The following is a 115,877-nucleotide window of genomic DNA, read 5'->3' on the forward strand; positions in this document are numbered from 1 at the left end:
ACATTCAAAATACTGATGTAGAGTGTACCGAATCATTGAAAACCATACAGTGTGAATGTTACTTATCTCTGTCCAACAAGGCAATTTTTCTCCACTTCCTTCAGATCAGAAGTTGAAGTCACTCAGTAAAGTCCTGTTTTTTAATCAACAGACAGAATGATTCTACTTCAAATGTGCATTTTAGTAAAACAAAAAGTTTTTAGAACTACTTCAGCAGTCAATGGCCATGAGATGTCACAATGTTATTTAAACTCTATTAAAACTAGTTGAAATTTCTGAAATGATAGATGACGGAATTGGTTAAATAGAAATGACGACCACATTCTCTAGTTCTTAACTGGGCTGCCCCCTCATTGAAATATTACCTATTTACATTGGGACACTTCAGGATCAGGCTGGTGGTTGGCCCACACTGTCTTGGTGATGTGGTCTCTGGAATAATAATAAAAGTCTTGTTAATAACAAAGCTAATAGGATCTGAATTCATATTTAAGAACCAGAGGAAATGTGGCTTCTAGTTTATTAGGTATAAGACCCATCTTAGAGGAGAAGGTGAGTTAAAAGTTTTAGCATTTTTTAAATGGTGAGGAGGAATAAGAAGTTCCAGGAAAAGGCGACAAAACTATTATAACAATTCAAAATATATTACCTGAGGAAAAGGTAAAGTGATCATGAAACCTAAAAGACAAGCCTAAGCAGTTACAAAACTCCTCAGTTACAGAAATATATCTATTAACCAAAAAGGGTAATCTCAGCAATGTCCTGTTATTAGAAATATTTATAACAAGAGTCAGGAAAGAAGATAAACTCAGAGGATTTAGGAAACAAAAATGTATCAGGAAGTGAAATAAAGAATGTTGACAATGGTAACAGGTGTGTGGGCAAGGGGCCGGGCCACCTGTTGAGCTGAGCAGACAGGTGGTGTGATGGAAGGTTTGTGTTGATTGCGTCAGGTTATGCTAGAGGTCATTGCTCTGTGGTGAGTACGACTTTCATAGTCTAGAGTGATTTTCAGAGTGGGAGAATTTCCTTGATATGGCTACTTCCTGTTCTTCAACATCTAAAGAAACCAAGAATTATACATACCCCTCCCCCACTTTTCATTGCCATATTTTATACTTCTTGGTTACTTGTGTCATTTCTTGAGTTATTTTTATCTTAAATTGCACTGTTCCCTTACTTTTGGAAAGTGTCTTTTGCATGTCCTTGATTCTGGGACTGCGAAGGGGAAGCCTCAGGCCGTGAGAAACACGGCTTCGTCGGAATCCCGGTCCTTGCCGCTGTCTTCGCTGGGCGCACACTCGCCGCCGCTCGGAGACCGACAGCTCAGATCCTCCACCCCGGACTCCTGGTCACTGTTGGCTGACAGGTCCGGGTCTGAGCTTTTCAGGTGGTCCTGGGTGAGGATCAGAGCGGAGTCCTCGTCGCCCTGTGAAGGGCTCCTGGACGGAAAGGTCTTCACGTCCCCGCTGTAGTCCTGGGGGGTGTTGGCCGTGCTCTTGTCCGAGGTAGACAGCCCTGAGTGTTTGCCGGCTTCGCTCGGCTCGCTCTTCGCTTTGGTGCGGTTTAACTGGACCTTCTGGATTTTTTCTAGCCTCTGAAATGGAAATAATTTCCGGGGAAAATCATAAATACCACATCTTGTTTACATATATATGTCTTTAGTATTGATTACCTTCCAGTTGGCTGTAATGTTAAGAAAATGGGATTTAGATGGACTTGGGATCAAAGGTTATGACCTTGAACAAAATAGTTAGATTTGTGAAGCTTGGTTTGTTTCTTCATTTTTAATATAAGGATGGTAAAACTTGCGTTAGCATAGGTTTTCTGTAAAATGCAAAACAGTAACGTAGGTAAGGCACCTGCTAATCAGCAGTCATCTTTCCTTCTCTACCTACATGGTTTTACATAGTGAATTGCGCCCTATGAGCTCAAGATACATATTTTTAAAATCAGGAAGAAGGTAGTATCTCATATTTTAAACTGAGACATGTCACTTACCATAAAACTCACCCTTTCAAAGTATACAAGGTTTTTAATATATTCACAAGGTTATACAATTTACTACTATCTTAATTCCAAAATATTTTCATCCTCAAAGAAAGCCTCATACCCATTAGCAGTCACTCCCCAGTAGTCCCCCTCCCCACAGTCTCTGGCAATCTCCTACCTACTTTCTATCTGTGAATGTGCCGAGACTGGACAGTTTGTGTAAGTGGGATCATACAATATGCGGCCTTTTGTGTCTGGTTTCTTTCCCTCGTTTATGTTATGTGCAGAAGTATTGTGCTGGGCAGTACGGGGAACAGAGAGAAACAGAGAGGCAGAGTTCCCCTAATGCAGGGAGAGGCAAACATAGCTGAGGGTGCGGTGCTATGGTTGGAGAGAAGAGAGCAGAGATGGCCTCGGGGAGGAAGGAACACTCGGACAGGACTGAAGGAATTAAATTTGGACATGCTGGTGCTGGGTGAGCCTTCTAGCAGGAGGGACTGTGAGAAGAGAAACGCAAAGGTCAGAGGATGTCAGTGTGCACAGGAAGTGGGGAATGGCTACATTCGAGCAAGGGGGATGGTGGCCGGTCAAGTTGAAAGCTAGGCTAGACTGGAGTGTGGGGAAACCCCCCATGCCAGGCTGAAAGGGAGGCTTGTCTTTAGGAGGACAAGAGAGTGAGAGGTTTTAATTACAGTACATACTTCTGGATAGTTAAGTCATTTTTTATTAGTAGTATTTTAACAGAAAAGAACACTGGAATAGATTAATAGAATCCTCAGCTTTGCATAAAGCTTGGATTTTAGGAAGAGGAAATGAAACTGGCCCATGGAGGACGTGAGTGGAGTTTAAATGTCAGAGCTTTTATCACAGCCCGGAATGCTAACATCCTAATTGGTGCCTCATATTGGTTCTCTCTGTGTTCTTTAATTCAGGGTCTCTCAGCCCTGTGACAAGTCACAGCTGTGGCACTCGAAACATTCTCCACCAGAGTCTCTAGGCTTAAAGCCCAGGCGTCTGGACTTTTTATGTCATCATATAATTATTCCTAAAAGTGAAAAATAATTTTTTACAAGTACATACACCTGATTTTGTTCTTTCACATTGAATGCAATAATTTTCATGAATTCTCTAGAAAGAATTCATTTTCGTACTCCCAAATAACAGTAACCAAAACATCCTGACCTATCGTTGGAACAGCGGAGCTCTGAAATATATTCAGGGCCCCTTAGGTTTGGGCTTTGGATTTCCAGGTGCTCACCTGGTGGGTGGGGTTGTTTCTGGTTATCCACTGGCTCAAAATACAAAATGTTTAATGTTTCTACAGCTTGACAGGATTCCAGGGAGCAGCGATCATTAGAAAATACGCACAGAAAATAGAAACAGATAAATAAGAGCAAGTGGGTCTTACGTCTTCCAGGGCCTCCAGTTCCTCCTCCAGCTGCTGGGTTTCCTCCTTCACCGCCATGAGGTAATCTGTGACTGACTGACGCGGCTGCAGTCCCTTCTCGAAGCGGTTGTACATCCCGCTCCAAAACCTGGAAGGGACGGCAGAGCACCATGACACCCTAAATTCACATCCTCAAGCCTTCTTGGGTGTCTCTACTACCTGAGCCCCACAGTCCCCGTAGTAACCAAATGCAGGTTCTAGGCGCAGAAAAGCTACTAACTTAAGGGAGCAATTTCACGTGGATGTCTTCTTCTTGGGTTAGAAAACTTCTTCTGGGGAGAGTAAATTCATGAGTTCGTATATATGGTACTGAATCAGAAGGCCTGTAATTTTCTAAAATAGATTGAGGTGCTACATGTCACTTTCTTTTTCTTTTTTTTCTTTTTGGTTAATAAAATGATCTTTGTTTTTAAGTAAACTTGTTAAATCAGTAATTGGATTAACACTGACAGTCTTTCAGCTATAAAGGGAATCTTTTAAATTTCGGGGTTTTAGCTTGTTTTTTTATCACAAACACCAAAACTTTGCATTTGCAATGAGTCCTCCCTTTTTTATCCTTATGCTACACAATAATGCAAACCGGAATGCAAATGAGAATAAATAGTACTGTCCTGGGGAAATCCCGAGACCCACTCTTTACTTAGAAAAGTACTTTGAGGGCAGAGACAATCATGCAATAGTTTATCCACAGTTCCCAGAACAGTGCTGGATCCTCAATAACATATTTGTTGATGGGCTGTCAGTAGCTCATTACAGAATCACAGGACAGTTGTTTGCAGTGTGTCAACAGCTCTCGAAACTGCTGTTTTACACAAAACATGGAGTGTGTTTTGTTTTTTTAGTATGCTAGAATTAATATTTTGCTGTAAAATTCTGGGGAAATGATTATCTTGAAATAATTAAGAACAATAACAAATCAAGAAATAAAATCTATAGAGGAAAAAAGCCATAAAGTGTGTGTTGGGAGTAAAGGAGAGGGAATGTGGTTCCTCGGTTTATCCTGTAAATTGGTCTGTGTGCTGACTCCTGGCTCATGCTTCTGCATCAGACAAGCCCAGAGCAGAGGCAAAGGACAAATTATAACCCACAGGCCTTGTTCATCCCTGGGAGATTCTGTAGGGCGCCACCCTTCTCTCCTCGTCCCAGTATATACAGCCTTCAATAACTTACTTCCACGGGGAAATAATTCCGCTCGGACATGATTCAGCCGAGAAAGAAAGTTCATTACGCTGTGACCACGAAACCTGTGAGTTCACGTTCAACTTACAAGACACTTGCTGTACTCAGTCCATCTTTCCTTCCCTCCTCCTGCCCACCCTCTCTTCCACATCTAAGTTGGAACGTCTGTCTTAAGAGAATGTTATTCCAGCCTTGAAGCCCAGCGTTTCATTCCCTTTGGCCTCCAGCAGTAATCAGTGCCAGGGTCTGAGTTCATAACCGTACCTAGTAAGGTCCTGGGGGTTTACGTACTTGTACATGAAGTTGCACGGCATTGCGGGGAGACCAAGGGTTCCCCGGGTCTGGCTGCGATCGGCTCTGAAGAGAGGATTCATGTAGTCGGCCCGGTTCTTCCACAGGTGAGCCCACAGAGAGTGTGTCCTTTCCTGAATCCTGTGGTAAAGAAGAGAAGCCTGAAAATGACCCATCTCGGTTCTTAGAATCTGTACTATGAAGCTGGAAAGGGGTCGGTAGTTGTTGTTGGAACATCCTGTGGGTCCCTGTTCTGTAGCCGGGAAATTCACAGTCTGCGTTCTCATGGGGCCGCAGAAGCACACTCCTCTCAGCTCCTCTGCTCTCCGCACTGGCTTCCACAGGATGTTAATCCAGGAGTGTAAAATTAGAGCTGCTGTGTAATTGTGGTTTTTTAACCCAGTACTCAATAAACTTTTATTATTTGCCAGGTACCACTTAAATACTTCAAACGTTTTCTCTCATTTAATCCTCACTGAATGCCTGTGAGGGATGTCTGTCTTACAGGTAAGGAGACTGAGGTTGAGAGAGAGTAGATAGTTTCCCAGAGTCCCACAGCCAGGGAGTGGGGTAGCAGGGATTCAGACCCACACAAACACCACTCGGTGGGCTGGTCGGTCACGACAGAGCACAGAACCAGCTGGGGAAACTGGTGAGCTTGAAGGACGCCCTCTGCTACTTTTAAGTCATTACTGCTCATCAGCAATCATATCTGAAGTTCCCTATAGAGAAAACAAACTGCTCCCCATCAGAAAGTCGTTTTCTCTCTTTTCAGACAGTATAAAACAGGCAGTCCATTTTATTTCAACTGACCACTTTCCAAATTAAATCTGATATGATAAACCACAGTTAAAAAATCATTTTAATTTGATGAAAATTTCAAAAACTTCTTCACTTGCAGTTCGTAAATCACTTTGCTGTCTTTTAAGTTTTTGACTTTGTTTTAAGGTCCACATTTCACCTACATTTCCCCTCTAGATAAAGGCAACACAGTTTTGATTTCAACAAGAGCCTGACTTGAGTTTCAAATTTGCTTTCCCAGTTACATTTGCAATTCTTACGAGAAGACACATGTCCACCAAAGGCGTCTTTTTTTCCTTTTGAATGGAAACATCACTTCCTTTGATTTGAGGCAGCTTCCTTTCGATACTGCCGTGTCAGGCCTATTCCCTGTCTACGGGTACCAGGAAGAAACCGAGGGACACGAACTCGTACCTGTCTTTGTCAGTGGGCTCTTTATGAAGTGCTGTCTGTCAGGAAAAAGGAAAGAACTCCAATCTGTCAGCATAGGTGCGTGGCTAAAAAGAGTCTTGAAAATGATGGAGGGCCGTCTGAAATTCTCAGCCACAGAATTATTTTAGATAAGAATTAAATACCGAAACACCTACTTGAGCTCTTGTCTCTCCTTTTGGCTGTTGCATAGGAAGTTGCCAAACTGGCAGGAATAAACATGATGTTGGATGTGAATCAGGAACCGCTCATTGAACTCGAACGCACAGGGAAATTGCTCCGTTAACTGCCAGACACAGTCAATGAACTGGTCAATAACCGGGGAGATCTCCTTTGGATCCCCGTCGAGATTGCCGTACCTATAAGATAAAGTTTTAGAAGAGTGTTGTGGCCTGTTTGTTTTTAAATTAGAAAAGCTACAAATGCAAAAACCGTCATAAAAGTAACCCTCGTCCCTAAGTAAGTCTTATAAATCCAAAATGCAAAGAAATGGAAAAAATAACCTATAAAATTACAATTTTAAGAGAAACTTTGCAGTAAAGGTTTGGGTAAAGAAGGGGCATCTTTGTGTTGTAGCTACAAAAGAAAGTGTTAGTGCTAGAGATGAAATTCAAGGGAACTTTAATGGAGAAAACATTAATTCAAATTTTAAAAGCACGTTAGAACTTGAAATACAAGTAAATCTTCCACTTTATTTGATTAGCGTCTAGTGGGAGAGTGAAGAAATAGGCATGCAACTTCAGAGCTTTTCACTTTTGCATCTTCTGGGGGGTGGAAGGAATAAGTAAGAAACACAACTTGAAAAAACTGATTTCTCAAGTTTCTAAGGATATTCTATTTCTAGAGGAGTATTAAATTTGTCATACTTTATTTCCAGGTAACCACAGATAACCTTTAAATCTCTCATACCTTTGTTTTTCAAAAGCACATAGAAGAATCTTGAAACTCTACTTTCAAGAGTAGATCAGAATTAAAGACTACCTAATCCCTTACACTATTGTATGAATTTTAGAAAGAATATAAAATGGGTAATTTAGGTGCCATCAAGTACAAAATAATAACAGAACCTCTTCTCAATGGATAATCAACTTGAATGGAAATAAGCAAGGATCAGTTTAGGAGTTTTTCCAAGAGTTGAAACATTAGAAATGTCTGGAAGTGTCTCAAAAATTTCAGTTCTACTCACCTAACAAATGGTAGCTTTAAAGAGTGTTGCCTGTATTATACTCCTGCCTCATAAAACAGTCATCCAGCTAGTCTTCAGCCATTTCCATATTCTTTCCGTATGTCCTCTATCTTGAAGATTCTAACTGCCTAGCAGATAGTCAGTAGAACCCCAAAACTGAAAATAACTGGTCTTAAGAAGGTTACTCAATTTTTGGGTGGTTTAATTCTTTGTAAAATGGAAACATTGTGCTTTCCTGCAAAAGTAAGTGATTACAAAAATAGAATTCCACAAAATCACAGAATCAATTCTAAATACAAAAACTTCAAAAATAAATACGGGCAATTCCACGAACTTAACAGTTTATTTCAGGAGAACATAATGAAACAGAAATGTCAATCAAACTTTCTACATTACTAGCGTGCTGCCTAAATTTAAAGTCGGCACCAAAGAGCTAGAGTACACCAGATACAACATTTAACATTTAGAGACTGGAGAAGGCCAGCACACAAGTCAGGCATTATCATCAACACCAAAGAAATATTGCTGGTGTCTCCAAAAACAATAGCTTTGGTTTTTTAAAAGCCTGATATCTGGGCCAGGCAAGGAGTTGGGCTAGTTATGTTTGTATACTTGTATTCTTAAAAACCCTTGCTCTAACCCAGGGGGATAGGAGGGTAGTCCCACTTCACAGATGGGAGACAAAATTCAGAGGGGGTAGGTGCCCAAGGTCTAAATAGCTAGTAAATGCCACCGTCTGGAATTGGAGCTGGGTCTGCCTGGCTCCAAAGCCGGGGCCCCTGTCATATGTCACCTGTGACACAAATGCCTCAGGACAACCCAGACTGATTCCCTTTGTGAAAGATCAAAGAAAACTGTTCACAGGCATCTCACAACTTGCAGTTTAAAGTGAATGTTTACAAAAATGGAATAATTTAGTGAATTATTTAACATTAACATTATTAATTCCTACCAAGAGTACTCAGAACTTGATCTACCTGCGAGGCAATGTGTACAAGAGAACTTTAACTTTCTGAATAAGATACACAGACACTTTAGAAATGAAGCTATTTCCCCCCAAATACTTGAGAACAGATTTTTTTTTAAACTCTAAACTTTCAAAACAATTGATTTTAAAATATTTACCTGTGATTAAACTTATGACCAAAGGAAATCCAGTCCTTTTCAAGTAATACCTACACAAGAAAGAATATAAATATCATGGAGGGAAGCAAACCAGGCAAAATGAGACCACAGCAATAATGCTGAAGACTTCAGAGGCTCTTGGAGAAGTCAGTGTCCTCAGGTAACCTGCACTCATCCACCAGGACAGAAATGCCTATCGAAACGGCAAAGCTGAAGCTCATGCATGGGAAAAATGGGAATCACTCCATGAAAACGTCACTGTCACCACCCACTGAGTGCTTCCTACGAGGCACTGGTATGGACCTCATTTCACTGTAGGATGGCTATTATCAGTGTAACTGAATGGGAGGCCAAATCCTTGCCTACGATCACACTCCTAGGAAGTGGTTTCCACCTCAACCTGGTTCTACACCAAAGCCCACCTCCTCACCAATATGTGATGCTGCCTCTCAGTAGAATATCAAATACCAACCCCAACCTTTTTACAAGAAACTACACTTGAGAAGGATTCTAAAATCCTGTGATGTGTTCTACACATTAGAAGAATTCTAAAACAGTGAGGGTGTATTAGGAGTTTCAGCCCTGCTTTGGAGTTAGGCGTGATAGGAGTCTATAATTTCAAATTGTTTTGATTAAAAATATATATATATCCCATCAATACCACCAAAGCTCTAAACTGGCCAGAGGTTTCCCCTTAAGTCGGGAGTGGTTGAAGTTTGCCCTTGACAACTCACAAGTTTAATGGGGCAGAATCGGAAAGGGTCAGTTGTGGTAAAGGGTAGTGTGAGGAGGAGAGTCCCCATGGTGTCCTGTGACTCTGAATCCCTCCGCTGTCCAAATATAAATGCAGGATCCCAGCCCTGCTAACCTCCCCCCAGAGGAGGGTCTGACCCTGAAGCAGCTTCTGAAGTCTCAGTGCTGTCATGGGTCATTGACAGTTGTCGGACGCTTTCAAAAAGGAAAAGCCCGAGAGAGAAGCCGCCTTTCCTCTTGTCCCCCAGGGTCAGCTGAGAACGACTTGATAAAGGAGATCTTCCCACAGAGATACCCAACCCGGGCTCATCTGCCAGGGTCTACGCCCACATGGATTCAGGGTCCACTGAAGCACTTCCCACCGAATCACGGTGCAAGAGGCAGAAACCAGGGGTCTCCGTCGCTGGGAAGTCCCCTCAGTCATTTAAAGAAGCGGTTCAGCTTGGCCATCCCAGACAACTATGCAAATATTCTGCAGATGAAAGCAACAATGTCACAGCTGGAGAGCTGAAAGGTGCAAGAGCGGAGAGGAGGGACTCAATTTCAGCGAAGTACAAAGACACGGACATTTTTAATGCCATCCAGAATTGTCGAGGACTGCGAAAACACAAGCGCAGGAAGTGAAAACGGGTTTTCCTCTCGAGGATTTTTTTGCATACTCAACCTAGAAAGTTTTGTGTGCAAATGATTTTTTTTTTGGTTTTTGAAAAGTGTTTTCCGTTATATGTTCACATGACTTCAGACTTGAAATGCATATGATCAAATGCCGTGTAAAATTCGCTCTTTTATAAGCTACTGGATAGATTTTATATTTGCCCCCAAATTCACATTTACAAGCATTGGTTTTATTGGTTCCAACATCTCAGAAATTCACCCCTTGCTCCAAGCCAATGTCACCTTTCCCCTTTCATTCATCTTGCTGACCTACTAAGAGAAAACAATGGTGATGAGGGAAAATTGCCGGCAGCTGCTAGAAGGCAGGTCGTTTGCTTCCAGGGCCCTGCGTGGGACAGTGGCCCTGCAGCCGCACTCACCATAAAGCCCTTCAGGGTCCGGTAGTGTGGGTCCAGCAGGAGGCTGGCCACCGAGCACACCTGCGCGGTCCTGTCCCAGCCATCAGAGCAGTGAACAAGCACACTCGCCCCTTCCTCTGCAACGGCCTGAAAAACAGGACCAGCCAAGGGTATTGACACCGAACGTTTCCCCAGAACTCCCAGAACTAGGTTTGGTTACCTACCTGCAGAGACGGACAAGAACACACGCCCCCACCTAATTAGGGCAGAGCCAGGGGCTGGTGTGGGCGGCTAAAGCGTTCCCTTCCTTGCCCACACCCGGAAGCCACCACCCTGGCCACCTCCACTAGGCAGAGTTGCTACGTAACATGGGCTAGCTGTGCAAACATATCTCCACGTCGGGCCTCCCAGCCCCACCTCCAGCCCCCTCTCCTCCTCTCTGGGTTTCCGCCTTAAGTCTTTCCAGTATTCAAATTCTGGATCTACTCCTGCCCTCAGCCATTTTCAAAAGGAAAAGACACAAAAATCAAATAGTAAAACGACGCCATTGGAGATAAAAGGATAAGAGCCAAGTGATGGTCCAAGGGCTGGGGATGGGGGAGAAAAACCAACGGCAAAAAATGCTAACAGCAAGTGTCCGCAAAGAAAAGGATCCATCTGCTGTCACAAATGCGCACACAAAATTTTAGCTGAGTATCCCGACAGGGAACAAATTGGGAAAGGGAGATTTCGTCAGAGCGCTGGGCACTACCCGAAATTCTGCTGTTAGCATTGTCGGTCTCCCACACCAGAATCTAAGCTCTGTCAGAGAAGAGGCTGGCTTACTCCACACTGCATCCTTAGCACCTAGAAAAGCGTGGCGTACTAAATAAATATTTGTTGGACACGTGAATTCTCTAATAAAGGGATGCACACCATGTCATAAGAAAGTTGTCTTTAGGTAGAAACCTAAGAGGAATCTATGTTAAAAATAAAAGCCACCAAACAACAAAATAGTGCATCCAAAAACAACTCATATGAAAAGAGTTGCAGCAAGATTCTCCTATGGCCGAAGGGAAGCCACCTTCCAGGTTCGGGAACATGACTTTGGCTGTGCCCTCGTTTAAAAGGACAATTGTTCACTGAGATGAAAGCCTCAGGCCTCCATCACTGAAGTGACTCATATTTGGATACACTCTCCTACAGAAAATTCTTTCCTCTAACTAGGAAAGAATTTTAAGTACAGACAGTATTCTGTATATATTTTACCACTTGACCGCTGTGTTGGCATATTATCAACTGAGCACCGACCTCTTTATTTTGCAAAATCCCATCTTCGAGGACAAAGCCCTCGCCACTCGGTGCGGCACAGCCTAGTAGTGCAGGTCAGCTGACAAGGAGGGGACAGGATCTCCACTCCAAAGTCAGTGTGCTGGCGGGTCTGCTCCTTCGCTTACTTTCTCTGCAATCACATACCTTGGCAATGAAGATCCCTGCATCCATGATGGCTTTAATGTGCTTTAACCAGCCAGAGTTCTCCAGTCCCCACAGAAAGTCACTCATGGAGGGAGATTTCAGTTCACACACTGCAAGAGAAATCACAAGAGCCAAATAAAGACAGTCTCCTTTGACATGTGATCCTATCTGCAGGTAGTTCGTTAATGAATCCATCATTATAGTATTTTCTGGAAGACTTGCATCCAGATAAATGCCCAAGCTTACCGCACTTGATTCCGTTAAACCACTTCCAGTAAGGCTCCTATCTTCGTTGGTCATGGGCATGGCTGCATCTGTTTAGGTATGTTACATTTGTAAAGTTTAAACCCCGATGTGAATGAGAATCACTGAACGTTACCATGGCAAAGGCCCAGCAGAGAAGACCTGTTGACCCTTCCAGCACTGAAAACGGGCAACTAAGGAGCACGAGCCGAGAGTGCTGGGGGAGGGGGAGAGGGGGCGAGCGATCACACAGCTGACTCCAGCACTTTATTGATGAGAACATGTCATGTGACCACTTCAGTCTGGGACTCCCGAAAAAACACCAAACTGTCCTAAAAGGCTGAGATGGAAATGCTTGAACTCTTGCCAACAACTCCTGGGGGAATAATGTGTGTGAGCATGAGACCGCACCTCAGAACTGCTTCTAGAGGCTCCGTTGGGGTCTTCTCTTCCCGTGAATGTGAAGGGGTCATAGAATCCCAGTGATTTCTCTCTACAGCTAAGGCAGCTGTGTGAACACCTCCACAGTAGCAGCAGAAGCAATTTAATCTCAGGAGCTTATCTTTTAGTGACGGAAAGCATGAAAAAGCTTTAGAACTGGTGTTCTGGCTACATACCACAAACAGTGCATTCCAAATACACATTTATGGACTTTATGCCTGTATAGCTCTTTGAGGAATCCTATCAATCAGCCAAAGAAAATTAAATAATGTTCCATAGAATTTTGTTCTAAATGTATTTTATTGCCCTTTGAGATGCAGGGAGGAAGGACTCTTATTTCCTACTCCCAGCTCTGTCAGTCATTACCTGTTGAATCTTGCACGAGTCATCTCAAGTCTTCCAGCCTCAGTTTCTTCATGTTTAAAACAGGAAAGGTGTACAAACATCATGTGTCTTAAGTACTCTTCCCACCCCACGCTCCCAGATTAACTTGGTTAACCCTTCAAAGCTTTGTGCATTTGGGATGCATAGAAAGCATTAATGACCATATTTAACTTATCAGATACCCTTCCCTAAAATATGCAGGTAACAGGGTTCCACCAATAAAAGGACAAATAGTAAACTCTGAGTCACAGATGACAGCAGCGATGAAGAAAATGATACCGGGATTCCCAGCACAAGGCCCCACGTAAGGAAACGGCGTTAAGAATAGGTCTAGGCAAGACTGCAAACTCTTTCCTCCAAAAGCCTGCCCTGAATGGGAAGCACAGCTCCAGCGCCCCACGGAGTGGGCTGGATAACTGAGTCATCTCTGGCATCACTCTGCCTCGGAGCACTGTCCCTTTGTGTGAAGAGACAGTGCTGCCCCTCCCACGATCACCGGCAGGAAAGCCCTGTCAATATCTGGTAAAGAACAAGCCAACCAGTGCAGCGAGGGTGCTTTGCTGCAGCCCAGTGCCAGGCACACGGACCGATGCATAGACTACGGCTCTACTGCTCAGCCCTGCGCCCACGGCTCTCAGCCAGTTGAGTATTTCCAATCAAACAGTTAAACACATTTAAAAAAAAAAAAAAGTAATGTGACAGCCACTCAGACTGGCCACAACTGCTTCAAAGAAGAAAGAAAAGTAAAAAGAAGCAGATGTTACTAATAAATTGCGTGCTTCCATGCCATCTTGCTTCTTTAAGTGTGTTAACACTCCCAAGCAGGTTACTGTCCCTTCACTATTTCCAGACTAGCTGTGTGAGATCGGACAAGTTAGTCTCTCTAGGCCTCAGTTTCTTCAGCTGTAAAGTGGGGATAACAGCTCCTACATTAAGGGGTTGTTTTATATGGCAGTCCTCATTACTATTATTATCCTCAAATAATTTTGTTGTTTTTATATGTGTTCAATTTACTTAAATATATCATACCATATAGCGTTTGGCAACTTGAGTTTTTTCACTCAACATTTTGTTTCTGAGACATCCATGTGATGTAATTTCGTTCATTTAACAGGGAACAGATCTCAGATTATTGACCACACACCTCTCCTGCTGGTAGTTGCTCCCTCTTTTTCAATATTTACAAACAGAGCAACAAAAACCACCTGTCTGCAATGTCCTGGGGAAAGTCTCCCTGTGCCGGCGTTTCTGTGACTAAAATGGGCTGGATCACAGGGCCCCCACGTCTTCATCTCTACCCCCCGGCAAGTGCTTTCAAAGGCGCTGGTTCACATCCTCCCCAGCAGCGCGGGCGAGGTCCTTTTCCCGTATCCTACCTAACCCTGGGTATGGCTGTTGCTTTCAGCTTTTCCAATCTTACTTCTCTAAGGATATGCATGCCAGCTTGGGGTCTGTTTTCATTTCTCCTACTCTGAATGAATCTGTTCTTTTCACAAGTCCTTATGTTTGCTTGTTTGTGCTCATGCCTGCATGTGGTCATTGCCTTCCATGGTAGGCTTTCCTCAGATTTCTGGTGACCTTTGTCCTTTCCTAGGTGAGTACGAGGCACTAACAGGTGACTGAAGGTGCTGTGTGCACAGACAGGCTTTCTTAGGCTGGGGCGCATTTGGCCAGTCTGACCCCAGGTCTGCAGGTCCTTCCCCCTGAATGGCTGGAGGCCCAGGGAGGCGTCTCCCAAACCTCTGACCCAATAGGCCTAGATACCAGTGTCCTCAGAGCAGAGTTGGGAGGGGAATCACAAGTCTCATTCTTCCTACATAAACATTTACTCAATCCCTCCTTTTGGGCTGGTACCAGGGGTCCCCCTCTTCCAGCTTTGCTGGTGTCCCTGAGCCCAGAGCCTCTCTAGTCAACCTTTCCAGAAACTTTGTCACTCTCTTCTCAGGTGAACACATGGGAGGAGCCTTCAGGAGGCAGCACAGATGGGGAGCGAGCTGGAATCTAAGGGACATTTGGCCAGGCCTCCTGCTCAGAGGCACCTGCTGCCTCTCAGGCCAGCGCTTGCTGCGGCCCTGCGGGTCCTCTGGGCTTGCTCTGGGCTTTATCACGTGTCCACCATAACTTGCAGCTTTTGTAATCTGCTGGCTAGTTCTTAGTTAATACTCAGCAGTCTCTTTTCTGGCTTTAAAGTTGTAGTTGCAGGCACCTCTTCTCCATTCTCTCGCTCTTGTATTTTGGCTTTTCTTTTTCTTTAAGTTAAAAAGGAGGATGCATCAGTATTTAACTGAAACAGAGACAAAAGGTCAGGTTTGGGGACTGTGCAGGCAGGAGTCGGAATGGAGATTTCCTACATCAAACAGCCCTTTAAACAAACGCACTCATGGCTTCTTGCCAGGGTCACGAGCGTCAGAGCCGAACCCTGCAGCACTCACATCCCAGCTCTGCCCCTGCCCAACACATAACCGGGGCCCGCTTCCTGCGCCTTGATCTCCTCCGGAGTAAAATGGGGATAACACCCCTTCCTCCAGTAGCTGTTGAAGGGCGACATGAGATGTGGGGGACAGACAGGCATGGGGAGATGTGGGAAGCACACAGGCTTGGTTTAAAAGACTGACCGCTGTGCGGAGCCGCCCCCACCCGGGCCCTTAGCCGGCAGGTTGTCTCCCAGGCCTGCTCTGAATCCCACCCTCGGGGGATTTTAAAGATAGAATAGAAATACAGAGTGGCTTTTAAGGAAAAGGGAACCTGCTCTGTTTTTCTCTGAAAAGCCTCAAATCCTTGTCAGTAAAATGTGAAGAACAGAACGATTAAGTAAGAGGAAGTGCTTTTGGCCTTGTGTAAAATACCTGGATGTTTCAACCTTGTATTGATCTGCACTTCCCTTTCACTCCCTACCATTTGGGGAAGGGCTGCATATTTTCCTTAAGTACTTCCGCATGTGGAAAGCCAATAGAAACCCTGGCTGATAAAGAAACTGGGGCGATTTTCCACTAAAGAAAACCCACTCCCTTCCTTCCTCAGATGGAGAGTGTCTGAGTAGTTTCTCCATCTACTCTGAGGGACCGAGTCTCTCTCAATGGGATACCTCATCCAAATTGTGCTGGCGCACACAAGATTCAAATATGGCAGCTGTGCTGTGCATTTTATGACTTGATCTTCCACGGTTGCATCTGTCCTGAGAGGTAGGAGGGATTAGACTCACTCAGACCTGTGAGAGCCGGGTTGCTGAGAGGTTAAAACGCTCGGTCCTCGGGGGGCGGGGAGCACAAGCTTTCTGCTAAACAAGTCTAGAGGTTTTGCCCCCAGGGCTCCCTTGATGGGTGTCACTAGGAATGACAACAAAACGTAGTGCTGACCAGGCACCAGGCACTCTTCTAAGTGCTTTATAGAAAATAACTGTTTAATCCTTGTAACAATCACATGAAGAAGGCACTATTATTACCCTCATTTTATAAAAGCGGAAACCAATGCGAAGGGAAGTAACTAGTCCCAGGTAGCCCGCTGACAGGCGGCGAGACTGGGGTTCGGTGCGCTCCGGAGTCCGTGCTCTTCAGCGGCGCCTCCCAGTCTCCGTCACGTTATTTTCCATAATTCACACGTGGGCCACTCTAACTGCTGCACGCCACCCCCACACACGCACTCTTGGCCTAAAGGTCATGCGCGTTACCACTTTATCACTTAGAATTGCACAGCCCACATAGAAGCCACCAGTCACATGTGGCCACTGAGCACCTGAAATGTGCTAAGTCTGAACTGAGATAAAGCAGACTCAGATTTCAGACTTGCTGTGAAAAAAAACAATGTGAAATATCTCACTGATAGTTTTTTTTTTTAATTAAATACTGATTACAAGCTGAAGCAATATCACCCATTTCTTCTGACTTTTTGTAACGTGGCCACTAGGAAACTTAAAATCACCAACGGCGCCCGCACTTGTGACTTCCATAATTCTTCCACGGGGCAGCCATCTTAGATGGCTCAGGCGAGATCCACCCGATGAGAGGTCTCCGGACGTGTGTGCAAGCGTCCCCTTCGGGTCCCCTCGGCCTTCTCATGCACCCTGGAATAACGTCACAGGACGGAAGGTGTGGGACAGGGGGCAGAGGGGCGATGGGGAAGGGGAGGGGACCGAGGACGGCAGGCTCCTAGGCTGACAGGCGTGCTCAGGCAGGTCCCAGTTACGGGCAGTAATTCATAGGAAGTCCTCGCTCCCAGAGCAGATTCCCAAAACGCCATGGAGCCAGATCTGCCTCTGCTCCTCCCCTGAGCTCAGGGTCAGTGTGCCCAGCCTGGAGTCAGACCCCAGACCGCAGAATCTACCAGCCCCCAGTTCAAACGCAGCAGCCCCGGCCTTCCCAGCCCCACCCCCAGCAGTACGGCAGGCGGCCTCTGGGGGGCAGGCTCCCTCCGCCGGTGTGCGCAGCCCAGGGCAGGCACGCGAAATTCCAGCACCTTCTGTGAGCTCTCGCCACTCCCTGGGCGCCTGCTGTCGGTCTTTCAGCCTAACCCCAGGCCATGACCCCAAGTATTGGATGTAATCCTAAAGTATACACATTCCACCCCGCACGTCCCGGGCTGCACTGACCCCTCCCAACCTTCCACAGAGCGCGCGCTCTGGCAACAGTCGTGTTCTCTAAATAGGCCCAACTTGCCAGTTGTTATGCTAGGGCTTAGGGCGAGTTGGCATCCTCGCTTATTTCAAAAAAGACCAGGGAGCCTGAGGAATAGCTTGGAGCCTAAACTCTTAGCTCAGCCCACCAACAAATGATTCTGTTCACCTTTTCTTCCCCCACAAGGCAGGGAAATGGCAGCAAGTTAAAAATAAAGACAGCGGGCTTTCCACCTAACCTGGGGACAGGCTGTAGCAAAAGCAGGACAGGAACGATGGCTCACAGAACAGGCCACAAAAACGTGCTGCCAGGGACAACGTTCCGTGCTCCCGCAGCAAGGGGCGAGCCGTGTGGCCATCGGGTCCACTCCTTTCACTCCCCCCCCCCCACCCCCCGTTTCTGCTTTCAGGGACATTAAAACTGTGGACCTGAAGGACAATAACCTCAGCAGGCTTTCAAGCAAGGTGACCAGGGAGGGTGTTTCCCCCAGAGGCGCTGAGCAGAGTGTTAAAAGCAAACAGCTCTCCGGGTTATTAATACACAGGGACAGATGGGGGTACCCTTGAGGCTGGGACACTGAGTGCTTACGTTTTTAAATATAAAACTGGTGGGTTTGTTTGGATAAACTCAGGACAAGGCAGAAATCCTGATTTGTTCACTCTTCTTGCCAAACCCAAACCAATATTTACAAACCATTTTGCTGAACGAAGGTCATTTTAGCTGACATCAGAGGCATACGCCGCAGGCTGCAGAGAGCTGCACTAACCAACCAGGGGCTTAACGCTCAGGTCTAATAATATTTGTTTTACAAAAACAGGGCAACTTAGCCCATAAATATATATAAACAACACTAAATATATAAATATATAATTATGGAAACTGAGGAAATATAAAATCTACTTGGAAAAATATAAGCCTCAGAGGGTCGTCCGTCTGTATTTCCTGTACGCATCTCCTTTCTTCCTATGTGGTTGTGGGGTGGGTGGCAGGGAAGGGGCAGGGCCGGTGTCTGTCTGAACCCTGGGGGACTGGTCTTGCTTGTCTCCTAAGATCTGAAGGTGAAATGTTCGTGGCCCTCCGTTCAGTACAAGGCCTGACACCCAGCTGGGTTCTTCTGAGAGATTTGTCCCTTTCTCATTTTGGAATCAAGCCCCATGAAATGATCTTCAAAGAAGCAGCAACAAGATCAATAATCTCCCTTTAACGAACATCCTAGCAGGTAAACCATTCAAAGAGGACTAAATTATGGCCTGAAAAGTGGAAATGTTTGGTCAAGCCTGTTTTACAGCCTCCCCCCTTTTCACTTTGCCGGCCAAGGTGAACAGAAGAAAATTCTAGCCCTGCAGTGAACTGTATTCAATTCATTAATAGTAGTGCTTCTCCTGTCCCCACCCTTCCCAACCATACAGAGAATGTCACATTCACAGGAGAGACCTGTATATTAGCTTCTCCAAAGGACACTAACAAAGTCGGTGATTATTCTTTAAAATAATACTAACTTTGTTCCTGATGCTATTTTCAGGAATCTCTTTACAATAATACCATGAAGGCCATTTTTGTATAACCTTGTTTTCTTTTAAAGAATTTGATGATAATATAAAATGGTAAGGTGCAATCAGGCCTAAATTCTGTATACGTGTGTTGGCATTGCTTGAGTTAGTAGCATAGACAATAGTATACGCACACATGCCCGAGTGTGTATGTCTAGCTACTAATAGGCATGTATGTGTGTAAGTGCATGTATTTACACACATATGTTCTAGTACTACTAATCACCATCGAGCTAAACAAAATCAAGCAGCAGGTTCACAAAAGAATGTCCTATTAGCATTTATTAGCCTTGCATATGAATTCTGAGCCTAAAGACAGAGTTTGTAGCAAATAAATTTTAAAAACATATGTACCCATTTATTTTACATTTGCCATACATAAGGCTCAGGACTTGGTGGTTTCCTCGCAATGCCGCAACACACCTCCCATCTGGAGTTACTATAATTATCTCAAGTTATAGAGGAGGAAAGGGAGCAGACATGGGTGGCCAGCAAGCACACTGTGATAGCAATCTGGTTCCCCTGACTCCAATTTCCGTGTTACTGTCAGTGCAAATAGAGAGTAATGAAGTCAGTATACAAAACGAGCCGGGATGAACAGGAACTGACTTGAAGGTAGGGCTTAAGGAATGATAAAGCCTGAACAGGAACTAAAAGCAGGTGGAAACAGGACATCCAGACGGGGAGAAAATGTTGAGAGGCCAGGGAGTCGGGTGGATATAAAATATCTGCACTAGCCACTGGGGAGAAGCTCAGGAATCACGGGAGATTAAGATGTTGGCAGCAACTACCTGAATTGGAGCAGGCGTAGCAGGCGGGGACTCGGTCCACGCTCATCCCATCAGCTGGGTCGCTGCCAGGACCAACACCCTCATCAGGTCTGAGGCTCTATTGTCACTGGCAAACAAGTCCTCAATTGCTAAACCCCAACCATCACCTTCTGGAAAAACAGCCTACCTTGTCGCTAAGGTTAGTCACTTCTATGTTGTTTCACGGGACCTACTTTCTCCTACAAGCTCTCCTTTTGTAAACATCCCAGTTATCCAAGACTAGCTGTCATGATTAAGAAAACGTAAAACAATCATTCTGAGGATGTACATTTTTTAACGACTCTTTGAATGGTCTCAGTGGACATCAAGATAAAGCAGAATGGTTTTCTCATAAAAGTCCATTTTCTCTTGTCCTCTCCTCTGATAATGAAGTCCACAGCTCTGAAATCCAGTTAAAACACTCAACCTTCCCACTTGCCCAGGGAAGAACCCTCAGTGATAACACGAATTAGCAAGGAGCACCTCTTTTCCCAGCCATGATTGCTCTATGTCAAAGCTAGTTACTTCACTTTGTATGAATGAAGGAGGCATTTTTCTATCCAATGCCTGGCACACAGACTCTCACTAACTGATGAACAGATGAATGTCTGGAATAACTAGAGTAGCTCCTAGTTAGTACGTACACACTATCAGCAGACATTGCGCTTGGTACTCTACCTGCGTTATCTACCACACAGGGTATTATTTACTCCCAGTTTTCAGACTGGAAAGCATGGTTTAAAGAAGTTTGCTAAATCATCCAAGGTGACACAGCCAGTGAATAATTGAGCTGGAACCCAATCTCCAGCACATACACCAAAAGGGTCATGCTCTTTCCTCTGTCCCTGAGTGCTTTAGATGGTATTGTCTTAATTAGCTGATACCATCCAGCTCCCTATCAGCCATGTTCTACATCTTCTTCATCCATTTCTTTCCTACAAAACCCATGAGTTGGTAACTAGTGAAGGCTGGTAGGACAGACGGTTGGTCTAGCAGAACACACATTAAATACGCCTTATGACTGTTACTGCTATGTGAAGCTATCTAGTTCCACTCGAATGGAAAAGTGGGTTTTCAGTGTGGAAACCCAGGCCACTTCGCTAAGTTCTAGGGTAATGACCAGATTTCCAGCCAGGTCTTATTGGCCAACTCGTCCAACAGGTCAGTAACCTGAGGAACTTAACAATGGCAAAAAGTAAAAATATAGAGAACTTAAAAAAAATTAGCTTTGAAAAACAATACAATTTTTTTAAAAAGGATTAACCTCTAGATAGCCTTTTAGAATTTCATAGTATAAACGTGTAGACAATGTAACAGGAAAGACTTAAAAATGAAAAACTTAGATATGCATTATCGATAATGGGTTATTCTCTTCCATTTCTTCCCGGTAGAATTAGCTGTCACTTCATGGAGGCAAGAGATGAGGAAGAAAGTAGCACACAGAGAGGACGTGTGAACGAACAGCCACAACCTTAACACCCTGAGCAGAGAGAAGGAAGTCATGAAAGCTTGCAGTTGGGTGTGTCAGGAATTGTTCCCCTCTAGACCTTGCAGTGCCCGAGACAAGTGGGCATGGGGACCAGAGCAAGGAGTCAAATGACCCTAACACCCACCGCAGAGGTGCCTCCATTGAAAACCTTGAAGCTCTCCACCTTCAACAACCCGTTCCACATCCCGTGAATGTTCTGAATAACCGGACCCCAGAGCCTTCACCCAGAAGCACAGATCAGGCACAGTGGCTGGGGTCACAAAACCTTCTCCAAGGCCAGTGCCCACAGTTCCAGGGAGAGGCCACAGTGGTTCTGGTTAGGGGCCTGCTAAAAGATTTCAGTCTTTCAGTCGCTTCTGCATCAGCACGGTCCCTTCACTGTAGGACCGGCCACACTGCTAAATGGACACAGGGCCTTTGTCCCTGTGCTCGGGACCCACTCCTGTCCGCTCTGCCTCCAGCTGAGGTTTGTATCTGTGCAAAACAACGTGCTGAGAAAACACCCACCAGGCCCGACATGCGGTTTATTAAATTAACTTTTATGAACTTGTGCCAAGTGGACACAGACCGTATCACAAGACAAACACTCCCATACCCTGGACATTGTGCCATTTCATTCCACGTATCTTGAATAAAGGAATTAAGGAGAGTCACCTGTAAAAAGGCACGGACATATCAAAGCCTTGCCTGGCTGAATGAATCTACAGCCCATTAACTTGTTCTTGTACAACACATCACTGCTTCCCAAGAGAAAGCACAACACACCTCACATGGGAAAGCACTGTATGGTTGATATATTGCTTACCTTGTTTTACAAATCCAGGAAATGATAATTGTTCACGCTCACTCAGAGGCAAAGGTAAAAACCCAGATCTTCAGACATTTAGATCAACGTACTTTCTACCCAACAACTACCCAGAGAGGCCATAAAGCCAAATGGTAAAGAATGTGGCATCTGGATTCATACTAATTAGGTGAAAATCTTGGTTCTACCCCTTACCGTTGTGAGTTTGCACAAGTTTCCTGGCCCCTTGGCCTCGATTTCCTCATCTGTAAAGTGGGACTATTAAGACTAGCTGCACCGTGATTGCAATGAAGGTTGAATAAATATATCTTAAAATACTAAACAATGTTGATATATTATGAGACTATAAAAACATCTTAAAATATTAGGATAGATTAAACATTAAGTCACTCCATAAATGTAACATTACCCTGTAGGGTGGTTGTTTCTGAGCATGTACAATATCCAAATAACAAATCAACGCGGGTCACTGTAACATAATAGAAGTACTAGGCTCAGACCCTGCTTTGTTATGTCATACTCAGAAGGAAGTGTTTTTAAAAACGTAATATAAAAGTGCTTTTTTAAACGTCATATACCAGACTCTGTAACCAGAGAGTGGCAGCCTCAAAGAAATAACCTGCCATGTTGGGGACAGCTTATGGGAGTCCACAGCCTCTAGGACCTAAGGGTGGCTCAGTTTTAGTTAAATGGGTAAGTCAAATAAGCGCTCGGTTACGTAGAGTGGCACAATGGCCAACAATATTAATGTTCATGTAGAACCCAGGCACGACACTTGGAGTGGGGAGAAGTGCAGTTTTCTAGGCAACACCGCGGAGTGGGCGCATGTCGATGGAAAAAGGAAGACGATGTCACAGTCCTCACATCTTCCCTGTAAATAAATACCTGCCTACCTTGAAAACGGACTTACAAGGAGGCGTTAAATGCAGCACAACTTCCCCGAGGCTGGATGGGAAAGTAATTCTCCGTCCAGCTCTCCCTTCCTCTCAGTGATTTCCTCCCAACACCAAGGATGCCCAAGGAGATTTGTATCCACATCCAATGATAACGATTTCTTCAGCCCCGGAAAGGGCCTGGTCCAGACTCTTCTATGGACCATTTGAAAACAAAAAGAAAAAGAGTATAGGGCACTCACCCTTACGTAAATGATCCAAAGGGAAGGTACTGCAGAAAATACTTAGTAAATTACAAACTTTCCGCATAACCAGAAGGCCTCGTTGTTATTTTACTGGGAGGTATCAATTCCACAAAATAATTTGGTTTAGGACTTATAAGTCAAGCTTAAAATTAAATCAGCTCGAGAACACAAACCTGGCCCTCGATTTCAGTTTCTTGTTAAATAGCCTGCAGCCCTTGCTCACAGACAGAGCTATCTGCAGCCAGAATTAGTCTCCGTTCTTCAGAACCTATTCTTATAATATCAGTAACAGTGGTGAAAAGAAGTTGAAGAAAATAACCATGAGTGAAATGCACTATTGCTCCTCCTACCGAGGGGCTGGCTGTGGAAGCTTTGATGGCCAAGGGCGGCTGTTTGAGGAGGGAAGACCTCAGAAGCTGGGACTGGTTGCATCACCCCATCAGCTGAGGCTGTGCTGTGGTTTATCATTTACTTGGTAAAAACAGATGGTCAAACATTTGTCAAGTCCCCTGAAAGGCATCCAGAGAGTTGTCCTTGCTCACTACAGTGACACAGGGCTGGAAAAAGGATGCAGTAACAAGGTCCCTTATGAAAGAGAGAAGAGACTGGCCTCTGGGACTCAGTCAGCATGTGCGTCCTGTAGAAGTAGCAAGTCAGACCCTACATATAGGGGCAGGAGAAACGGTTCCTAACAAGAAACCAAATAAATGCTCATTAAAAAATGAAACCCAAAGTGATATATTACAAGTGCTCTTAGGAGCTACTTTCTGCAGAGAAGAAAATGGGAGTTCTCCAAAGTCAGCTTATGAAATTACTAAATGAAAAATGGAAAGGATAGCAACCTCAATGATTCCGATAATGATGAACACTCTTCACACTAAAGTTAGGCTACCCTTTCAATGACGGGACCAAACAAGGCCAAGTTCTTCACACCTTAAAAGCACAGGGACAGCCAAAGGACCTATGATAACCCCCAAAGATTTGAGAAGTGCAAGCAATCACGCCCAGGCATTGTCACCATGACCAGACATGTGACATATTTGCTGTGAGAGTCACAAGCAGGTGGCTCTGGGGCCGTGATGTCTTCGGATGCAGGAAGAGATTTCCTCTAGGTGTTCAAATACTCAGTGTTCAAGTGTTTGCAACCAGGGGCAGCCAACTGTAGATTCACAGCTGTAGCAGCAGGAAGCGCCCGTAAAAATCATGAGGCCAGCCTTCTCTGGTGACAGCAGGTAACAGGGCCCCAGATGACGGAACTGAGGGTTTGGAGTTTCCCAGTGACTGAAATGACGTGAGGAGAGAGGATGGAACTTAGGCCTGTCTGCGCCATTCAAGTCTCTCCAGCCTCACACTGGGCTCTCACTACACCCTATTGTTCTGATGAAGCAGAGAACTGCCTTAAGGTACTGAGAGCAAATCTGTATCCAGGAAAGAACTCCTTCAGCACCTTCCTCGTCCTTCTTCATTCCAGACGGACCCCACATGTCCTTTTCAGACAGCCGCTGCCCTAGCACTCAGGGTCATCTCTCCCCAAGGTGCAAGTGCAGCCTTTACAGCCTCCCAGGCCCCCAAGATGCATGCCGTCCTCTTTCTCCTCAGTTCCGGTTCCCACGAGCACCAGGAGCAGTGCGACAGATTCCTTCCTGGGCCTTTATAATCACAGGGAGCACCAGCAGTCAATCAAGCCAGCTTTGCGTGAAATGCAGGATTTCTGCTCATCAGCTTATGGCTTGCCTGGCCCTGTGAATGATTCTTCCGTGTTCCATAATCCATCGTTGTCATTTCCTTTACTGTACGCCGGTGTGTGCGTGTCCCAGGTGCACACAGCTGTGGGGTGGGTGGGGGCGTGGTTCAGCTGTGGGCGCACTGCCGGGGGCGCTGCTGTTTGGAATGAGGATCGGGCCCTCCAGCAGCCTCCCTTCCAGCGGCCATTCGGCCACTGGGATCCGGTTTATGACCCTCATCTCCATGCAAAAGCAGCGGGCTGTGGCTTTCACTGTAGGACTACTCCATGAGAGTCACGCTAATATTAGGAGGTAGGAAAAATATCCCTGTGCACTTTTATCTTAGATGTTCAGTACCGCTGGCAAACGCCTAGCTGCTAACCAGTCCCAGTGACACAGAAAATAAGAGCAAGGCTGTTAAATGTTTAAAGAGTCACCGCAATACGATATTGCTCCCACCTTATCCCACCGATGTAAACCGCATCATGTAAAACCATCATTTTAACAACAAAAGACTGTCTTATTCCGTTTGGGCATTAAAACGTTTCACAGCATTTTTTTGAATGTTGTGTGCATAGAAAATGGGTTACCTTCCAGCATTTTCTGCAGACTGTTCCTCATGACGTGGATGTTCTCTATCCCGATAAACTGGAACTTGATGTTGGAGTAATTGTCTTCATTCTCGTAGCCTTTCCCAGCAGCGCGGTTGGCCATGGCATTCAGCTGCAGCGGCCGGCAAAACAGGATAGTCACCACTTATATTCAGGACCAAAACATTTCATGCTCATCCCCAGAGACACTCAAGGCTATGTGCAGAAACATAACGTTATACATCACTGAAACACGGTACTGAGCTATGTAGATTCAGACCCGCAGGCTGAGCTTGTATTCAGCAACAGAAAGTTGTTGACATGGGAACATCTTCTGAGCTGGGAAGAAGCATTCTACAGGTTAAGCCTTTGGAGATGCCTCTCACAATCCCCTGTCACAGATGGCAAAATATGACAGAAACAACATGCCCCACTGTAATACCAAACATTGTAACCTGCAAGGTGACAGAAGAGCCTCAGCAGGCACGACCACCAATATCAAGTCTGTAGGTTAAATTACTACATCTCCCAGTATCATACTGCTGGTAAGTACGCCATCCAATAGGAATGGTTCCATCACTCTAATTTGCCTACAAGAATCCCCAGACATCCAATTAAATATTGAGCAGGAACCCCTGAATACAATGAGAGGCCGTGCAGACATTAAGTCTCCAAAGGCATGTCCTCCAGCTCCCTTATTGAAATCTGGAGACCTCTTAAGGGGGCTGTGATCACTTTCATTACCATAATTTGGTACATGAGAAGTGGGGATTTCCTAGTGCAAACTGGGCTGAACGATCATGGATTTTGAGGAAATTTATTAAATACAGACTTCTGCCCTAGTCTTGTGTAACTAAAATCAAGAAGGGGACAAGTCTTGCCTTAGCTCCGAAGCACATAGATTTCTAGAATCCTTGCTGTTTGGCTAAGTGGGTAATCCCATCCTAGAAAATAGTATTTGCTGGCCATTCTCTTCCTCTACCCACCAAGGTCAGGGGGCTGTCCAAGGCAAAGAACTGACACCCGGGACTAACCACCAGAAAAAATACCAGCTTTTAGGACCACAATGCAGTACTGAGAGGATACTAATAAATACTTTTCAAAAAGCTAACTTTAAAAAGCTAAGTTAAAAACATACATATTCTTCAACCCAGATCTCTCACTTGTGAAAATCTAACATAATTAAAAGTACCAACGCATAAAGAGAGATGTCTAAGAATGTTTATTGCAACTTTTTTTTTATAACAGTAAAAAGCTGAAAACCTATAAATATCTCAATAGGGCAATGACTGGATAAATTATGGTAAATTCATGTCCTGACTACTAATAAGACTGAGAAAAATATAGATTATCTATCTCATCTATCGATGCAGAGAGACAGACAAACTTTGAATTGGCCCATGACATGTTAAGTGAAAAAACTAATCCACAAAATAATATTCTACAATTATCCCATTTTTTTTGAAAACAAATTTACCTACAAATGAGCATTTATGTTTATGCATATTTGATTAAGCAAAATAAAAATATATGGGAGGCTACCAATTGGCAAAAGTTATAGCAGAAAAATAGAGGTGGCAAGTGACGGGGGACACTAGCAATACTATTTTAGAGACTCCCATACTCTTTGTTATAAAGGAGATATATTAGTTTGTAATATAAGTAATAGAAGTGAAACATAAACCAAACAGCTACCAGGGGCCCTGCTCTGTGATTTAGTTCATGTGACTTCTGGTGGGCCACATCAGCGTTCAGGACCCCTTTTTCCAAGATTGTCACCTTTCTCCCAGGCATGCTGTGAGAATAAAAGGTTTGGCCTTAATAAAGAAAAAAATATTAAAATAACGTTATTTTTAAGACAATTTATATTCATGCTTTAAAACTTTAAAATATTTTAAGGGGAAAAATTTTCTATTTCTTTTAGACATTATTGTTAAGAAACTATTATAAAAGGTTACTGTGTTGTATAATTATTTTCCAAAGCTGTTGGCTTATCTTTTACAAATTTTATGAAATAAAATCTTTACTAGGATAATTGTGTCTTCTGGTTACATGAACCTTAAGCTTCATTATCTAGAATAATTCAAGTTAAGCCTACTCACCTCATACCATAGAGATATTCTTTTTAAACAGTGCAGTAAATAAAACCAAAATATTATTATTATTTTATTATCATTTTATGAAATTAGGAGTCGGTTCACATTTTTACATAGTTGGTTACCTGTAACATGGGAGAGTTTATTGGTAGTCATTTTTAAAAACAAAGAAGCAACACAAGATGGCCTCTGGAAAGTCAGTGGTACTTCTCATAGTGAACAGAAGGTGGCACTATTTAACCTCCCATCCAAAGTGTTACTGGCTCAAGGTTTCCGCATATTTCACAGGACCTAATATGATAACATGGCAAAAACTGAACCCTCAAAGCAGGAAATACAGTTTTAAAATTAATAAAAATTCAAGAAGCTATCCTGGACTTAATATATATAAATATGCTATATAATTATATACTTTGTATTAATATTATACGCCCTGGCTGGTTTAGCTCAGTGGATTGAGCGTCGGCCTGCGAGCTAAGTGTCGCTGGTTCGATCTTCCAGTCAGGGTACATCAGAGAAGGAAAACTCTGATTCCAAAAAACCTCCGCTGCCTTGCGGCATACCTCTTCAGGGGAAAGGCTAAGGGAGTAAACCCCGACAGAAAATCCGGAGCCGGAGTCCCTAAGGCGGTTTGATGTTGTAGTCAACACCGGCAACTCCTGCGGCGCACCTGAAGCCAAGCTGTATCGACTCCGTCTTTCCCTTGGACCCTTCAGCTGCGAAGAGAGGGGGGGTCTGCTGCATGGGCAACAGCAGACCCTCCATATCACCCTGCCCAGGCTCTGTAGCTTCAGCGTCATCACAAGATGTCGATTCAACACGGGAGGAGACAGATACCCTGTCACTCCCGAGTCGGACTGCACAGCCATTCTCGGCGGTGCAGATAGACTCTTAAGAAGCTACACCATCGTCTCTTGAGACGGACGGCTGCCGATTAATATTATATATTATTTATATGTTTTATAATTATATATTATATTATATATGTTGTACATTGTTTTATATATATATATATATATTCAGGCAAAGTCTCTCTTACATAACAAAACACTATTTATTAGTCAATCTAATTTGGTCCCCTGTCCCTTTGGCTAAGAACTCCTTTTCACAACCAAAGGAAAAGCTATTGATTTCAACTCCTAAAAATTTCTCAATAGATAAAACAATGAATGTAACTACATACAGTTTCACTTCATGCTTAAGAAACACAACAGACAAATGAACAGTGGGACTAAAAGGAAGTGCTCTATTTCCAACGTAAGACCACTCTGCTGTTTGATAATCTCAGCACCCTTGGGTTCAGGAAAGCTCATAAGTGAAACAAAAGGAACCTGCTCATTCCTCAAGAAACACTTAATGAACACCTGCTGTGTGCCGGGCCCTGAGCACAATAAAAGGATGAGTAAGAAAGAAGCTGTTCCTCCTGCCCTCCGCTTCCCCCTGAGTGTGGAAGGCAAAGCTCTTCGCACCAAACAGTAATGGACGGTACGCACAGGACGGGGCAGGGGCTGAGTGACTGGAGGCAGCAATGGTGGCAGGGATTCGAATCGGGAGGGGTCCCAAGTGGCCTAGGGGAGCAGAGGAGAATGTTTCATGAAATAAGGAAGACTTGAGATGGACTGTAATGATTTGGAAGGACGGAGAGAAGGGGGTGGGAATTCCAGATCAAACAGTGAGGGTGAGAGAAGGTGGGAGTCAAATCAAAGGAGTCGGTGGGTAGCGGCGAGCTCACCAGTGACAGTGGGTGGGAGGTACATGTGAGGTGGCTATACCAAGAGAAGCAGCCGGAAAATATTTAGAGAACTCTGCAAATAGGCCTGACCAAGACGTTTAGACTTTCTCTGTGGCCCTGCAGAGTAACTGAAGGGACTCCAAGAGAGTTAATGTCCACGAGACTGAAGACCCACTGGAATGGGATCAAGGATGCAGGCGCCACTGGGAGCTTGTCAGCCTTGTTTATGTCCTCGGCCTGGCCCAGGACAGGCACTCAGCGAAGATTTATTGACTGGCTAAGCCCCAACTAAATATCTGAATAATGGAAAGACATTTAGAGGTGAACAGTATAAAACTGTAAGAAACAGAATCACATTCTTTCCTTAACCCTAAACCAATCAAATATATCAAAACCATAAAACCTTAGTCAACAATCATCTTGATATCAAGCTAAAGGTCAGCCTGGTCACTCTCTTAGGCTTGGAGTCTCAAATTTCAGCAGAGTACATTCTCTACCTGAATAACAACAGGACCTGATTCAATGCAGTTGGGAAAGGAGAATGAGGTTGACCTTGGCAGGAGGAGGACTGGGCCACATCCTAGCCCAGCGTGTCAGATGATCGTCCTTTCCTCTCTCTCCCTCCATAACTGCTGAGATGAAGAACCTTAAACTGTAATATAAACATGAAAATCGAAGATGATTTTATTTCTTGTAACTCCTGTCCACAACCGTGGTGGCCAAAATCCTCCTTTCTTTCCCCCTAGGGACGGCTTAAGCGGAATGAATAGCTTTGGAATTGTACTCAGAGAGGAAATCACGATCCAGCGCAATCTAAAATCCCACCTATGATGCAATATTATCTTTCCCCTTTTACAGGCTGTTTGGACTGGTGAGGGGTCTGCTCTGGTACGCCCTCCTTCTCTTCTTTCTCCTAGGCTCTGTGTCCTGGGAAAGAGGGGGTCGCAGAAGAGTGATGACAGAGAGGTAAATATATCTTCATAAAGCTGGGCATGACTGCAATGCTCTCTCCGTTGGTAGTGGCTGCTTTTCTGGTCACCACTTACCGACCATCCCTGCCCTCCCTGGCCTCAGCGTCCAAATGCCAAACCTCCTAGGGCCTGTGCACGTTTGAAGGCTCTTGCAGGGTAGGAGGTACACGGGTCCCTGACATGGGAGATCCACGCTGACTTGGGCCTCTTCTAATCCCCTCAGCTTCCCTCCCCAGCATACAGCCCACAGTCACGTGCAGACAGGATCTTCCACGGGGTGAGCCCTCTTGGAAGGGGCTCCAGCAAGATGGCTCGTGCACAACTTCCTTCCCCAGGGTCCACCTGACCCCCAGAGATTCCTCCATGCTTGTCCTGCCAACGAGGACAGACTGTTGCACCGATATCTCTCTGCAATTCCTTCTCCCCTGCCCACTGCCCTGGTGGCCGTCAGCGAGTACGCTGCACACCCCACTGGGAGCCTAGCTTTTCCTCTTTGGGTGCCACAAGCTTTACAATGGATTCTCCTAGACACCCCCTCACACGGTCAGTGGATAGAAACTACCTAACTGATGATTCCAGAGAAACAAGAAAAGCTTCCCACGAGACATCCCATTACACAACTGAAGAATCGCGTATAAGACAATGGAATGAGAAGTGATAACCACAGAGCTGCCTTTGAGGAGCAAGGACCGAAGGCTGAGCGCTAGTGGAGGCTGGACGGAGCCCGCCCTACCCACCCCTCCTCACGGCTACACACTCCCCGCAAGGTGCTGGCGGCAGCGCTCAGCCCAGAGCCCTCCTTGTTCCTTGGCCTTGGCCTGAGCTTGGATGAGCTTGTGGTTGGTTCTTTAGCTTTGAGTCTCCAGCTTTACTGAATATGTGCTTAGAGCCCAACAGTGGACACAAAGCTTCCCCGGGGAATTTTGTCAACAGACGGCACCACGCTCGAACACAAGGAGCCTGGGCTTTGGCGTCAGATAAGCCTGCATCTGAATCTGGGCTCAGCCTCGAACTGTGTGGCCTTGGGTGAAGTACTGAACCTTCCTAAATCCAACACCCTATCCATAAGAGCACCTCCTAATGGGCAGGATTATTATAAGAATTACATGAGAACGCGCCTGGCATGCTTACAAGTTCAGCAAAGTCCCAGAACAAATTAATGATAAAGTCACGATCAAAGTTGAGATGAAATGATTCTCTCTCATTTTACAACTCACAACTATGGCATCAACAGCTTTACAGCTTCCTAGTGCACCAAATCCTGAAGTGATACACAACCGCACGGGTTTAGTTTGGTTGATTGACTATTCAATACCTGCGCAGGGCCTTGCTGCCTTTGCCCTCCCCTCCCCCCAAAATTTTAAAGTCAACAAGCAATTCAGAAGGCTTTCATCTGAACAGGGCAGCATCGGGGGTGAGCCTTGCTCCAAGGACAAGAATGGCTGGGATTGCCTCCTAACCTTTCTCTTTTTAATGAAAACTGGGGGCAAACCTGAGCAGTATCCTACTGGCCTCTGCCTATCCCTATAACAAACATGGACTCAGTCTCCGGGCTACCAAGGAAGCCAAACGCACTCCGGAACAAAGATCAACAGGCAGGATCTTTCAAAGTATCAAAGCGCTCAGCAAACAGTTTAAAACTCACGTGAAGTGCGCATGGGCACAGGTAAACAGGAGGAGCGGGCGCCACTTGTACGCGACACCCGTTTTCTTTAATGGATCAGCATGAAACTTCTTATCGCTGAAAGTAAACACACTTAGTGCTAAATATACCCTTCCCATCTTGTCCTTCAGATTAATTTATTTTAAATCTGGCATATGCCTGGCTCAGCAGCTGCCACATTTCCCAGAACGTTTACATAACATAGTACACACTTGGCTCATTGGCCCTTAAATGAGTAGTTGAATCTGTTTGCTTTCCTTTAAATCTGGGAAAACAGAGCAGAAGGGCATCCCAGTTCAGGGAAGCCCCAGTCTCTCCTTCCTTGTCTTTCCTTTTCTTGTCTTCAGTATATATGTGTCTAAGAAGCAGGCATCCACCCACGAAGTCTAGCAGAACAATTGTTCTTGACTTCCCCACAAGGTACAACGAAGAGAAGGGAAAGCAGTCAAGGCATAATAAGCCAGAAAGAAAAGCACAAACCGAAAGAGAACAGTAAAATTCAGAGAGTTTCTGGCCTCTTTGGGTAAAAATCTCCACTCAGAGAACCTGTTTGGTTCCTGGTCTGAAGCTTGTCCCTATACGTGTTGCTTTGAGCATTTATCTGAAAAGCAGGAATGCTTCCCATATAATCTGCTGGACCGTGGTCCAGCTATAATACCTGCGTTATCCCTGGTCATCCTCACCACTCTGCCCACACCTGTCCCACCACTGCGCTCCCATCGGAAGCCGAGGGGATGGTTCCGAGGTCAAGGGTATGAGTGCGGCACTGATTTCCGCAAGGAAAACATCAAATTAAGTGATCCAGACCATGAATCACAACACTTGATGACGTGAGACTCAAGGAAGCAGTGAAAATCGCCAGGGTCAGGGTCAGGGTCTGAGTGTCTGCACAATGGACAGTCTCCAGTTCTCATAATTTCTCATGTCATCTATAAGTACAGACTATGTTTGTAACATCAGTGGATACTTTTAAATTATGGTCTGTGGGTTGCATTTCCTCCATCCTGTTCTAATATGTCTTACACCCTTATGTTCTTTTTAAAATTAGCTTCATTGACATATAACTCACATGACATACAATTCATCCATTTAGCGTACAATTCAATGGTGTTTGGTATAGTCACAGAGTCATGTGACCATCACTGCAATCTACTTTTAGAGCATTTTCATCACCCCAGAAAGAAACACTCTACCATGAGCTGTCACCCTCAATTTCCTCCTGTGCTCCTAACCCTAGGCAACCACCAATCTGCCCTTTGTCACTATAGATTTGTCTATTCTGAACACTTCATATAAATGAAATCATATAATATGTGTCCCCTGTGACTGACTTCTTTTACTTAGGATAACATTTTCAAGGTTTGTCCATGCTGTATAGCCTGTTTCAGTACATCTTCCTTTTTTATGGCCACATAGTATTCCATTGAATGGATATACCACATTTATGAATCCATTCTCAGTTGATGGACATTTGATTGTTTCTGCTTTGGGGCTATCATTAATAAGGATTACATATTCATGTACAAGTTTTTGTGTGGACATATGTTTTCATTTCTCTTGAGTTAGGAGTGGAATTGCTGAGTCATATGGTAACTATATTTAACATTTAAGGTCCTTGTGCTCTTTTAACCTTTTTATGACAAAATTGTTCAATCTATAGTTCATAAACTAAAGGTTTCTTAAAATCCTCCCTTCACCCTATGGGAAAAACCACTATTAATAGTTTAGTATACATACCCTCACTTTTTTTTTCAATGCATAGTTTTTATAATATAATTATTATTACATAAATGTGATTGCATTACACATATTCTCCTGTTTCTCACTCTTGTTGCTCAATTGTACATCTAGGACACCTTCCATACCCATCAGGAGAGATGAGGTTGCATGTGTCTCTCTCTTATCAGTCACAGGTCCAGGTGTGTTTTCATTGTTGGCAAGAAATTACAAGGTCAAATAGGCTGATTAAAGGCCATTTCAATCTGTATATTCATTCCATGCACTTGAATGTGATTTTTGTTTCCCTATAATCATAGCCCATCCCTCTGAGGACTCCATTTGCTGATTGATTTAAAAAACACAGTGTGAAATTGGAAATTATACTGGACCTAACACTAACTAGGGTTAAAATATAAAGCTGTGTGGGAGCTAAGTGTGAGATGGACTTGGCTTACCCCTTGATGACTAGACCTATTATTTCCTGTTTGTTGTTTTATTAAATGATAATATTAATATATGAATGCGTGCATAATTATAAAGTAATATTTTCAGAAAAGAGATGAACAGATGGTTCTCTACCTCCCCAAACCCTCCCTTCTCCATGACATTTTAATAAGTTGGTGTGTTTTCTTTCTGGACCCTTTTCTATTTCAATAGAAATGTTTACATATCTGTAGTTTTGTCTTTCATTTCCTTTTTACATGAACACCATAGTACACATATTATTTTGTGGCTTTTCCTAACTTAACATTATATTTTGTAAATCTTTCACAAATAAAAGATCATTATGAGTTGGATTTGAAATCGTGTCTCTGAACACCTCACCAAAATCGAACTGCAGGAGCTCCTCAGTAAATTTCCTATTGTTGGAGAAAAGATCATTTTAGAAACACACCAAGAAGTAATCTGGCATATTTAGGAGAGCCCCTTCGCAGAGGCAGCAACCCGGCGGGGATGCCAGGCGGTCCGGGTTGCTTCACCGTGGTCCAGGCGCACGCCTCAGAGCTGCGGAGGCATATGCGTCAGAACGGTGACACTTACTTTGGGCCGAGTGTCCACGACGTAGATGAAGTCGCTTCCTGGGTTGGCTTTCCTGATGGCCTGGAGCATCTGCTCGTCTTCCAGGCACCGGGCACTGAAGCCGGACAGGGGCTGGCTGCTCCGGCAGATGGAGGCCTGCGGGGAGAGGCCGTGGCAACACGTCAGACCCCTACCTGTGCGGGCAGACACGCGGGGACCCCCTGGGCCAGCGGCGCAACAGGGAGCCCCTTGGTTCGTGGGCGCTCTCTATGTGGGTGGGAAGTGCAAAGGGTTTCTGTGTAAGAGACGGGAATGTGGAAGGATGTCTGCATATGACCCAAATGAGGACATTTAAAGCCATTTCAATAACCTGCTTTCCTTTTCACTGGTGTCGATTCATTTTCCTGCTGAAGGGAGAAATATAAACTAAATACTTCTGCTCCTAAAATGTACAGCATACTACTCATGGCAAGACCAGTAAAATAAATAAATAAATAAATAAATAAATAAATAAATAAATATATATATATGTGTGTGTGTGTGTGTGTGTGTGTGTGTGTTTAAAGGCTTCCCATCCTTTTTTACGAGGCCATTTAGAAACATCACAAATACCCCAAGCCAGTTCTAACCCTACATGGGGGACTTCCCGCTGGGACAGAAGCCCAGGCTGCTGCTGGGTTGGGCCCTGGAGGGCGGCAGGCACCAGCCTAGGCTGGCCCACGTGTGGGAGAGGCAGGGGTCTCTGGGACTCGGCCTTCACTCTCTTCTGCAACTTCTCTATTTGCAATTCTAACAGGTATAGGGTTATATTGTTGGACAGTATACACAAGAGTGTAAACGTCTGCCCTAGTTATTAACAGGTGCGTAGAGATACAACTGCGGAGCTCAAACACATATACTCTGGGACAAAGTACCTTTTCTGGGTTTAGATTTTGTTTAAATATTTAAATTCAATTCAGATCATCAAGTACGATCAATATAGGAATGAGTCGAAGAGTCTCCACTGAGACCGTGAGGCCCCTGGACATGAGGATGAAGGCACTGCCGGCCCGCAGGGAGGAAGAGAGCCCCCTCTTGCTCTGCGCAGGCTCAGCAGGGGACACTTTCACTGAAATCAGTCCTGGTGGAGCCTGTTCAGGGTGCCTGAACGGCAGGGCTCTCTCCAGGAAAAGGCATCCCAGCTCTGAGTCCAAGCACAGCTTAACTGTCCCTAAAGCGCAAGTTAGCTAGGGTTTCAGGTTCTCCGTAATAAGGCGAGCTTTGGCACTCCCCATCGGAGCAGGAGGGGGGTGTTTCTCACGAACTAGACCACCCTTCGCTGAGTCCCTGGGGGCCGAGCAGCTCAACACAGCTGGGCAGCTGTCAGCGGTTCTGGTACCACTCTGTAACGGGGACGGGAGACGGCCGAGGTGGCTCCAGGAACCCCAGGGCCTGCAGCGGGGGGTGGGACTCAGGAGAGCAGCGCTGGGGGGCGTGGGAAGGAAAGCCAACGTCCAGCCAGCAGGCTTGTTTAATTCTTGAGTCCTTGGCAGCACAAGTGCACCTGCTGGTCAAGGAGAAAGGGACACAAGGGACTGACCAGGGATGGGAGGAGCCAGCTCAGGGGAGAGCCAGGAGAAAGGTGGACTGACGGTAGGGACCAAAGGGGTTGGGTACAAAAGGCAAGCTACAGCACATGGATGGAAACTGAGTTCCCACACATGGGTCCCCTGGTGCTTTGTCTGGGGGCCTATTTCTTCTCATCTCTAGAGGGGTCAGAATTGGAAGAGTGGGCAGGTGGGCACATTACGTGTTCCCCTGGGGTACCCAGGCAGGTAGCAATGCTTAGAAACACATCTCTGCCTTATATCTCATAAGAAGAGCTGAAACTTGAAGTACTGTCTGCTTTAAATGTTTGAAAGACAGGAATGCAATTATTTTAAATGAGAACTGACGGCTGGATGAATCGTTGTCAGGCCTGGATATCGAATGGAGACGCACACAGGGCTTCCACGGTGCGAGGAGGGGCGGGGGCGGGAGGCAAAGAAGCCGGGCTCTGTGGTCCCACGGCTGAAAATGCCATCCTACTCTGACACATGACACACTTGCCCTGTATAATACTCACAAAGGGAAATAGAAAATCCTTTATCAAGAATATTAAAACAGAAAAAAATAAATAAAAGAAGCAGGACTGGCACTACGCTCACTTTTTAAATATGCAGGGCGCCCCCACCTCTTCACAACAGAAGAACAGAAGACCCCCCCTCCCTTACCTCTATGGATGCTACAAAAAAGGTACATGTTGCTGGCACCCTAATTTCAAGTAAAACATCATGAAATTCCCTAGTCATTCCATCTTTTTTTTTTTTTTTTTTTTTTAAGGAAATCTACATCTTCCTTTGCCTTTCAACATTGCTCCGGTTCTGGGTAGGTTGGAATATATTTGGAGTCAAATAATATGATCAGTAATAAAATACTTGCCTTCTTTAGATCCCATTTCAGAGCAGTGAGCGTAACTAAAAATAAGACCATGGAAAGTGTCTTTCAACTAACGGCACTTACAGAGCTAAATGAACACTTGCCTTTTAAGCAGGCTCCATAGGAGGCTCTTCGTCCCTCTGGTATAGCTTGAGGCACCTTTGCAAGCCTCCCTTTAGAAAAGGACACAGACCCTGCCCTACTCTCTGCCTACAGGTGCATGTATGCCAGACACTCTCCCTCGCCTGCTTATAAACACAACTGTTTACAGCCTCACGTGGCTTTGAATCCACAGCTATATTATCTAGCTGGAGAATCAAACTTTTTTTTCCTCCCCAGAAATGGAACCACAATTTTTAGTTGTTCACATGGCTACCCGTAAAGCTGTATTTTGTCACCTGGTCCTGGGCAGTTCTGACCAGCAGATGTGAGCAGAAGTGTTACGTGACAGTGTCAGAAACCGTCCCCAAGTTGCCGGGAGCGCACCACGTGGAGGTGATGGCACAGTGAGGGCCAAACCCCAGGATGGCAGGCAAGACTGGTGCCTGGAGTGTGGGTGCCTGACAGGTGAGTGATGGAGAGCCAGGACATCGGGCCCAGACCGCTCACTTTTAGAGTTTTATGTGAAAAAAATAATAATAAAGTTCTATTGTGTGTAAGCCACTGTTATTTGTTCTACTGGTGGCAGACAATCCTAATTCTAGCATTTACAAATAATATTTAAAAATAAACCCGCTCTCCATAAACAAACATTTCTTATGCAAAGGATACTCCAATAATGTGCCCTTAAAAAAAAGAATAATAATAATAAGAAGGTGCCGTAGATTTGGGGAGAGGCAGTGTTTTAAAAGTAGGCACTGCAAAGAATCTGTCTGAACAGGCAGAATGCCTCTGCTGTGCTCACTTGGATGACTGTGTTTAGGTATTTTCTCTCTCCGTCCCTTTACTTTATTGTCACATCCACATGGAAGGTCAACATCTCCACGGGCAGAAGTTCAAGCTAGCTGTGTTGTTTCTCGTACCACACACAGCAACATCCGCATGCCTCCAAGGAGAATTCGAACACACACACACAGCAGAAGGCCGCGAGGAATGTCTGCTGCTGATAAAACAAGGAAAGCAACGCCCAGAACGGCTGCCGGCCTCGGCACTTACGTGGTTATCTTTATAGTAGTAAGATAGGGCCGGAAACCTCCGTCTGCTCCGGAACTTGGAACTCCCCACTATGATGTGGGCCGTGGCCGGTCTGGGGACATACAGGTCGGTAGGGTAAGAATCACAAACCTGTCGCGGAAAATACAAGGGGATTTTTAGGCAATCCGGTAAGGCTTGGCGAACAACCACAAGGAGTTTGGTTCACCAGATGTACAGGTTACATGGTGAGGTGGTCCTGACCAAGTTACAAGGAGGCGATTTTGAGGACACCCACAGCCACTTCAAAGGAACGAAGGGCTACTGGTTCTATGACATCAGAGTGAAGGAAGCAAGATATGCTCTAGCATCTTGCCTTGTGCACTGTCCCTGCCGAGGGCTCTTCGTGTGAGAGGAGACGGTGACAAATGAGAAGTTCTTTCATCACAAAGGGACAGACTGCAACTCAGCATCCCGGCAGCTGAGAAAACTTAGGCTGCCTGTTTTGATTGAAAGAGGGCTTGACTCTGGGAGACGGCTTCCTAAAACGCACACACCAGCAGTAAAGGCCCAGGTCACCTTTCTGTCCCCCGCACACAGTGTGTGCAGCCCTGCCTCTGAGCCCTTCCTGGACAGTCCTTCCCCTGACCTGCCCAAACCTCGTCCATTGTGCAAGGGCCAACATCTCCTCCTCCTCCTTCAGGAAGCCTCCCCTCTGTGCTTCCTGCTCTTGTGAAATCCTGGCTCCGACTTTCTGACGCACAGGGTATAACAGCTTTATTTTTGTGTCCTTAGGTGTCCATTTTAGAAGCGGTAAGAAGTGATCGGTCTTCTCTGTGCAGCCCTGACTGTGATTCCCACAGGGGAAGTGGGCTCCTTCCAGTGATCGTGCAGTTGAGTTGGAAATCAGCCGTTTAGAATCTGCCTCTGACTTGCAGACCTCATGACCTTCGGGAAGCCAAACTGCACCGAGCGTTTTGGTTTTCTGATCTCTAACACTGACATGGAACTGAAATATTATCCTGGAGTTGGTATAAGGATCAGATCAGGTCACACCCATGACAGAGCGCTTTATAAACTATTAGGTGTGACGAAAGCATTAGTGGTACCAGCAGTATCAGCAGCTGATCTGCGGCTGGACACACATTTTGCTCTGAGGGCAGCCAGTGAAGATGGTTTAGGTGGCAGGTGCCTAGGCTTCACCAAAGCAACTGATTTTTCCTGGAAGTCAAGCATCTTCTGGGGTGTTTCAAGAGGAGTCCTCGAGCAAGGGTAGCAAAAGGGGGAAAGGCTTTATCTGCACGTCATTGGCCCCTCGTCACACGCCCCGCCCCCACCTTCCACTCTGAAAAGATGGGACTGAAGGGAGTGATCTCCCCGCGGCCCCCAGTGAGACCCACGGCTGCAGAGCTCGTACACTGGCCTGTGGTGCTGTTGTTCGTCCCTTGTCTGCCTGCACTCTCTTTGTCACCAGATTGGTGGACAACATTGAGCAGGACAAAACAAAAAGGACACAAAGTATAATTTTAGCATTTTGTCAGACATTTTAGGGAAGATGATCAGACTTTGATGTGGGCTCCGGTACTGACACTATGGAGGAAAATCCCGTTCTGAGAGCAGACGGCCCCGCCCGCGGGGACCCAGAGAGCTTTTACTGGAATCTCCACCACAAGACACCAGGCTTTCTTCCCCATGTGACTCTGGTGTCTGATCCTCCCTGAGTCAGTCAGCAAGGACCTCCCTACACAGGCCACACCTGCCTGTCTGAGCTTCAAGAGACATTAAGTCTCTTGCATCAGACTAATGACATTTTCTTAAAATAACAGTTTTAAAAAGGAAATTGGTAGGTTTTCAGTAAGTTGGGGATTACCTACTTTCTTCCATATAACAACACTAAGGAATCGCAAAGTTATTGATGATTAAATGAAATAAAAATAAGGAAGTCATGGGAGAGATGCCTCAACATGCTTATATCATACAGCCTTTCTGAGTAGCCAAGGGTGAGCTAGGGACTCTGGCGCTTCTGCCAGGTCCTCTCATGGCTCCCCAAGGCCAAAAGGTGCCCAGCTTGGCCCAGGTCATGGCCCATACATGTACCATCTCTGAGATGGCACCAAGAGAGAAGGTAGACACCCAGAGACCACTCTCCTTGCTACCCTCAGCCCCACCCTGTGCAGCGACCTGGCTGTTGTCTACCTTCTCAGGGCCCTCTTTCTTCACAAGGAGAGGAAGACTCTCCTGCCCTCTAATAGCACCTGGGCTCTCTCTCCCTCCACAGAGCAGGAAAAGACAGACCTTTGTGGCTGGCAGGTGTACGGACCAAGAGCCCAACAACCCGAGGCCAGACACCAGTGCTCAGCCCCGTACCAGCTTCACGGCCTCCCCACACCCGCTCCCGGCCCCGGACCACAGCAATGCCAGTTCCAGGGACTCCTGCTTTCCCAGAGCACTGGGTCGAGGGGAAAAGGCTCCGAGGGACAGAGCTTGAATACGTGGCAGTCAGTTAAGCACCTGCCTGGGAAGCTCTAATTGAAGCTAAAACCCCTTTGGAAAAATGTCAGGCTCATGGCGCCAGTTAACTTGGTTTTAAGATATGACTTCTTAACCAAGCTGGATAAAAGTAAATTCATCCTGCTGTCATGAAAGTAGGCAGCACTTCCAAGTGGAAATCAAAATAACAAGCCTGGATAGCAGTGCCTACTGTCGTTTTTGCAACAAGCCCACGCAGTTATAGCCAAAATTCTGCCCATGAAGAATGCACAGCACAGTATAATTTATGCCACCAAGTTGTGAAATGACAACACAGCTCCCCAAAGTTTGTCTGGTTTAGAAAGTCACACAAAAATTAGGAGAGAATGAGAGGTACACGCACGTGTAAAACGCTTTATTGGAATCTTCTCTACACTGACTGCCTTAGCAAAGTGCATTAAGTGAAAATGCATTCTGCAGATTTTTTTTTATTTATAAGAAAGCAATTTTCTTTGTCCTCCACTAAACTAACCTGCCGGGAGTGCCTGCATGTCTCGGTTGGCCTTGCCATGATGAATCTTTTTTGGTAATGCTTTCACTCACTAAACAAGTTTTACTGAATACTTATGATGTGCCAGGCATTATGCTAGGTGCCAGGGCAATAATAATAAATACAAAAGAGTTGTTGGCCTCAAGGCCTGATCTCTATGGGCGTGGTCATAACCTTATAGTAAGTGCATTTTCCACTGCAAGGTATCAGATCTCCGCATTTACTGAGGACCAATCACTCAGTTGAGCTAAGAGTTGGTTGTCAGGAACTGAGATATATCTGTTAACATTGACAACTTTCTTCTTCAATATTTAGAACCTAAAATTTATTTCAAGGGAACTGTGATATAATGGGGAGATGAAAGAGAGTATGAGCAGCATAAAATGATTTGTATATAAATAAAGTAACACATACCACATAAAACATAGCTGTAGAAAACTAAAATAAGCAAGATTTTAAAAAAAAATTACTGGTTTGATTTACACTTTAAATTTTATTCTGAGAGAACTAGATTAAGATTTTAACCTAGTAATGAATGTCAATTATGCTATTTAAATAAACAATTGCAGGAGTTAGGTACAAAAGAAAATTCTACCTGAGCAAGTCAGACTACCCTGCACATTGTCTTATAAATAAGGATGATAGCAATGATGATGGAGATGATACGGCTGATCAGACAGTGGCAGACCTGACTCTGGAACCTGCTTTTGAACTCTGTGTGTGGACAGTAGCTTCCTCTCCAACAGATGACACTACCAGCTCCACTCACCTCAAATAGTTGGTGAGAAGACAGAAATGACTCTTGTAAAAGAAGGAAGAAGAAAGTAAATGCTTTCTCAGCCATGAGGTTGAAAGCCAAAGTAACGGATGAGGGCACAACCTTCTGAATGGACTACCAGTGAGAAATCCGACTTTTAAAAATATTTCCAAATTGGTAATAAATAAGGGTACATTACCTTTTTCTGTATTTCCATGATATTTGTGTAATCAGAGAATTCCCTGGGTTTTCACCTTTTCTATTTCAACATAATTTATGTATTATTAGTTTGGGTTTCCTGTGTGTAACTTTTGAAAAGAAATGCTAAGTAACTCATGTTTTGCAGTCTCTACAGTGTAAAATGTAAGTGACTAAACATGAGTCATGTTTGTGGTCTGAGTCTAGAAGAAAAAAATCCCATTTACAAATAGGAAGAATCTGTGTTCCCCCCAAAAATATTATTCCACAAAATTTTCTTCTTTCCCAAGGGTGTGTCATATTCATAAAATAAGGGCATTCAATTCCAACTTTCTTTGGTAACCTTGAGTTTTCCTTCCTTTCATTTCAAGGCTAAAAATTCACTGCAGAGGTTGGCTGTAGAGTGAGAACTGACTATCTGATTACATTAGCCAGATACTTTATAATGACTGGGACAAAAGGCCCCAAAAGTCTCCTTACAGTGTAAGGTTATGGCTGTTAGATTTTAGTATAATTATGAAGAAAATTCAGTATCATGAAAGCATCCATTCTATCCCAACTAATCTATAAATTTGAGATACTCAGAATAAAATAGAAGGACCTGACCTGTAGGACAGCGTGATACATTGCAAAGCTATAACAACCATAATTAATAAAAATGTAATTACTGAAATTATACAGTGTCAAACTGCATTGTTAGCAAAAAGATCAGACCTTTTTTTTAAAAAATATACCAAAACATGAACCAAATAGAAAAGACAGACAACTCAAAACTTGTGATGATCAGCTCTGACCAGCATGGCTCAGTGCATTGGGCCTCATCTTGCAAACCTGAAGGTCACCAGTTCGATTCCCTGTCAGGGCAGAGGTCTGGGTTGTGTGCCAGGCCCCTGGTTGGGGGCTTTGTGAGAGGCAACCGATCCATGTTTCTCTGGTACATTGATGTTTCTCCCCCTCTCCTTTTCCCTCCCTTCCCCTCTCTCTAAAAATAAATAAATAAAATCTTTAAAAAAAGATACTGACATTCAAAAGACACCCTGGGAACAGGACAGAAATATCTTGGCAGAGGAGATACTTGCAACAGTTATACATGATACCAGACTATGATCTAGAATTTATAAAGAATTTCTATAAATCAATAAGAAAAAGACAACCTTATATAAAAAAGGATCAAAAATATGAACAGGTAAGTCACAGAAGAGTCAACGTGAATCACCAATAAACACGAGCTCAGACTAGCTAGTGATGAAGGGGATCCACGTAGAACCTCCCCGAGATCCATTCACCCCAGTCAGATTGACCTTCTTTCAAATTTAACTGCACGATCAGTTCATAAATTCAAATGGTTATAAAAATGAGTCATCTAGATGTCCAATGATTGGGAATACATACGTATATTATGGTACATTCATTTGCTAAAATGTTACATACATGGTCATTTATCTGACTGATAGGCAGACTGTGTAGCAATGTAGAAAATCCTTATGGTTAGATGAAGAAAATAATCAAGATTCAAAATATGTGACTGGAAATGACCAAATAAGAGGCAATAAGCCATAAATGGTCAATCAGCACATACAAAGCTACAAATCAAAAAAAAAAAAAAATCTCATTATCAAGTTGCCAAGCATTCTCATATGCAACTGTTGAGAATTTATATAAACCGGTACAATGTTTCTGCAATTCTTTTGCTAATATGTCCAAAAATTTGTTTAAACTTTTTGACCTAGAAATTCCACCTGTAGGAAGCTCTTGTTTTAAAAAAGATTTTTTTTAAACATGGCAAAGGCATAGTTACCAGAATCTTCTCGTTATATTATTTAAAATAATAATAAATAATAATAATCTAAATGTTTTAAAATTGCCAATAGGTAGACTTACTGATATAATCATGTAATATTGTATAATGTTTTAAACAATATAAAATATATTTATTGACAGAAAAATACAGTACGTAGTATGACTCTCTTTGTTATATCTATTTAAATGGTTCCTTTCCTCTACCTTTTCCTATTTTAAACGACGAAATACACTACTTATATAAAAATGTTATTAAATTATGCAGACGAGAAAAACATCTGAAGGAACATTTTAAAAGTTAATAGAAGAATGTTACGGCAACAGGATAGATGGCATGTTTTCTTTTTTCTCTTTATTGTAAGTTCGCTGCAATGTTCTCACTTTACTTTTATCACTTCAAATATTTTTTTAAATGAGTAGGGATATCAACACTGATCTGCAAGCCTATCGTTAGAGAGAATGTGGGATTAATTCTGCCACTCCTGCTTCCCTCCCTCTCCATATTCCTTTCTGCAATGTGGACACAGTCTTCCACATTTCTCTAGGGAAGCCTCTTGGGGACCTTGTGTACCAATCGAGAGTTCAGGGAGTACAGAGCAGAGCTGGTGCCAAACTGCCATCAGTGTCTCTGTGACTTCCCCACTAATCACTCGCTGAACTATAAAAAGCCTTTGATGGGAGAACAGGGCCTGGCTGGCTCTCCCACCAAATGATAGGGCCGTGAGGTCTGCCTGCTGCTGGGCCTGTCTGGGTTTCCATTTCCTCATCCATTAGAGGGAGAGTGTGGAGGGGCTGTTCTCCCAGGTGCCCTTGTTCAAACTTTCTGACTCAAGGAGCAGGTAGGAAATACAGCCAGCAATAACCAAGAAAGGCTTCGAAATCCACCTCTCTGCGTCTATACAGAGCTACCCAAACGGAAGAAGGTCAAGCAGGAGTCTGCTAAGCTGTGTGAAATCACGATCGCATTTGGAATAAGGACGTGGCTCTCACTAAGGGCAATGCCTCCACTTACCCTGTAGTCTCTGTTCACATCGCTGAGCTGCCAGTAATCATTAGGGAGGCCCATGCGCTTGTATTCTTCACCAAGATCAATCAGCATCCATCCTTGTTCTCTTTCTTCTTTATCCAGCTTGGGGTTGAATGAAAAGCAGTATAGCTCCTCATATTTAACTGCAAGAAAGGGGAGAATAAAGCCTAATTAAGCTCAGTCAAAGCCAGAGCCAAATCATTTCAAAGCATCTCTGTCTGGTCTGGAGTACACAGAGAGACCAGCCCGGCTCCTCGCCCCTGGGAACCCAAGAGCACCCTGTCTCTGATGCCAGGGTCACCTCTCTCTCCCCAGCCACGACAGGAAGACCTGGGACAACCAGACTCAACTTTGCAAGACCATCTGTAATTTTAGAAACAAGGGCTTCTCCATTTGGTGCTTTTTTTTTTTTTTTTTTTTTTAGTTGCTTTTGAAAGCAAATATATTTTCCAGACCACACAAAACCTAAAGCATAGATATGAATTCAGAAGGCCTGCATTCATTAGACATCCAGTTTATGTCTATAGGGCTTGGATTTGGTTGGGCACCTGGGAATGGACGGATGCCCAGGGCACTGCCATGTTTTGATGCTCACAGTATTAAAAAAAAAAAAAAGTTGAAAAACTGTAGAATATATTTATATATTCGCACTGAAAACTTCTGAACTTTTTACAACCACATAAATGTCATGATTATACTGCCCATACAATATTTATAGGATTCATAAAAAATATCAATTCATAGTGCATGGCACCCTGGTCAAACAGGGGCAGTTGAAGAATATAGACCAAAATTCTTCTTTCAATTCTGCCAGGACATCTGCCTTTTATTCCTGTGAGGCCAGATGCATAACCCCACCCACTCCCAATGAGATCCGGGATTTGGTTTCCTTGCTCTGGTTTTCTTTGTTGCAGGCAGCGTCTAGTCCCTCGCTGTCTGTCTGACAGAAATGTAAGCAAGCCACACCTGTCATTTACAATGTCCTTGTAGCCACATTGAAAAACTAAAAATAAGCAAAAATCAATGAAATTAATTTTACTGATTTAACCCAATATATCCAAAAATTATTATTTCCACATGTGCATAATGTAAAACTTACTGATACTTTGTATATTTTGTTTTGTACTGTCGTTGGAATCCCACATGTCTTCCACACTTAGCAGCGCATCTTAGTTCATTCTGGCCACACTTTATGCTCTACCAGCCGCATACAGCATCTGCTGATTATAAATCATGCCTGATAACTCACCAAACCCTGTTTCATCCAGGATTTGTTCTGATGAAACGTACTAACCCATCTAGCAGGCACCATGATGGGCCTCGTTTTATATGGAGAAATCTGAGGCCTGGAGTGGCTGAGGAATGTTCCCAGGGTCACACAGCTAGTCACTGGGCCGTCTAGACTGAAATTAGGCAATCTGGCCATTCAGTACATGTTCCTAATCCTCCCCACACCCACCTTCCCACACACCGCTCCTCCAAGGCAGATGCTTCTCTCTTCTGCCCAGATGGCCCATTTCTGTATCTTTTCTCTCCTTGTTCCATATCCTTACTCATCCTGGTTTTCTCCAATAAGATTTCCTTCTCCTCACAGTTTTCTCAGATCCCACATTTAGTGCTTACTCTGGTGAAGCATCACTGTGGGCAGTTTAATGCTCCTGCAGGCCCTGTAACCTGGAGACCCTATAAAGGTTCTCAGAGGAGCGCACAGGCAGCCTGAGATCAACACTCCCTTTCAGGTGCCATGCAATTACTACTGAGATAATGTGTTTACAAGGAAGAAGAAAGAGAAGGATCATATTTGAAGTACCAGACTTTCCATCAGACATACACTTTCTTTGTAGAAATGAAGTTCGAAGACTGAGGTGTATCAGTGAGGTGAGCTATGCTCTATTTCAGTCTCTCTTGATGCCATATTTCTAAACTTCAAAATTTGGAATAGCAGTGATTTCAGCAAATCAGGAAACACACACACACACACACACACACACACACACACACAGGGCAGCCACCTCCAGTAAAAGTGTTCCTTGTGGTCTCAGCTAACTGAGGAGACGGCATGTGAAACTGAGATTCTGTTCTGGGAACAGGAGTCTTGACAGTGACCCATCTTTTCCGTCTCTAAGTACCATTTTCATGAGTCAGGCTTCTGACATCATCAAGTTAACCGCAAATGCAATGTGTCGAAGAGGCCAAAAGAATGTCTTGAGAAAGCCTCAGCTCCCCGAATGAAAAAAGAGCTAATGAATACGGAGTAATAATGGACATGAAGGTCCCTTTGTTAATTATTTACAAATAGGTTCAAAGGTAGAAGAGGAACTACCGTCTGACTACCGACAGTTTTTCCGTGCATGGGTTCCTGTTTGTGGCCATTGGGAAGAGGCAAGGAAACTATACATAAACTAAAGCAAGAGTGATGGTACCAGGCATTCAGATCACTCTTGAATTGGGAGGCATTCAAATGGACTTCCACTGACTTATGAAATTTCTGCCTTCAGTTATTGTTAAGGACAAGGACGGCCAGCCATACCTCCAGCCCACTTTAAGTAAAATTCGACGTGAGGGCGGAGAAACCTACGTTTCTGTCAGCCAAAGCACACAGAATGTGGGCAAGCTTCCTGCCCAGAGGCCGGCTCAGAAGAGGCCTTCAGCTGAGGAATGACCGCTCAGAGGAATTGGAAAGTACCATCAACGCAGTCATAAATTTTACTAAATAGTTTCCTTGCACAATATTGCATTCCCCTCTTTCTCCTGAAACACCCCTAGCAGAACGTTTAGGAAGGGGTACAGAAGTAAATTAAAAACAAGGGTAGGGCTAGAGAAATCTCCAGTCTTTACAGAATCTGAACTCAGAAAATGTATGGGCTTGAGGAAGGTCAAGTCCCTGATTTGTCACCCACTCTTAAAACAGACGTGTTACATACTCCACTGGCTTTTCACATCACCAAGTCTGGGCCATCGCACCCAACATCAACCCTGGGAGCTGTCAGTGACCACAGGGCTCAAGCCTGGCCACACCCCCAGGAGGACGCAGGAACTCCCCCAATGAGAAGCAAAAATACTCAACGTGCCTTAGACGGGGGAAATAAATTGGATGCGCATCTCTAATTTAAATTTTTTTTTTCAGAAAAAGTTAAGTGTAAATTATTCTAGTATTTCCTTTATCGACCTACTTAAATCATATGATTGTTAAACAAAGGCAGACTGGAAGATTTTGCTATTCAGAAAAAAAAAAAAAAAGGCAATTTCTGAAATGCCGCATTCAATTCAGAAAGAACAACAATTTGGTGATGTTTCTAGAAAAGCCAACTCAGTGCTTCAGGACTCAGGGAGACAGCAGGAGCTGCACCCAGGCCTGGAGTGTTGGCTGGCGCTGTTCTGTCAATATTTGCGCCCTGTTGTTCATCGTAAACAAAGGGGAGCACGTGTCACTGCCATCGCTTCGGCACCTGTGGTTCCGTCACCTCTTCCCTCTCAGGGGGTCCCGCTGCCTCTTCCTGGGGAAGATGTAGCCATCAAGAGCCAACCCTTTCATCTTGGAAGCACCAAGCCCACAAATGGCCATCCGTATACTCAACCTCTGCGTCTCCTCCCGCCCCCATAGAAAGGGGAAGGGTGTTCATTGCACAAAGAAGAGAGCTGTGGGTACACAAAGCATTCAGGGAGGACAGAAATATAACCTAGTTTGCTTCCCGGGTATCTGGCTAAAGGTTATGAAAACAATCTTTAGGGAACCGTGTTCTCATATTATAGACTATTTGGGAGGAAAGAAGTGATATAATATTAAAATCAAAAGGACTTCAAAAATCAAAAAGAAACTTGTAACAACCAATATGAAAATTGAAGAATACAATTATATCATTGGTTGTTTCCCTTCCACAATTTAAAAAAAAACTTGAAAGGAAAAGCCAACATGAATGAGCATCAGCAGAATGGGAAGCGTGGGTGAGGGAAGGGAACAGTCACGAGAAGGACACAGAAATGTGGGTATTTCAGAACCAAAAGTAACAACTGAAAGCAAAATGGCTCCAAATAGTCTGCTTAATCCGGGCAACTTAAAATAAATGAACTTGAAAACCTTTTAACAAGGGGTGAGAAGATAACACAGCTATTATTGGATTTTGCTTATTTTCAACACACAAACATTCAAATGAAACGTTAGGATAGTGGAAGCTAATACTTAGGGGAAAAGAGCGAGTGGATTTAGAGGTTAGTGTCATCAATAAAAAGGAAATTACCCCTGAAAAACTATTCAGCTGCAATGATTTAAACAAAGACTATAAAAAAAATTATATTAAGCAAATGACGTTATGTCAATTATGATACTTTAAAAATCATAATGAATAACAGAAGAACTGAGGACTAAGATGATCTGAAAAATAAGTTAGAAAAAATGGGGAAATAAAGAGATGGTTTAAATAGTCAAAGTTCCACAAACTCTACAAAAGGAAAGGTAATTGATATGCAAATAAACTGCAGGACGCAAATTGGAGGAGAAAAGAAAGAACATAGGCAAAATGGAAGCTCTCCGAAAAATAGGGCTTTTTAAAAAAAATTTGTTTGTTTGTTTGTTTATTTTTAGAGAGAGGGGAAAGGAGAAAGAGAGGGAAAGAAACATCACTATGTGGTTGCCTCTCATTTGCGCCCCCAACTGGGGACCTGACGTGCAACCTAGTCATGTGCCCTGACTGGGAATCGAACCAGCGACACTTGGTTCGCAGGCCGACACAAAATAGGGCTTTTTTTTAATCATAAAAATGTATATCCTAACAAGTACTTTGGGTCTATGGGATTAACTTATTTTCTCATATGGGCCATATCATTATTTCACCTTGAGTTATTTCTTTACTAAGAGTTAAGGAACTTACTGGATTTGGCTACATTATTTTTTCTTACTGGGATCTTTATAGTGCATGATCAAACTCTTAAAAATCTTAGTTCATACAAAATGCAAACCGATAAAATCTTGCCAAATTTTTCAGTCATTTGATTTACCCTTGTCCCAGAAATCCTAACTCAGGGAAAAGAATTGTAAGAGCTTTGAAAATATCTCCTTTGTAAGCCTTGACTTAAATGGATTCTCAAACATTTTTTCCTTCTGTAATTAAAACAAACAAAAAAAATGTCCTCTACAGGATCTTGTGGCTAGCTGGGTCCATAAGGGAAACTGAAAATACGTGATTTGTGTTGGTGACTAAGCACAGAGCTATACGGTAGCACTAGAATTCAAAGTATACTACACACACACATACACACACACATACACACATACACAGCTCTCTCTTCTCATATACCCAGAGGAGGGTAAAGGTGTGTTTTGTGAAAGATCCTTGGATGATTCTGATAAGCCACCCCTACTCCCCACTGAAGCCCCCTCCACCTTTCCCCACTGCCACCCAGATGCAAAACTCTGCTTCCTGATTTTAGCCTCACCTTCAACATTAAACTGTGAAACTGCTTGGGTTCCACTTCATCTTCCCACACTTATGAAAGTCTTGTGCTTTAAGTAAACTGTCCTTTCCAATTCCAATGTTTCCAAATGCTGGTGGCTTTTAAAAATCTTCTAAGAGAATGCCTTTAACTCAATTAAGGACTATGGTTTCCTTTTTGATCTCTGGCTATGCCAAATATCTAACTCTCAAAACATCACCCCTAAGAGAAAGTGTGTACTTTTAAAATTGGGGGGACACTGACTGTCCTCCCTGGGGACCCTCACAATGTGAGTCCTGGCGCTCACTGACATCGGGGTCAGAGTCCTCAATGGCGCTGTGATCTTTGAGCCACTTAGCCCTTTCCCAGGTCTCCGGGCTATTCGTAAACCCCATTAATCTGGTCAGAGCCCACTTGTCATTCCGGACGTCCATTAATCAGCGACATAGAACTGCTGGCCCACAATTGTCCTTGCTTTCTCGACTGCGTGCAACCTAATGTACATCTTCCCAGACCTCTGTTCCAATTATAGTGCCGCCTCCAAAAAGTTCAACCACTTTCCTGGCTAACTCGGCAGTTCTTTTCAACGCAGGAAGATGAAAAAGCTTCAACCAGCTGCCTTCAAAGAGGAGCAAATAAAGTCCACATCATCAGACTCAGACAGCTCCCTGGCATCACTTTCATTACCTAACTTTAGCCCTTAGCTGTCTGCAGACGCTATGGTCAGAGCATAAGAAACTGAGGACCTTGAAGAGTTTATAATCAAACTTCTTGTCCCAAATCACAAAGCATTTAGCAAAGTAACTGCACACTCCTATCCTATTTCCTTGCTAATGACTTCTGGGTAACACGACCATGGATGTGACTTTCATATAAGTGACCTCTTTTCACTATATTCTCCTAAGAAACTTAGATGTGTGTTTTCTTTAAGCAAAAGAACCCCACAGCTCACACAAGTTACATGGGGAGACTAGAAACAGTTCTGTAGATGGGCGTAATAGGCTAGAAATCTGAGGATCCAGGAGAATAATTGAGAACAGGTACTCCTCAGATCTACCAAACCTTTCCTTCCTGGGGTGCTCCAGGAGGTTCTGTTTAGGAGATTCAATGGCTCCATACTTTGAATATTCACTGACGCTAACAAAGGTCTAGTTATACCAACCTTGGGAAACATATATTACTATCCAAAAACAACAGGAACCAAATCTTGAAAGCCCCAAGACAGGGACCACTGCATTAGAATAGTTTGATATCAATGTTTTCCATATGGAACAATTTATCAGTTTGGTCTCAGACCTCCATCAAGGTTACTTGATTATCACAGGATCAGAAAGGCATCATTTTAAAATGATTCCACCCTGAAAGGAAAACAAACACACTTCTAACCCCCAGAGAAAAAGTAAATACTAAGAATAATGGAAGAAGTTCATATGGCAGACCACTCAGGGAGAGGAACACGATTAGTCAGGTTTCTTGGCCTCATACGAGGCGTGGGCTAGCATATGACTCCTAAAACACTGTATCATTCTCAAGCACTATATAAACTTCTTGAATGTGATTAGTGAATTCCTTAAGAGTGGGTCCATATAAACGCTGAGCTCCTCTGCCCTACCTGGCCTTGCAAGGCGTATCAGAGAGATGTACACATCATGGCAGTCCCTCTCCTGCGGTATGATGAGTTGTAAGAGCTGAAAGTTCTTGCAACGAATAAGCAGATGGCATCCGGTAGCCGTTGTTGCCTGTTTTTCAATGGTAGCAATCTGGCTGTGAAGAATCTACAACCGAAAGTCAATGTGGATATAAGCTCAGCACAAATCACTGATGAACAGGACAGGGAGGGATGCAGATCTCGGAGCCACACAGACAGACAGCCAACACTCCCCACCCTTCAGCTAGCTCAACACCTGAGCTCAGATAACAAGAACTGAGGTGTTTGGGGAAAAAACCAACTGTCTAAATTTATCAGGTTACTTTTCAACGCCAAGCTTTCTGATGTTCAGGCTCATGATCGGAAGCCAACTATTCGGTATACCATCTTGTACAAGTCCAGGTAAGAGAACATTTTGGTAGCCAATTGTTGATTGCGGTTAATAGCTAAAATCCAATAAGGGCATGAGATGTTAGTAAAATAAGCCTTGCAATCAACAAAAGCTAGAGATGACTCCGCTGGGAGGGGCCGCCATGCTCCCGAATTCCACATGGAATGTTCAAGTTCAACAGCAGCTTGCGCTTGCTTTCTAAGTCCTTGGGGGCCAGGCAGGCTGCAGAGATTTATTCTAAAGGAAATCATGCAGAAGGGCATCTTTGTTGTTTCAGGAGGGTCTCCGCTTAGTCCTCAATGGCAGCATTTCATTCCTTAAATTCCTTTACAGTAAGTAGGACCTGCCACCATCTGCTGAAAATGTAACAATGTCTATGGAATACAGGAAAGGCCAAATCTACAAGTCAGGGATTCTGGCTCTGTTAATTTTGTGTCATGGTGAGTTGACTATAAAAAATAAGAAATATCCAGTGGTCTTATTCACTAGCAGAAATACCTGATGCTGGGACTCTTCCCTAGCTTTCCTTTACTTTTTTTTGTGTTTTCACATTATCAGAAAAGTGAAGATAACAGGATAAAATGACTGCACGTGGCCCTACTGACATTATTGAATCTCTACTCGAAAGCTGAGACATGAACCACTTGTATCTCTGGCTATTCCTAGGTCTACCTTTGACGATGGCCAAATAATTAGTGTTTAAGATGAGTAAGTAAATGTTGATTTGACTCTGGACAGAAAAGGGCAAAGGTCACATTCCCAAAGCTGTTCTCCAAATACCCGAACACCGAAGGCCTGCCCACCTCACCCTGGGGACAAACAAAACAGTGGAGAAGTGAACTTCTTGCTTCAAATAATGGAAAGCCCAAAATAAGGAATGCATACCCATGTTTCTTTCCTTGTGTCAGGGGCATTTTCCACGAATATGACATGAGTTGCCGTCAAATACAAAGTACCCAGGGCTGCTTTCTTAGAAGAGATTCGATCTACCAAGCGGACATTTTCGACCTAGGAAAATGGGATTGACAGAGTTATAGTTAAAGCACAAGAGGTAGTCACGCAAATAACTAACAGGTCGGTAATCTTGTACTTAATCCAAAATACAATTTTGAAAATTCTCCCAATAGGAAAAAACAAAATTTGCCCCTTATTGATTAGATCACAGAATATGAATCTGCATATCAAAAGATACACATTCAACAATAACTTAAGTATAATTTTAAATGTACTGCAGAAGATTTACAGATGCTGTTCTCTCAGGTTCCCTTTTCTGTGTTTTACATAGGTCAGTGGTTTCATTTCACTGTAATTATATAACTCATTTAAGGCAGATACCTATGCACCACGTTCTGAGTTTACACAATAACTATGTATAAATTACTTTCTATTAAAAAGAAAATAATGTATTTTCCTATGTGTTTCTCAGTTTTAGAAATTGTCTCAAGGCAGGAAATATAAATATATATCTGGGAGCAAAAAGTATCAAAGAAACGTTCTGCATGTTTACAAGGAAAACTTCCCAAGTTAAGATACCTGCATTCATTTGTAATAAAGTCTGTCTACTACATGGAAACCTCACCACTGAGCTATTTTAAACTGCTAGGAGCGATGTCTTAGAAACTTTTTTTATCAAGCATACATTTCTTACACACAGGGTAATCTCAAGGATGTGTGTATTAGGATCTCTCCAATATGAAATGTAATGGGAGCGATAAGACAAGCTCTATGGAACAAGTGAAAACTGAAGACACACACTGGCTCAACCCTTGTCCCTCAAGTCAGGATGGTTCCATGCTTCTGTGAGGCAGCTTAGGGACTAGGAAATTGTATTTGCTCCATTCCTTCGCCCCATGGAGAAGCTGTGGTCCTGATGGAATTGGCGAGCCCAGGGCTTCTCAGCTGCTCCAGGGGAGACCCAGGCAGTCATCCAACCTAATGAACATGGCTCAGGACAACTCCAAGGGCAAACAGCACTCAAGACACCCATTACCCAGTCTCCTCTGAGTCCTTAGAACCAAACCAGCCTTCCAGGTCCCATCCCACTTCTTCCCAATTTCCAGGGACCTAGTAAGGAGAATAAAGAACTAGGTATTTATGGACATAGAACATAGGGTGGGGATTAACTGTGGGAGAGGGGGGAGGTGGGCAGGACAGGGGAGAGCAATGGGGGAAAAAATGGGACAACTGTAATTGAACAACAATTTTAAAAAATGAAAAAAAAATTTAAAAACAGAGAGAGAGAAGAATTAGGTTTGAAACATTGTCTTTATTCTGGGGTGGTTGCATAGTTCCTGAGGCCTTATGAATGGCTACGATTCTTAAAGATGTTCATTGAAAAACCTATCAGCTTACGGTTTTAAAAAGCATTTCTTTTGTTACTGATGTGCTCCACATTCTTTTACATGGGTGCTCATCCCTGTGTCTCCTTAGTAAATGGTCTTCATATCATTGGTTCACTTTCCTACTGGGTGATTACCATTTCTTACCCATTTATCAGAACAGTTTACATAGTAAGGATAGTAGCCTATGGCCTAATTTTTATGTTTTATAACTGCCTCTTTAACAAGCCCTTTTACTGGTTCCAATAATTTTTTCAATAAAGTTGCTTGAATCTTCTGAGTAGAGAGGAATATTTTCTATAATAATTTGTCTCTTTCCAGTATTTATACCTCTTTTTCCCCATGTTTACTGACATGAACTAGAACCTTCAAAATAACACCTTCAAAATAACAGTGACAGTGGTGACAGTGGTGACAGCAGTCATTCTTGTGGTTTTTTTTGTTTTTTCAATGACAGCTTTATTGCAATAGAATTCACATTCCATACAGCTCATCCATTTCAAGTATACAATTCAGTGGTTTTAAGTATATTCATAGCAATGTACATATCATCACTGTGTAATCGTTGCCACAACCAATTTTAAAACATTTTCATCAGCCCACGCAATACAAGACCGGTACCCATGAGCAGTCTCCCCCAACCACTTCAGCACTAGGCGACCATAAACGGTAGTTCCTATCTCTGTGGATTTGTCTGTTCTGGACATTTCATGTAAATGGACTATGTCATACTTTCTGATGGGTTTCTTTACCTTAGCATCATGTTCTCAATCTATGTTTTAATCCAAATTCATCCATTTGTAGAATGTATTAGTACTTCATTTCTTTTTAATGCCAAGTAATATTCCATTATATTGATATACCACATTTTATTTATCCATTTGTCAGTTGACAGACCTTTGGGTTGCTTCCACTTTTCAGCTCCTGTGAATATTGCTGCTATGCACACTCTTGTACAAGTGTTTGGGAGGACACGTTTTCATTTCTCTTGGGTATATATATTGAGGTCTATCTGGAACAAGTCTAACCACTGTGAATATAATGAGAATGGTTTGTGCAACATTAATATAACCTGGCAGCCCTGGAGAGTGGACAGGAATGCACATGCGTAAATAATGATGACTTCACTGTACTAGTCAGTAGGGGCGGTAGACACCATTGAGTGAGCAGGTGCACTGGGTGGTCATCACATTCAAGGTGACTGAGCGAGTAGAGCTATGAATCTGCATCAGATTTTGTGTTAAGCTTGAACATTCCTCTGTGGACATTATTCGAATGATTCAGAAGGCTGTAGCTATGGGCAACTGATGATTGGCAGCTTCAACACTACAATGCACCTGCTCATGCATCATGTCTCATACAGACTTTTTGGCAAAACATCAAATCACCTAGGTGACTCAGTCCCACTACAGCTCAGATTTAATGCCCTATGACTTCTGGCTTTTCCCAAAGCTAAAGTCACCTTTGAAAGGGTAGAGATTTCAGACCGTCGCTGAGATTCAAGAAAATATGACAGGGCAGCTGATGGAGACTGGGAGAATTGTGTAAGGTCCCAAGGTGCCTACTTTGAAGGGGACTGAGGTTTCTTCTATCTTGTATCTTCTTCAAAAAATGTCTACTTTTCATATTACATGGCCGCATACTTTCCAGAAAGACCTTCATATACCTAGGGATGGGATTGCTGGGTCAATTGGTAACTTTGTTTAACCTTTTCAGGAATTCCCAGACTGCTTTCCAAATGACTGTATCATTTTATATTCCCACCACTAAGTATGAGGGTTCCAATTTTTCCATGTTATTTGTCAACACTTGTTATAATCTCTTCTTGATTACCACCATCCTACTATGCATAAAATGTCATCTCACTGAGATTTTGATTTGCATTTCCCTGATGATTAATAATGTGGTGCAACTTTTCATGTATACCCATTTTTGATGGGAACACTCCCAATATTTCACCATTGGGTTTGATGCTGGTATTTTCTTTCACATTGTGGAAGTGATCTATTGTTAGTTTACTAAGAGTTTTGATTTTTGAAAATCAGCAATAAACATTATGCTATTTTAATAGTATTTGGATGAATATTTGCTTTTTATTTTAGTACCATGTTATCAATAATAGCAATAGATTTCTTAATCTTTAAAGAAGTCTTAGATTCTTGGTATATGATCAACTTGGGAATAGTATATTGATGTTTTAATATTGCTTACATTTTATCTCTGATAACTATTTTGTTTTGTTTTCATTCTTGTTTTCTTCATCTTTGCTTTTAAGAGACTGGCATGTACTAACCTATTTGTGCTCCTTTTATTACATGAATTCATCTGGTTATGATTACATCAATTAATTAGAAAAAGTCCAACATGTAAGTTATTTATTATTTGAAACAAATTCAGACACCCAAGGACATGCTTATTGATTTGAGAAAAAATGGGAGGGAGAGAGGAAGGGAGAAAAACACCAACGTGAGAGAGAAACATTGACCTGCTGTATCTCATATGTGCCACGACCAGGAACTGAACCCGTAGCCTTTCAGTTTATGAGACAATGCTCCAACCAACGAGGCCACCCTGGTCAGGGCTACCAACACTTCTCTATACAAAAAGAATTATTTAATAATTATTTCAATTTCTTGTATGGTTATGAAGCTGTTCAATATTTCCATTTCTTACTAAATCTCATTTTGACATCATTTTATTTACAAATTATTTCCTAATTGCTGATTTTCAAATTCTTATAATATTTTAATTCTTATCTGCGGGCAAATCTCTCTCTGCATGTCTTCCTTCACTGTTCTTAGTTTTGGTGGTTAGATGGCCAAAGGTTTTTCTTCAAAGTAACAGGTCTCGGGTTTATTAATTTAGTAATTTTTCTCCTTCCTAATTGTTAATTTCTGCTTGTGCTGGTTAGTACATGTTTTAACTTTCTTTCCTCAGGATATGAGGTGTTCTTCGTTTCTTTGTTCATTTCCAAACTTTCAGGTTTAATAGTTAGCTGATTAAGTTCTATTCTTTTAGTTTAGTGACAAAAATTTAAGACAAATCCTTTTCCTCCAAGTAAATCTTTGGCTGCATGTTTTATCATTCTCAGTTTCTAGAAAGACCATAACTGGAATTTTTATTTCTTCTTTGACCCAGGAGTTTTTAAGGAGAATATTTTTCAATTCCCATGTGATTGGATTATTTTATTTAAACATTTGTCATTAAACATTCTATTTTAAACTAACTACAACAAAGATATTATGAAAAAGAGTTGTGGGAAGAGAGAAGCTAGGGGATATATTATTTTTGGAACATTTCTATGGGAAAAAACTAATTTACATGCTACAATGTGCCTAACTAAATTAAGCAGAGGTCCAGGGGTGATATACCAGTTAATAGCTAAAAATGAAAATTAAATAATTTTCCCGGCCTTTAGAACTAATGGAAAAAAGAGCTTTATTGAGATAATTATATTGAACATAAGATACTATTTCGAGATACAAATATTTAGTAAGAATTATTCTCCCTACAGAAGTGAAGAAAGCTATACCACTTAGGTTATTTTTAGAAAACCTTAGTAGAACTGAGCAAGAATTGCAGATGGTCATAGATTAGAATACTTAATGAGGTTTTTTTCCATGTCTTCATGTTAACTTTGAAGGCAGCTGCAGGAAAATTACATTTCAAAAGTTGGCACTAGTTCTTACAGGACCCGCAGCTGTCAGAAGCAATTCTGAAGGAGAGAGAGGAATAAAGAAACAAAAAAGCAAGAGGGAAACACCAGCAGCACGATTTCCCAGTGCTGTGCAACAACCAAAGAAATGAGTAACAGGAATTAAAATTCAGTTGTCTGAGAAATTCGGTGAAGATCAGGAGCTCTGCTCAGCTCCTCCACATGGTTTACACTAAGGTAGCCAGAGCGCTCTTGACCATGACTTGAGAGCCAGCCAACTCTAGATAAAATGAAATAAATCTCAAGAATTTTGCCAACCCCTTGAAGACCCACTGGCTCAATATCTCTGCATCATTGTTCAGTTTACATAATCCTATCACATGGACATATATAACAACCCTATGGTAAGAAGGCCTCTTTCAAACTTGGAGAGAGATGGCCCTTAAGAAACTACCAGCTTCCCTAGGCAAAGTTATTGTAATTCATTTGCATGTTCCAAGGAACACCATGCTTAAGACATACTAAGTACTCATGCTCTGCGAATGGCAGCTCCTCTATGCAACACACATTACAATCCATCTTTAATTCTTGAGTGTACACTTTTCACATTCTGACACTTCTGAAAATACAGTGCATCTCATGATTAATGTGGTAAGAAGCCATTGTGTCATTTAACAGGCAGTGCTTTGGTCTTTCCTGTGGTACATAAAATCTCAGTGCATCTTACAATCACTCACACCCTAGATTTGCTGAAATGCAGTTAAGCTTGTAGTCATTGGCATATGAATGGTATCTGAAACCATGGGACCAAAAGAGGTTACCTAGGGAGAGCGTGGAGAGGGAGAAGAGAAGAGATCGGAGGAAGTCCAACATTTGAAGGCTGGATGAAAGAGAAGGAGTCAGAAAAGCCAACTTGGAAGAAATGGCCAGTTAAGAGGAAATCAGGAGAACATGATGTCACGGGAGAGTGTGCAGAAGCATTGATCTGAGAGAGGGGAGGACTTGTGTCAAAAGCTGCTGAGAGACCACAGAAGGCAAGATCCGTACAATGCCCATGGAGTTCAGGAACATGGAAGGTGTGGAGACCTTAGCAGGAGTGGTCCAGAGAGTGCTGGCATCAGAAACCATCCCACAGCGGCTGGAGCAGTGAGCTCATGGGAGCTGAGGAAGTAGAGGGCCCAGTCCTTGCGGAAGTGAGGTCAGACCGGGCAGAAGCCAGAAGGGACAGCCTGGCCTCTCTGACTCCATCCCACAGCAGCCAACGGCTGAAGCACACGAAGAGCTTTCCAGAAGCAACTGGCATGTCGTTGTCAAGAAAGAAGCCTGTTAATTATGCCAATGAGGGGGCATCTCAAGTTGAGATACATACAGGACCAAAAATAACTCCCATTAGGAGTAATCTGTGAGGGATATGTTTTAAAGGATTAGATTAGAGGACCACTGGGCAAGGATGTATCCTGTTTATGCTGAAGTCTCCCTAATCCTAAGAAGCTTTCTCCTACAGCTTAAAAAACTGGTCTTTGAAAAAATGTGGAAGCATATACTAATTTATGTGATGTTTTAAGATTCAGAAATACAGAAGGAAAGAAAGTCACCTCTAGTCTCATAATTCAAACACAAACACTGTGAATCTTTTGGCGTGTTTTAGAAAATATGTATACCTCATTTTGAAGCATGACTGAATGACATAGTGAAGTGCTGGGGCAATAATGCAGGGGTGGGAAGGAAGAGGCTAATATCTTTTTTGCTTTATGAACCCTCCCATGGCCGCAGACCTTCAGAGGACTGGGCTTTTCCCCAAAATGCCTTGATGAGCTGGACAATGCTGTGCAGTTAAGGAAGGGGCCGGTTCTAACCCTGCTTAGCTCTGTCACGGCCCAGAGCTGCATAAATGTTCGCTGAAACAATCTACTCCCTGAACAAATCCAGTGGAAGCGGAAGGCTACGCCAGAGGTGAAAATGCAGGCCTCCAGCGGGGTTGGCAGAAATTCTGGGGAGAGATTTGGACTTCCAAAGGGAAGACAATGGGGGTGTTCAAAATAACTTTACCAGTGTCTCATGGATCAGGCTGATCCCAGCTGTCATCTGGCTGATGTAAATATTACCAAAACAATAATGAAAGCAGTCACCAATCTTTTTAGAGCACTGGCTCTATGTTAGGCACTGCACTACCACTTGGCATCTCTGACTTCAGTGAGCCTCCTCAATGACCCCAGGAGTTAAATTCTTACTCATTTCTATTTTAACTATGTTTAGAGACCTGACGGGTTTCCCCAGCTGGGAGCTAAGGTCTATCTAACCCAGCGGTTCTCAACCTGTGGGTCGTGACCCCTTTGGGGGTCAAATGACCCTTTCACAGGGGTCGTCTAAGACCATCGGAAAATACATATATAATTACATATTGTTTTTGTGATTAATCACTATGCTTTAGTTATGGTTGGGGGTCACCACAACATGAGGAACTGTATTAAAGGGTCACGGCACTAGGAAGGTTGAGAACCACTGGTCTAACCCAAAGGTCAAGCCTGCCAGGGCAGTGAGCACCAGCGAATACCTTTGAGGTCATTTTAGCCCTCTTCTTCAACATCAATATGCTCAGAACAATCAATGAACAATTATTTTAAGCAACTTTGTATGTGAAATAAGAATTTGCAAAGAGAACGCTTTAAGACAAACACATACTGTAAAACTATATTCACAAAGCATTATCAGAACAGGCTTTGAGAGAGACCCAAAGACAGAAAGCCGAGAATGAGGTCCAAGAGGCCAAACTCTGGCCAAGGAGGCATTCAGGAGTCTTGGGGCTGAGAAAGCCCAGTTCCATTCAGTGAAACGCCCGTGTGCTGCACCATGGGAGGTTCCGAGCAGAAAGAAGGGAAGGGTGAAACGATCGAGTCGTCTCTCCTTGAGAATCGTACAGATGCAGAGGAAAATACTGGGCCCCAGTTTAATGGCCTTTTTATTCCCATCTCTGCTTGGTTGGGTTAGATCAAGAAAAGGAAGGAGGGAAGGAAGGAAGGAAGAGAGGGAGGGAAGGAGTGAGGGAGGGAGGCAGGAAGGAAGGAAGGAAGGAAGGGAGGGAGGAAGGGAGGGAGGAAGGAAGAAAGATTCCATCAGCTTTCCTAGGCCAACCTGAAAAGCTCCAGTGAAAACACCAGACCCCACACGGCAATGCCAGGCCTGAAACGGGACACCGGCTGGGGATCACAAGTCCAGCTCAGTCCTTCCCTCGCCGCCTGGAATCAAGAGGACCCTGTAAATCACTGCAAGACAGAACCTCGGCAATTCCCCATCGCGCCACTGACTAATTGCAAGCTTCATAGAATAGGAGCCTTTGTACCCAGCAGGTCGAACACTGGCCTGATGAACATATTGGGCTCCAGAAGCATCTCAGACTATCTGGGAAAGTAAAGCTGTTGTGCAGGACAAGAAGCCCAAAGTGCAGGGCAGGGTTACTTGTCTTGAAAAAGACAGAGGAAAAACTTATGGCCCTGGCTTTCTGTGGGCCAAAGACGCTCAATACCATATAAATTAGGCCGCAGGTCACTGCCATTTGAGGGAAGAGATCCAGAGGTTGTTAAACAGGGAAAGATCAAAATGTCTGCAGCAGCCAAAACCTAAAACAAGTTTATGTTCTAATCTAAGAAAAGCAGTTAGATAAATAGTTTGTCGGGCTAAATTTGGTATCATGACATTTTCTAACTCTACCAGCATGAAGAGTAAAGTGTTTGTCTCTGAGTCAGGCCTGGGCTCTGGTTCCGGTTCTGAGTTTGAAATTGAGCTGCTGGGTGCAGGCAGTGGAGTTTCTAGCTCTGGGTTTTGACTTCGATCAAGGACCTGATGGGCATTTAATGTCTTTCCACGCTAATAGGCCGCAGTTCTAACTCAGTGGTACCACAGAGAGACGCTAGAAAGCACACAAAACAGTAACAGTGAAAATACACACAAGGACGATTCAATATTAAACCCTCCAGAAATTCGGCCTCTCGGTAATGTGGTTGACCAACAAAATGTGTGTGATTTCCTAAGAGGAAGCACCTGTCTCAGCAAAAACAGGTGCCTCAGTGGTCTCTGAACCTGGCTCAGAGGCTGCACTGAACCCAGTGTTCAAGGCCCAAAGGTGAAAGAGGAACACACCTGCCCAAACACACCGCTTAATGTTTGAAAGAACGTATTTTGGTTGCCTTTCTTTAACCAAGGACATCAGATTGCATCTTTTTAGAAGTATTACAGTTAATCTTAATGCTCACAGAATTCTTTAAGATAAACTTAAAAAAGAATTATGTAAAATGTATGTTTATATCAGAATGCCAACCTGATTTCTCATACCACAGTATTTTAAAATCTAAATATCTAGCCATCCATCTTTTTAAAAAAATTTTTTACAGTCTAATGATGATATTCAGGCTACATGGCATACAGACCAATCTTGCTTCTTAGTTCCCACCTATGAGATTTCCATACCACTGGTCAGAAGGTGGCTCAGTGACAAGGACTGGGGCAGACACCAAACTTGAGACTATTACAATAATGAGAAGCTAAAAGTAAAAGCAGAGTTCATTTTTCCTAAAATGGGCCGTCGTGAGCAGAACACCTGAGCCATGTGTACAACACAAAAAACACGTGTGTATACGCAGTTTAAGTGCACGGTAATGCATGCCCGTCCATTGCACCATGCGATGGTAGCACAGTGAGTAGGAGACCGGGGTGAAGGCCACACAGCTGCTCCTAGAAGCTCCCAGGAGGGAAGCCGCCCTTCGGGGGCCAGGGCCTTGGGTGTGGAGGCTGTTCTGCCCTAAAGCAGTGCCCACCCCCACCAACTAAGTGCTGAGAGTCACCGTCAGGCCAACCCGGGACTAATTTGCCAGAAAAGCTGATGGTAAAGAAGGAAGCACAACGGTGGCAGATTTCCTTCCACTAATTTCTCCCTTGAGCAGAGGGGGCAGAAGAAGAAAGGGTGATGATAATACCGATACTCACTACCTTTTACTGAGCAGCTACTGAGTGTCAGGTAGTGTACTGAGTGTAATCCACACACCATTTGTAACCCTTGCTGGAGGGTAGACACGGTTATCCCATCTTACAGAGGGTAAAATGGAAGGGCATGAGGTGTAAATCGACTGCCCATGGTCTCACAGCTAGACCCCTCCTGCGCTTGACCTCTTCCATCCAGGCCCAATGCTGCAGAGTAAGGAAAGGCAATGGCTCCAAAGCCTCGCCTCCATTTTTCCTCAAATGTCAATTAGAAAGTAATATGGTAGACCAGGAAAAAGCACTGGCTGAAGTCAAAGCCTTAATGACTCATCATACAGCAGCCTGGGGAGGCATTTGAACCCCCTGCTTGTCCTGGAGGGGCAGACCCCAGGTAGGCCGGAGGAACCTGGGTCCCCAGGTGGTCCATGAGCAGTGGCGTGTTGCAGGTCAGAAGGTACAATGACCCTCAGCATGAGGAGAAGTACTCCAGGAATCATGTTTCTCTTGTGACCAGCCATGCATTAATTATAGAAAGGGCCACCCTGTTCGAAATTCGCAATCGTTTTATTTATGGTTGGTGTTCCTGTGTTGCTAAGATGTTCTAAGTTTGACTCTATAGCTCCTGGACAATGAATGATTCCCCCTGGGAGTAACTGCTTATGTCAGAGAAAGAGGGCACATCTCAGCAGTTATTAATTTACAGTAATCACTGATAAATCCACAACAAAGACGTCAGAGATTTAATTCCTGTTCCCGCTGAACGATCACCTCATGTCTGTGACTTCATTTCCCCATTATAGCTGCAAAGTACCTTGACACAGAAGAAAAAGTGAAACAATAAAAAGTTAAAAATTCTTTAGAATATTAGAATTCTTATAATCTGTTATGCTATCAGAAAAAATACACTTGATTTTCCAATTTAAAAAGAAGTACTTTCAGTTCTGTATTGTATATTTGGAAGCTGTTTTAAAAGATCTTAAAAGTTCTCATCTCAAGAGAAAAAAATTTGCTATGTGAAGTGATAGATGTTAACTAAACTTATTGTAGTTCTTTTGCAATAAATATATATCAAATCATTATGTTGCACACACCTTAAACTTACATATTTCCATAAAACTGGGAAAGTTAAATCATATTGTAAAATGTTACATAATAAACTTACTTGCAAATAAAATTAAAGTAATTAAAAGAAGCACTTTTTCCCCTACTTACATAAAATTGCTTAAACAAATAGAAGCGGGCAGTCATGAAGCTTCAGGAGTTTTCTACTCCAGCTATTTGGTAGAAAAATCAGGAACACCAATTCTCCCAAAAGCCAGATTTAATCTGTTTAAAATTGTAAAACCAATGAAAGTATTTTCCCAGGACCATTTATTCAGAGGTCAGATATTGAGGGAAGGGCAAAAATCACAAAGCACACTCCAAGAAAATATATGACATGCAACCAAAAGAAATACAAGATTCTGCCCCTCATAAAATCCATAAAAGATCTTTGCTATAACACAGAGACAAATATTCATGGGATACAGACATCGAGACTGCAGGAAAATAATCCTATTTGCAAGCTGCCTAAAAAAAGTAACTTTTAAAATGTATCCTGCCATGAAGCTAAAGTATTTTTTAAACACAAGGTACTTATGAAAGAACCCTGTGAAAATTAACTAGCAGTCGCCCATCAGTTTATGCCCATTTAATTAATCTATTAATTAATGCTATTAATTTGTGGAGTGTCTACTCTGAACCCAGAATGTTTATCAAAAGGCCCCTAACTAGTAACACTGCGTGCAGATGATCAGACTCCACCACTGTGGGGACTCTGCTAGGAGCAAGAGAGAGAAATCTCAGCCTCATATGGCCTAAGCCACAGGGGATTTGGGGGAGAATATATCCATAAAGGTCAGTGGTGGGGCCGGCTTCGGACCGACCAGGGGTGCAACTCACCCAGCCCCTCACCCTGGTCTCTCAGTCAGGCCCCCTCCCCTCTCTCTGCTGGCTCCCGGCTCTCTGCTCGCCAGGGTCCCAGCAACCCAGCCTCCCCTCCTACCCCATCCATGTCCAGCGGGCTGGAGGCAGCGCCCGCCACTTCCCCCACGGCCCAAGCCAAGACGCACTGGGTCACATGCTTAACCCGAAACCAGATGGTGTGGTCACGGGAACGACATGATGCGTAGGTGGACGGAGGTGCACGCCACACCAAAACCACACGGACTGAGCGCAGAACAGGTGCAACGCCTCCAGAGGGCCACGGAGGACAGAGGACGGCAGCCAACGGCGGGCACACTGTCCATCCGCCCACACACCTTCATCACATCCCTCCCTAGTCAAAGCCTGGACGGCTCCCACCGCTGTTTCCCTGCCCCACTCCCTGCCCTGTTAGCAGGTGCACACCATCGCCAGTATCCTACGATAGATGCTCTTCTCCAAAGACACATCCATCTACCGGAATGCACACACAGGACGACAACCCAGCCTTCCGTTTCTTCTTCTATCAACATCTTCTTGGCCTAGAGAGCCCGCACCTTTAGGTTCACCTCCAGCACCAGCTTTTCTCTGAACAGAGCCTGCTGCAGCCTGGATAACTGAAGCTGGAGGGCTGAGATCTGGAAAGACGACAGCAAAGTTTGAAACAGACTCATAGTCCAAAGGGTTTAGGCAGAACAGGGGTAGACATGGGGGGAAAAGTTCACCCTAGTAACCTGGATCTAGTTTTCACAGGTTGGGGGGAGCGGAAGGGTGCACTCCTCTAGACTGCTTGTCACGCTGGCTGCACAAAAGGTCAATGAAGATGAATAAAGATTCTGGAACTGCATGCATGTAAGAAGGGTATTTAGTGTATCAGCTTCCGACGTAAAGAATCTACATATGTCCCAACTTGCTGGAGATTTTAAGTCCTTTCTCCACACAGAAAATAGGATACTTGATGCACAGATTTCTATAAATTTGTGAGCCATCTACAAAGCTCCAAATAATTCTAAGAAATAAGGTCACACTCTGTGAAAAATGGAAGCTTTGCGGAATCTGCCTTTAAGAGAAGGATAAAACCAGTCAAATTTCCCCTATAGATAAGGATATTTTATCCAGCTTAGCCAAGGTGAGAAAAATATCCTGATGGTCTCAGCTAGTCTTGAATGCTTGTAAATGGGCAGGTTGCTGAGTTCCACCTACCTGTGCAATTGTTAAAACAGGAAATTGGACTGGTATTGAACTGAACTTGAAACCCCCCCTGAGAGGGATAATAAAGCTAAAATAGTGAGTGACACAGAGCCGTAGCTACTTGAGAGATGAGACCGCTAGGGATTCTTGGAAAAGGCAGAGAAGAGAAAAGGGAGCCCGTTTTTGCTCAGAGGACTCTGTAAACATCCTGCCAGCAGCCAACTGTCATAAATAAAGAGTCAGGCTCTTGTGCGTTTTGCCCGGGGCCCATATAATTTATTTTGGTAGGATGACCCTGGACGTGTAGGCTTCAAAGAACATGCACTCTTGAACAAGAGGACAGTCCCAGGATTTATTTCAACACCACCTTAAAATAACCTCGACCAAAAATACCATTTCCAACAAGCCCAAATAACAGAAAAAGAGGAAGAAGGATGTCAAGAGGGAAATAAATGAAGAGCAGAAGCTGGGCCTATTGTAACCTAGAGAAGAGATGTACAAAGTGGCCTGTTCAGGACAGCTGGGTTAAGAACAATACTCATTTAAAAGACAAAGCACGGGAGAGTAAGACCTTGCTAGGGAGCATTATAGAAAGTCAGAGGCGTACTTTATTGCGGCACTTTCCCTGTAAAAATATTTCTCAAATTCTAAAATGCTTCCGAAGTTGACATACTGCTGACAGAGGCACTCAGAGCAAAGTCTAAATTGTCTACTTCTATAGCGCCTTGGGAACTGTAAGAAAACATTTTTCCGAGGCCAGGTTGTGCCAAATGGAACTTAAGAGCTGGTCCAAAGGGAAGAGGCGGCCTGGGTACAGAGAGAACCAAGTCACAAGCCCCCCTCCCCATCCCGCCACCTCTGGCAAGTCTCAGTGCGGGAGGGCGGAGGGGCACAGCTGACCATGCCCAGGCCGCACCCCTGGGCTCCGGGCCTCCACGCACAGACTCCATAATGGGCACCACAGGTTCCTCCTCCTCTGCTTGCAGGACGGCCCCCACGGGCCCCTAAGTCCCACCCTGGGAAACGACGAGAAAGCAAGACAGGGAGCTGGGAAGCCTCTTCTGAGGCCCCCTAGGAACAGCCGCACGACTGCCCTGTCACCAAGAGCCCTAAGTGACCGAGGACACTGAGGACGCCACTCACCCAGCACAGATAGCACGTTCCCTCCGGCCTGATACCCAGGAGGACCCGCCTCCTTCCCTCCCCCTCGCCTCCACCACCGCAGTCCGCAACGGTCATTCTCTACCCTTTCCATTGCTGTGACACCTCTGGCCACTGCCATCTACTTCCCATGAATGCCGCACGGCCCGTGACACGCTATTTTCATTGCCCCACACTAACTGTTCCCCAGCACAGACAGCGCGGGGCAGAAGTAGGCTGACAGTGTGAGTCTGCGCAACACAGTATTATTATTTATTGCTCATTGTATTATTTTCCATACAAACACCTCTAACACTACTTTTCCCCCGCCCTCCCTGTATATTTTCAAGAAAGGCACCAGCTTTTTTCCTTCTCCTTATACTTGCCACAGCACCACGAAGAACACTAGGCCCACACTTGCATTAGGACATGCAGTAGAAGGAACTGGGACACAGCCCTCGGCTTCCTGCAATAGACCAGTACAATGATTTTAGAGCAACATGCAACCTTCCACTGTAGGACCTTTAAGGACAGGCACTACATTTTTTTTTTCTTTCCCACCTCTGTATCCTAATGCCTAGCACACACGTGTGCTAAAATCTTTCCCCAGTGAATGAAAACGAACAACACTATGGTACAAACAGAGCGTGCGAGGCCATGTAGGGAGAACCAGATAGAGTGAACTGGGAAGGCTGTAGTTCTGAATTTGAATTTTCAGACAAGGAGGTTAGGAATAGTCAATTGTGGAAGATGCTGCAAGTACAAGAAACAAAGATGAAACCAAAAAAAAGAATTTTCATCTGCAAATGTGAAAACGAAATGCCATGTGACTAAAATGGAACTTTTTTTCTGTAGCTGGGATAGTAAGCAGCTGTAGTTGAACAAGCAATCTGTAAAAGCTGACGTGAACACAGCCAGCAGGTGTGTGTGTGTGTGTGTGTGTGTGTGTGTGTGTGTGTGTGTTTTAAATCCAGTTAGACTTCACACTGGGTAGAGGGTTCCCAGTGGGTGTAGAATCTGAGAAGTCTTGAGAAGGTTTGTTTACCTTTGCTTTCGGTCGTGTGCTCCTGGTGTGGTTGCTACATATGAATACGCAGCCTTCATAACATTCTTTATTTGGAAATCTGAGACTCTCCAAGACGCCAGTGTCCTGCCAGTGGAAGGGTACGCTGTGGAGCTGAACTCGAGTTACTGCATAGAATGTTTTTGCAGGCTGTCAGTTGTGATATGTTCTGCGAGAACCCTCGGATTAAAGTTTTGGTGACAAGGTTTTTAACTTTAAAGCAAAACTAAACTTGTGAGCTTGGATGGAGTCCAAGTATAACATTCCGATTGAAAGCCATACTTGTATTTTCTTGCAAAGCGCTTTTGAATTAACAAAATATTACTGTAAGTATGTAAATAAATAAGTAAATAAATAAATAAGAGGAAAAAGAAGAACCAAGGCTGAAGATACTGCAACTTGGACACTATGTCACATTAAACCGCGTCCCTGATTCATTCCCTCAAGGAGGCTCCATTCACTCAAGGAATATTCCCTGTGCACAGCGGTTCCGCCAGGCTTGATGCTCCGGGTGCTGGGGAAAGGGCTGTGGCCAAGGCAACCTCACTGCTCACGTGCGCTTTGCCTGGGGACGGGCGGGCAGGGGAACGGGCAATAGCAAATACCCACATGCCCTAAGGCGCAGGAAGGAAATGAACGCAGGCTCAGCAGCTGGGTGTGGAGGGGCATCAGCATGTCCTGGGAAGTCCTCTCGAATACAATGACTGGCTCTTGTAATAGAGAACCCAAGTCAGTGAGAGCCAGCCACGAGGAACTCTGAGAAAGGACCAGTCCCGGCAAAGGAAACCTCTCATGAAAGGCCCTGGCCCAGAACTGCTTTGACAAGTTCAAGGGTCTACAAGGAGGTGGGATGGCTGATGGGAGTGTGCGAGAGGGTACAGAACAGGAGATGAGGTGTCTCACAGGTAGCCACAGTGATCTGGAGGGCCTTCCAGGACAATGATAGGACTTGGGCTTTCTCTCTGCAGAGGGTGAGAAGCAAGTGCCAGGTTTACAGGGGAAGAGTAGCAGGAGCTGGCAAATACATATTCTAAGGAGGATTTTCTAAGGCCTTGGCTTATTTTATATATGTGTGTGTGTGTGTGTGTGTGTGTGTGTGTGTATTCAGGGTGGGGCAAAAGGAGGCTTACATTTGTTCCTATGAAAAGTAATACAATAATTAATAAATAATAACATAAGAATAAACTCTGCATCTCACATAGTCACAACTCTAAACCTACTTTTGCCCCACCCTGTATACAGGCACACACATATGTAGAGTTCTAAACAACTGCAATATCGTTTTTTTTACTGTTTAATTCTTTTCTACAACCTAAGTTTCAAGAAACTAGAAACCTGATCGGTCCAGGGCCTAAAACAGTGCCTGCCATATAGGAAGCACACAAGGAACATTTGTTGAAGGTACAGGTCAATGAATCAATGCACGAATGGTGTCTTTGAATCTATCCACTTAGCTCGAAAAGGCAGAATCCCTTCCCTAACCCACCGCTACTCAACCTGGCTGGCCAGCGCACTCCAGTGTGGACGTCAGCTGCACCTGCAGTGTGCTCATGACTTGTGCTTTGCCACAGGCCCTAAAGAATGAAACTTTCTTGAATCACTTGGCAATACACGTCTTTCTCCGGGAATCTCTGATAAACAGTGTTCTACTAAACGAAAAAGAGGAGAAAAGCAAACATACAATTTTTACAAAGTTGTCATAGCCTGCCACAAAATTTTAAGTAGGGGTTATTTTTAAACAATTTTAAATGGCTGTGGGAGGAAGGGTTGGGCTTATGTCCCGGGAAGTCCTTCTACTCCCAAAGGCTTCAACTAGCTGTCCACCAGGGGAAAGGGCACTAGGAAAAATAGTTTAGACTGTTCCTGGCTTAAGAAATATGGCACAAAATGAGCTTCTTGGACTCCGAGTGAAATATAAGAACCCAAAGTTGAACCATCACATGGGACAAAGTCATGGAATCCTGGGTGTTTGGTCAAGAGGTTTAATTTCATGCATACTTCACAGTTTGTCCTGTTCAGAATGGAAAAACCAATAAAATAAAAATCGGGATGGGAAAATATATGGCCATCTGTTCCGTGAAAACAAGCAAACAGACACTACTGTGCTCATAGATACATGGCAGAAGCGATGACCAAACCCAACTAGTTAATGATACAAGTTCAAAGGGAAGTGTTAAGACTTACTAATGAATAAATAAAGTGGACATGCACAGGAGGCTTACAGTTTAAGGCCTTTATCATTCCTCACCAATGTTTCAGGGTGTATAATCCCTTCACTAACCCTGTGAAGCCTTTAATGGCGGCACAAACGTTACCATATTACTTTCATCCATTGATGCACACAAATTACCATTTATTAAAATGGAAAAAAGTATATAAATAGATAATTCAGAAAAGTAACAAAATGGTCAATAAACATGTCTTTGAAAGCACATCAGCCTCACTAGTAACTAAAAATACGATGAAATAACGAGATGTTATTTCTCCCTTAACTTAGCAAATATTTTTAAAATAATAAAGCAAAGGTACAATGACACTATATCGTGTTTCGAAAACTTTTTGGAAAATCATTTGGCAACATAGATCAGCCATAAAATTCTTCATCTCTGTGATACAACAATTCCATTTCGGGCTCTATCCTCAGGGAATGATCACCTATGCAGATAATAATTAATAAACAAGGTGTTCATCATAACATTGTTGTAATAGCCTTCTGGGGAAATGGCTAATTTGATAAGGACATTGCCATAGGATTTAAAAATCACATAGTCTTCCAAAGAGAATAAAAATAAAAAATAAAAATAAATAAATAATAAATAAAAATCACATAGTCTTCTAAAAGCATGTTTTCAAAGTCCATCATATAGTAAGTTTTAAAAAGCATACTATAAAACTGAACTGGGTCCTCCTAAATTTCTAAACAAATAAATAAAAAGTTCGAGTATTCATTGCAATGAAAATAATAACTAAAGTTAAGATACTAAGATATTAACAATGGTTAATTTCTATGTTGATTCTAACATAGAATCAAAAGTAATATACTCTTAACACCTAAAAATTATTTGTTAAAAGGAGAGAGAACACGTAATGCGGACGGTGTAATGATGGTGAATGCCACGAAGAAAGTGAATCTTCTCATAACTCTATTGAGCTCTCCCCATCACAGACAGAGCGTGCAAATCAGACTATTTTCAAATGGATGATACGGCATTTTGTAATTATAAGGTGGTGAGTTTGACATTAATTCTAGGCAAGATTCTAAAATAGGTTCTTTAATGGAATTTTGTATGAACCTAGAAAAAGAATCCATCCATCAGCAGGAAGATCAATGATTCACTCAGTCATCATTGCAGATGACTTCATTTCTTTCTCTGAATGAGCTCATTGAAGAGGTGATGGAGGACAAGTTCACAAATGGTAGATGACATCAGACTGAAAGAAGCAGTCAACCTGTTATCAGAATCAAGGTCTTGGGAGATGCGGGCTCAGGGCTTCAATCACTAAGAAGTCACATTGGCCTATCTAATTTCTTCCTTAGATAAGATCACAGATGAGGTAATAGAGGGCAAGTTCATTACTGAATGGTCCCAGACTGAGAGGAATAGCAGATGTGTATCGGGATCTAAAAACAAAGTAAGGGATTAAGCAATAAGCTAAATCCAATGAAATAATATGCAACAAAGGTAAGTGTAAGATACCATCACTCAAGGAACTAGTAGAGGAGATGGCTTCAACTCACCACGGAGACCACTTCAGGGCTCTCTTCCATAGTAAGCCCACCAGAAGGCCACCGAGCTGGGACTTGATGATATATATAATTAAACAAATAGTTATTGAATATTACTCTCTCCCAATCCAACCAAACCTAAAGTAATCATATGTTCTCGTTACTCACTGAGTAAAGTAAGCAAGGATGGTAAAGGGGCTTAAAACCAAGGCACTGAGTGGTTATGAGAACATGCACTTCTGAGCTAATGACCCAGGTAGGAGGAAATGGTGAGGGAGACAGCAGCGTCAAGTGAAATCCTTGATGGGCCATCTCCTGGAAGGAGTGTTGATACACAGGCAATATCGCAAAGGACCAAGCTAGACCCAATTACTAAAAACTACAGTGAGACAGATTTTGACTAAATATAAGAACAACTTAATCATGAGAGCTGTCCATGGTCATTATGGGCTGCCAAAGGGACACAGTGATCTCCCTGCATCAGAAGAACAAATCTCAGGGTAGCTGGGCCCTTGGCTCAGAAGGAATTCAAACATAATTTTAGTCTGTTCTCCCCTTGGATGCCAGAAATGCTTCCATGTCTTCTCCGACGGGTCACCCAGACTCTGCTTAGACACCGCTATTCTTTCATGAGATGAATTAATTTCTCTTATACAAACATGTGTAATTGTGGGAAAGAACTTCCCAATACCGAGCCAAGATCTTTTCCTCTGCTCTCTGGGACTATAAAAATTTTGCCTAAACCCTGGGCCATATGAGAGGATTTTAAATACTGAAAGATATCATGTAATAAGAACACTTATAAGACAGTTCCTACTCTCAGTCATTCTACTCTGAAAAAATACATTAAGAAAATTGTGCCAGGGGCTTGCATAGGGGCACAAAACACAAATCCCTAATAGTGGAGGCATGTTAGGCAAACTACAGTCAAATAAATAAGATGCAGTCATTAAAACAATGAATGGGTGGATGACTTCTGAATTATATATATATACACACACACAAAGCAACAGTGGATGAAAGTTCAGTAAGAGAAAAGACATGCTATCTCTGACTGTGAAAAGTACTATTATTACAAATTAGAAGGGAATCTGGAGTGATATAAGTATAACTCATGCTCATTGGGTTTTCTAAAACGTTGTTCAACTGTGTAACAACAAAAATCTATACTCCCTTTTGATGTAACCCTATCTACTCATGCCATTTAAACAAGTATTTCCCAAGTACCTAGGTCCTGTATTCTCTACAAACCATTCTATATTGTTGGGTGCATATGAAAAGGAAGGGTTTAGTTGTATGATATATAAGATGTCATCACCGTGTCCTCAAAAATTAAACACAGAGTTGATATGACCCAGTAATTCTACTTCTAGAGATACACCCAGAGAATTGAAAACCTATGCTCACACAAGAACAAGTACATGAGTGTTCATAACAGCACTGTTCAAAGCAATCAAAAACTAAACGACTTGTATGCGTGTCAGTCGATGAATGGATAAACCGAAGGTTGTATATCCATAGAATAGGGTATTATCCTGCAGCGAAAAGGATGAAGTACCAATACATGATACAGCTTGGATGAACTAGAAAAGACTGTGCTAAATGAAAGAAGCAAGTCACAAAAGGCCACATCTTATACTATTCCAGTTATAGGAAATGTCCAGACGAGGCAAATCTAACAGAAGCTGAAGGCAGACTAGTGGTTGCCATGGGCCAGAGGAAGCAATGAGGACTGAGTACAAACAGGTTCTGGGTTTCTTCCGGGACTGACGAAAATCTTCTGAACTGGACAGTGGCGATAATTGCACAACATGGCCAATGCACTAAAACGCACCGAACTGTACTCATTAAAACGACTGAAATAGTGAATGTTATTTGAATTCTATCTCATTCAAACTCTATATCATCACAAAATACATACCATGATCTATGCTGTATATTTTACATAATATATTGACATTCACAAGTACTTAACACTAGTTCCATTAGAAGATTCACAGTGCTGTCATTAGTCACGGAGAGGCCTGGATTACTAAAGCAAACTCTGAAAACCAAAGAGCTGAAATCAAGAATTACCCATCCTTTCTAGTATTTGAGTATTAACTAGTGTGTGCTTACTTGACGCCAGCAACTTTGTCAGGGGCTGTGGATACAGGGGTGAGCCTCACCTTCTCAGAGCTCCTGGTTTACAAATCATCACTCAAATAAATATAAAGCTTGTAACCAGGGGCAGGACGTGAAACGCTGGGTTCTGTGATAGAATGTAACAGGCAGATCTGATTTAGATGAGGAACTGGGCAAGAGCCTCTCGGAAGAGATTATATTTAATCTCCAAGGTGAAGAGCGAGGCTAGACCATTCCCATGATGAAAGGGCTGTGCAAACGTTCTGAGGCCGGAAAGAACCTGAAACATTTGAGAAACCCACGAGGCCGGTGGTATCAGTGGATAGCAAATAATGAGAAGACTGTCACGGAATGAGGCTGGGTCTGTCCACACAAGGCCTTCTAGGCCACTCTGGGGATTCTCACTTTATGTCCTGGGTACAAAGGGAAGCCACCCAAGAAGAATTTGAGCAGGGAAGTAACATGATCACACACCCAGGCTCCCTCTGTGGAGAAGGGATTAGAAAAGAGCAAAGAAGAAACTAGGAGACCAATGAGGAGGAGCAGAGGCTCGGGCAGGGGGACAGGGTGGAAAGAAGAGAAGACGTCTTCAAGATCTGCTTTGAGACGTCATTACATATTCTAGTTTACAACTCAGATTTACACGTTTAAAAAAAACTGTCTTCCACAAAGACCAAAGCACAAAAAATAGAGATTACTTAGTCAGGATCCTTAGACCCATCAGCATGATACCCAGTACCAAACCAGATCCTGCAAGCATGCCAGGCTACTTCTAGGAGCCCTGAAACCTTTTCTTAAGACTATGTAGTGGCTGAACCCAACTTTTCCCTGCAGGGTATTTTCTTATCAGCCAGTTTTCAGAGTGGTACAGAAAGCCAGACAGAGAAGTAGAAATCAAACATTTCACTGTGATGAATCCAGGTAATGCTTGGTGTCCTCACTTCAACCCAGCCGCGAACTAGTTTGTCTTGGGGACATTTATAGAGGAATCATCCTGGGAGATAAACACCCTGCTTAGGATATGCTCTGTTAGAGCCTTCAGTTAAACACACTCACCCAAGAAAAAAAACACATGTGCAAAACAGCCCAGATTGCTCATGGGCATTCATTTCCTTAATCCGCACTTCTGAGACTGAAGCAGAATACGAGAGGCGGTGACGGATAGCACCGAGCTCACAAAGAGTAAATGAAGGACTTCCGCTGTAGTAGGAAAGCAACTGAACACCGCACAAGCATGCATTTCTTTTCCTCTAAAATAACCCCCTGCCACCCACATGGTAAAAATGACTTCAAACCCAGACGGGGCCAGATAAACTCTGTGTATACTCCTTATAAGCCACCCAAGATGTGAAATCATGACATTGAAGGCCAGCTATGTACTCAGTACCCCCAGAGGGTAACAGAAACACAATAAAGATGGATATGACCATCAATAATTATGTTTTGCAACACACACTCTGTAAGTAGTCTTGTTTCCTTTTTCATTTATGTAGTGAAAATTCAGTCTACACTTAAAAATGTAAAAGGCAAAGAGATGTTGTTCAGCCTCGAGGAGGCATTTTATCATTTCTCTCTGTGTCACTGTTGAGGTTCTCAGCCTCTTTGAAGTTGTAACTGATTTATTGCAATCCACCATATTTATACAACTGCCTGACAGCTGTCTCAGATGCTCCTGATTCTTCTTGACACCTTGCATGTTAAGACTCAGCTCTTCTAAGAAGGCTTCCCTCACCCTTTCTGGTAGAGCTCATCATCTATCCATTCTCCCCTCCCTGCCCTCTGTCCCTTGCACATACGTCTGTCCAGATTTACAACTGCCTCCTCTTCTAGACTGGGGGGCTCCTTGATGCTTTGTGCTCCTGGGCCCTAACACAGAGTCTGGTGCACATGCTTGTGGAATGAAATGAATGAATAAGCAAATCTGGGCCACCCCACCTCTACACGTCTTGAATTTTTTCCACCTGCATTATCCTAAATGTTAACGATCCTCCGTTCAATAACATTTCAGACAATTCTTCATGTTCCCCACTTCTTTGCCTTTCCTGATAGAAGGGGACTGCTGATTTGAAACATTACACCACTTAGAAGGTGTTTAGGAAAACCAGTTTTAAGAATAAGGGAGAATAGTGCTTGCCGCTCAGACTGACACACATAGCTTTGTACAGAGTGAGTGTGAATATGGACTAGAAAAGGTTTTTACTCCCCAAATTCATATTCTATAGGAAAATGGCACCCACTTTCAAGTCACCCCATCACTCTGGCTATTGACATTCGAATCAGATATCATTCTTATAAAGGGCCCCTTCATCGTGACAAAGAAAGGATGCCCTCCACAAGGGCAGAGAGAACCCATGAGTTAAATTCATCATTCCGGAATAAATTATTTAGCACCACTTAAACTCTGAAAGCTGTGAGCCACCTAGCCTGTGGTTGATGGCACTCTCTTCTACGTTTACAATTTCCCGATTGTGACGCAACAATCTAACTCCGTGGTGCAAAATCAATTCAATTTAAATTTACTGTTGGAACTGACCATCTCTGGCAAACAAAGATATTTTTCCACTGATCTGAGATCATTATAAAGCGGCTTGGACAAAGAGGTACTTAGGAACCATTCCAAAATTTAAAAAATGAACTCTTCCTACTGGATTTACAAAGACCAGGAAGCAATGGCCCCCATGAGACGAGTGGGGTCCCTGGGGTCACCCAAGTTCTGATGCTCTGGCCCAGCGCTGACTTGCCTGCTAAGGGCCTCGATTTTGAACCTGAGATCACCCTGGGAAGGAAAACAGCTGTGGTGGTAGGAACAAGAGACAGTCACAAGGCTTTCAAACTGAATTCTTTCACTAGTTTAGCGTTTTCATTAGGGATGTGGGTCATCTCTTCACTCTAAGCTTTACTTCTCGTGCACTATGAGTAGGAAGGTTTGGGACAGCAATCAACGCTCCCAGTGTCATTTAACTGGAATGTTCAGGGATCAGTCGCTTTCACTGAGTGACAAAAGCTGGTGTTCAAAACACACCCGTGGAGGAATCTATACACCGCCCTCTTCTCCCCAACGAACAAAACGGGCTGGAAAAGGCAAGAAGATGGAAGGACTGGTAATATTGAAACCTGCCGTGAATATTGATCACGGGCCCTGTGTAAGGTCCTCAGCAGCTGACGGCCCGAGGATGGGGGTCTGAACCCTTAGATTCAACAAGCTCTTCAAATGTATTCAATCCACCTGCACATAACTCAGTGCGCTGCACCTGTCATGAAGAAGGCTTGTTTCTCTTTCAACCGCTCAGTACAACCAACAGAAAAAATTTTTAATAAATAAATAAATAAGGCAGCTGCAGCCGCAGAGTGAGGGATCAGAAAAGAGCTCATTTATCAGCCGATCGGCAACCCCATTGCTCAACAGACAATTGGGGTTTCCCCCCGCCCACCCCGATGTCCACTGCGCACCCCCAAGGACGAGAGGTTAGATGCAGCATCAGCCCAGGCTTAGGCCTGTGAGGCAGCAAGAGAAGGAGGAGGCTCCCAGGGCACCGGGAGATGCTCGCGCGGCCGCCTCCTTCTCCTTGGATCGCGGTGCTGACTCGGCCAGCGCCCCGCAGGGAAGCTAGGCCTCCGGCCAGTTCAGCATCCCTCCTCCCGCTCCCTCCTGCGCCCGCGCCGGGGCCACCAACCTTGGGCGTGCGGATGTGCTCCATGGGGGCCCACGTCTGCAGGATCCCTAGCGGACACAGCCTCGCGCACCTACGCGCGTCTCCAGCGCGGCGGGAGGGACACGGGGAGGGGGCTTCGCGCCAGGGAGCCGGAGGCTGCGGGGCTTGGCTCCGCCTCCAGGTGCGGCGGCACCAGGCGCCCGCGCGGCCCTAGAGCGTGTGTCTCCGCGCTCCTGCCACCTGTCCGGTCTGCCACCTGGCCCGTCTGCTGCCGCCCCGCCTCGTCTCTGGCTGGGGTTGCCAGAGCGAGAACCGGTCCCTCCCTTTTAAGAGGGGCAGCCAGCGTAATACTGTGGGGCTACTGTTCCCCAAGACACAATGGGGACCTTGTGTTGGGCGTGGCTTCTTGGAAGAGAGAAGGAGAATATGCTGCTCCACGGGCCCAAGGGTTCCTTCCGGAGACTCCCAGGATAGGTGGGACTCGGGGTAGAGTCCCCGAAGGTTGCCACACGCGCTCCACTCCAGGTTCAGCACGGCCTAGTGGGCTCTGTCTGTGTATTTCAGCACGCGAGCAGCCGGGATCGCTTTGGGAATGAGGGTGGAAATAACAGCAACAGTGTTAGAGCCCCAGGAGGTGATCTGCTAAGTCAAGCATCTCTCACCAACCTGCGACAACACTGTTGGGACTCTTGGAAGACATGCTCTTCCTTGGCATCGTATTGGCTGCTTGTGTCGCCGTCACTTACCTATGGCTGGGCTGGAAGATGGAGGGACAGAGCATCCATCATAAGGTAACATCTTTCCATTTATATTATTAACAATAGCTGATGTCACTGGAAAAGCCCCAGGGAAGATATGCCTCTGCCCCCTGTCGCCCCCACCCCGTTTTTCTTGCAGCCGTGTGTACACAACGCTCCACCGTAACTAAAATTTCATAAACCTATACATCGTTCTTAGAATAGTATCTATTCAACTTTTTCCTAGCTCTTACTCACCTCTCTTTCCAGCTGAATTGTAAGTTCTTTAACTGTAGAGACTTTTTAACCTCTTTTGGTTCAGTGCCTGCTAGGCACATTAGAGCCTTCCAAATAAAATTGAATTTAATCAATACAGTGTTACATTTATTTTTAAATTTCCAGATTTCCTGCACATATTTTTTATAGTTCCATCCTCCTACTGCCCTGGGAGGCAATTAGGACAACTACTATCAACTGACATTTGCATGTGACAGGATCGACCCAGGCCTGTCATGTCTGCCTTACTAAGGAGCACCAGGAATGGAGTCAGGAGCACCTTGGTACCAGCTCAACACTGACTTCAGTCTCCTCCTTAATAATGAGGATGGGCTCAAAGGTAGTTTCTGTCTCCCAATTCCAGCAGTATCGGGAATCCTGTATCCATTTGGGGGGATCCATTTTGAGTGATTTAATGATCTTGGAATTCTAGGCTTTCAAGACTCTCCTTCTATTGTGAGTAAACAAGAGTTTACTCGGTGAGTACTTTTTGCAGATAAATATTTATGACCTGTTGCCTATTAGCATCTGTTTTTATTTAAAGCACCCCAAAACACTAACTGGTAGGTGAGAAGATGTACACCCCCAAAAAATGTAAATAGCGTAATGCAAAGAAAAAATTTCCTGATTAGTTCAAAAATGCAGCTTTCACAAATGACAGCCATAAAACCAACATTAGCTTTAAATGAGCCAAGGATTAGCCCTAACTAGTGTGGCTTAATGGATTAGGCACTGTCCCGCCAACTGAGAAGTCACCTGTTCGATTTTTGGTCAGGGCACATACCTGGGTTGCAGGCTAGGTTCCCGGTTGGTGGCCTCTGAGAGACAACCAATCAATGTTTCTCTCCCTCTCTTTATCCCTCCCCTTTCCTCTCTCTAAAAATAAACAAATAAAATCTTCTAAATAAAAAAAAATGAGCCAAGGATTATATTCGAATTATTAGGATAAATTAACATACAGCAAACTAGAAATAAAATAGTCTATAAGTGAACACTTTATTTTGACCTAACAGTCTTCTGAGGAACCCTTCGTAACCTGGCCCTCAGCCCGAGCCACGCTCCAGGTTATTAGATCATAAACTGTGGTGACCTCTTACAGCCATTGTGCACTTTCTGGTCCTTATGCTGTCTCAGATGCCCCAAGTTTCACTGCTTCTCCAAACCACTACCCAGTGGGGCAGACGAGATTGAAAACAGCAGGAGTTGGAGAACAGTGAAGAGAGAGGACCTAGCACACATGGACATGCCTGGCTGTGTTGGTCCTAAGTGGAGCGAACCATGAAACTAGCCATTCATTTACTTAAGAAACATTGATATTAATTGACTGATGATCATGCTCAAAGTACGATGGCGGATGCTGGGCAATTGAAGGGAGACCCAGTGGAGAAGGATACTATGTTCAATAATCACGATCTGGCTAACACCAGGGAAATGAAACGTGAGCTAATTCAGAGGGAACAGAGTATGTGGAAATGCTTAAAGCAGCCTCAGGGAGATTAACCTACTTCCTATATTTTCTGTATTAACTCTACAGAAAAGAATTGATAGACTTGAGATCATTAGTTCTTGAAATCTGATATTGGGTATGTCTAGCCTGTACCACAGGTCATTTGGATGGATGTTGCCTCTCTGAGTCATCACACAGCAGAGATCTCTCCATCTGACCCAGAACCAAGACATGAGGAGGGGAGAAAAAACTTATTTTTCTAATACTACATAATCTGAAGATGGATGCACACCCAGGTTTATGCTACGTTAGCCTCTGCCCAGTATTTGTGAACCCTGGATGGAGAATAAGTATATTTCAACAAAACTATTTTCACTACCAAGCAAATATTAGACAATAGGGGTAAGACCCAGTTACCTGCATATTCATCAAATAGCTTCCCTCACCAAGGAGCATCATAATTGTCCCCTTTTTCCATCAGGGTGAGGTTGCAGTGATTTCCACCTTTGTGAAAATGGTAGGTGTGGCTCTGCATGTCAGTATTTAATTCTGTCCTTCACAGGCATGCAGGAGACTACACCCTTGGATCCTGTTACTCTTGGGTGGGACCATGTGGCCGGTTCTGGACAATCAACTTGCTACTTTTGGACCAGAGCTCTCCAAAATTTGTATATGACCCTGCAGCTTTCTCCTCCCGGTCTTGATATCTGGAGGACACCTAATCAGATTATGAAGAGAATAATGATGATAAATTTACTCTAAATACACGACATGACTGTGACCCCAAACTATTCAGCATTAGTCTGAAATGGATGAAGAGAGAAACAGGCCATTTCCTCAAGCCACCCCTTGGAAGGGAGCTACTCTGAAGAGTCACAGAAGATTCCTTTGAGTGGAAAGAACACCTTTTTGTGGTGGTTGTTGCACAAAAACCACTGAGATTTAAAGGTTAAGTGTGATGCCTCGCCTAGCCTGACTTTACAGAGAAGGGTATCTGAGAGAGTTAAAATACTAATATAGTCTCTACTTCTGTGTTTCTGATCTTTCAAAAGGGATTCATAATGTTAAAAAGCTCTAAGTACATATGCCATATAATAAGTCCTAATCTACTTTAGTATATGTTGCCAAACGTCTTCTGGAGAACATCTTCCTAAGAGATTTTTTATCACCCAGATAGCCTAGTTGTAAACAAACTGCTATAGGAATTTTTAAATAAAAGTTTGATATTAACTGGGAACTTTCCCAAAATCCTGTGATCTTCAGTGGCCTGAGGAGATTTGGATACTTATCAAAAAACTTACAAGACTTTTTCCGGAATACTTATATCTCTCCTGAGGCAACTAAAACTTCTGCTCTGGCAGGGAAGCCAAGAAATGCTTCCTCCGTGGGTAGTCTTGCTAATAATTACAAACCCACGGAAGTCCTGTTCAGCGCTCTGCAACCCCAGTGGCCCGTGTTCTGTGTGGTGGAGGGCCCGCATCTCTGAACAAGCCCACTCTCAGCTATAAGCACATTAGATACCCAATACGATGTGGTTAGAACTGCATTTGGGATTCTGCATGTGCAAAAAAATAGCATCCTCACCTTCAGGATTTTTATGAACTCGATGATGTGACCTATTGATGTCTTCTTTGGCCCAGCCCTTTGCCAGATACACCAAACAAGAACTCCCTGGACAGCAGGCAGCGCTGCCCTTATTCTAAGAACCAAGGGGGAAATTCTAGGCTGGAATAAATAGAGCACTTATGCTGTGAACAGCCAAAGTTTTGAAATAGTCTCTTATATTTTGTTCTCCCTCTGAGAAGACGCAGCACGCAGCCCAAGTCCCTGTTCTCAGACCGCTCATTATGTTTATTGTCTTTGACTGCCATTCCTTCAGCCATCATTTGTATGCACGTAATTCCCTTACTGATTTTTCCGGTCCTGAGTTCTCTCTCTGTCTCCCGTATTATATTTCCATCTACCTGCTGAGTGCCTCCACCGGATGTCTCATCAATGCCACACAATCAGTTGAGAACATGGGCTCTGGAGGCAGACAGGCCTGCAATCATAGCGCAGCTCTTGCGTGTGTTAGCTGTGTGACCTTCAGCACGTTTTTAAACCACTCTCGGCCCTGGGTGTCTCACCTATAAAGTGGAGATAATGGTAATGTCTGTATTGCTTTGCTTCTCAAGCTGAAAAGTAGGTGTCTCGAAGATGAATGTTTCTTAGATTATGCCCTGCATCTTTGTATTTGCCTGAGGTAGTTCAAACTAAAAAATAGAATTGACAGCAAAAAATGGGGGAGAATTACACCTTCTTCTTGGTGTGGGGGTGACAATCCAGTCAGATCAAGCGTTTAACATGTGTTGTAACAAATAGTTACTGAGTACGCACCTTGTGCCAAGCCCTGGGCATAAATGTCTGAACTGAAACAACCCCACCCCCTACCCTCAAGGGGCTTCAGCCTAATAACATCAGCTGTTATTATTATTATTATTATTATTATTTTTACCTTCGACCTAATACCAAATGGTCCTCTTGACTTCATTATTTCTTATTTTCACTCACGCTTGAAGCCTTGGAGTTTGCCTCTTCCCCCTCCTCAGCTGGCCCTTCCTTCTTTCTTCATGGTCATTGCTCTATTTCAAATCCTCAGTGCTTCCTCCTGGGGGGGAATATTAGCCTCTGCTGCCAGATTTATCTTCATAAAAAGCAACTCGAATCATATCACTCTCCAGCTTAAAAACCATCAGTGGTTTCCAATCGCCGTCGGAATGAAGTACCATTTTCTTATTCTGTCCTGTGAGGTCCAGGCAATCCTACCTCTTGCCCTCTTTTACACACTCAGCAAAGTAAGTCACTGGCACGCCCTAGGTGCTCAATAGCTATTTGTTGAATGTATCGATTAGTTAACCAATGGCTTCCTCTGTCCTGCATTTGCTCATCTCTCTGTCTTTGCTCACCCTGTTCCCATCTATCAAATCCTCTGAGGTTCATTTCAAAATTTGCTTCAACATTCCCTCCAGATGGCATTCTTCCAAAATAACTGCGGTCTGTTCATTCCAAAAAGCAGAGATCATCATAGGCAGTGTGTTTTCATCTGGAAGTGTAATTTTATGTGTCTGTCACAACGAGTCCACGGTGGCTTTGATGGGTCCATGATCCCAAGAATGCCACGCTGGGCCTCTACATGGACAACATCATGCTGATTAGCTCTGAGGAGCAGAAAGTAGCAGAGGTGCAAGGTGCCCAAGTAAAATAAACGTGTCACAGGGCGGGAGACACATTCTCGGAAAACTCAGGGTTTTGCCATCTCAGTGAAGTTTTTCAGGATCTGTGGTAGTCAAATGGGAAAGGCAAGTTTCTTCACTTTTATCCTGACCACTTTGTGGTCTAACCCATTACTAAACTAGCCATAAGGGCTACGAGCTCTAAGCAGAGTCTCAGCAAGAAAAGGCTCTCCATCTGATGGGAGTTGTATTGGGAACAGGTCAGCTACAATGGCCTTTTGGCCCCAGCAAATCCAAATATGCGCAGGTAGCTGCAGCAGACAGGGATGTGGGATGGAGCCTCCAGCAAGGTGAGGAAGCTACACTGGCTGCTGGCATGGCCCACCTCTAACCAATGCCTATGTGCTCATTTTTGTTTAGTTTAAAATTTTTAAATAGTGGCAAAAATCACATAACATATAAAATTTGAAATTGTAATCACTTTAGGTGTATAGTTCAATGGTACCCACAATAAGCTTTTAAGCCAAAAAGCTAGATACAAAACTATATATACACTATGATCTGAATTGTGTTTCAAAATGAGTGTGTACCTAGGTGTGTATTTATATGAAAGTAAAGAGAAAGAAAATAGAAGAAATCTACAGATATAACAATTGCATCTGAGTGGTGCATTTGTAGGTGATTGTCATTTTCTTTGTTTTTGTAATATTATACAAATATTTGTGTTGCATATTTTAACAATTATAAAGAATGTGTATTTTAAAAGGCCTTTTCAATAAAAACAAGCCATAATCTATAGTCATGACAATGCCATGTGTCAAAGCAAACACATTTGTGGAGGATACATTTCATTTTTGTTGTTTGTTTTTTTTTAAACAAAATATAACTTGGATACATCCTAAAATTTCAATTCAAAAATAATCTTTCTGAGATTCAATCCCTTTTCCAGGATAAAATCAGGCTTACTTTCCATGAGGAAACCATAATAACAAATACCCCAAATGTGTAACAATAGCTGGAAAAAGATAAGAGGAAGTGCTCCCTCCTGAGTTGTAGGGCTCTTGGCCACACTGTTGTTACAAGCAAAAGAAAAAAGTCCCAGAGACTTTTCTGTGAGGTTTAATCAGGTTTGGAGGAATGTGCTGTAATGCTTTAAAGCCAGTGTCCTACAAAAATTCCTTCATTGATCTTTAACTTTTAGTAAAAATCCAGCATGCATCTTTAATGTTTGGGTAATAGAATGAGAAAATAGAATTTGTATAATTAATAAAATGTTACCTTAATCTCCCCCCTTTTTTTTATTTACATGTGGATAGTAAATGTTGGCAAAATGCAAAAAGATCATGGATCTTGTAGCCAGGACAATTAGAGATTTCTAATAAACAGATGGGAGAGTTGTTCTTTGGTTACATTAGGGCTTCTTGTGGAGATAATGAGTAATTTTGCATGCTGGCTCTCAAGAAAATTCTTTTTTTCTTTTCTTTGGCAGAGAGACTATTTGTGTAAACAAAGCAGTGAACAAGATTTGTTCAATATGGTGAGCTAACAAGGATCTGATCTGGATCTAACTTGTTGAGAAGCACCTGTGTTTGAGTGGGGATTTGGCAGTCATTCTTGATGGTCTTGCACTGAAAAGACATACTCAAAGAGCTTGAACATAGCACAAAACAGGAATCCCATTATCTGCAGGTAGAACAAATCAAGGTTATTTTCATTGTTCTGTTCCTGGTTATTCTACTATTTTTCAGGGAGTCTCCATGGATAATCACAAATTTGTCAATAAATTGTAGTGTAGAAACCATGCTGTATGCAGGTTGTTTAGTGCTCAAATTTCATAAATGATGACAATTTCTGGGCCATTCCTCAGAAAGTTACACAAATGATGGTACTAAATGTGCTACTATTTATACCATATTAAACACCCATTATTAACATTAAGTCTACATTAAAATGCATGGGGTCTTTCTTGACCTTGCCTTTTTAGGGGCAGATCTCCCACCTCCTTCTTAGAAGCAGAAGTAGTGGCCTGGGCAGGCTTAAGTGATAGGGGTGTCAACAGAGGTGACTTCTTTTGAAGATCAATATCTCAACTCTTTCTTCTTTACATGGCTAGTTAAAGAGCACCTGGAAGTCTTAAAGCTCTTTAGATTCCATGGTCTTTATGAAACAATATTCTACCAAGATATAGGATTACATATATACAACTATATCTGTGACTATTTTTGCAGTCATTTATAGGCTATATGTCAACCACAATAATGTGTCAATAAAAGATTCACTTCTAGGTTGTCCCTGAATTTTATGGTAATATTTGTAAACAATTTGCTCATTCATTTGGGACTTAGGAACAACAAGCACAAAAGAGTTTAAGAAAATTTATAGGAGAAAACAAATAGAGACAATTCTATTAACTTTTTCTGAAAATTGAGAAAAACTGTTTGTATTCTAGTCTAACTGGTGGTATGCTGGTCCAGCTTCTGATAGCACTGTCTACGCTCTAAAAGTTTGGAACTAGAGAAAAAGAGAAAGGAGGGAGGGTAGAAACTGACTCAACAAAGACCTTCTATTTAGTGACCCACCTTTCTGAGTCCAGGATCCCTGAAAACCAACGTAGGACAATGGACTATACAGCAGAGCTTCCATTACTAGAAAGTTTTAAAATATTACAGAATCCCTAAGAGTGGTGTAAAGGGATATTATTGTCTCTTTGCAAGATGTGTAACACATGCACTAAACACCAAAAACTAGGGCAAATACAGAGAGACAAAAAATGATGTTCAAAGTAATTTTTTATCTCCGTGCAGTTTGCTTGGATTACTGAAGTGGCATCCTCATGAGACAAAAGCAATTTGTTTTAACATAAGGAAAAGCTTGCTAGAAAAAAATGTTGCCTGGGATTGAGCAGGAGAATGTGACGATGCTCATTGGCTGTACTGAAATATTTATGGAGTGAAAATTGAACACCTGACTCCTTTGTGCTTTGAAAGCAAAGGCTGCTGTGAGCCATATCACTGTAGTGGCTTCCAGAACTTTCCCAAACGTTCGGGTCTCTGGAGTGATAATTCCCAATCCCTAATGCAAAGATTTGTTTTCACTTCTATCATTAAAACACTTGAAGGACCAGTCATGAGGTTCAACAATCTAGTTTTAGCATTTTGGGTGTTTTCTTCTTTTCCCTCACAATTGAATATACATGTGACAGATTTAAGTTCAAAAGTACATGGCTGCAGCTAACTCATTATTTACATCTGCTACAGCATAGCACCAGTATCACTTTTATTTTACTAATTATTTAAAATAATGGCAAAATGCAATAGAATATTCGATAAACATTCGATTAATTGTACAAACACTTCTGGACAAACCAAGAAACAGAGCTTAAAATACTATGTTGACTGGCCAGCAGAGTCACCACGAGACACCTCTAAAACGGTGTTCACCGGTTGGTAATTAAAAGTCTAAAATCTGCAAACTGAGTTCATTTATTACAGGAAATAGAAAAGGGCAGGTTGGTTAAAGTCATGTAGGTTATTTGTAATTCAAGGTGTTACCTGTATTCCAGCAGTATTTTTCAAGCAATGAAGTTTACTTTTTTTTCCAGAGACAAAATTTAATCTCAAGCTTTGTATTAGAAAGCTACAGAGAGTGAATAATCCTTCCATGTAAGTTATGTCTATAAGTAGAAGATATAAAATATAGGCACACACACACAGTGTTCACTGCACTGGCAGGGGCCATTTCCTAGGAGCCTAAGTGTAAACAAGGGATAGGGTGCTGCTGGAATTAGTAATACTTCCCTTAAATTGTCTCCTCTAGAACGTAATGGGAGGCGCTACCTGCGAAAATCATTTTATTTTAATCCTTTAGAGCTTACAAAAAACAAAGAGTTTTCATTTATCCTTGGAAACTCTAAAACCAGTTAGATTCACAGTGCGTGTCTTCTGTTAATGTTTTTGTTTGTTTGTTTAATTTCATTTTGCTTTGTTTCACTGTAGATAAAGAAGCCAGGCTACCGGGCTTACGTTTGGACTGACCTGCGATGTAAGTTCGGGGTGTGCTTAGCCACCCGTGCCTCAGTCTCCCCATTGGTAAAATGGGAATCCGTAGTGGATTGCTGTGAGGAATCGAGGAGTAGGGAATTCCAAGTCATTCGCCCAGGGCCTGTCATGTGCAAGCCCTCACGCACCCTCCTCCTGGGCCCAGCTCTCCTCCATTTCATTTCTCTTTTCTAGTTCAAAACAGGCGGGAGTGAGAACACAACATTTCTCCTTACTGGACACTGGAGCTGTCTCCTGGAACCCCAGAATGCCCATTCCGATGGCCAGAGCCATGCTGGGCCCCCACAAAAGTGGGGGGGGGGGATGCCTGACTTCCCAAGTCGGGGTCACGCATTTCTGAGCTGTCCACAGGGCAGCTCTGCTGGAGCCGAGCCCCCAGAATTTCACATGAAACTCCCTACAGTTTGGGGCTCACCCATCTTTCCACGGGGGCTCAAATATGTCTGATTAATGAGGCACGGAGCAAACTAGGTCAGTCCTGCTGCCTTGTCTCTCCTCATCTCTGAAGAAGATAAAAGCAAAACCTCTTATTTTTGTGGTTAACTTTATGCGCCAGCCTGTCTAGGCTGAGGTGTCTGTTGTTGGGTATAAAGCCAGCCTAGAGGTTGTGGTGAAAGTATTTTTTAGATAGGATTAACATTTAAATCAATAGGCTTTGAGTAAAGCGGATTGCCCTCCATAGTGTGGGTGGGCCCTATGAAGCCCTATAAAGGCCTGGGAAGGCAGGAATTCTGCCTCCAGATTATCTTCGGACTCAAGACTACGACATCAAGCTCTGCCTGAATCCACAGCCTGCCAGCCTGCCCTGCAGGCCTTAGATTTGCCAGTCCTACAATTGCATAAGCCAAGGCCTTCAAATCAATCAACTGAGATATAAATTTTAAAAGTAGATAGATTTATATAGGACAGATGTGTAGAAAATATATAGGATATCCTAATAGAATATACAATAATAGAATATATATGAGATAATAGGATAATAAGATATAAAAATACATATATCCTATATTTTCTATATATGTGTATATCTATATATATCTCATACACACACATACACACACACACACACATATATAAGATATATATTGGATATATATATATCCAATATATATCTTATTGGTTCTGTTTCTCTGGAGAACCCTGACTGATAATCTTATTCTATCCTCTTTCAGACTCAAAAGTAGTCAGTTACAGTAACTCAGAAAAACAGATGTCCAGAGACATCACAGGCTTGAAAGGTCAGCAACCAGACGTTGCTCAATTACCATTCTGAGCAGCACCATTTCATGTTGTAGCTAATAACTTATAGGAGATACAAGGTGGTTTAGGGTATCAGCCTCAGTTCCTCCCAGCTAGGACTCGAAACAAGTGTTGCTAACCCCTTACTGGGCTGGTCTTGTCTCGTGTTATTCTTTCCCAAGCCAGTTGGCACTCGGACATCTGATTCTTCAAGAACATTCCTACCACCACGCTTTCTATTTCTACTACAGCTATAATTAGCTAACATTTATTGACCATTTCTTCTTTAACCCAGATGTCTATCAGCTGGGTGGACTCACAATCTGAGATAAAATTAGCTGGAACCCATAGTCCCTGCCCCATGGAAGTCCCTGCCCGAAGGATGTCCACATTTCTGCAGATTTTTAGAAGAGAGAGAAGGTCAACATGGGCTCTAGTATCCCATTGCCTTTCTTCTACACTTTAAAATCAGGAACAACAGATGCCTTGAGTGAAAATTTTATGATCTTTCCCATATATGTCACAAGTATGAAGAATTAGAACTTTCTTCATTTATTTCTAATTGAACTAAATTTTGAGTCCCCCTTTTTAATGGGCAGTGACAAAGTAATCTTCTGATTACCTAAGATGCATCTTAGACTTACCACTCAGCTTTTTTTTCTCTATTTCTATCTCAAATCAAGTATTTGAGACCCCATAGACAATACTGATAATTTTTAGAATTTTTAGAATTGTTTATGTCACATTACACAACACAGTATGCCCCATCTAAAAACACATATTTTAATGATATTTGAAATAGTAATTGAAGTTTCCTTTCTCTCTGCTTTCCTTTACCTTTATCTTTCCTCCCATGACTTGGAGCAGCTACAGCATCTTCCATGCACTCTTAAGGGAAGTATAAGCTAGGACTAAAAAGCCTTTGAGGAGCAGAGAATGGAAGTGAGAGCCACACCTAAAAAAACTGTGTCCTGAATTCCACACACTTAGCTTCAAGCATGACAAGCCAAGGCCTCAAGGGAGAAGACCTGGAGTTTACCCTTAAACAATACAAGCCGAGGGGGGAGATGAAGAGCCCATTTTCACCACCCACGAAGTGGATAAAAGACCTTTCTTGTTTCCCCAGTCAAAGGGCCTCAAAGGGGAGAAGAAAGAAAGAGAGGAGAGTATTTGTGAGGCTCTGTCTCCTGGCCCCACTCCTAGCCTATGTGGAACCCAGGAGGGGAAGGCAACTGGAAATCCAGGATGGTTTTAGGGGACCTCAGGCAGGGAAGGGCCACTCCTTCCTTCTCAGAAATCATGGCCTAGGAAGAAAGACTGTGATTCTTGAGAGGAACTCTGTATACATCCTGGAACAACAAAATCTAAGAGAGACATGCAGACATCTGGCCCCAGGGTAGCCCAGGGTGATATGGGGACAGGAAGAAAGGCACTGTGGCCCTGAGAGGCGGGTGGAGATGGCACCCAGACCACTGGCTGTGGAGGGAGCTGGGATCTATGCCCCAATGAGCAGATGCAGAGTGGCCTGCATGGGACAGATGACCAGGGAGGTGACCAGGAAGGTTACCAGGGGGACAGCAACATTTCAGCACAGCAACAGGGCAGGGTGATACCTGTGGTTCGGTGGCTGCCAGAGACGGACCCAGGATAACTGAGGAGCAGGCCTTCTCGTCCCCTGATCGGGATGGCAGTTAAGTTCCTCTCTTTCTGGAGCTCCTGTCTCCTCCTGGGCGGACAGGGGGAGGGACTTGAGGGAGACAAGGAATTGAGTGAGAAGACAGTCACAGCCAGTTGTTTCAAACCCTAAGTACCTGAGCCAACCTTGGATCAGAAGATGACTTTTTTTGTCAACACGCATTCCAAAGGGGGACTCAGAATTTAGTTCAATTCTGCATACCTGTGCAATGCTTGGGGAAGGTCTGTAAAGTTTTCGCTCAAAGAATTTGGCACCTTGCTTTTACAAAGCGCGGGTGCATTCGCCTGCCACAATGCTCACTGGCCTCCCACCCAGCCTTCCTTCTTGTCCTGGCTCTATTCGCATGCACCTCTCAGCGCCCTTTCAGCCAAATCGCCCAGGGAACTCCAGAGTCTGCTTCTGCAATGAGCAGACCGAGCCAACACTCCCCAGCCCTGGCTCTGATCACATACCAACCAGCAAATCCTTGGGCTACTCAGAGCGCCTTTCCATGGAACAGAATCTGTCCTTAGAAGTCCCTTAGGCGCGCGAATGGCATCCTTCTCCTTCCACAACTATGGGCCAGTAATGCGCCCGTCGCCCCATGTACTTCACCTTACGGCAACACACACAAAGGAAAACTGAAAGGGTCTTCAAGGAAAACGAAAGGAGACAGGGTCAGGAACTGCGTGAGCAGGCCTCACCTCCTGGGCTCCTTATCCCCAAATCCTATACTATTAGCCACCATATTGCAAAACTCTGAGTCTTTGCTTACGTGCTCAACGTCCTCGAGGATGAAGTCTCAGTTCCACTTCTTCCAAAGGCCTGGGATTCTCCCAGTCAGCTTCACCTGATGCACTGGGTAATAAAATGGCTGATGGCTGCCTGGCTCTGTCTCCCCAACTCGAGAGCTCATTATCTGCCTTCTCACTTTGGCAACGTTCTTGATAGCATAGTCCTCGGGGAATCTTTTAATTCCCCTTTGATGAGAATAGTCATTTCCTGCCCCAAGTTTCAACTGAAATTTGATCATGAAGATTTCCTGTACATGTCTCTGGGAGCAGTAGCTAACGGCTGCTGTTGTTGAATTCTTGTATTTCCCCCCTCCCAAATAGGAGGGGAAAGAGAGTTGTGCAGACAGGTAGAACCACACAAAATACTTTGCCGTAGGCTGGAAAATTATGTACTTGGAAATGCCTACCAGTTCCTGAAAAACAGACAATTCAGATATTTTCTCATTTCTATAAAGACTGAAAAGAAGACATTTTATTAAAACTTGGCAAACCAACTATCATCATAAAATTTATCAGTGTTAAGATTATTTCACCCTCAAAATTAATGTTTTTTAAGACTTATTGAAACAATTATAGCTAGAAGAATAATCTTTCATGAGTTGATAAACTGCTACAATAACTAAGTAGTCAAGTAGGTTAAACTCAAATTTAACTTGATGAATATTTGTTTTAAAAAGTCTATCCCAGGTGCACAGGTTGTTTGAACATTGGAAAAACAAGGTAATACACCATAATATCAGGCTTAAAAAAAAAGCCTATGTTATTATCTCAATAGCTGTGTAAAAATAATTTTACAAAATTCAACATTTATTCTTGATTTTTAAGAGTTTTCAGCAAACTAAGAATAGAGGAGGCTTACTCCATCTGATAAAAGCCATCTACAAAAACTATAGCTAACATCATACCCAATGATGAAAGACTGAAAGCTTTTTCCCTAAGATGAAAAGCAAGTAAAAAACGTCCACTCTCACCACTGTTGTTCAAAACTGTGCCAAAGGTTCTAGCCAGTGCAGCAAGGACAAGAATCCAAAGATATCCAGATTGAAAAGGAAGAAGTAAACCCGTCTTTGTTCGCAACTGACCTGATTATATACACAGAAAATCCTAGGTAAATTACAAAGAGAAAAGCTATTAGAGTTAGCAAGTAGGCTTAGCAAGGATACAGGATACAAGAGCAATACAAGAACCAATTTTATCCTATATACTAGCAACCAATAATTAGAAATTTAGAATAATACTGGTTATAAGAACATTAAAATATGAAGCAGGGATAAATCTAACAAAAATGAGCAACTCTTGTACACTGAAAACTACAAACACTACTGAGAAATTTAAAGACCTATGTAAACGCAAAGTTATACAATCTCCATGGATTGGAGAACTTATTACTTATACTTAGTGCAATCCCAGACAAAATTCTAGCAGATTTTTATATAATTGAGAAAACTGATTTTATAATCCATATAGAAATGCAAAGAGCCTAGAATAGCCAAAACAATTTTTAAAAATAAGAACCAGTTTGGAGGGCTTACAGTATCTAACTTCAAGATTGTTACACTACAGTAATCAAGACAATGTTGGATTGGCTTAAAAAATCAAGTAATTAAACAAAATAAAGAGTCCAGAAATAGAGCCATACACATGTGGTCAATTGATTTTCAACAAAAATACAAAAGCAACTCAGTGAAAAAAAGATAGTCTTCAATAAATGGGGCTAGAAAAATCAAATATCCACATACAAATCGTAAATTAGGATCCATACTTTACACCATTCAATTCAAAATGGGTCACATATCTAAATGTAAAACCCAAAGCTATAAAACTTCTTGAAAAAAATATAGGAGAAAAACTTAGTGACCTTGGGCTAAGTTTTCTTATATACAAGTAAAACACCAAAAACACAATCCATTAAAAAATTATAAATTGGGCTTTATCAAAATCAAGAAACTTCTGCTCTTTGAAAGACATCTGAAGAGAGTGAAAAGACAAGCCACTGATAGGAAGAAAATATTTAAAAATCACATGTCTGATAAAGAACTTGTATCCAGGACTTGCATATTAAGTACTCTCGAAACTCAGTAATATAAAAACAAACCACACAATTTCTTTTTCAAATGAGCAAACAAGACATGGAAACAACCTAAATATCCATTGATAGGTAAATGAATAAAGAAAATTTATATATATATATATATATATATATATATATATATATATATATATATATACAGTGAAATATTCAGCCATAAAAAAAGGAAATTCTGCCATTTGTGACAGCATCGATGGAACTCGAGGCCCTTATGAAATAAGTCAGAAAAAGAAGGACCATGATGAATGATCTGACTTATATTAGGGATCAAAAACCTTGTACTCATAGAAATAGTAGTTGTCAGGATCTGAGGGGCAGGGGAAATGTGCAGATGTCCGGCAAAGGGTATAGAGGGTGACAAGATGAGTAAATTCTGGGGCCTGATGTTCAACATGCTGACGATCGTTCACAACACTGTATTGCATAGTCAAAAGTTGCTTTGAGGGCTGAGCTTTAATGTTCTCAACATAACAGCAACAAAATGGTAATTATGAGAGGTGAAGGTGTGGTGAACGTTTAGAAATACATACGTATCAACTCATCACACTGAACACGAACTTACGCAATGCTTTATGTCACTTTATTTCAATAAAGCTGGACAAAGCTTTAAAAATTAAAAACGGGCAAACAATTTGAACAGGCAGTTCACCAAAGAAGATAGATGAATGGCAAATAAGCACATGAAAACACAGTCAACATGATTAATCCAAAAGGGTAATACAAATTAAAAACAGATAAAATTAAAAAGAGTAACCATACCATGTGACAGCAAAGATGTTGAGCAACTGGAATTCTCATATGCCTGCTGATGGGAATGTAATACGGTACAAAATGTTTTAGAAAAATAGTTTGTCAACTTCTTAAATAGTTAAACATGTCGCTTCTATTTGACTCAGTCATTCCACTCCTAGGTATTTATCCAAAACAGAAACATATATGCATACATGAATGCTGACTATTTGCATTAGCCAAAAATGGGAAATGATCCAGATGCCCATTACTAGACAAATGGGTATAGAAATTGTGGTATATCCATACAATTGAATGCTACTTGGCAATTTAAAAGATGCATTAACTCATACAACATACCTAGGTTGTGGGTTCAATCCCTGGTCAGGGCATGTATAAGAAGCAACTGATCAATGTTTCTCTAACATCAGTGTTTCTCTTTCTCTCTCTTGCTCCCTGTCCCTCTCTCAAAAATTAACAAATATATAAAAAACTGGGAGTCACTGTAGATATTAGGAACAGAAAGGGAAAGAATTGTGAGGGTTTTTGGTAACTCCCTAAGAATTTACTTTTACCTGTCTAATTAAGTTATCTTACATGAGGAATCGGTCTGTGATAAAATTCTAGAAATAAGTATAATAGTTAAAGCACTGTAGCACAGTAGGAGGTCCTACCACAATGGACACATTCTTCGTCTGTCCTGTCCAACGTGGTAGCCACTCCAGTCCACTGGACACTTGAAATGTGACAAATGTGAATTAGTTGCTGAATTTCCAACTTTATTTCATTTTAATTTGTATTTGAACAGTAACATGTGGCTAATGGCTATGGCTGAACAGTTTTAACCTGTCTGAAACAGTGTGCATTTTAGTTGGTGGTGTATAATGTTGCCCTGTCTGGATGAAGTTTAAGAAACTGATTAAACTACTACAAAGAAAAAGCACTTTTGTATTCTGTGTTTGAGAGCATCTCAAAGCTGGCACATTTTTTTTTCTTCTTTCTATTGTGTTTTTTCATAAATACTAAAAGAGAAATATAAATATGACAGCATAGATATGTCTTCTCTTTTTTAAGGGAAACCTATTAATTTTATTAAGTTAAAGATTAGTTTCTAACAACTTCTATGTAAGTGAGCAAGAAAGTTATAGCAGACGTATGTCATTTTGCTACTCAGCATCTGTTCACATTTGTCCCGGTAACAGGACAATGGTTGGTTGGTTTTTCTGAGAGACAATCCACACACCCAAACCCCTTCACCTGTTCCAACACACAAACGGAAGTGGAGGAGTGGCTGTGTTTAGGAACGTTCTCATCATCCCATCAGAACCAAGGAAGTGAAATGAGTCTTTTGCAGGGACTGTAGTGAGACAGACCACTGGTGTCGCCAGACCGTCCGGAAATGAGCGTAGTTTGAACCTAGAGGGTCCGTGTGGAGCCCGATTGAGTCGCCAACAGAAAGGAAGGCAGAACCAGGAAATGGAGGGAACTTGAGTGTAATGATGATGTTCGAGCCCCACATCCAGTCACAGATGAAACCTGCCCTGGAGATTTGAAGCGGCACCATCCAGCTGTCATACGGCTCACCTGAAGTGGGCAGGTCAGTGGTTTTTAGTGCGCTCACCGACTTGTGTACCCATCACCACATTCAATTTGAGAACATTTTCATCCCCCCAAACCCTATCTATCCCCATCAGCAATTACTCCCCCTCTTCCTCTCACCCCAACCCTAGGCAACTACTAATCTACTTTCTGTCTCTATGAATTTGCATATTCTGGGCATTTCATATACCATATTTTTTGCTCCATAAGACACACTTTTTTTCCCAAAACAAGTGGGGGGAAATGTCTGTGCGTCTTATGAAGCAAATATTGCATCACAGACTGTGATGTGTATTACCTGACCTGTCAGCGGTGGCAACAGCTGTTAGAAGAGGAAGCAGTGGGCCCACGTGAAACCCCTGGGGATGCTTAAATGCCCCACTTTACTGCTGAATCTCGGGGCATCTGGTCAGCTGCTGTCTGCCTCTGCCCATCACCTGGGACCTGGGAGCGTGCAGAGAGCCGCCTGACACTCCCAGCTACAGCCGCTGACCTGTCGAATCAGCTGAGGCTCATAACAGGTATGAGGCAGTGCCAACTGCCAATTGTCTTTGACACTGGGCGGGGTCTGTGTCAGTAGAACCACCTCCAATCGCCAATCACTGTCTTAAGCTCTGCCAGTCATGAGAGGCAGATGGGTGGAGCTGAAGTAACAGGTTCTCCGCTGGCTACTGGAGATTCTACAGCTGTGCCATCTACCTCCATACTGTTTCCTGTGCACACCAGATTTCTGTGTGAGCAGCCATAAATGCTGAAGTTTGTAGTATATAAAGGGAGGCATGGTGGGGTCATTATGCTAGCAGTAACACAGGCACTGAGGGGACTAAGGGGTGTCACTAGCCGTAACAGGCACTGGGGGTAGTCTGCCAGAACCTGTAACTAGGATAGTGATACTCTCAGTAACTGTACAACTAGTGATACCTCTTAACTCCCTCCATGCCTGTTATTAAAGACTCCCATAAATTATGACACTAGCGATGATGAGTTCTTGGGGTCCCCAGAAAACCAGAAGAGTACTTGAACCTTAAAGTCTCTCCTCATTTGTAATGTCAGTGGTGATGGTTCTTAATATCGCTGTTGACTGCTGTTCACTTCACATGGTTGAAATATCATTCTGTTATATTTTATTAAATTTTTTAGTACACAATTTGGTTCAGAATTTCTTTTTTCTTGTTTTCCTTCTCTAAACCTAGGTACATCTTATGGTCAGGTGCATCTTATAGTGCGAAAAATACGGTAAGTGTTATTATACATACACACATACAGCCATTTGTGACTGGCTTTTTTCATTTAACATAATGTTTTCAAGCTTTATCCTGATTGTAGCATGTATCAAGTACCTTATTCCTTTTCATTGCCAAATATAAAAAAATTTAAATATACTTTTCACTTTGGCACACTGTTAGATTTACAGAAAAGTTGCATTGGTGGTACACTTACCCTTCACCCAGTTTCTCCTAATGTTAACGTATTCTATAGCCCAGTGCATTTTAAGAAATAATACTATTAACTAGACGGCAGACTTTATTTTGATCTTTCCCTTTCTTTTACAAAATGTCTTCTTTTGTTTCAAGATAGCAAATTGCATTTAGTTATCATATCTCCTTAGTCTTGACCTTGACATTTTTGGAGAGTATGAATCAGATACCTTGCAGACCTTCTCTAAATTTGGGTTACTTTCTTGGTTCCTTTTATTATTTTTTTCATGATCACTCCAAAATTGTGTGTTTTTGGTAATACCAACAGAGGTGAGGTGCTGTTTCCTTCCCATTCATATTGTGAGGTAGATGATATCCACGTGGGGAGCTAACCTTGGTCACCTGGCTAAGGTGTTGTTTACCAAGTGTCTCCTTTGTAAAGTGATTACTTTCTCTTTGCATTCTCTACTTTGTAGAAATGAGTTGCTAAATTTATTCCACACTCAAGGTCAGGGGAATTAAGCTCTACCTTCTAGAGGGGAGAGAGTATTTACATATATTATTCGGCATTCTTATGGAAGGCAGACATTTTCTGTTCTTGTTTGTTCATTTATTTATTTGCTTATTTAGTCATTTATTTACACCAGTACAGACGCATTGGTACATACTATACTTCAATACTGTCATTATTTATTTGGTTGCTCAAATTGTTCCAGATTTGTCCACAGGGAGCTTTTTCAAGATGATGCTTATGCCCTTCGATAAGCCTCCTCCCTTTCTTCTGCTCCTTTTGCTCCTCCTCCCCCTCCCTATGTCTCCTCCTGTTCCTTGTTCTTCTGGTGTGGGGCTGAGGAAAACACAAAATGAGCATGGAGGGTCCTGTAGTGTGGGTCTGCCTCTTTCTTCCTTCTCCCCTGGCTCTCCACATACAGAGGCCAGTTTCAAACACCCCACCCCCTCCCGGGAACTCCCAAGTTTGTGAACCAGTGCTAAGCAATACAGCTAGGTTCAAAATAGGCTGTCAACTGAAATTTCCATGCTGTGTCCTTCCTCCTCACTTATTGATAAGGTCATCATGTTAATGGGGATACTGGCATATTGACATCGCATAGATTATTGGGCTTTTTCAGACAGAGGCTCATGTCTGGTTTAAGAGAGCAATGGGAGACCGAGTCCTGACTTCAGAACACATATATATCCCTTTTGTTGTGATGCTGTCAGCCATAAATCTATGACACAATGAGAATGCTATTAAAAAGATGGAAAATATAAACACTTAGAGTTTTTTAAAGCCCCCAAATATTTCAATGTCTCCTCCTTCTTCTGTTGGCAAAATAAAAAAATTTCAAATTATTAACATAGAGAAATAATCAACTCATCAATCAGGGCTGAAATTTTTTACGTTTAACTGACTTAGGGTTTGCTCCCAGCGTTCATGACAAACCTAGAAAAGACACAGGGTCTATGTTAGTTCATTACCCAGGGTAGCCGCCTGGTAAATGTTTGTTGAATTGACCAATTATTTAAATACCAAATATTTACTGAACGGACTTCTGTGAAGGCTGCAAGAAGAAAAGGCCTCTGTCCTCAAGGAGCAATGTCCTTGTTGAGGAAACCAGGCCTAAACATCTGCTCACAGTGGGCGTCCACGATACAAGGGTCAGAATAGTAAGAAAAGAGCTAGCACGCAATCAGTTACTGGTACAGTGAGGGGCAATAGTGAAAACTTTCTGAGCAGAAGGCAGTTATTTAAGGACAGATGATCAAGTGCGTGTTTTACAGGAGAGATGGTTTGAATCCCATCCTACAGGCTGGCTAAGCTTTGGGTTGGTTAAAGGCATTTGGGAAGGCCGCTGTGTAAGACCTGGCGACAGGGAAATGCAAAGACTTCCCGTCTCAAAGCCTGTTTTTCCAATTAAAAGTTAAAGTTATGTCTGAGCAATCAGTCATCTTTAATTATTGATCTCAAAGAAGAAACGTGTCTCAAGTACTCTCTAGGGCTTTGGAAACTAAAATAAAAGAAATCAGCTAACATTCAGGTTTATAAAAAGAACAGTTAATAGCTCTGTTCTGATTTTCTGTAGCTACTTTTAATTTGGAAAAGTAATTGTCCTGGAGTTTACATTTAAAGGTTAGCTACAGTCTTGGTGTTTATGAGTTCAAGTTCAATTATTTAAATAATGAACGAATTCATTTATTCTTTATGAACGAGCGCTCTCATAGTAATTTTCAATATGATGTGTTTTTTTAAATCCCAAGTGTTTTTGTCATTTATAAGCCACATTATTTTTTCAACTTCTACGTTTTTTATTGAGACTATGTACTATGTGGGGAATAGTTTTCTCTTTATTTCTCTTGCATTCATTAGCATCATGTCAGTTTTATAGGTCATTCCTCTTGTCCCAGTAAACTTGAGGTTCAGTTTGGTTTCTGAAGTCTGCACAGAACCTTTGTACAAAGCAGTCCCACCCAGAACTTGGAAGCTAAATTTCCTGCCTATGTGCCTATCTGTAAATGAAAGCAAATTGCTTCTTAGAAGTAGATTGTCTGGTTTTGAAATACTCACTTCATATCTAAGAATGGGACCAGAAAAAAAACTTTTCATTTGCTCAGGGATCCTAGGAAAACAGAATGAAAGGAAGCCTATGTATCATTGGAGGAAAAATTATCATCTTTTTCCCCCCAAGTAGCACCAGAGGCCCATGTGAAGGCATACTAAGAATAGACGAAAACAAGATCTCTTTTTAAATTTTTTTTTTTTTTTTTTTTTTTTTTTTTTTTTTTTTTTTTTTACTGTTAATGTAGCTTGTGTGAGGCAGCTGCAAATCTTCACTTTCATGGAAACAATCCCACACCCTCGTTCACCCCAAAGAGTTATTTTCTTCCAACTAAGAACAGACTTTTTTCCTTTCATAAGATCAGAGAATTTTGGAAGCCAGAGGTCATTTAATCTAATCATATTAAATAAGTGAACAGACAAGGATAATGCAGGGAAGTGATGGAAGGATCTACCCACATTCCCCATCTCCCGCCACTGTACTCACCGACCAGCTAACAACACTCCTCCAGCGTTAAGTTTGTCTAAGAGACCCGATGATTGTAGGAGCCCCTATCTTGGCACTAGCAGTTTCCTTTGCCTGGAATGACCAGCCCCTTCCTCATCAAGAACATGCCTGCTCATCCTCAAGACCCAACTCAAAGGCCGCCTCCTCCATGAAGCGTTTTTCATTCCTCTTAGGCAGGAGGCGTCTTCTGACCCCTGTGTTTTCCTCGAGTTCCTTGTTGATACCTCTAACATGACATTTGTCACAGTGTATTACAATAATCTGTTATATGTTCAGACTCTCACGCAGCCATTAGTGACTCAATTTCAATTCTGACTTTTTATATATCCACTGCTAGCACACTACTTGCCATACAAAAAGATAATAGCTAATGATTGAATTATTGTCCAGAGCTTGCACACCGCTCTCCTCGCCTCCAACAGATTGGTTATACATTCTCAGATCTGTTTTTTATCTAAACTGAAATCATTACTTGAATAATGATTCCAAGCCCCATAATAAATAAATTAAATTAGCACAGTGGCTTGTTTTTAAACTTCTTTAATAGGCTTTGTTGGGTGAGTTATTAACCATAACCTACTGTCCACTCATTGAAGCAGGATAGAGTAATTCAGACTTCACCCCAGAAAAATTAATCACAGGACTGAGCCTATTTAAAATAAAAGTTTGATAATTTTTGCCTTTTTCTAAGGAATTGCTTTGTCCTTTATTCACTAGCTAGGATCAGGCTTTATAATCGAGTTTTTGTGATTTCTTCTCCTCATGCATGGCCCTGGAAAGTTTTCCTTCACCTGTAAGATCTCTCCCCAAGTATTTCAGAAACTCGGAAGGATAGCGAGAAATGCACACATATATTTCTAAAATATTGCCCACCATGAGATGTCAAAAATTTTAAATTTAAACATTTTCAGTCCGCTCTTACGTGCCAACCCAGTGGTAAGTGGGATTTGATTTCCAATCAGGGCACATGCAAGGAGCAACCAATAAATTCATAAATAAGTAGAACAATAAATCAATGTTATTCTGTGTCTCTCTCTTTCTGTGATCTCTGCCTTACTGATGGGTCACTGCCGCTGTGCTGGGAGGCTCCACACTGGGCCCCTGGGTATTCTCTCCCTCGCTATCATTGGTTCTATAGGTTTATTTAAAGTGAGCCAAACTGGTGGACATATTTCAGCTCCAAAAGGCACTCATTAGGAGTGTTGGATCAAACTTTTGGATAAAAATCAAAGGCTACAGAAAGCTTGGTATAAGCAAACTCTGGGAGTACACATGGAGCCAGAAATAAATGCTGTGCATGGGCGACGGCTCGGGGCTTGGAAGCGGAGCTTTGAAACTTCTGGTACGAGTTTCAGATGTTCCCTGTGAACTGAAAATATTGGTATTTGCAATTTGTTACAGTACCAAGTAGTTCTCTGGAGAGAAACACAGGCATTCTAAATGTTATTCTTATCTATGATTTCCTCCATAAGTCAGTTGGTATATTTGTTTTTTACATACAGAAAACACAGTCTTTAAGATTTCCTGCAGTTTTACTAAGGTGAAATCATGTCTCCTCATAAACAATACTATCATACTTCTCACCCCTGAAACCCCAAAGGTTGTAACCCTTTTATATCCCTGTCTTTGGATACCAGAATGTTTTATCCTCTTCTTTATTTTCATAAAGACACAAACAAATATTTGTGTGTGTGTGTATATGTGTGTGTTGCATATATGTATATATTTGTGTATGTACACACATGTATATATGTACAAATATATATGTGGAGAGAGAGATCTATTAAAATTACATTTTAAATAAATTACCAGGTAGAGCTTATTGACTACTAAAGGCTTATAGAAATAATCATCTAATGATAACATGTAAAGTATATTTCCTCATTCTGTATCCCAGTCATACCTACGCATTCCATTTCACCTGGAAACAAAAGTGGAGGCATTTATTGGGAAAAGATATTTATACATATATTCCTGGTCAGAGCAGGAAGTAACTGAAAAATCTCATGAGAGTCTTTGTTGACGCCAAGCCAGGCCAGTTTGGTGGATTCCAGATGTTTATGAGCTCATTATAAACACTGAATTGTTATCTAAACCCCGACACTTGTCATTATTTCATCCCTCCCTTGGCCCAACCCAAAGATTTGAGGTGATATGTCTTTATACCTTGAACTTAAAGGGGGGGGGACCCAAACAACCCATTACCCTGGCAACACTCTTAATCAAGACACTCCCATCTTTCTCCTTGTCTTCTCTTTAAACCAAAAAAAAGCACCAGATTACCCTCTAAAATTATCAAAATGTAAGTTCTAGTTTTCAGATGTCATGTTGCTATGAATCCAGCTGTTTGGGGAATTGATTTTATGATCAGAGGACTGACTCGTTTTGTCTCCTTAGTGAAAACACCAGGGGCCAGGCTCTGTATAATCAACATCATTTCCCAGCCTTCTGCTGCCTCCCTCCCTTACCCCAAACCACCACAATGCAGACTAGCAATGAAATCTTGCCCGAATGTATGTTTATAGAGGTGGGTCTTGCAAATAAAAGAGAAAGTCTTTTTCAACAGGAACTGTTCTCTGGGTAGATTTAAATACAATACAAGGCAAGCAGGTAGGAAAGCAATGTTTGGAGGTAGGATACCTTCTGGCAATTTGCATAAGTTTACCCCTTCCTTTGATGACAATGACATACCGTGATTAGATGTGGCCAAACCTTCCTCTTCTTCTGTGAAGTTATGGTCACACTCAGTCAGTCATTTACCTGTGTGTAGAAACTTGTCCACTGTCAGGTGGCTCTGTTCCAAGAGGAGATTCACTTTAAATGTAAATTTGCTTTCGGGCACTGATTTCCATACCCAGGCTCACGGAAAGTGCATCAGCTAGCACAGCCTTTAAGGACATCTGTGTCAGAAGATGTTTTCTCTTTATTTTTGTTGTTGACACTATTACAGACGCCCTCATCCCCACTCCCCTCCTTTGCCCGCCTCCACCCAACCCCTGCTCGCCCTTCCCTCTGGCCATCACCACCCTGTTGTCTGTGTCTACGTTACGCATATATGTTCTTTGGCTAATCCCCTCCCCTTCCCTCACCCAGTCCCTCCCCTCAGCTGTCAGTCTGTCCCATGTGTCCATGTACCTGTTTCTATTTTGTTCATATGGAGGAAAATCAGCAATCATCTCTCCACAACCCAGTTTTCTGAGGGAAATAATCTAGGGGAAAATTAATTGCTTTATAAGACTAAAACCTCACCTTATATTATCAAAGAAAAATGATGTACCTCACTAATAAGTTTTATTAAATAAGATGTGTTATCTTTATTTTCAGAAATGGTCATTTTCTAATGATCACAGACTAATAATGACCCAATCTTTGTGGCAAAGATAATGGTTTTAGATAGAATCAGTGGACAGCAACTGATCTTTTGTCCCGCAACCAAAGATTTCCCCCAAATTGAGGTTTTTTAATCCCTTGGAGAGCTCTTTTAAGATTTTGCAGATTGTTTTTTATCTTGTTATGTGTTCTTTATGACTCTTGTTATGTGAGGTTGAAAAAAACCACATGAAAGACCAGCCTCTTTCATAAGTGCAACGTCTTCCTTTCAGACATGTCTGATAGGATCGTCTGAACTCTGGAGTGGGCACGGCCTGGTCTCCGGTAGCAGGAGCGGCAGCAGTACCGCGTAGTACAGAGGTGGCATCTGAGGACAAGAAAGCCACCTGTGACTGTGTCCCACAGCAGGTAGATTGACTTATGAGCCTTTATAGGCATTCACTGCTTTGGAAGGCTGGGATCAGGAGAAAAAGTCAGCTGTAGTTTCAAAAGGAAATTCTAAGATTAGAAAGGGAAAACAGTATTTAACTCACTATGTAAGATTCAGGCAAATATGAAGTAAAGTTACTTAAGGTTCTTGGTTTATTTTTTAGTTTTGTTGAGATGTAATTGACATACACCTTATAAGTTTAAGGTACATGGTATAATGTCATACATGTATTATGAAATGATTACCACAACACGTTTAGTTAACATCAGTTACCTCATATACTTGGTTATGAGAACTTTTATAATCTACTCTCTTAGCAACTTTCAAAAATACCATATGGCAGTGTTAACTACAGATGGACCTAGAGGGCAACATGCTAAGTGAAATAAGTCAGACAGGGAAAGACAACTGGGTGATCTCACTTATCTGGGGAATTTAAAACACACACACACACACACACACACACACACACACACACACACAGCAAAACCCCAAACTCGTAGGAAGAGATCAGATTTGTGGTTATGAGAAGTGGAGGGGCTGGGAACAGGGTGAAGGGGGTGGAGGGGCTGGGAATGGGGTGAAAGTGGTTAAAAGGTGCAAATTTCTCATTATAAGGTAAATACATACTGGGAAAGATGCTTAAGTTTTGTGGTGACTCAGGTTTGCTCTTCTGTGACTCATTTCACTAGGGCTTTAAATCAGAGACTGCCTTGTGAAATGCAACAGTAGCCAAGGCACAGAACTCAGCCATTTCTGTAACACCTGTTTCCAGATACTTGCACGTGAGTGGTCTTGCACAGATCTGTCAGCTGTTGGTACCGAAAGGCACTGCTATACTGTCACACAGCAAGGGAACCAGCCTGTCCTGGGGGAACATCCTTGGTTCTAAGGTTAGAGGGGACTGAGCTCTCTGGGTGGATGACAGCCAATCAGGGGGTGAGGGAGAAGGAAGGGCTGCAGCAAGAATTAATTAATAAGCAGGAAGAAGATGAAATGTCAGAGGAGGTTGGATTCAGGGACCATGCAACGTGTACAGAGAATAGTGAAAGACTTCAAAATGAGCTGCCCTGCTTCTGCAGCAGGAGAAACGGAATCCATGACGTGTGGAAAGTGAGAGGAAGATGAGGGAGATAGGGTGCTGTGTTAACAGTGATGAAGGTCGAGTGATAGTGGTTGAGCCCTGGGAATGACAGTCACAATTTGAGCATGTGGTCTTTATGTCAAGGAAGCTCCAGATCCAAAGGTGTTAGGAACAATGGGTGGAGTGCCTTTGGGCCAAGGAATTGAGGACCTATGGACTTTGGTTGTCAGGTTCTGTTATTAGAGCCACAGAGTTCTAGATCCCTTTCTAATTCTGTTTAGTGCCACCTGCAACCTCTGGTTAGTCCTCAGCGATGAGGGATGGAAAGAATACAGAGCCACATCTGTCAAAGAGATGGCTGTTTGAAGGGTTTGGAACTAAGTTGTTGGTGGGGAATGAGGAAGCTTGTTTAAGATATAACTTACCCTGACTGGTGTGGCCCAGTGCATTGGGCACCAGACTGCAAACCCAGGGGTTTCCAGTCCAATTCCAGGTTGCACAAGAGGCAGCTACACCTTGATGTTTTTTTTTTTTTTCTTTCTCCCTCCATTCCCCTCTCTCTAAATATAAATAAATAAAATTTTCTTTAAAAAATTAAAAAATAGCTCTGGCTGGTGTGACTCAGTGGATTGGGCATCGGCCTGCAAACCAAAGGGTTGCCGGTTCAATTCCCAGTCAGGGCACATGCCTGGGTTGCAGGCCAGGTCCCCAGTTGGGGGTGTGTGAGAGACAACCACACATTGATGTTTCTCTCCCTTTCTTTCTCCCTCCCTTCCCCTCTCTCTAAAAATAAATAAATAAAATCTTTAAAAATAAAAATAAATAAAAGTAAAAAAATAAAATAATGTGATCCAATCATCCTTTTTCAATAGATCTGGGGTGCGAATCCAGAAATCTGTGCATATAATAAAGCATTCTAGGCCATTCCGATCAAGGCCAGCATCCAGCCTGTGTACAATGTGGGGCCAGTTATAAAAAGGCGCCTCGGCTGGGTGGACCAATTTAAAAGCTCCCCTTCCCTGGTCCCGTGCCCCCCACCAGCCAGTCCACACTTCCTAGACGGCCAGGCTGGTGGCAGGCAGCCCTGGCTCCTGCCCACTTGGCTGGGCAGGGCACAATCTCCGTGGCTTCCTTCAGAGGCCCCGATTCTTTCAGGTTGGTCCATGAAACACGACGTGCAAAAACCTACTTTAATTCAACATTTCCCAAACTGCCCTGATGGTAACAACATTCTCGTAACTTACTAAAATGAGAAATCCTTGGGTCCCACCTGAAGCCTGTTGAATTAGGCTCCTCGGAGACACAGGTTGGGATTAGTATTTTCAACAAGCGCCTCAGGCATTCTGATCCTTGGGAGCACGGATTTGAGGGAAGACGAAGCCTTGGCTCCTGCTGTGTTCTCTCACCCGGGAAGTCAGAAGTGTCTTCCCTGTGCAGATCTTAACGCATCGCAGAAGGGAATGGCGTGGCACAGGAATATAGACAGAAGAGCAGGCTTGAGGAATATTCAGGAAGTTCCAAGAGCAGTGAAGAGTGGTAACCCGAAACAAGCTACCCGTTTTCATGGAAGAAGTCGGGAACATTTCCTTGCTGCTGGAGGCTGAAGCAGGTGCAATGATGGGGTTTTCATCCACGATGCCTTTTCCAAATTGCCATACTCTGCAAGATCATGGATGGCACGGATTCAGCACTTTCCTGTCATCGCCCCTACACATTCTGAACACTTTAACTTGTAAGTTTATTTGATAATAAAATTTACTGGTAAAATTAAAGGACATAGGTCTTGCTGTTTTCACTTCCATTTTGTAAAACAATACCACTGTAATCTGTCCAGGAGAGAACAAAAGATTGAGTAAAAATGTTAGAAGCAGATCTCTGATTTCAGTATTTTTATTTCTTATATACCTTTTTAAAAAGCAGCAGAAATGTGAATAAAATACACGCTTTAAGAGTCTGGAAATTTTCAAATGCTGACCAAATACCTATAACATGCAGCTTTGGGGAAGTTATAAAACTCATCAGAGCCTTATTCTTCTAAAACTAAAAAACAAAGAACCTCCACTATGGTGGCTTCTGAAAGTTAGATTCTATTCTTAAAGGTATTCTGGCCAAGAACAGGATATGTGTAGGTGATTGTGATATGAGTCAGAATAACCCTTCAATGTTCCTGGCTGGTATTGTGACAAAAAGGGTCCTTGCTTATTTGATGGTCTAATGACCACTCAGAACCAGGCCTGGAGATTTGGTTGACATTTTCAAGTTTTGTCGTCTTCTAGCAGACATCCCCAAATGGATTCCTCGTGAATGTAGATGTTCAGATCTATTTCTGGAGGGGGTTGCTGTGGATATTTGTTAAGTGATAAACATGAACCCTCAACATGAAAAAAGGACATTCTAAATCAATAGGACTGCTTTCCGAAAAGACAGGATTCTTTGTGAGCAGCAAATAGCAACCTTGCCAACTCTGACGAAAGAGCCCAAGGTTTGAGGGACTCAACTCTGTTCATGGGGTAAGGGTGCTGTAGAGGCTGGAAACCCTGGAAAAGCCGCCAGCACCCAAGGGCTGGTCTGAGAAGCTCTGGGCCATGCGCTCCCACCCTGCTAGCAGGAGAACTTGGATCAGCGGGACCTACTGCTCCACCCTATAATCAACAGCAGTTCCGTTCACATTTAGATTTTTTTCCCTGAGAAATAAATTTCAGCCTTTTTCCCTTCCTTTTATAATCAATATTCTCGAATTGAAAATACAGAGCATATTTTTAGAGGTGGTTTTTAGGGCATTCATTTGTTTCTAAGCCGTTCGGTTTGCTCCGCCTTCGCTCCTCCTGTGACGGACGCTTGGGTGTTCTGTCGCTTCCTGGTATCTGTGCACGAGGGCATTTTCATGTCGGGGCTGCTGCGAAACTGGTGGTGAGCCACTGAAAAAAGTAAGCCCCTATGGAAAACAATATGGTGGTTCTTCAAAAAATTAAGAATAGTTACCATTTGACCCAGCAATCCCTCTTCTGGTATCTACCCCCAAAAACTTGAAAACATTTATTCACAAAGATTTATGCACCCCTATGTTTATTGCAGCACTATTCACAGTGGCCAAGGCATGTAGACAACCAAAGTGTCCTTTGATAGAGGACTGGATAAAGAAGATGTCATTCATATACACTATGGAATACAACTCAGCTACACAAAAAGATGAAATACTGTCATTTATGACAACATGGATAGACTTTGAGAATATTATTCTTGGCAAACAAGTCAGTCAGAAAAAGCTAAGAACCATACAATTTCACTCATATGTGGGATATAAAACTAAAGCTCATAGACAAAAGGGGTGGGGTCAAATATAATGGTGATAGAAGATGATTTGACTTTGGGTGATGGTCACATAATGCAATAGACAGATGATATATCATAGAAATCTACACTTAAAACCTATATGATCATATTAACAAAGTTGCCCCAATAGATTTAATTTTTTTAAAAAAGAAATACATGGATTTTACTTACTCTGTAATCCACATGAGCTTAAAAAATCAAGTGGAACAATGGTTGTCAAATGTGTTCTAGGAAAAGCTTGGTATAGTTTCTCTTTTAACCAAACCCAATGAAATTTTTTCAGTTTTATCCCTAATGAATTCTAGCAAAAACTTGGCAGAGTGCTGAATTTTACCTTTTACTATTTTAATGTCTCATTTGAGAGTATCCTTTATTTAATAACCTCAGGCCTTATGGATGACCTTTGTATTACTTGCAATTTTCTGTTCAATACATAAAACTAAAAAAAAAAAAAAAATCCTGTGTTCAGACTTACTAATTTAGGTAGAAGTAAAGTTGAATATATCTGTTTTCTTTAGGGGCTATGAATGAAAAGGAGAATGAAATTTTATTTATATAAAATCAACTATTGTGTTTGAAAGGAGGAGGTTCAAGAATGTGGATCCTGCCATGTTATCCCTTGGCTGGCTGTCAAGTTGCATATCAGAATTTTTTTCTATACATTAATTTGATTATTTTCTATTGAAAACACTTGGAAAGTAGACTGTGGAAGTTTTGCCTGCTTATATGGTGTTTAAAAAGCCCCATATTTCTCTGCGCGCTGGATGATGATCAATGCAATTGCATGAAGAGAATTTAATAAGGCAGTCAGAGAAAGACAAATACAATATTATTTCACTTACATGTGGAATCTAAATAACAAAATAAACAAACAAAACAGAAACAGACTGACAGATACAGAAAACAAACTGATGGTTGCCAGAGGGAAGGGCGTTTGGGGGAAGAGTGGAAAAGGTGAAGGGGTTAAGAAGTACAGATTGGCAGGTACAAAATGTCATGGAAATGTCAAGTACAGCCAAGGAAATATTCTCAATAATACTGTAATAACTGTGAATGGTGCCAGGTGGGTACTGGGAATATCGAGGGGATCACTTTGTAAAGTGTAGGATTGTCTAACCACTCTGCTGCGCACCTGGAAGTAATACAAAATGATGTTGAATGCAAACTGCAATTACAAATAAAATAAGAAAAATTTCAAAGCATTATAAGGCCTCACACTTATTGGGAAAAAAGCTCAAAGCCCCGATAACTCATTATTTCTTTATTACAAAGTCGAATTTGTATTAAGTGCCAGATTTCAAATCAGCTGCACTTCAAAGTTGTGTAACATTGCCTTTTTTTATTAAGTAAAATTTTATTTGTACTCAAAAGAAAAAAATTGCTTGTGTACATATCCTCTCTTCTTTTTAGAAAGATTTACTTTTGTCCTGGACAAGTGTAAAAGCACCATGTTCCTGAAATGGTTTTTCCAGCTTCGCTCTAGGGTCCCAGCAGATCAAACATAATGTTTACATTCACACTCCTGACAAGAGCCATAGCGGTGCCTTTGGCACCCGGTCAGGCTGCCACTGCTAAGATTTGGTTTAAGGGAAGTTGCTTAGCCCCTTATATATTTCCCTAAGGACACCAGTGAATATTAGCGCAGCATTTATTTTCAGCGTCACATCAAGCTGTCGTTAACAGCATGAAGCAGGGAACGACGTGTCTGAATGGAGGACGTCTGAGTGACGAAGCAGACACCCCCGTCTGCTGGTTTGAGGCCGATACAGTGCAGGGAGCACACCAGCTAGTGGGCACTTCCAGGCTGTTTTTCACGTAGATGTTTGCCTAAGAGCAGAAGCTTGAACTGAGTTACCGCAGAGATTGCCCAACACAGTAAGCTTGTCAACCGGTTGTTGACACCTACGTCAACACCAGATAGAAAGCAGTGATTGCAGCTCTCCGGCCACACCCCCGCTCACACCCCCTGGGAGCGCTAACCACAGGGCCGCCAGCTGGGACACGCGGGCCATTTGGCCTCACGTTATTTTCCCCTAAGGTTTGTTTAGAGCTTTGCCTTTGGTATGACATTCTCTTTTAACCTCACCTAACCATAAAGAACTAAGCTGACCTTTCCTAACCATTAAAAAGACATCTTTTTAATCTCCTAGGGAAAAAAAATTAAGCAGTCTGTCAGAGGTGGATAAAGCAATGTTAGAAAATTTGTCTTTTTTAATAACGTACCCCATGTACTTAATCTTTTGCATTTGTGCAGGCCTGGGACACATTTCATCTTGTTGACAAGGGGTTTTGACAAGTGCCTGGTCATTGTCTTGTTTGTCTTCCCACCTGCATTCCCACTCATATCTCTGTTTGAAGTCACAGGGTTAAAGGACAAGTTGTCCTAGGTATTGAAATCTTATATTTGTCCAGTGGTGAAGCACATTCAAGGCAGATACTGCGCTCCTGCCAACCGCTTCAACCTTGGCCCACTGGACACCTGTCACCTTCATTACACAAGCAGTGGTGCGTTAGTGGCGGATCTCCCCTGAGGTTTGCATTCTTCCCTGGAGTCAAGACATCCAGACGACTGGCAAATGTCCATAGAGCGTTCCTCCATCACGCACAGTCAATGTCATGGGGCTCGTTATGAAAAACAGTCGGAAAATCATGACACCCAGTTTGTGTTTTTTCCTTGACTCAGCCACAAACCAGTATGATGGCCCTGAGGGAAGACATTTAAATAACTCACGTCTCCATTTTCTTCCGAGCAGAATGAAAGAGTTGCACTATTCACGCCAGAAACCCACTCTAGTTTTAACTTTCCATTTCTCTATGACAACAGCATGGTTTATCAATGGACAGGATGACCACAGAGCAAGAACAGGAGTCCCAGGTTCTGCGCTGTCCTGTGACACCTGGGATTACCACGTGCCTCATTTTTGGGAGGTAATAGTAGAACCATAGCATAAAAATAATCTTTGTAAGTTATCCAATCCAAGCAACTTATCTTGTAAGAGTGTTGAAAATGTTAAGAATTTCATTTGTTTCATCGCCAGTGAAGTTCAGTTGGGAGAGTTTTGACCAGAGAAATGTGTATGGAGTTTTGTCCCCTTTGATGGTTATATTTCTTTTTGTAACTAATCACAAAAATGAACTGTCCAAGAATGATTTATTAAAGGATAAAATAATAATAAAATATCTAATTCCAAATTATGGGTGTAAATAGAGAACACAGCACAGCAGCATGAATATAGAGTATCAGCCAGTGTGTGTTGGGACAAAAGAATCATAAAGATGATTTAAGCAGCTAAAAAACAGAAGTAACTAAAAAAGATATTACAGAATATCTGCAAACTTTTTCATTAGACTAGTGACTCTGTCACGCTAGTTCCCAGGACACTATTTATTGTGAAACGTTGTCAAAGAATGGCAGAAAGCCATGGAAGCTCTCATATCATTAAAAGAAAAAGGTGAATGACCCCCTTTGGTGAACTGAACAAGCACAGAATGATACCTTCCAGTATAAAATTAATTACTGTTGTTGCTAAACATGGAGAAGAGAACAAAACACAAAGGTATTTAAGATTTTACTCCTTCGAGAAAAACAAGTAAGCCTCACAAATACGTCAACAGGCTTGGCAAACCAACTGCAAAGTTGAAGTCAAATATTATGTTCAAGAGAAAACAGTTTTCGCTCCTCCCAAACTCATTTTACTAAATGATACTGGTTGATGGCAAATATTACAAAGGCACAGTGTCTTATCCAGGGTTCAATAAGTAGCATAGAAGGCAGAGGAAAAGCACCCCATTGAAAATCTCAGAACTGGGTGTTGGGGTGTCAACAGTCACCACATAAGAGATGAACTATCTCTTACTGAAACAAGGTCGGTGTTTCTTCCAGTGTTGGAATACATCAGTACTTCTTTGGTTGACATTGGATGAGTTAGATGGGTTGCATTGGGGACTATGATGCACGATACATATGCACCTCTAAACCACAGGGTCATATATACTTGGTGCCGTGGGACAAGAGACACGTGAGATCTGAGAACAACTAAGAAGTGGAGAACAGATTCTTGTGCTCAATTTGGGGCATAAACACACTAAGTAGAAGAGTAGGTGGGACTGTACTCTTGTCTCTCTGTCTCTCCCTCACTCTCTCACGTCCTCTCTGGGCATAGAATTGAATACACCTAAATTAAATGAGCAAAGAATGTAATGCTTTTGCATCAGTGGGTTTCAAAATGAAAGAGCAACGCCATGAGTTTCTTCATATGTATCATATTTTACTTTCCACGTAAACAACCGATATGAAGTTCTTGACATCTATGTGAGGGAAATGTGCCTCACAACTTTGCTGTAGAAGAATATATATTGCAGTTAAAGACTTTTGTGAACTAGATATTAGATATTAGTGAGATTAGTATTGATACTAGGAATGTGTGCAGAAAATTTTTAAAAACAGCACATGAATGCTCTCCATTGGATTTTTTACAGAGAACAGTTGGTGATTTAAAACTATGCCTTCTAATCTTGATCACATTGACATCTGTAATGATAATAAATTCATTTCCTCCAGGAGTTTTCCCAGTGACATATTCAGCACCTGAACAGAGAGACTCTCTCTCCCTTTGCACCTGCTTCTTCATGGGAATCTACTACAGTGGTCCCTGTCTTGGGGTGGGGGAGGGGTAGGAAGAAGAGGCAGGGAGGAAACACAGCTGACCAGGTATTGGTAGGCTAAGTTCAAACTATAAGAGAAGGTTAGGACCTTAGGTCCAAGCTGTACTTATCAATGCAGTTACAATAAAGCAGACCTATTTGACCCCAATTTCCATGTCTATGTCTTGATTATCTCAGAACTCAGAGGAAAGAGAAATGAGATGAATTCTGAAGCCCAAGTATTCAGTGTATTCGACACATTGGCCAAGAAATCTTGAAAGTGCCCTAGCAGAGCAAACAGTGAGTTATCAAGATATTGTAGCATAATGAGGCTCTTGGCTTGGCTATGTAGCAGTTGGTGATTGCTAATGAATGGTTGGTTTTGTAACGGATCTATTGCAAAATCTCAACTCACTAGAATAGACAGAATAACAATTCCCCCAACTGTATTTGTTAACCTACTTCATTTCTGCCTGAGTAATTCAATTTTCCTTCAGTTCAATTCTATAGCTTTTCAAGAACTTTGATTACTAGATCGGTCCCATTTCAGTTCATGCAGCCATAGTCCAGTTCTTCATTGCTTTATTGAGATATTACTGGCATACACTGAACTGCACATGTTTAAAGTGTATAAGCGGATAAGTTCTGACACATGTGAACATCCATGAAACTATCACTGCAATCAAGTTCATGAGCACATCCGTCATCCCCAAAGTTTCCTCTTGCCCGCTAGACCCTCACCCCCACCCCTTCCCACTTACTCCTTCCCTTATACAACATGCAGCCATTTTCTGTGTATCTGGCTCCTTTCATTTTACATGAATATTTGAAGACTTATCCATGTGGTTGCATGTATCAATAGTTCATTTCTTTTTCTTGTTGCATCATATTCAGTTATGTGGTTGTAGCACAATTTGTATATCCATTCACCTGTTGGTGGACATTGGAGTTGTTTCCGGTTTGGGTTCTTATACATAAAACTGCTATGAAAATTTGCATACACATTTTTGTATGGGCACATGCTTCTGTTTCTTTGGAATCACTACCTAGAAGCACAATACCTGGGGCATATGGCAGGTGCATCCTTAATGTTTATAGAAACTGCCAAACTCTTTTCCAAAGTCGTTATGCAATCCCATTGAAAGGAAAGGAGAGTTCCAGTCCCCCTGAGTCCTTGCTAGTCAATCTTCTGATTTTACTCATTCTAGTAGGAGTGCAATGATATCTCGTCTTGTTTTTAATTTGTACCTCCCTAATGATTAACGATGCTGAGTATCTTCTTATGTGCTTATTTGCATGCCTTGAAAAGCATCATTTTATATATTTTGTCTGTTTTGTTTTTTGTGGGTTGTTTTTTTTTTTGTTGTTGTTGTAGTTTTAGGAGAGAACATAAATCCAATCTGTGACTCTATCTTGGCCATAAGCCCCAGTCCAGTTCATCTGAAAACTTTAATCTCATATCGAGTCCAAAGCTAGTCACTTCTCTTCACCCCAGCAGAGATCAGACAGTCTATGGAAGAGAGAGAAGCATGAGACGGACTTGCGCCCTGTTCCCTTGGCAGGATGAGCAGATGCCTCATGACTGATTCCTGCGAGGCTGCAGTCCTCTTCTGCAGGTGACTTGAACTGCTGTTCTAGCTCACTCTCTCGGTGTGTGTGGTGGAAGAGAGGTCGTTCTGGGGCATCCTACTTAGTCATCAGTCGCCCCTTCCAAGAGTTGCGCACAACTTTCAACCAGCTGGTAACTTCATATCAAGCTGCTCTGGTGGGTCCTCCAACCTGCCCTATAAGGCCCGCTGTCTGGGCAGTGTGCAAAGTAGGATCAAGTGCTATGCTTTTCTCAAACTAAGACTTAGCAAGGATTCTAGTGAAATTTCAGCCCCCAGCGAGCAGAGCAGTCCACACCCACCCTCCTCCTCTCTCCTATTATGCCAACAACCTGTCAGCTCACCAAATTGGTTGATCAGATATACGTCACACAGCAAAATTAAATGCGAATCTCTTCTTCCACTCTTTAGAAATAATTTTCTTGGGCAACTCCCATCCTTGGAGTTAGAGAAAAATGGGAACAACTTCTTTCCTTGACTGTCCCATTCTCCCGAAGCCCAGACTTGTTTTCCCTGGTGCAAGCCCCAGCTGCTGTTGTTTCTGAACTTGGAATATAGGATACCCAGCCCCCTTTCCCCTCAGGCTTGGACCTTAATAGCAATTCTGGGGCAACAGGGAAAATTACACTTAATATTTATTACATTGGCACAGCTGTAGCACCTGGAAATTTCAGGCACATTTTTAATAGATATGAGACCTAGTAAATTCTGACATGTGAACCACCAGGGAAAATTTCAGTTGTAGCTGGAGCAGGTGTTAGATTTTGAGT

General features: G+C 42.7%; 1 protein-coding gene across 2 annotated transcripts; it reads right to left on the minus strand.

Moving 5' to 3' along the window:
• Window positions 1–231: 231 nt before the first annotated feature.
• MTMR7 (myotubularin related protein 7) lies at window positions 232–78,470 on the minus strand. 2 transcript variants are annotated; one of them, XR_016507399.1, is made up of 15 exons: window positions 78,363–78,470; window positions 53,399–53,521; window positions 52,087–52,249; window positions 45,030–45,187; window positions 38,268–38,396; window positions 34,677–34,811; window positions 25,455–25,587; window positions 11,672–11,781; window positions 10,238–10,363; window positions 8,451–8,500; window positions 6,298–6,498; window positions 4,910–5,050; window positions 3,401–3,527; window positions 1,181–1,597; window positions 232–432 (listed from the first exon to the last, which is right to left on the minus strand). XR_016507399.1 is itself a non-coding variant. In XM_090258085.1 (14 exons), exons 1-14 carry the CDS (start codon window positions 78,384–78,386, stop codon window positions 1,235–1,237), a joined length of 1,983 nt encoding a protein of 660 aa, XP_090114211.1. In that variant the 5' UTR covers window positions 78,387–78,470; the 3' UTR covers window positions 540–1,234. The 2 variants fall into 2 exon arrangements, 1 of the variants encoding a protein (XP_090114211.1); XM_090258085.1 differs by lacking the exon at window positions 232–432 and having other exon boundaries at window positions 540–1,597.
• Between the last annotated feature and the right edge of the window lie 37,407 nt (window positions 78,471–115,877).

The sequence above is a fragment of the Furipterus horrens genome, unplaced genomic scaffold (genome assembly GCF_987537825.1).
Source record: "Furipterus horrens unplaced genomic scaffold, mFurHor1.1.pri manual_scaffold_12, whole genome shotgun sequence".
NCBI classification, from domain to species: Eukaryota; Metazoa; Chordata; class Mammalia; order Chiroptera; family Furipteridae; genus Furipterus; species Furipterus horrens.

Bases quoted from the DNA above. Each gene is read 5' to 3' on its own strand.
- MTMR7 (XM_090258085.1), bottom strand. From the start codon at position 78,386: ATGGAGCACATCCGCACGCCCAAG. The intron at 52,250-53,398 runs GTATGCATTCCT...TTTCGGTTGTAG, and splicing joins ACACAAGGAAAGAAACATGG to ATTCTTCACAGCCAGATTGC. The intron at 3,528-4,909 runs GTACGTAAACCC...CGTCCCTTCCAG, and splicing joins CCGTGCAACTTCATGTACAA to GTTTTGGAGCGGGATGTACA.